General features: G+C 47.9%; 1 protein-coding gene across 1 annotated transcript; it reads right to left on the bottom strand.

Moving 5' to 3' along the window:
• Nucleotides 1-15,096: 15,096 nt before the first annotated feature.
• Nucleotides 15,097-85,228, bottom strand: ANKRD33B (ankyrin repeat domain 33B). The gene is made up of 4 exons (XM_069492495.1): nucleotides 84,875-85,228; nucleotides 40,975-41,104; nucleotides 24,439-24,579; nucleotides 15,097-15,943 (listed from the first exon to the last, which is right to left on the bottom strand). Exons 1-4 carry the CDS (start codon nucleotides 85,226-85,228, stop codon nucleotides 15,108-15,110), a joined length of 1,461 nt encoding a protein of 486 aa, XP_069348596.1. The 3' UTR covers nucleotides 15,097-15,107.
• Between the last annotated feature and the right edge of the window lie 22,746 nt (nucleotides 85,229-107,974).

The following is a 107,974-nucleotide window of genomic DNA, read 5'->3' as shown; positions in this document are numbered from 1 at the left end:
GGAAATACATTTGTTTCGGAGATGACGGCACATTTAGAGGAAGCAGCTAAAGTGGTTCAAACTTATGCATGTTTTCCAGTCCCCAGAGCAGAAAATGGTGAATTGCTGCGACACAGATTTGCTCCTGGACGCAATGGACAATTTTAGATAAAGCAAATCTTCTCCTTCGGGGAGAGCGTGCAGTGGCTCTACAGCATTATGGTTGTTTTCTCAGTCACTGATACAAAGAAGAAGAGCCAAGATAATGTCCTTGGTGACTTCCCCGCACACTCACCTAGGGCGGGAAGGACAGTCACACTGGCTTTTGGCTCAGCTGTTTAAATATTCTCAAAGAGAGGTCTAGAAACCTCTTGCCAAACAATTGCAGCCTGTTTTCCAGAATGGACCGTGTATGCCTCGAGCTGATTAGCCTCGGATTTATCAGCACACACGGCAAAGGGGTGCAGAGCTACGGAGGAAAATGAGCGCCCTCTGAGCAAGCGGCTTGCACAGAACCTTGGGTAGGTAAAGGTCTCCTTCACGGCTGTGACTTTGTCTTGGTCCTGTCTCCCTGCCTCCTAGCACGGTTCTCACCTGTCGAAGCCCCTCAGCAGATCCTTGTTCTGTCACAGAAGGAGTGAAGACTGGGTGTGAGCTCTTGGGGAAAGTGGTCATTTCTTACCCCTGGCACTTCCCCGTACCTCCAAACCTCTGGGCGGTGACTCAGAATACTGGCATCGACATATCCCTCAGACTCTGAACATGTTCAGTTAGTTGGTTCCACTTTTAGCTGCAACATGTGCAACTAGATTACTTCACACAGTATGTAAATGACAAATTTCAGAGCATTAGACAAAACAAAACTTTGCAAAAGTCATTGTTTTATCACAATTCTCTACCTTCTGTACCAACGCAGCCTCCATCCTCACCTAATAGGACCAGTGGCCAATGCAAGAAATCTACAACCTGAGACGTGCCTCCGAATGGACAAGTGTAAACCGTGCCTAAGAAGACAGGCTTGAGGGGCAGAGAGGATCTCTAAACACAAACAACCATGGAAGCCGGGCGCGGTGGCTCATGCCTGTAATCCTAGCACTCTGGGAGGCCGAGGGGGGAGTATTGCTTGAGCTCAGGAGTTCAAGACCAGCCTGAGCAAAACCGAGACCCCGTCTCTACTAAAAATAGACAAATTAGCAGGGCATTGTGGTGCGTGCCTGTAGTCCCAGCTACTCAGGAGGCTGAGGCAGGAGGATCATTTGAGTCTAGGAGTTTGAGGTTGCAATGAGCTATGATGATGCCATGGCACTCTATCTGGGACAACAGGGCGAAACTCTGTCTCAAAAAACAAACAAAAACCATAGCCATAAATTAATAAATAAAAACAAAACCTAAAAAAAATTGAGGGGTAACCAAAAATTACATTTCCATAATGCATACTAAAACAATCACCTGAAATACTTTGTTACGTCACATCGTACATGTCCAACAGCCCCAGGATGGTGCTAAGCCAATCCAGCCGGTTAAAACAACTGATAGCATCCCTTATGTATTTGTCTGGTTTCACAGCTAAAGTATTTTTCCTGCCTCAATACTAATTTTTTTAACTTAATACGTTATTTGACTATCCTCATATATGTTCTTAGCAAATCAAAAGAATCCCCAAAAAAGTTATCCTAGGAAACAACAACAAAACCAAAAGATTATTACTTTGCAGGCACAATGGCTAAGAAAGAGAACTGGCATTAGTTCAATAAACAAGTATTTTCTTCAAGAACAATTAGATAACCTGAACATAATAAGACAATGATAAATGGGCATGTATTAATTAAAACCTTGTTCAAACCACATAAAGTTAGCCAGAGTTACACTATCTTTCATTAATCACAAAGGTATCAAAGCAGACAGATGTCCCACTGGAGGGACATCTGTTCTGGTTCTAAATCACCATCACCATCACCATCATCACCATCATCATCATCACCATCACCATCACCACCACCACCACCATCACCGTCACCACCAACACCATCACTATCATCACCATCTCCATCACCATCACCATTTACTGAACACGTACTATGTTCCAGGCACTCCCAGCAATCTTACCTGGTAGGTGTCATCATTATTGCTATTTTGCAGATGAGGAAACTGAGGCTTAGTGTGGTAAAATAACTTAATTCACATAGGCAGTAGGTGGCTAAGATTGATCTGTCGATATGTTCTTTGCTTTCCACTGCCAATCTTTAAAGAGCAGGACATTACACAGTCATTTTCGCACGTGATACCCCACTGGTCTCATTTCTATCTGCAGCCTCTGACCACCCAGGCCATCTCTGGTGTCCTCTCTTGCCCCACAGAAGAGCTTAGATGTTCCTCTGCCCCCCAGGCTCACATCAACCAGCAGAAATCATTCCAGGTGGAAGTAGGTAGGGCCTCAAAATTAGAACAGCTAGATCCTCCAGCTGTCAAACATCTAGATCAGCAACTGGGGCCTTAGGTCTTGTTCCCAGGATGGGCAACCCTAGGAGAAGTCTGAAACTGTTCCTCTTGAAGGTCCTCAGTGGGCCAGAGCACAAGGAGGAGGAAATCTCTGAAGACTAACGTTCTGCATTCGCTGTGTGGAAATCCAGCTCTGAGCTGTAGACCCTGTCTGTGCCAGCACCAAAGAGGACCCCCCATGCACACGTTGCAGGTGCTCACCTTCAGTGGGGCTGGAGCAGGGAGCTGCCAGGCAAGGCCCTGTGGGCAGAGCAGGTCTCGATGGCGAAGCTCTCCAAAAGTCTGATGCAGAAGAGGGTGGTCTCGCTCTTGCCCTTCAGGAGATGTTAGAGGGCAGAAAACACAATTAAGAAACTGACTTTCTTCACTTGGCTGCAGGGATGCCAGTTGCTTCCCAGCATCCATTCTCCCCTTCTTTGGAATGGAGCCCCATCATATACAGGCAGGCAATCGGCTCAGTTCTACAACTTCCTTTTCCAATCTGACAGTTAAGGTGGGCGCATGGCTGAGTTCCGGTGAGTGGGCTATACCAGCGGACGGTGTCTTAAAGAGAGCGGACTCACTCAGAAGACCTGCATGTTTATTCCCCTCACTCCTTCCTCCTGCCTGGAAAACAGGTGTGATGGCTTGCCCTCTAGCAGCCAGTTTGGATCATCAGGCAACTAAGGGAATGGCAGCCCCTTCCCAGGCTGACAGAGCAGAAGGATAGGAGGAGCCTGGGTCCCTGGTGACAGTGTTACCACCATGATGGCCACAGTCTGCCTCTCTGGACTTTGCTAAGAGAGATACAAACCCTTAAGTATTTAAGTAGTAGAAAAGGTTGGAGCACAGACTTTGGAGCTGAGCACCCTGGGTCATATCTCAGCCCCTTCGCTCACTGGCACCAAGACCTTGGATAGTTACTTGGCCTCTCTGTACCTCAGTTTCCCCATCTGTAAAATGAGAATAAAAACGGTCCCCGTGTTACAGTGTTGTTACGTGCCTGGCACGTAGTATGCGTAGCAGGTGCTTTCATAAGTGTAGGCTGTGATGACGATGATGACGGTGACAATGCTCATTATCGAGTTTTCTGTTATGAGTGGTTAAACTTATCCTGGTACATATGCTCACAATGGCCGAGCAGAAGTGGGTTTTCTCTCTTGAACGAAGGAGGAGACATACTCCTCAGTAATCCCTTTCACCAGCTTTTCTGTGAAACCGTGAGGTCAGAAGATCAGAGGCCACTTTCAAAAGGCGCACACTCAAGCACCCGGGACCCTGAAGGCGCTGCAGCAGACGCACCGCGCCAGTCATGGAGCCTCTAGACCTCGAGTACCGCAGCGTGGCCCAGGGCAAGGCGCCAAGGACGACCGGGCACGGTCCAAGGCGGCTCACCAGAACCGCGGATCACACGGGACCTGGGCCCGAACTGCTGTGGCCCGATTCTCCCTCGGGGAGACCTTCTAACGTCAGAACTCAGAGTGCCCCTAAAACACGGCTCTCCTCACCTCACCGCAGGCCGTGTTATGCTGCCCTACCCCCCGTCAGGAATCACCTGGGGGTCTTGAGAGCTGTCCTGATCACCTGGAGGGTGTGGGGGCGGGGAAGAGAGAGAGAAGCCCGGAGGACTGTCGTCGAAGTAATGGGCACAGAATCGAGCTCCGTGCGGCCCCCAGCAGCTCTGCCCAGGACCGCACTGGCAGGGTGTGCAGTGTTCGTCCAGAATTTGCTCTTCTCTGAGAATACGATGAACCCTGCCAGGCTCACAAAGAAAGGGTGCAGCCGGGATGGCCCTGTCCTCTGCCCCCAGAGACCTTTCCTCACTCCGCTTAGTGTGCGCATTGTCGTTCGGTTCCATGAAGCAAACCCAGGCCTTCTCCCCGTATGCTTTTCTGGGAGAAGAGCCAGGCTGAGCCTAACAAAGCGGGTGCTTTCCACACTGCTGTCGTCTTCTGCGCTCATTTCGCTGGTTCCTGTTGTCGTTTAATATCCTCCCAGTCAAACAACGCCCACGTCGGTGTGGCCTGATCTCGTTGTCCTGAGAGGCACTGGCAGGACAGCCACCCCACCCAGGCCAGTCGGTGGCAGCTGGGAGCAGGTCATTTTCCTGACCCCTGGCAGATGAGACGAGGAGGTTGACAGCTGCCCTGAGCCTGGCTTCCAGCTCCCTCGCTCAAGCCTCTGCCCATGTCTCCAGCCCTAAGAATGACGCAGCCAGAGCCTCGCAGCGCCACCAGCTCAGAAGCTGTGCCGTCCAGACGGGAGGCGGCCATACACCCCTGGCCTGGCCCTCCAGGTGGCCCTGGGGCCCTAGAGCACAGAGTGACCTGAGGCCCTCTCTCCTTGCTCCTGCCTCTCTGCGGGGCTCAGGGGGCTTTTGTGGGGCGACGCTGAGTGGGTTTGGTGCAGACACCAGCTGTGGCCCCTCCTTTAGTCTCAGGAACAAAATGCCCCAGGTGGCCACACGTGCGGCCGCTGTCCAGCTGAGGAGCTTCCAGAGCTGGTGGAGGTGAGCGGGCGAGGGGGTGTGGGAGACGGCGGGTGCACCCTCGCCTGGAACCCCACTGGCCTACACTCAGGAGGCAGCTCTGGGCTTTGCAGTGGCCCATTATTGAGTCTGCAGCATGGCAGAGGAGGGGAGGGAACAACTTTCCAGTGGCTGCCAACTCTGTGTCAACCTTGTTAAAGATCTTAGCACAATTTCTATGTCACTTAATTAAATCTTTATGAAAATGCTACCAACTGGGAACAGCCCCATTTTAAAAATGAGCATGTGGGCTGAGTGCAGTGGCCCAGGCCTGTAACCCTAGCACTCGGGGAGGCCGAGGCGGTAGGGTCACTTGAGCACAGTAGTTTGAGACCAGCCTGACCAGCCTCTGTCCCTACTGAAAAAATAGAAAAATTATCTAGGTGTGGTGGTGCACACCCATAGTCCCAGCTTCCCAGGAGGCTGGGGCAGGAGGATTGGTTGAGCCCAGGAGTTGGAGGCTGCAGAGAGCTATTATGACACCACTGCACTCTACCCGGGGCGACAAGGCGAGACTCTGTCTCTAAATAAATAGATAGATAGATAGATGCAGAGCATGGCAGGCTAAACAACGTGCCTGGGCCCACAGCCAGTGGGGGCAGAGCTGACCCACAGCCCATGCCCCCCTCACTCCGTGGTCCGTGGTCCGGCAGCCACCTGGGGCCGGGATCCAGGTGCTTCTCGGCCTCCCTCAGCAGGAAGGCCCACGGCAGAAAGCCCACGGGTACTCGGGGAGCAACACCTGTGGGCCGAGCCGTGTTCCCAATGCTGGGGAGACAAAGGTCAGGCCTCTGTGCTTGGGGAGCTCACGCTCAGTGGGGATGGGCGCCAGGCACCCCCACAACATGGGAAATGCCTCAAAGGAGACAAGAGAGGGGAACGTGGTGCAGAAAGACCCGAGTGGAGCTTTAGCTGGGGTGCCAGGCAGGACCCGAGGGGGCCACTCTGGGCTGAGTGCTGAGAGGAGAGGAGGCTTTGGGGTGGTCTGAGCGCGGCAGGCAAAGGAAAAGCAAGGCGAGAACGAGCTCATCTTACCCATGGGCATCACGGACATGAGGAGAGTAGGCTGCGGCCAGACCCCACGGGCCCCCAAGGCCATGGGAAGAGGTATTTTTTCCTAGGTGCAGCAGAAGACTGCTGGAAGGTTTTGAGCAGGAGAATGGCAGGACTCATCACACTTCAACAGATCCTTCCGCACATGGGGGAGAATGGATCAGAGAGGAGCAAGAGTGGAAGGAGGCCGAGGCCAGATGAGAGTGATGGTAGTTCAGACCAGGCTGCTAGCAGAGAATCGATGAAAGATTCAATGAATACTTTATAAATAAACACGGTGCAAGGCCTGAAGTTAAAATTCAGTATTTTGTGCTGCCCTGACACTCGGTAATACCAGGGAGAGCTGAATGGTCTAACCACAGGCTCCGCCCCCCACTCTGCTCGCTGGGGTAAGGCCGGCTGGCCAAACCGCCCTCTCTATCGTAGGACCAGACACAGCTCCTGCTACCCCTGAGTGACAGCAAGTTTCCCGCCAGCCCTGCGGTCTTTCCAACAAGCCAGCCACAGCCTCTTGTGCAAACCAGGGGTCACCTACCTTCTCGACACCACGAAGCCTGCCTCTCACAGGCTCTGCTTGCTCACTCTGTGCCCAGGTGGCTCAGCGTGGCAAGCACTGCCCCCTCCCCAGGCTGTATGTGGCATTAATGGCCTGCCATGGAGCTCGTCTGCCCAGTGTCGGGTGCTGGGTGGAGAAGAGGCAGTCAGACCTGCAGCTGGTGGGCGTGGGGGCCCAGACCCCTCCCAGGCCCCTGGCGCCCCTGATCAGCAGTCTGGGGTGATGGTGTGGATTGAATTGTGTTCCCAAAAAGATACATCCAAGTGCTAACCCCACGTAGCTGTGAATGTGACTTTACTTGGAATAGGATCTTTGCACATGTAATCAAGTTAAGATGAGGCCATACTGGATCAGGGTGGCCCCATACAGAGAGGAACATTTGGACACAGTCACACACAGAGAGAAGATGGTCGTGTGGTGACAGAGACAGACATTGGAGTGAGGCTGCCACAAGCCAAGGAATGCCGAGGACTGCCAGCAGGCACCAGGGGCTGGGAGAAGCAAGGGAGACTTCTCCCCTAGAGCCTTCAGAGGGTGCCTGACCCCGCCAACACCGTGAGTTTGAACTTCTGACCTCCAGAGCTGTGAGCTTAAGCCATGCAAGCTTGCGTGATTTGCTAAGGCTCCCCGAAGAAACTAATACAGGTAGGGCCAGAAACATACATTTCTGACCATTTTCCAGGTGGTGCTGATGTTACTGGGCTGGAGGCCCCCCACTGACAACCGCTGGTTTAGGTACCTGGAGTTACCTAATCAGGGAGAACAGAAGAGTTGCCCAATGTCTCAAGGGTCACCTGGCCCTGAGTCCGGGACCAGGACAAGTGTGAGGAGTTAGAGAAACAGCCGGGGCTAGGGCTCAGCACCTGAAGTCAGGGGAGGGGAGGCTGTGTGCCTGGGAGGCCTGTCCAGATGGGCCTCAGGGAGGCAGGACTGCTCCCCACACCTCTGCGTGGTCTCACAGGACCGGGCATAGCGTGGGGCATAGCTTGGGGCCCAGGGCGGGGGTGAAGGGGCAGCAGGGTACCCGGGCTGCCTCCAGGGCAGGCCCCCTTTGCAGGACACAGATCGGCCGTCCTGAGCCCAGGCTGCAGGGCAGCTTCCACAGGGCCCTCCTTTGCCCAGGGAGTGAGGACGTGTTGCACCGACTCCCCCTGCAGCCCTGTCCCTGAACCCTCCCACCTCCCCTCTGCCCAGAGAGGGGCGTCCCTGGTCAGCTTCTGACCGGGGCTGCAGACAAAAGCTGCTTTTGTAAACAAGAGCTAATGAAAAGGTGACATCAGCTCCTCGTATCTGACCAGTTTCTGGATTTCCTTGTTTTTTAAATAAGGCTTTTGGAATACCAAGGTCGATTTGAGTTGGATTTATATATTTTAATTATTTTTTGCCAGGAGGACATATTAACAGTTTGCTCCATTTTTGTTGTTTTTTTTAAGGGAAGAGGTAAAGCTGGGAAGCGTGAGGTGGGATGGGTGGCAGTGGTGGCTGCCCCTCCCCCCTCTCCACGCCTGCCCAGGGACTGAGCTGGCCGACCCTGAGTGACCCCCCCCCCCAGGACTGGGAAGCTGCTGCCGCTGCCGGCCAGCAACCTGCACTTCAAAGCTGTCAGCACACTGGAGGCTCCAGGCCACCTTTCACGTCCCTGGCTGGAAACCAGCCGGGTCATCGTCAAGGAAAATGGCGGGTGGGACCTGCTGGGAGCCACTGACCATGTGAAGGACTTGGTGACCAAGGGGCACCAGTGTCTATGTGCAAAACCTTCTTGACCACCACTTCAGCCCGGTGTGGACAGACACTGCCCCCGAGACCACGGGGCTGGGCGACTCCCGGGAGGGCTCCTGCCTCCTGCGGGAGGCCATGTTGGTGCTCGCTGTGCTCCAGGTATTTCCAGGAGGGAAGATGAAGGAGACAAGACCACCTCCCCCACCCCCACCTCCCAACTTCACTTTTCGTGTCCCAGTGCTCAGGCTGTTTAATGGGGACCAACCTTGTGGGCTCACTTGCTATTTCATAATATTTCTACCCAAAGCATACACACACCATTTGCTCTTTCACAAATGAGTACAAATAACCTCCAGTAACAATCTCGTCCTAGAACAAAGTTTTATTTAAAATTTTATTCCCTATTAAGGTCCTTCCTTAATAGTCATGTACAACTATGATTGTTAATGAATTAGACTTCAGATTTCTAAAGTTCAAAACAGAACTTCCAAATAGGAGGTAGTTGTTTCAGTCCCACAGTAATCTAAATGGTGAATTGTGTACCAGTGTAAATGTTTCTGAGCTAAAAAGAAAAAACAAAGTACCTACAAATCATTAGAAGAAAACAGAAGAAAAAGAATTGTCCATTTGGGGTAGGAAAGGCCTTCTTAAAGAAACACAAAATTCAAATACTAAAAAACCAAAGTCTGACAAGTTTGACTAAATCATAATTTAAATATTTTATATGAGATACCTTAGAAATAATCAATAAAACAAGAGAAAATGCACACAATGTGCGAAAGAAGTATGATCCCAAATACGTTATCAAACTCCTACAAATCAGTAAAAATGACACCAAAAAGTGAAATTTAAAAAAACAAGAAATTTATAAAAACGGGAAATTAAAATAGTTGGAAAACACATGAAAAAATGCACAGTCTCACCATTAGTTGGGAAAATGAAAATTTAAACAAGGGGATGCGATTTTTTAACCATTAGACAAATTGGCAAGTCTGAGAAACAGCACGTGGTCCTGCGGGTGGGAAAGGGCTCTCTCGCCCCCTGCTGGTGGCTCAGAGCAGAGCCTTTGAACCCGGCAAGACGCCTGCCTGCCAGTGGGGACTTCTGAGAAGAGGCGGATTGTAGGGAAATCGTTTCAACACACGAAACTGTTCCTGGGTAACTCACAAAGTTAAAAATTTTACCTTTGAAAAATAAAGTCCAAGTGTGTGGAAATAAGAAAGTACACATCTATTTCAATTAAAACAAGGCAGTGACATGAAAAATACTGATATATTTCATTGTATCATTCTCTAATTTATACAAATTAAGTTTATTCAAATGTCACGCTTTTGTGCCAAGTTTATTTTGCAAGTGATTGTTAATTCTTTAGCTACAATTTCCCCACATTTTTACACTACCATATCTTTTTTCTATACTTTTTAAACATTAGGTACAGATTTTGTAAAAAGTTAAAAGGGAAAAGCACATTCTTTCCGCTGAATATCATATTATATTTAACTTAAAGATTATTAATCTTTTGAATATCAAAAATTGAAGCTGCTGGGGGTCCCAAAATAGCCCTGAGGTCTGAATAGGAAAATATCTTTTATAAACTGTAACAAAACTCTCATCTCCAAAGAAAACACTACGAAATATACACAATTATATCTATATTCAACATTTTTACAATACGCAGAGCCCTACTGGACTCTTAGAAATGACAGTGAAACTAGGTCACATTCGGAAAACAGAGCTTATGCCAAGATGACGTCACTGGAAACCTGTGCAGGGGTCTGCTCAAGTCCGCACCATCATGAAGTTGCTGTTAAAACACAGGTCCTGGGACACCCAGTAAATGCCAGGCAGAACAGCCGTTTGCACAAAGGAATCTCAGTGAGATTAGCTTTTCCTGTTCATTTGAATGAGGTGTAATATTCAAATTCCTCAGAATGCCCCCAGGGCCCACTCCCAGGGTTACTGGTTTCATGTCTGGGTCTGTAAGTCCAGTGTATCCATAGCTCTCCAGTTACTCTAAACCAGCTTCCAGAACTTTTGCTCAAAACCTGGTGTTAAGGTACCTCAGTGACAACGTCCCAAAACTTCACAAAGCCTCAGGTCCACACAGAACACTGCCCTACCTGGGATGGCCAGCTTCGTGTTTGTTTTCCTCTTACATTTTCTTTAAATACAACAGAAGGATGTAGTATTATGATGAAACTATTTTTCTCAAGAACCAAATTGCGTTAGCAGCACTTAGAACATCTAATACTTAGGCAGACTTGGGGAAATCCCAGAGCGTCCTCATGGTAAGATGTTGCTTCTACGGTTAACCGGGTGCCAAATGTCAAGGGCCAACTCAGCCCCCACCCTGCGGCCGCAGGCCGATGCCTGGTGTGGCTCTCCCAGGAGAGAATCCTCTGGAGTCTGGGCCCCTCTGTGCAGCCCGTGCATGTCAGCGGCAGAGATGACCCAGACCCACACCTTGTCACACACGGTGCGCGTTGGCAGAGCCTGCTGCTGAGGGCTGTCGAGCAAGGGCTGGGCCTTTTATCAAGTCGTATTTCAGGCTGGGTCACAGAGGAAACTGTGTATGCGGCACCGACCAGCATTCAACTGAGTCACTCGAAAATTAGTCACATCAATCCAGGTAGTGTTTTTCTTTTTTCTGTTTCTTTCAAAAACAACCTCCAGAGAAGTTTTTTTAGCCACTTACTTAAAATGTTAATGAAGAAACATGTGAATTCAGGGGCACAGAAATGAGTAGCTGACTCAAGAGTTATACAGACGATAAAACGAGTCCTAAATGCATGGAGAGGTGTGAAACCGAGGACAGCAATCGGCATTCGGGGAAGAGCTGTTTTTGCTGCAGTTCTCGGTGGTGAACAGCACGCCCATTGCGATGATTCTACACCCAATTGCAGTGGCTGTCATAAATGTGACTTTGTTTTGTAGGGACCTACTGTGATCAGGGTTCCACCTGTCCCTCCCCAGAAACCCATGGCCCTCCAGACAGTTGCCGGCTGGGACGGAAACCAAGGCCAGGCACTCGGGAATAGGGCTCCGGGCAGCTCTGAGGGGGCGCACCCACCCCTGGTGCAGATCCAAACAGTTACCCACAGCGGGAGGACCTGGGTCCTGAGCAAACACTCAGGGAATGCATTGGAATTTCCCTAAATATTGGAAAAAAAAAAAAAAAGTGCTTGTACTTTATCACCTAAAAGACCAATTGAGGCTAGGAATTTCCACCGGCACATGTTAACTGTGCCCGCCTGGGGAGCAGCCGATAGTGTTGGAGCAGCACACGGGCAGGCGAGAAGCTCCGGGCGCAGCTGGGGCAGAACAGCGCGCGCCCACAGCAGGGCTGTAGTCACCCCACAGAGCAAACTCGGGTGCCGAGGCAGATTATGAAAACAGGGTCTTGTCACTGTATGTAGTGTGGACAGACGGGATTACAGTGCTCTTGCCAGCAGGTCACCAGGGACATTCCTAGTTTGGGCTTATTTATTTGCTCTCTGAGAATTGTTCCTTCGTAATAGCTTGGTGCCCACGGTTCTTCCTGGCAGCCTGGAGACAGTGGGCTTTGCTCTCCCCATGGGCTTGTTTCACCCACAACCGCCTCATCTCTACTCCAGGGACCCGGCCACCCTGACTGCAGGGAGGGCAGAGGGCAGAGGCCGCCAGGCCGCCTGACTCGGCCCTTCCGCGTCCACAGTCGCATCATGAACCCCTCTGTCCTCCTGCCCAGAAGGGCCCACGGCTGAGATGAGGAAGGCGCTGCAGTTCTGATCTTCGCATTCCTGAGGTAGCCTCAGTGTGGCCACGAGCCTGTCGGGAGAAGCTTGAGAAGAAATAAAAGGTCCATTTCCCCAGTGCAGGGACGGCCTCCGCACACCCAGGTAATTCCAGACAAACTGTTCCACGCCGTTCCCGCCTCCTTCCTGGTGAGTATAGTGCAGGGCCGACCATGGGACACTTAATTCACAGAAGTAGAAAACAGTGTCATTCTTACTCCACGTGCTCCGTGTCAGACGGGGCGGGGGCGGAGACAGCTCTGGAGGGACAAGTGACGAACAGCCCATCTGTCTTCTCCAGCAGCCATCTCCACTCACTTGGAGGTGGATTTCGTTGTTAATACAGGGTCACAACCACAGGGGGCAGCTCAGAGGCACTGTGAGTGACTTCCCATCCACCCCAAAGCCATTCCAGCTGCCAGAGTCCCTGATCTCCAAAAACCAAGGAAATGTCACCGGAAGGGGGGTCCTGGGCATCTCACTCATAATCAGCAGCATCAACATTGTCTCAGAAACATTTCTTCTGTCCAGTTTAAGTATAATTTACTCAAACACTAAAAAGTATTAAAACATACTTCACCTTTTCCTCTAACTATATTTATATATAAATCCCTGAGAAGGTACCTGTCAACTTGAAATTCACTATTTACAGTTAATAAACTCCAGGGGCACGCAGAGACCCAGACCTCCTTCCTCTGGACAGCGTGGACTGTGCTGTCGCATGTCAGGGAGCAAACCAGGTCTCCCTTCCCAACAAAAAGCAGGGTGGACGGCTGTGCAAAATTCCAGACCACCAGCACAGAAGCCAGCGAGAGCTGCCGCGCATTCACTCTGGGAGATTTGGAGGCTACTAGACGCCTGGCAGGGACGCCGTATTGCCTCATATGAGCCCCTCCCCGTTCTGCCCTTGGGAGACCTCAGCGTAGGTGGCACCAGGATGACTGAGAAAATTAGCCAAACTGGGAGAAGAAAACAGGCAAAGGAAGAAAAGGTAAATGAGGAAGAAGCGAGGAGGCAAAAGGGGTGGCAGGGAATGAATGTGGTGACAAAGCCAGAGGGGACACTATGGTGGCCCAATAGGAAAGGGGAAAGGTCAGTGCCCACCAGTCCCCTTCCTGCCTGGATGACATGGGGGTGCAGGAAGGTGACTCCTCAGTGAGTAAATGCATGGGCAGGAGGGTCCAGCTTGCACAAACCTCTGTCCTTGCGGAGACCTCTGTCCACCTGTCCACCTGCTCCTGCAGAACCCTCAGCCCCAGGGAGGAAGAACTCCCAATGCTGCCCCATGGAGAAGCATCTGCACTTCCCTCCCTGCCCCCCTGCTGCCCACTCCAAAGAGAACAAGAGCAAAAGCCTCCCAGCAGAGCAAGGAAGAGACTTGGCCACACTCTCCTGGACTTGGAAATTTCCTCTAGTAGCAAACCTACTTCCATATGGCAAAAATGAGACATGCTGGGCCAGCTGGTGGTGAGCAGCGCTGCAGAAGCTGCCGGGACCCCACTTCATGAGAGCAAGGGCAGGGCTGCCTGCAGGCAGGCCACGGATGCGACTCCAGTCTGGAGAGAGGGACCGGTCCGTAATATTCTAAATCTATGGCTCCCAGGTATTTAAATTAAATATTTAAATAAAGTGCACACACCACAGCCACTGTACAACCCATGTGGCCAGAGACTCATGAGAATCAGAATTTCAAAGTGCTTTGGAGATTATGGACAGAAAACCCTCACTGAGAGCTTGGGGCGCAGGGCAGGCAAATCACATCTTGGAAACACTGTGAAGTCGGCATGAGGATGAACTAAACATCGGGGCAGTCATCACAGGAAAATAAAGTAACGTCCACACAAGGAACTCTTTGCACCTGAGTCTGGAGGAGAGGGCTGCCCTGTCGGCTCCAGGAGAATCTGGCTGAAACAAGTTTGCTTGAAATTCCAGCCTAGTCACCTGTTCTGAAAACCACCCTCAGCCCCACGTTGCGAGTGGGCATCATTCTGGGCTCCTTATTCTTTTTGCATCTTTTTTACATTTTAAGGATATCTGAATTTGATTTGTTTAAGGGCACACATGACTTAATTTTGTAATTCTGATAATTATGTATTAAATTTGCCCCCATTTTATTAAGTGATAGTTTTTTCTCATATCTATTTTTTAGTATGTTTAAGATGTTGTATCCAGTTTATCTAAAACCCTTTGCTTAAAATGAGTTTAGTTCCAGCAATAAATACATGTTTATCTCTGCGCTGTGTGTAATTTGACAATATAAGTTTTTCTTAATTATATTTTACTGTATGGAAAAGAGAGTTTAAAAAACAAGAGACAATGAAATGAGATCTCTCTGTCTCGTGTGATCATTTTGCTGTGCAGGTCAACGCCTCCATCAAATACGAGAATCTGTCATCACTTCATCTAATTAATAAGAACATTTGGGGCACACATGTACCCACAGTAAGAAAAGGAAAGACCAAAACATCAAAAAAGGGGGGAATCTCCCTATTTCTGTGTGAACTAAAACAGATATCACAAATATTTATTGCTAGAAACAGTATTCTAAACAAAGGGTCTTCACAAATGAATTAAAACTGCCTTAAATACAGAGTCTCATCACTAGTAAAATGCTGCAAATTTGATAAATAATGATTAGAAATACAAAATTATGCAGAAAACGCCCTTTGATAAATTGGTTTTTTAAAAATTCTTAATTGATTCTCTGAAGGGAGACTTTTAGGCCAGTGGCCCACTGGGTGTACTGATCCTAGAACTGGTCTTAGGCCAACGGATTTGCGCCATCCCCAGTCCCCGCGTGGGGGCAGGCTGAACAGACAACACGGAGACATGGGCCGCTGTGTGGGTCCCGGCAGGGGACTGTCACAGCGCCGCCCGAGCAGCTCAGCGGGGCGCAGGATAGGCGGTGGCGCCCCCCTTCCCCACGATCCCCGGAGCGCGGGTCGCGTCCTCGCCATCCCCGCGCCGCCCGCAGCCGCCGGGCTCTGCGCCCCCAGCCGCTCGTCCCCGCCCGGCCGGACCCTCACGTCCTCTTCCTCCAGGGCGGAGCGCGCCTTTCCTTCTGCGCCTCGGCCAGGCGCTTCTTCTCCGCCTCCTCCGCCTTCCTCTTCTCCTCCTTGGCCTCCTTGTACCGCCACTTGGGGATCTGCAGGTGGGCGCTGTCCTTGGTGCTGCCCTTCCGGGCCGGCCGCTCGGGCTGGAAGGTGGGCGCCGGCGCCTTGGTGATGCGGACCCTGGGGACCACGACGCCCGGCCGCACGCTGCTCCGCCTCAGCAGCTGCAGGGGCAGGAGGCTGGCCTTCCGCGAGGCGGGGGCGGCCCCCCGGGCCCCGGGCAGGCTGGCTCTCGGGACCCCCACGCCGGGGGCCGCCGCTCCCTGCGCGGTCCGGAACTCCTGCTCGGTGCCCTCCGCCTTGTCCCTCTCCCGGCCTTGGGTGTCCTGCTCCCCGCGAGCCGCCAGGATTTCCTGCACCGCCAGTCGCCTTTTCCCCACGTAGGGGGGGCTCTCGGGGCACACGGTCTGGCAGACGATGGCCACGGCGGGGCTGTAGAGGCTCGTGGTCATGCGGACCATGTGGTCAAGGACGCCGCCATCCTCCAGGCCCTGGCTGGAGCGGGAGGTCAGCGCGGACCGCAGGAACTCCGTGAGCCTCTGCAAGCAGTTTTTGGAGCCCGCGGGCTTCACAGCCGTCTCGGGGGGCAGCGGCAGCTCCGGCTTGTACTTTTCCCCAAACTGCTCCGGGCAGGGGCGCTCCAGCAGCCTCTGCATGAGGCGGACGGCCTCCACCCGGCCCGTGTACGTGGCCCACTCCTGGGACGACATCCCGCGGCGGGGATCCCTCGCGTGGACGTCTGCCCCTGGAAAAAAAAAACACGAACAGGAGTTGGGGCTGCAACAAGAACTTCTCCCTCCCAAGGCAGAGAACGGAGCAAAGGCAAAATGCCCAAACCTAGTAACAGACTCCACCCTAGAACTGTGCCGCTGAGATGAAGCTAAGTCGGCATCTGGCCAACACCTGTGTTTACTATTACATTAATACCACAACCCACCTCAGAAGTGCTCCATTTGACGGTTTATCTTTCCTTAAAAACAAAACAAAATCCTGGATTTAGCACCTAAATCACAGAATTTTTTAAAGAAATGAGATTCCGTGGCTTTCCGTCAATGGAGAGATGTGACTAGACAACAACGGTGCCTTGCAAACACTTGAATGATGCACTAGAATGTTCTAAAAATACTAACAGTAACAGTCACTTGAAAAGCACTTGGAGCTGCATCTGTGATCTGGCTTTTGTTTTTGGTTTTTGTTTTGAGACAGGGTCTCGCTCTGTCACCCAGGCTGGAGTACAGTGGCGATCAAGCGATCCTCCTGCCTCAGCCTCCGGAGTAGCTAGCTGGGACTACAGGCACGTGCCACCACGCCCGGCTAATGTCATCTCACTTTGAGGACTGCTGCGGGTCTGTGGGAGATGGGTGGTCCTTCACTTCTCCCACTGGGTGCTTAGCTGGCCATGGGTCTGTCACCTTTACCAGATGGTGGGCTTCTTCAGGACAAAGGCCGAGTCTTACTTAATTTTGTTTCCTCAACACACCTAGGCCTGGTGGGTAGGAGGCACGCATTTAACAAAGGCTCGTTACACAATGAATGGCGGTCACAGAGGCTGAGGGACCTGCCTGAGGCACAAAGCTGCTCACAGAGAGAGGGTCTCAGACTGGGGTCTCCTGACCTGAGCCCAGTGCGCTTCCCACCGTCCAGCAGGGCAGGTGTGATGGTGAATTTTAGTTTTAGTTTTCTGTGTCAGCTTGGCTAGGCTAAAGTACCCAGTGATTTAATCAAACATTAATCTGGGTGTTGCCTTGAAGGTATTTTGTAGCAGTGGTTAACATCTGTAATCAGCTGAGTTTTGTGTGTGTGTGTGTGTGTATGTGAGAGAGAGAGAGAGAGAGAGAAATTGAGAGAAAGAGAGAGAAATAGGGCCTCTCTCTGTCACCTAGTGATCATAGCTCACTGCACTTCCAACTCCCAGGCTCCAGCCATCCTCCTGGCTCAGCCCCTGAGCAGCTAAGACTACAGGCATCTGTAGTCCCAGCTAATTTTTTTTTTTTTTATATATATAGAGATGGGGTCTTGTTGTGTTGCCCAGGCTGGTTTCAAACTCCTGCCTCAAGCAATCTTCCCACCTTGGCCTCCCAAAGTGCTGGGATTACAGGTGTGCATCATTGTGCTCAGCCTTAATCAGTTGACCCTAATCAGCCTTAATCAAGGAGATTACCCTTCCTCATGTGGGTGGGCCTCATCCAGTTAGTTGAAGGCCTTCAGAGCAAAGCCTGAGTTCCTGGAGCAGAAACTCTGCCTTAAGACTGCAGCATCAACACCTGCCTGAGTTTCCAGCCTTTGTTTAGACTTAGCAACTCCCGTAATCACGTGAGCCGATTCTTTAAAATAAATCTCTTACTTTTTACATCCTATTGGTTCTGTTTCTTGGGAGAACTTTAACTGAAACATCCCGCAGTCTCCCTTACTCCAGTCGTTTCCTTAATGAATATCCCCAGACCGCCCATTGGCCCCAAATATCACAAAGTCGAACTTCAACTCAACGTGACGAAATCTGCACAGATTTTAACTGGGTGGTACAGACATTACTATGGAATTGCTGTTCTATTCATCTCGGTCCACTCTCAGCCCCATATACAGTTAAAAATCATTCAGGATTTCAAGTCCCATTAGTCATGACTCTGCCGGCAAGGCAACGTGGAGAAGTAGGGCAATTATCTAGTCTGTGAGCTCCTCGGGGACCCAGCCGGCAGAAGCTTCTTCATTTATATCCCACGCAGACCCAGGTGTCTGACAGGTGGCGGCTGAACAATATGTGCTGAACCGAGGGAGGCGGGGCCCAGCGCTTCCCTGCCCGGCCAGCCCACGGTGGCCTCACGGCCCAGGCAGACCCCGCTCACCTGAGTTCGCCCGGTAATGGTCCTAATTCTGTGACACATTAAAGAATAGCCGTATTAGACGAGTGGCAATTATTTGGAACTGGAAATTGGGATGGAACTCATTAGCTAGAGCACGATTTATAAACTGACTGAAATGAAAAGGGGGCAGTAAAAATGTCATTGCAAAAAATAGATGACACATTAAACCTTAATTAATTGCATGTCACTTAAAAAAGGAACAAACTGCAAAATTAAAATCTTAATGAACACTGCTTGAAAGAGACATTTTTCAAATGCTAGTGGAAAACCAGAGACAGAGCTGTCCCAACTCTTCTTCCTGTTGTTCTCCTCCCTTTTCAAAATGATCTCAGGAAATACAAACACTCTAAGGAACAAAGGCCGAATCAGCCCTGGAATCCACGTCATGCTATAAATTAGGGATCCACTTCCTTAGGAAATTACTATTAAAGGTAATATTAATGGACTGAACACAGTAAGTAAATTACGAAAGACAAGTACTGATGATTAACATTTTATATGAATACTTTTCAGAGAATACAGAGGACTTGCGAAACGCCTGTTTCCATCTTCTCCCCTGTAGACCACCGGCGTCCTCACCTCCCACCCAGTGTTGTTTCACCCAGGGCTGCAAACATGCAGACAAGAGCTGGGCTCCTGCCAAGGGGCCCATCTGCTGCCTTGCTGCATGCTGCGAGTTGTCTATGCAAAATCCTGTATTTTATTCAGGCAGCAACATGCTCATTTCTAGACAATGCATCATGATCAGTCTCACCCAGGGTTTCTGAACCTTGGCACTGTTGACATTTTGGGGCCAGGTAACTATTTGTTGTGGGGCCTGGTTTCTGCAGTGTAGGGCTTTTAGCAGCATCCCTGGTCTCTACCCTCTCGATGCCAGTAGCATCCATCAGTTGTGACAACCGAAAATATCTCCAGACGTGGGCAAATGTCCCGGGGGCAACGTCATCCCCAGTTGAGAGTCACATCTAACTTAATGACCGCAATCCTGTTCCCCATTTCTCCAGCCTCCCTGACAACTAAAAGTGGCCAAGCAACCCAGGGCTGGTCACTGAGCCCTAGAGAGGGGTTCGCCTCCCGCCAGAGGGGTCAGTGTGGCTGAGGCTGCCGCTTCCTGTCTAAACACAGCTCTGAGCCCTAGGTGGCTGGGGACTCTCAGGAAATTGGGAGGTGACAAGTCAGAAGCTAAGGGGAGCCAGATGGCCAGGAGAAAAGAACCTGGGTCCGTGGTGTCTTCAGGGAGTCCCAGACCAGCTCTGGACAGTGACTGCCAACCTCAAGATGTCCAGAGAGGTGAGAAAAATAGACGCCTGTCTTCTTTAAGCCACTGTGCAGTCAGGATTTCTGTTACTTGCAGCAAAAAGCTTTCCAAACAGGTGCTAAAGGGAAGAAAATCTACTTTCCACCACTCATTCTCAGGAACGCTTTTACCGGGAGTCACGGCCAGGCCCATGGGACCAGTAGGAGGTAGATGCCGCGTGAAGCCCAAATGTGCCACTTTCTTTCCTGTTTCTCTGCTAGTCCCCAACCCTGCGTATCCACCCTACAAAGCCCAGCTCAGGGGCCTTTCCTGGTCACAGGGAACCACTGTGGAGCAGCCTTGCCAGCCTCCTCCTGGGACACATCTGGCCTGTATCTTGGGCACTGTACATCCAATCTGGATGCAGGGTCACAGGAAAGAGCCCGTGCTCCAGCCCAGCAGTGATGACAGGCTACCTCTGTGGCATGGCAAGTGGCAACGAGGCACCAGAGTTGGGGGCCAAGTCCCCAGCCGCCCTTGGTGGGGCATCTCTGTGACGTAATTTACTCGTGTTAGAGAGTCCAGGAGGCCTGAGTCCCGGCTGTGCACAAGGGTGACCCGCTCATTGGTGCACAGTTATTATCTTCCATCTTGTTCCCATCTCACTCCCTCCCCCTCATTCCACCTCCTGGAGTCACCTTCCAGAAAACTACCTGCCCCCAAGTCCCTGTCTCGGGGTTTGCTTTGAGGGACGATATGGATGCCTGACTTTTAGTCCTTCCTCTGGTTAATAACGTGAAACAATTCCACATGACAAGTTTGCAGGAAATTCATATTTTCCTTATAAACATAAAGAAACCTGTGTCTTGATATAAATCACCTGACCTTCCAGAAGCACGGGGCTTGCTTAAGCCAAGAATGACCACAGGGCTGACAACAGGGGTAGCCCTGCTGTTCCTCACCTTCCTCGATATCTAGAATCACAGGAAGATTCCACGTTTTTGTTCCCTGGAATCACAGGAATAGTCACGCATTTTGTTTGCTTGTTTTTGCTTCCCGAAGGCCGCGGCGATCAAACCACAGTTGGGTAGAAGCCTGAGCTCTCTTAAGCAAGTCTGGAACCCACCAACCTCCACTGGTTCTGCCCCTCTTTAGAAGAAAAATCACATCCTCGATCTACTTCTCAGAGCTGGTTATTTAAACAGACCTGTCACTCTGGGGCATTAATATTTCACGGCATTAACAAGATTCTGCTTATGAGCAGAGCAAACACTATTCCTTAGGAAGCCAAAAGCCAAAGATCCAATCAGTCAGCTTTTCAGAACCTGGTTATATTTTTTATTAAAATCCAAAGTTTCCATAATTCTAACATTATTTTCTTCTACCTGACAAGGCAGATAAGAGCTGATCTGTGCTTATATGTTATGAACTACAGGCAAATCTAAACAGTTTAGGGGTGTGTTGAATTCAACAATTCATCATTTCTGAAAGGAAATGGTTCCTACTGAATATAATGAAATTGCAACTCAGGTGTAGAAAAACACTCAGGTTCAGAAATATGCTGCACCTGAAAAAATTACAATGAGATATGTATTTTTTTTACCATTAATATGTAGTTATGCTTATGTTTTTTGCTTTGAAAATTACCACAGGATGACCATTCCGCAAATAGCTATGGAGCTACCTTCCTCAGCTATACATAAACACACTTCATGTTAAAGTGTCAATCTAATAAAAATGCTCAAGCAATTAGTGTCTTTACATGCTTTGAGTTTTCTTAATCTCCATATATTTACATAAATGGAAATAAGACAAAAATATTTGCACAAATTTTTAAAATCTATCAACAAGCATCCTTATTTCTGTCTACCAAACCCAGCGAAGCCATTCAACACAGACTTGCTTCTTTTAAAACATATTCACACATCTACTCTAAAAGGAAAATGGAACCCACTATTCTGGGGAGAAGAACCATAAGCTAACTTAGTAGTAACAGTAGAAAGTAAAACTATTCTATTAATAGAAGTTAAACACTACAACCAAAGCCTAAGAGGGCAGCTCAAAATCTCCCTGCAAAGGATGTCGTGTTTTGACTGTAGGCAGGAATACAGAACGAGCTGGAAAGGGAGAAGACAGGCAAGAGGGGAAAGAGTCTCTTCTCACTTTGTCCATCTTTTCCCATTTAAATTAGTTACATCAGTGGTTCTCTACGGAAAGCAATTTTGCCCTCTGGGAATGTTTGGCAATGTCTGGGGACATTTTTGGTTGTCACAGCTGGGGAGGTGGTATAGTCGGCTAGGGGGTGGAGGCCAGGGATGCTGCTAAAGTCCTACAATTTGAAGGAGAGGCCTCCCCCCAACAAAGAATTCTCTGGCCCCCGATGTCAATAGTGCCGAGAATAAGAAACCTCTGAGTTACGTGCTTACTGCTCTCAATAAGAAAGTTTAAGCATCTCATCACAACGATATTTTTCAAAGGAGAAAAATATACCATATTTTTTCATTCATTTCACGAATAACTATTGAGCACATGAACTCACCAACTGTGAAAACAATAACAGTAATCATAACCAACACTTAATGCAGGCTTTGTCCATGCCAGGCACACGTCTGAGGCTGTCCCTGTGTGAACTCTCTCAACCCCATCATGCCTCCCTGCCTATCATTAGCCTCTGTTTACAGGAGAGGAGACTGAGGCCCAGAGAGGTTAGTGACTGGCGCGAGTATAGACATGGTAAGTGGAGAAGCTGGAGGTGAGACCAGGATCCAGCTGTTCTGGCCTCGGGATTGCTGGCGTTGACCTCTCTGCACCAGACCACACACGGTGCAGGGAGGGACGCACTAGAGGATACAGCACACAATAATCCGCCATCACTTGTGCGGATTATTCTAGGCTTCGATGGGGGAGGGGCTCACAAAGCGGGGAACAGGGAAGGGAAACTATAGAAAAGCGAGCATCAAATTCAGCTGGGCGGGGGTTGGGGGTTGCACACAATGTGAACACCAAACCCACTGCCCTCCAGCAGGCCCATCACTCCGAGTGATGTGGAAGGTGTTGCTAGAGTCCTGCAAATGCTGGGCAAGGGTCTGGAACCTCTAAGAGACCCAGGGAAGAAAGCACAACAGCAAAACACAGCCCCGCACATTTTCCACAGTGACTAGAGGGCAACTGACCTAAAAAAAAAAAAAAAAAAAATAGTTTGTAGCTCTAATTTACCAGGAAAAATGCACTGATGTGACTGACACTATAACTTTTCAGTTGAAAAGTAAATTACTGAAGATCTACACTCAATTATGACTAGATCCAGAAGTAGTAAAATCAGAAGAACCTTCCGCCAAACACATAAGCATCACGTAGTCATCATTTAATTAGCAGGAAGTGCTTCTCGTTGATACAGGACAGACAGGGCCTAACTGTTGAAACTGATCTCTCATTTTTAAAGAAATGAAACTGTCACCAAATCAAAAGCACAATCAATGGATTCATTTGAATTATGATTGTTTTTTATTTCCAAGAAGGTTTCTATCTTCGAAGACTCTATCTTCATTCACTGAATTATTTTTTTAATAGCATCCCCTAAGACACTCAGGTTCAAGCAGTAGGGGGAAAAAAATCCAAGGCCAGTTGTGAATCCTCTGACCCCAGACTAATTACAAGAAAAACAACAGACAGGCTCAGGTTGTACACTGGCCAGTATCACGACTGTCACAGCAGGGACAGCAGGTTAAGACTGAGACACTTCTCAGACCGGAGGGCACTGGGGACAGGTGACAGCTAAGTGGGGGAGCCTGGCTGCAGCCCTGGAACAGAAAGGGACAGTGATGGAAGAACTGATGCCTGGGAGAGCTCTGATGCTGTCCTTGGGATAACCGAGATGGGGGGACACTATGTTTGTGTCACCCCCAAAATTCATAGTTGGAACTTCATACCCACTGGGATGGTGTTGAGAGGTGATTAGGGCATGAGGGCTCTGTCCTCACGAGTGGGATTGGTGCCCTAACAAGAGGCCCACAGGACCGTCCTTGCCCGTTTTGCCGTGAGAGGACACAGCAAGAGTGAACGAGCCCTCACCAGACATGCAATCTGCCAGCTCCTCGAGCTGGGACTTCCCAGCCTCCCCAACCGTGAGCAACAACTTTCTATAGTTTATAAACTTCCCAGTCTTAGGTATTTTGTTATAGCAGCGGGAACAATAAAGACACAGGGGAAATGCCACCCCCTTCAGGAACTCACAGTGCCAAGTGGGATTAGCTGAACCAAGTGCCAAGAACAAAAATACAGATAAATTAAAATGACAAAATTAAATAATGACAGCAGCATCAGACACTGACTGAGATGTCAGCTCTCCCTGTTTCCAACACCACATATGCTCGACACACGCTTCCTCCCTGGATTCTCAAAATAACCCCAGGAGGTTGGGCTAAAGATGATGGTGGATTCCATTTTAGAGTGAGGAAAAGGATTAGAGAGATGGATTGTGTGGAATTTAGCTCAGTAGTTCATTAAATTTGTATAGCCCCTGAGAGTTTACAAATTATCATAATTTATCCTCAGGGAGGTGGGAGAGAAAGAGGTCATTACTCTCATTTCACAGATGGGGACAGGGAAGTGCTTTCCCCAGGAAGTCACAAAAGCCAAAGGGGTCTGCCCAATTTATCTGAAGATACAGGCTGAGAACTTTCCAGTCTATGACACACCATGGGAAAAGTAAACTGCCACACACCACGTCACCATGCAACGACAACCACCAGCAGGCAGGGAGCTGGGATGGCCTAGGCTGTCCCTCCTGTGCCCACCTTCAATAGGACAGTCTCGCTGTTCAGAGCCAACATGGGACACCCATTTCTGAAGGGGGACAGACACGGACAGGGCTGGGGAAGCAGGACGGTGGGCAGGAGGAAGCTAAGGAGTGAGGGAAGACCCCGGCCCCTCCCCAGCTCAGCAGGGGGCAAGGGGAGTGGTGTGTCTTCCCTCCGAGACCCTGAAGGCATTTGCTTTTGGCTTTTTTTTTAAACTGAGATGACAGCCATACACCTCCACAAAGAAACTATTCCTTGTTGCAGCTACTTGGCTTTGTTTCTACAGGAGCGATTCCTCCCAAAACATACGGTTTAAGGGGCTGCACAGGACGGTGGGACCTACCTGCTAGCATCAGGGCTCGGATGCAGTCGGTGCGGCCCTGCATGGCGGCCTTCATCAGAGCTGTGAACCCGAATACGTTCCTCCTTTCAAGGTCAAGGCCAGGGAAATAGTTCAACAAGTAGTTGGTGATGGTGGCGTGCCCTGTGGAGAGAATTGTACACGTGTGTAGGTTGGTGGTCCCGCAAGAAGTGCTTAGTCCAGCGAGGCCTTCCTGGAGAGAGACAGAAGCGCCGAGTCATGCCTGGGCCAGCGTCTGCCATGTGTTCTCCTCTCACCCCAGGACGGAAGCTCCTGTAGCCCAGGAAGCCGAGGGAGGCAGGGGACGCTGTCCCAGCCACTGCAGTGCTGTTTCGGGTCTGTCCCGTCCCTTCGGCAGGCCCTGGGGGCTGAGCTGTCCCTCACAGGTGAGGAGGCAAGTGGGCCTGGGCAGATGCCGGCAGGATGCGCAGCTCCCAGCAGGAGCCGCCAGAGCAAACTGACAGGAAGCTACAAATGAGCTTCGGAACCATTTCCAAGTGCTCTGAGCTTCGGGGAGGAAAAAGTCATCCTCACAGCAATCGGATGCTGCCAATTCACGCTGGCACCCTCTGTCACCACACGGAAGCACGAGTCTCTCTCACACACAGGCTCCACAGGGAGTGCTGCAGCCCAGACCCCAGCCACAAACCCAAGCAGGTACAAATATTCACTGGAGAATACGAATCTCCCTCCTTTCTCACCTGGCATCTCCAGAAAGGATCTGACTTTCTGCTCATTCCCACAGGGCTTCCCAAAAAGCCCGAGGAGCTCTCAGTTAGAGATAAGGAGAACATGGTATAAAAAGCAGTATTTCCAGGATTCACCCACAGAAAACCAAAACCGAGCGGGAGACTGTCCTCAAATAGAACTACCTTGGCCACAGAAAGTGGCTCTTGGGTCAGTTGTCCATGCCACCCAAGGCCAGCTAGCCCATCCTACACCCCACCCTCCTCCACTTCAGCCCCTAGAGCCGGGTCCCACCCTCAGCACTGCTGGCATTTGGGGCCGCAGAGCTCTGTCGTGGGGCTGCCTGTGCACTGCGGGATGGGTAGCAGCGTCTCTGGTCCCCACCCACCAGGAGCCAGCAGCAACCACCCCCCACTCCTGCCCAGGTTGTGACAACCAAAAATGTGTACAGACGCTGCCAAATCACCACTGGGGGTGCAAAATCACCCCAACTGAAAACCACTGTCCTAGAGGCTCGGACTTCACTCTTTCCTGACCAACCTCCCCATCCCCGGCTCCTGGCCAGGCCCCTCCCCTGGCTGCCACTCCCATCCTGGCCCCTGCAGCTGATGGCTAAGGTGCCCTCGGGGATGTGAGACAGCTGCAGAGGTCCCTCTTCTGACCCCGGTGGAGGTGCCAGGTGCCCAGTCCCCATCCTTACCTGCTACGACTCAGCTCCTGGAAATGCCCCACTCATCCCAGCCCATGCATGGTCCTTGACCCCCACGTCGGGGCCCTGGGACATTTCCATGCACTCTCCTTAACTCGGCATCACCCTCCCCCCAGGAGCCTCTGCCCCGTGGAGAAGCCAGGACTGCAGTGCAGAATGCCCATGGCCGGCTGATTTCAGGGTGGAGATTTCCAACAGGTGGCATGGAGTGAGGTGTGGGACACAGGAGAGGCCGAGAGGCCATAATCCTCTTGAGGCCATCAGGCAGCCATGAGACCTGAGGGGGTGCTTCCCTAGACTCGCCCGCTTTGCCCTCAGACCCTGCAGCAGCCTCAGTGTCCTGCAAACCCAACCTGAAACCCTCCCGATGCATGGAGCGGCGTCTGTCTCCCGCCACACTCGGAGGGACACAGCTGTCTGGGGTGGAACACAGGGTCCTCCTTTGAGGGACACATGGCCACTCCAGGCTGCTGCCACCAATATTAAACCACCAACTTCTAAGGCAAGAACAACAAGCAACAAAAATGAGAGCATGAAGCACGGCTGCGGCTCAGCCCATCTCCTCGCTCACCACAAATACTAGAAGGTGACCCACGCATCCTTCTGAGGGAGAAGCCCTGACGAATGCGATAGTGTTAGGATGGTAACAAGCAGGACAAAGAAACGGGTGCGGCCCCCACGTGCGCACAGGCTGCAGCCGGCACCTGATGCTGACTCGACTCATTACACGGCGTTGCCCTCCGCCGCCATTTACTGGGTGTGGGGAGGGGACAAGGCTACTGTCAGGTACCCAAGGCTGCTGAATGGCTCTCAACTGGTGAGGGAAGGGGGACCCTTCGATCTCAGTTTGGTTTATACTCCAGTTAAACACTTGGCAGCACCTGTCATTAGATTTAGCCAGAGTCATAGTGAAACAAATTGCGATTGGTTTAGAGCCATTTCTTTAAAACTGTGAAATCACATGTCCCGGTCACAATCCTCAGCAAGATGTCCCTTGCACTGATATATCCTAAACACTTTAAACAGGTGGGGAGGGGAACTGGAAATCCACAGAGTGAACTGCCCAATATACAGATCTGTTCCGCATATGATGTTGCGTTTAGAAAACCAACATGCAGCCAACTTCGACATCTGCAGAAGTCACACCCTGCTTCCCAGTGGTTTTCCAGGATGGCAGAATAATACCTCTGATCATGAAGAGGACCTCATCTGATAAAAATCAAGGTGGACCCAATGCGTCTAAATATATATAAATACTAACCATTCTTCTTAAACACCATGACAAATAACCGCAGGGAACTTCCCTTTTCTTTGGCATGCGTGTGCATATATGTGCATATTTTTCTATATATTATATACAGACACATATGAGAGACACAAGCCTTTCTCACATGAGGGAACACAAGCCCACAGCATCCCGAAACCCAGCTGGAGCCCAGTCCAACCTAGACATACTGTGCAATAGACTTGGCTCCTGAAGTCCCCAGGGAAGCCCTTTTAGAGGGTGGGCTCACCACAGAGACCCCAGAACATCCCACATCCCCCAGAGAGCCGTACGCTGCCTAAGAGCAGGGCACACATGGCCCAGGGGGTAAGTGGATTTGGATGAAGTCACTCCAGTGGGACAGTGTGGCACGGAAGAGAGCTGGCTCGCAGGACACTCAGGTTCAAGTCCCAGGCCTGCCACTCCAAATCTGGGTGACCTTGGGAAGGTGAGTCAACGTTTCCACATCTGTAAAGTGGGAGATAATACCGGCCTCACAACTGTGAAAGTTATAGGAGATAATGTGTGTAAAAGGTGCCCAGCAGACTAGACAAACCTGCAAGAAAAATTCCAAATAATCCACGCAGGCACTCCGTTCTCCGGGAGGTAGAACATAACTCCCCACTCCTTAGCCTGTGGCTGCACATAGTGACTTCTCCCCAGAGAGTCAGCGGGGAAAGACAAGGGAAGGAGGAACTTCTCAGTGGAAACCTGACTAACACAACCTCGGCCGGGCCACCAAGGCCACCACCAGCATCGACGAGTCACCTTGGCTCTTCCCTCTGTGGTCCCCTCCAAAGAGCTCCTGACTGCAGTCCGACCATGGGAAAGCATCAAGCACACCCGAATTGAGGGACATTCTACAATACACCAAAGCCATCCTCCTCAAAACTGTCAAGGTCGCCAAAAACAAGAAAAGTCTGAGGAACTGTTAAACCAACAGGAGACTAAATAGACACGATGACTAAATGCAACGTGGGATCCTGGGACAGAAAAAGGACATTAGGGAAACACTGAGGTAATCTGAATGCAGAACGGACTTTAGTTAGTAACAATAATGCACCAATACTGTGTCAAACGCATCACACTAACGTAAGATCCTAACAACAGGGCGAGAGCTATATGGGAATTCTTTGTATTAATACAAGCTTTGTGGTTTTGCTTTAAGCCTAACCTATTCTAAAATCTAAAGTTTATTTTTTAAAAAAGGGAATCTAGCATAGAGCCATTCAGAGAGTGCAAGGCAGGGACGATGCCTGGTGTGGGTCCTCTGCACACTGTGCCCCAGCCGTGCCGGTGGCGGGAGCTCACCAGGGGACCCCCGGTGGCAGCCAATGGATAGAAGGTGGTGCCCGCGCGACCCCCAGCAGGGCAGAGTGGCCAGCTGAGAGCGCTCCTACAGAGGTGAACGGATGGGCCGGGGTGCACAGAAGGAGAAAAGCCCACGCTGACTGGCGGCACCACCCGCCCCAGGCTTCTGTCTCTGGCGGATGGCAACAGCGCGTCCTCCAGCAGCACACGGGGGCAGAAATCCGCGGTGTCCCGGAGTCACCAGATTCTCAGCCCCGCCCAGCCCAGCCACGCTGTTTCCCGCTTGCCACTCCCCCAAGCCCCATGTGGAAAATTTTTAACTTTTTACACTTTCAAGTCACCAACCTCAAAGCAAAGCCCTCTCCGAGATGAGTCACCTCCTACTTCACGGAAACCACAAGAAGGGAACCCCCTCAACGTTCCCCCAACCCCACACACTTCCCCGCACTCACAGGCAGCTCCCCTCCCTCTCCTGCCCAAGGCGCAGGGAGGGCCCCCCCCCCCCACCTGTGGGGTCCCTCCTCCCTGTCCCGTCCTTCCTTCTTGAGGAACTCTGGCCCAGCCAATGTCTGCAGGCCTGAATGCTCTCACTCAGAGCCTCTTGCTCCTGCGTGGATCTCGGCCGTCTCCAGCAGCCTAGCTCACCTGATCCCGGCCCATCCACGGATGCTCACATCTTAGAAAACTATTTGACCCACGATAATCCCTGTCTTCATATTCCAGCCATCATAGACTCCTCAGTCTAACTTCTAGAGACATCTGCTCTCACTCTTGCTATCGACACTCTCTGATTCCGCTGCAACCGCCTCCCAACAGCCCCCAGTGACCGTCCTGTAGCAAAATCCAACAGTTTCTTGTCAGTTCTCACGTCATGTGACACCGCCACAGCATCCACCATTTCTCTTCCATCCTTTTTGAAACACTCTCTGTCCATGGACGCTCACCTTCCGATTCTGCCCTGTCTCACCTGTCTTCATAGGCTCCTTGCTCTCCCCTTCCTGCAACGCCCTGTCCCTCGGACGCCTGCTGAGCCCCCTCCTCGTCCCACACGCTCCCCTGGAGCCCGTCATCAGCTCTAAAACTCCAAATCAACTCCCTCTAGGTGTCTCTTGTCTCAAGTTTTTTGCCTAAACATATTATCTGTCTACTGGGTATTCCACCGTGGATGCCCCACAAACTAACCAGACTCAGTTCATCAAACCCAAAACATCTTGCCTCCAAACCTGCTCCTGTCTCCCACACTCCATGGCGGACACCGCCAGTCTCCCAGGAGCCCCAGCCAGACAGCTGGGCTTGGTCTCAGACCCTCCTACTTCCTCCCCCACCCAGTCTATCACCGAGTCTGCCAACCCCACCTCTTAAATACCTCCCGAGCTCGTCCAAGTTTCTCCATCCCTGATCCGGCCACCACATCCCACTGGGCTACAGCTCTGCTCCCAACTGGCCTCCTCGGTCCCACCCCGTCCCCATCCAGTCCCCGCACCAGCAACAGGATAACGCCCAGGAGGAACTCTCTGACCATCGCCACCACCTGCTTAAAACCCTTCATGGTTGCCGCTGTTTAGACGAAGTCTCCGCTGTTTAACAAGCTTCTTACCTTTTCACCCTCAGCTCTCGCCACCAACGCCCTCCTCCTGCACCGTGTGATCACACTGCTCTCCACGTAAGTCACCCACGAGCCACTATTTCTCTAATCTGGTGGCTCTGCACATGGACTCCCCCTACCTGGAATATTCTGCCTCCCCTGGTCGCCACCTGACGGGCTGACCCTTCCAGCGCAAGCTTGTCCCTGGTCCCCCCGACCGGTGGCGTCTCCACGTGGATTTCCACAGCGGCCACAGCCCTCCCTCATTAGCCGGCTCACAAGCCCAAAACTTCTTGTTCGGAGGTTTGGAGGTTTCTTGAGCGCCAGTTATGGGCTAAATATGTTTCTGTCACTGAAACACAGAAACAAGTGAAATGCATATTCCGTTATCCAAGTGAAGGAAACAGGTGCTAAATGGAAGCTGCTCTGAAGATGGGAAAATGTCGCAGAACTGGGTTGCCTAAAAATTTAACTGGTTTGACTCCAGGTATCAAAATGTGGTTCCCAAGTCAGGCCAGCAGAGGGAGCTGTCGACTTTGGAAATATTAAATATGCCATCACACCAGCCACCCAACAGAGAACACGCTCCCAGGAATTCTTACCCAGAAAGGGGGAAAATGCAGACAGAGCACAGGGTTGGGGGGGGTGGGGGGCAGTGTCACGGTCCTTGCTCTGCGTGGCAGGCAGGTGTCTGATGGAGGACCCAGCCGGGCAAGCCCTGGAGCTGGCCCAGGTGCCCTGCCGCCTGCTGGGGCCGGTCAGAACAGCTCAGCACAGCTCAGAACACTGGGGCTCGCAGGAAAAGGCACGGCACTGCGAGGAAACCAGAGACTTGCCAAGTTCTAACCTCTTATTGGAAACAGTAGACACTGAGAAAAAAGAAAGCACTTCAAAGAAGCATAAAAAAATCACAATGCAGTCAGATTAAGATTATGGGTTTGTGCAGTGATAATAAAATAAGATAAATAAAATGAAGAGGCATTTATTTCTGGGTCCCGACCAAGTCTTAAATTCTCCTCTGCACTGGGATCTCCCCAGTCCCAGCTCGGGAGCCAGGCCTCCCCCCAGAGCCTGGGCCCACGGCCACCCCTCGGAGTCTCACTGCCACTCTGTTCCTGGGCAGCATGAATAATGCCAGGCTGGCTCTCAGCACATCTTCTTCAGAATTTTAAAAATCAATTCAGGGAATAACAAGTTGCAAGGACACATCAGAGGTTACTTATACCCAGAACAGGCTCCACTGACTCTAATGTTATCTACCACCAGTTCAAAGAGACCCCTGGCACTTTGTCACCTCACCACACTCATGATGTTCTGTTAAAAGGGAACAAAGAAACAGAGAAAAAAAACCCAAAACTCCATCCATGGAACTTCTTACTCATTTCTTTGGTTATCTTATTTTATTTTTGTTAGGGGAGAGGTGGTGGGAGTTGAAATTACTCACTAAATGAAATTTAGGGATTACATGAGGATTTATTTTCATACATTGACTCCATTGTAAAGGCCTAATACATTTGGTTGTATTTTTTATTATGCATTAAATATCCAAGGAGATTAGACTTTTTAGAGAACACCCAAAAGGCAGATCAAGGCATTTGCATCCTAATTTATACTCACACATGCCGAGTCCTGGAGGAAGCCAGAACTCCCCGGGCTCAGACGGCCAACCCAGTTGCCACAGCAAATACTATAAACATACGGTTGCTCAAAAATTTTGCTTCACAACACTGATTCTGCTCAGGGTGCTTGTTGATTAGACCAAGTCAATTTTGGTCATTGTTTTGGTACCGGCTTGAGACACAACCCTGGCTGGTGAGATGTCAACAAAACACGGCTGGAGGCTTCTGGAAATGTTTTCCTGTCTTTTAAAAAGGGACACAGACAGGGATTTGCACCTATTCTCTGAAGCCCCTGAGTGGAACAACATAAAGCCGGGGTGCTTAGAGCTGCCGGGGCCACCTTGGGACCAGGAGGGGAAAGGCAAGAGAATTTATGAGAAGCAGCCCCAGGTCCTGACTTCACTAGGTGAAGCAACCCGCCAACTGTCGCCTTCAGACGGTGTTGTGTTGCAAGAGAAGGCAGCGTCCTCACTGCCGAGCCAAATGCATTGTCGCAGGTACTGGGCTCCAATGAGAACTAGGGAAATACAACTGAAAACAAGAAACGTCCATTCTGTGCTGGCAAACACTGAAAGGACCGATCCTAGCCAGAGTTGGCAAGAAGGCTCTTGGACACTTGGCACGGCTCTTTCTAAAGGCCACTTGGCAGCTATGTATTTAACATGTGCACACCCTCTGATGAAGCAATTCTGTTCACCAACTCCATCTGCGCATTTCTTCTCTTTCCTTTGCCCTGCTTTTGGCCCCGGAGGCTGAGCTGTGCCAGCTGCACCTGCCTGGTTTCCTACCCCTGAAGTTTCCGGTTTGGCTCAGCAAGGGGCCAGGTGGAAGCAGAGAGAGGGAGGATTCAGCCCTGCCTCCCACCCCACCTCCCACCGGCTCCTGGCTGCGGTTCAGGCTCCTCCCCTTAACTTTTTTCTTTCCTTTTTTCTTTTTTAAGAGAGACGGGGCCTCGCTCTGTTGCCCAGGCTGGAGTGCAGTGGCGCCATCACAGCTCACTGAAGTCTCGAATTCCTGGGCTCAAGTGATCTTCCCGCCTCAGTTTCCCAAGTAGCTGGGGCTACAGGTATGAGCCACCCCACCCAGCCCTCCTTTTAACTCTTTAAATGTGGGTTCCCTTAACTCTGCCCCCCACCCCTTTAATTGATGGTCCCTCATCAATTCCTCCCTTTAGCCCTCCGAGCACACCTGCTGCTCAACCTGTTTCCTGCCAGGGCCCTCACTAATACTGTCCTCAGAAATGCAGCCCAGACACAGAGGACTTCACCACAGCCTTGTGCAAAACAGGTTAATTCAAAAATCCACCTGCCCAACAACTGGAACAGTCAAGCAAACTGTGGTTCATCTATTCTATACAATATCCTCTTTTCAGCCGGGCCCTGTGGCTCACGCCTGCAATCCCAGCACTTTGGGAGGCCGAGGTAGGAGGATCGCTTGAAGCCAGGAGTTTGAGGCTACAGTGAGCTATGACTGTTCCACTGCACTCCGGCCTAGGTGACAGAGGGAGACCCCCACCTCTACAAGAAATAGAAAAATTAGCCAGACGTGGTGGTGCATGCCTGTAGTCCCAGCTACTCGGGAGACTGAGGTGGGAGGATTGCTTAAGCCCAGGAGTTCAAGGCTAGAGTGAGCTGATTGTGCCACTGCACTCCAGCCTGGGTGACAGAGGGAGACCCTGTCTCTCTAAAAAAAAAAAAATCCTCTTTCCAACAAAGATTTATTAAGCAAGTACTTCATGTCCAAGGGCTGGGCTAGGAGCAGGGTCAACCACAATGAGCAAAGTGCACCTGATCCCACCCCCCACTCAGAGTCCAGGCAACAGGCAGGAGTTACATGTCACACACAGGACTCGGGGTTGAGAGAACCAGGCAGGGCTCGTGGATGTCCACACAGAAAGAGCTCCTGGACATGTTAAATGAAAAAAAAATTAAAATCGCAATCTCTACAGAATTCTCCTAGTCGTGTAACTAAAACGTGCATGTTGGGAATCGCTGAGAGAGGCCTGTTAGGGCTGTGGTCACCGCTGGGGACCGCTGAGTGTTGATGTCGGGGTGATTACAAGAGTGAGACGGGACCCCTCTCTCTCTTTCTAGTAATACTTCTGTAGTGGTTTGTCAGTGTAAGCATATATTACCAGACCACTTTTGGAATTAAAAACCCTAATCAATACAACTGGTTATGGGTTCAAATGGGACATCACCGACTGAGCCCGAAGAGCTTGCCTTTGGTGAAACAGCACAGGAAAGTCACGGACAGATCTCAGTTGCTGTCCCTTATTTTCCCTTTAATTCCACACTGACTTTGTGTCCCGCTGACAACATCTCCCTTGGGGTCCGTGCCTCTGCAGGCCCTTACTGTCCACTGCGGGGGTCCCCGGCTGTCATCAGGTGTGAGAGCCCCAAGGGCCTCGGTCTTCCAAACGGGCTTCCCGGGCCAGCGGCAGCGCCACCCGGATCCTGTGACCTGCACGCTGGGGGCCCTGCCCCAGGCGTGTTCAAAGAAAAACTCTGGGGACAGGGCCCGGCAGTCTGTGTTTCAGCCAGGTGTGTGTTGAAGCCCAGGTTAACCAGCAGGTGATGCTGATCGGCTCGAGGTAGAGAGCCAGGCTCTCAGGTAACCGAGCCCGTGGGGAAAGGGCAGCCCCTGGAGGTTCAGAAACAAATTAGGGGAAAATCTCTTCCTCACATTGTGGCAATTAAGACAAACAAGGAAACGCTTTTGAATCTGCGTTTGTTTTTATTTCTGGGTAATTTAAAATCCCTCCTCTCCACTCTTCCTACAGCACCGTCAACAATCCAGTCCCAAAGCGCCCGTAGGCCAGGCGGGCAGGGCCGGGACAGGTGTCTGGAGCTCAGGGCCAGGAGCAGCCCGGAGGGGGCAGGGACAGGGACAGCTGCACACGGAGCTCGAGCAAATCAGTAAACAGGGGAGGGATGATGGAAGCCAGTGAAAGGGAAAAAACTTACAATCAAAAGAGAAGAAAACATAAATTATAATAATGTCTTTTTTTAAAAAAGAAGAAAACCCACGAAGGCATCACATCGTTAGCAATGGTCGCCCCTAGAGAGCAGAACTGGAGAGCGCTGGGACTGAGGGGGAAGAGATCTTCACCTTCAACTTTAATTGCTTATTTGGGTGTTTTTTTCCCCTAAACATTGTGCATTATATTTTAAAATTGTCCTACAAGACATCAGCAGGGCAAAAAGGAAGCAGAATAACAGACGTGGCGATTGCCGGCCTCCTCCTGCTGGACCCAGGCAGAGGCACAGCCCTGACACCTCCCTCAGGACAGCCCAGATCCTTAAACACATCCGTCATCCATCCCACTGCCCGACACAGAACCGCACTCCATCTGGAAGGGCGGCTCTCCCCGGCGGCCAGAACACAGGGCTGCGGTCTCCTGTCCCAACTTCCCACCCGCTACAGTCTCAATGTTTGTGCCCCCCAAAATTCATGTGTTGAAATCCTACCGCCAAGGCAATGGTATGGGAGGTGGGGCCTTTGGGAGGTGATTAGGTCACGAGGATGGAGCCCTCGTGAACAGGACTAGTGCCCTCATGAAGGAGGCCCCGGAGAGCTCCACCCCCCTGCTGCCCCTGAGGATGCAGTGAGAAGCCATCCGTCCATGGACTTCCCAGCCTCCAGAGCTGTGAGAAATAAAAGTCTGTTGTTTATAAGCCACCCAGTGTATGGTATTTTGTTTCAGCAGCCTGAACAAACTAAGACACTTTCTGTGACCAAAGGAATAGGGAGAAGCCAGTAGTGTGGCTAGAAACCAGGAAGGGACGCCATCCACTTGCCAGACACGTAAGGAATTTCATCTGTTCCTTAGGTAAGACAGCAGAGACAGGCCCACGCCGGGGAGAAGGCAGGGTGTTGCACCTGTGTAAGTGGACCTTGGCAAAAGCCCAGCAACGCCCCGCACATGAGAAGGGCGAGGCTGAGGAGAGGTGGTCTAACGGGATGCACTGAGGCCCCCTGATGCCAATTTTCAACACCCCAGGCCATGAGGCCAAGCAGGGCAGTAAGCCCACGATGCCACTTTTTTCCAGAGGTGACACAGGCAAGGGTCGGGGCTCAACCTTGGCAATCACAGGCTGCCCTACTGCACTCAACTTGGAAGTGAAACTATGCAGCCCGGGGTGCTGGGCCTGCACCCAGCCCCGGATTCTTCCCGCCACACCCCAGGCTGCTGGGCCCTGAGCCCGGGAAGTGGCTGGAGCGTCCCTTCCTCCCTCTGCCAGTCCCCCTCCAATCTCCAAGAGGACCTACGTCATCTCTGACTTAGACCAGTGCAGGGAAAGCATAGTCCCTATGTAAAGATGAGCAAGCCAAAAAAAAACGCCCAGATCCACGTAAAGACAGTGAGGTTCAAAAAGAAGGGGTCCAGGCTACAGGATCAGGGCAATGTTTCCATCTGAAATAGATTGTTTTTTCCACTGTGTCCTCACAGGACGGAGAGAGAGGGGGCTCTCTTCTTTTCCTGTTTTTACAAGGACATCAACCCCATCAAGGAGGCAGTACCTTCAGGACCTCATCTAAACAGGATTAGCTCCCCAAAGCCCCACCTCCTAGTGCCACCACCGTGGGGGCTAGGGATCTGTAACATCATGTTATAGAAAGGATAACCTCCAACACTTTATTTTACTGCCGTACAGGATACAGGTTTCGCATCTATTAGCAAACGTATTTCAGCGTTCATGATTGCCTCTAAGTGTCTGTTCTTCAAATGTCCTCTGACCTGGACTTAACATCTTACTGGTCCTTCATTAATCAACCAGTGTTCACTTTATATTTGCATAAGAATCACTTTTTAAGCTTTTGAAAATTATCCATTAGTATCGCTGCTTTGTGCGTATTTCTTGTAGGACAGAGAAGAATGAGTATATTGAGATGATTGGGAACTAGGTTTCCCACAGAGGAAGAATGAGGATAAGCACAGGGAAAGGAGAGGAGGGCCACGGTGCTGCATCTGAACTGGAGGGACCCCCCCTTTGGTCAATATATTTTTTCTAACTCTACTCACTGCAAGGCCTGAAAGCAGTAACATCGAGTACCAATGAGCACATCTAGAGCCCAGAATTTGGTTTCTAAATACCACTCCCCACTAAAAAGAACCAGTGTTCCTTGAAGAAATGGCTGGTTGCAGACGTATCACCACCACCCCCTGTGCTTCCTGCCAAATGGCTCCTGGCTCTTCTCTGTGCTCTGAACCCTCCTCTGGGTCCCCAGATCCTTTCGCCCCTGTCACCACACATGCAGCTTCATGCCTCTGAAATGCGTTTCTCTGGGAAAGTCCAGGGAGAGTCTGGACTACTTTGATATGCCGCAAATCAAGAACGTTCTCAAACACTGAGGGAATGTGTCGAAAGGACACTGGGGCCGTCTTAGGGGTTTCCCACTGGCCAGGTTTGGGATAAGTTAAGTACTGAAAGAATAATGGCATTACTGAAGTAGAACACACTGAATTTTTTAAAATAAGTATGTAAAGATATTCAAAAAAGGGACAGGGTTAAAGACAAGCTCTTATTTATAGAAAAATACCAGATAATAAACGTAGAGGAAATAAAGATTTAGAAAAATACTATTTTGCAGCCACTCATACAATAAATGACACGGGCAAGGTTACCAATGGAAACCATTAGGGAAAAGGTGGTGAAGTTGGCGGGGAAGCAGGATGTTCACACAGTCTCCAAGCATCACCTTGCAGATTACTTATTAATCACAAGGGGGAAATACCTAGCTTTACTATGGAGAGCTATGATGGATATCACTGTGACCAATTAATCAAATTTATCACCGACACTGGGACAGACTGGCGGTGTGCACTCCCCAAGGGAAACACTGTGGACACATCATGGCCAAGGCCATCTTCTTACTGACAGTGTGAAACCCGAGTCTTGCTCTGAAGAAACAATCAGACAAATCCAGACTGTGGGACGTTCTACAAAAGAACTCGCCTCAACTCTTCAAAAATGTCCATTTCCTGACCGGACCCAAGGGCAAGATGAAAACACAAGGCTCCTTCTTCAGAAATTATTAAGATTTCAAGACAGCGATGGAGGCACCACACCACGCCCAGGGCCACAAAAGCGCAGGGTCTGTGTGTGCACAGATTACGGCCCATGAAATCTGCCCTGTTCACGTGGACAAAAAGGGCCTGGCTCCGTTCAGGTCCGAGGGTGAAAGTGTTAGGACAACAAAATGAAATACCTAATACTTGACTTTATCCCCAATTTAAGCAACAGCAAACACTATAAAGGAAATGGGGGGCGGATAATTAGGGGAAATATGAATATAGGCTCTAGAGTAAATTTTATTGCAACAGTGTTAAATTTCTTGGGTATGGTAATGATACTGTGCTTCATAAGAGAATACCCTTGTTTTTAGGAGATACATGCTGATATATTTAGGGGTGGGCATCCGCAACTTACTTTCAAGTTGGTTAGTAGAGAGAGCGCAAGAGAGCGCAAACTGGCAAAACTAACTACCGTTGAATCTCATAAAGGGTTCCTTACACTTTTCTGGCAGCTTTTCTGAATTTCTCAAAATAATGTTTTAGGGGACAATTCCCTTGCCAACTTAGAATCTCTAAGCAAAGTCGTGAGCAATGGCACAGAAACAAATTAATAAGGTTACATATGAGGGTTTCCCCAGGTCTTAGAGTAAAAGGACAGAGGAAAAAAGTGACAGGACGATGAGGTGACCTCGTCTGCAGGGAGAATAAATACCAGAAGGAGAGAGAGCAAGGCAGACACGGCACTCAGAGTGATAACAGAAAAATTATGCCTAAAGTAAAGATATATACCTAATATAAGTCAAAACAAACACAAACAAAAGGAATGGAGATACATGATAGTGAGGTTTTTTTGTTTTCTTCCAATGTTAAGGGCAAGGGCGGGAGATAATCTCAAGGATCAACAAAGATGCAGAAAAGCAGGCTGGACTCAGACTATTCCAGAAAAGGGGAGGGGAGGGGAGAGCAAAATACGGTGCCCAGTATCATTATTCCCAGACGGGTTGTTATTCATGTGTGAACACAGAATAAAAACACTTTCAAATAGGTAAGAATTCACAAAGTACATCACGGGTATTGAACCGCAGCTAATATCTCGGACACACAAAGAGCTCTCGCAAATCAATAAGAAAAGAAATCTCTTTTAATTGTTCATTCTCATACTGTTCACGATCTAAACCACGGCCTGGCTCTCGCCATCCAACAGCTCCTGATAACCCCCGTCTGTACTTCCAGCAGGGACCGGGTTCTGGAGTTTCCGTTCTCTCCACCTGCCATGGAGACCTCTTTGCTTAGGTGTCTCTCAGCATTTCAAAGTCATGCTGACCAAAAACCAACCCCACGTTTTTCCTGCTCCCGATTCTTTTACTTACACGCCCTTCGAGGTTGGTTTTATTCCCTGTCCTGAAGCCCAAAAGCCATCCTAGATCCCACCTCTCCTCCATGGCCTACGTCACCACCACCACCACTGTGCTTCCTGCCCAGCAGCGAGCTCCTGGCCCTTCTCTGCGCTCTGAACCCTCCTCCGCCCCTGTTGCCACACAGGCAGCTTCATGCCTCTGACATGCATTCCCCTGCACTCTGTCTACACCCCTAGTGATCTGGCCCCTGCCCTCTTCTCATTTCTCCTAGATACGTGCTCCTACAGCCATGCCGGCCTGTGCCGTCCCTAAGATACACCATTCCTTAGACCTGCCCGTCTCCCTCTTGGCCCTAGGGCTTTGCAATGCATTGGCTAAAATAGCCTGCCTTGGACTTCTCTCTTCCGAGCCCCCTGTCCTGAAGTGCCAGGCTAGATGGAGTGTTCTCGTCCCATGGCCCTGGGCACACCCCTCCATCGGAGCAGACAGCGTGGGGCTTCATGTCTATTTCTCTGTCCCAGAAGCTGCAGAATCACTCACAGACAGAATTGCCCTTCACTTCTGCAGCCCTGGTCCCTGACACGGCCCAGGCCCATGGGGGAAACAAAGGACAAGTCCATGATCACCGAATGCCATCCTTTCACACTCTTGCTGCTCAGGAGGTGTGGCCTGGGCTTTCAAAGCCTGGACCCTCAACTGCGCAAAGCTTCAGGGTCTGAACCCTGATGAGGGGAACGCATGTTAGCACAGCCCCTGGCCCCTTCTAAGTTTGGGGGGCTCTCTGCTGTGTGCATCTTGATTGAAAAGCAGCGTGCACAGACCACCTCCTGCTACAGGGGTGAAATCGCCAGAACCTGGCTTCTCCAGCCTCCCTGCCCCCGCCCCCATCAGATCCACCCAGGCCAGCTTTGACACAGGAGCTGGTGAAGCTCGAAGGGACCCGGAGGCCTCTCTGTGGCAGCAGCAGCTGACATTTCCCTCCCAGAACCAACCCTCGGTGTGGTTTGGAGATTTCCTCCAGCACCAGCCCTGCGTGGGATTCTCAGCAACTCCTGACAGCCTCGGGCTGCCTCGCCTCCCTTCACTGGCAAACCTGCCCTTCCTGGCTCAGCCAGAGGCAATTTCCTTGCTTGCAACTGAGAACCTGACTGATGAAACAGATATAATCCTTAGAGGCCAAGAATTTTGAAAAGGGTCCGTTTGTAAACCCCGTCAAAACCACAGTTGCAAATAAAGTGTGATTATGAAGAGACAAGCGAAGCTTTCGTGTTTGCCTCAAGAACTGTCTGAACGCAGCTGTGACAGAGGAGAGCCCCGGTGCACTTGGCGGTGTGCACACCAGTGCCAGCCTCCCGAGATGGCCAGGGTGGGCTGAGGCCACGCGCTTGGACACACAGTTACAGACGCTGTCGTTGATTCAGTCTCACCTATTACACTGACACCCAAACAGCTCTCAGGAAGCAGTTCCTGGCGTTGCTTTAAACCTACAGGTACATATCGCATTAGGGATTAAAAAGAAAAGACAAGTCTATGGCTGAAGTGCAAGGTCACCTTCTAAACGTGTCTGCTTTCATAGTTGACGAAGACACAATCCTGTCTCTTTGACCAGTGGGTCCACCAGCTTCGAGCCCCCGCCCCGTCTTTGGTGGGGGTGCAATGCTCCGGGTGCAGCAGTGATGAAGGTGGGTTTCTGGGGCAGCTTCATACTCAAGGGCTTTGGCCAGTATCAGAGCTCGAGCTGCCCCACACCGAGTTCTGCACAAATGGGCAGACTCCATCCCGAGTGCACAAGGAGAATGTGCGCTCACACGATGGCCCTTCCCTGGCCCCCTCAGGAGCAGGATGTGGTTTTGGGTCACTTCCACCCTTGCGGCATCACACGTGAGCCGCCCACAGCGGTGGCCGCGGCTCCACGAGTACAATGGAGCAATCGCAGCACCGGGAGGTGGGGGAGGCCAGCTCTTACCTGCCTGTGCAGCTGTGATGAGGGCCGTGTTCCCCTCGCTGTCCTGCCAGTTGACGTCAACGTGGGGGCACTCTGCTAAGGCCACTACAGTATCCACAAAGCCGTGGTAGCAGGCGACAATGAGGCCAGTCTAGAAACAAAGAGCGGAAGTGGGTCAGAGGGGCGAACCTGGGGCACCACCAGTCGATGCAGAGGACCCCGAGGGGCACTCACTGCCCCCCAGGCGGCCGGACAAGCGGCAGCAGGGACCCCGAGTCCTGGTTCTCGCCACAGTTTAGAGCAAGCCACTTGTGCACTCTCAGATGTCCACTGAGCACTGACCGAGGCCCAAGACACAGGGAGCTGAACAGCCAGGGCCCCCGTGGGGCGAGCCTTCCTAAGGGAGGGAGACATAAACCACAGAGCTCACGTATAGAGATTTCCTTTTACAGACGGGACCTCGCTCCGCCACCCAGGCTAGAGTGCAATGGTGCCATCACAGCCCTCTGCAGCCTCGCACTCCTGGGCTCAAGCGATCCTCCTGCCTCAGCCTCCCGAGCAGCTGGGACCACAGGCACAGGCCACCATGCCCGGCTAATTATTTTTGTTTTCATTTTTGTAGAGATGAAGTCTTGCTATGTTGCCCAGGATGGTCTCAAACTTCTGGGCTCAAGTGCTCCTCCCACCTCAGCCTCCCAAAGTGCTGGGATTACAGCTGTGAGCCACCTCGCCCGGCTGGAGCTCACACATTAAATAAATGTCAGAGTATGTAGACAGCAGAGGAGGCAAGGGAGGCCGTGAGGGCAGGGCAGGCCCTGGTGGTCCAGGTGGGCTCAGGAGGTGAGTGGGGGCCCAGGTGTGCAATAGGTGAAGTGATGGCGAGGGGCCGTGGAGAGGAGGAAATGCCCCCAGCAGAGCAAACAGCTCGAGCAAAGGCCCCAAGTCGTGACGGGTCGGGGACCATCCAGGGAGCAGCCGATGCCAGCAGGCTCAGAGCAGAGTGAGCGGGGGCGGGGAGGACAGGGAGTCCAAGAGGCCACAGAGAGCTGGGAGGCCACGGCCAGGACCCCGGGGTTCACTCTGAGTGCGAGGACCGTCCTGAGCAGTTGCTGTCAATCACCTGCAGCCACTCCACTGCTAGGTGGAAAAGAGGCTCCAGGAGACCACAGTGGGAGCAGGGCCGCCGGTCAGGCCACTGCAGAGCCAGGCAGGAGAGGACATCAGGGTAGGAGCAGTTGGTGGGAGATGAGTTTGGGCTCTGGAATCTTGGGAAGGTAGATTTGCTGTTGGAATGGAGGTGAGTGCTGAGAGAAAGAGAAGAGTCCAGGGAGCCCCCAGAGGTTTAGCTGCAGCAACAGGGTGAACACGGTGGCCCTCAAATGAGGTGGAGAAGACACAGGCAGAGCATGGTGGGAAAGAGCATGGGGACTTCAGCGCTGCATCCGAGACTGTCATCGGACAGCCAGGGCGAGACGTTGGGTAGACAGGTGGACCACAGCATGGAGTTGCAGAGAGAGGGGTCCAAGCTGAACAGATAAACAAGTTGATCATAATTTTGAAGATCTATTAATTAAATATTTACCAAATGCTGAAATCCTAACCCCCAAGGTGATAGTACTAGGAGGTGGGGCCTTTGTAGGGTGATGAGGTCATGAAGGTGGAGCCCTCATGTACCCTTATGAAAGGGACCTCAGAGAGCACTCTTGCCCCCCTGTCCCCATGTGACAACACAAGTTGACAGTCTGCGATCCAGAAGAGGGCCCAGCCGGACCCGACCATGCAGGCACCCTGGACATCCAGCCTCCAGAAGTGTGAGAAATAGACCTCTGTTGCTTATTAGCCACCAGTCTCTGGTGTTTTGTCACAGCAGCCCAAGCTAAGATACCTTGTAACAAAGCAAACAGCCTAAGACTCAGGTTCTCTCCCATACACGTGGACACATTGAGATGTTAAAATTCAAGCCAGTTAGCCAGGCATGGTGGCGCATGCCTGTAGTCCCAGCTACTCAGGAGGCTGAGGCAGGAGGATGGCTTGAGCCCAGGAGTCTGAGGTTGCAGTGAGCTATGACGACTCCACTGCACTCCAGCCTGGGCAACACAGCAAGACCCAGTCTCAAAAAAAAAAAAAAAATTCAAGCCAGGATTAGAGCTCCCAATCAAGTGACTCTATGTGCTGCCAGTCACACCCACACTGCATGGGGACACAGAGTGCAGGTGTAGAGCACCCCACAGTGGTCCAGCCCTATTTTTACGAGATTTTTGATAAGAACGTAACTTTTCATGGAACAAGGAGAAGGCAAGGGCAGCTGCCCTGCTTATCTCAATATGAGTCCCAGCTGCCCTTCCGAAAGAATATTCACTCACAAATATTAACATTTTTAAAGTTCCAGGGAATACCATTGATTTTTTTTTAACCCTGACATCCATACCACAGCATAGTCAAGTCAATCATTTTGTGACTACAGTAAAGGCCATTTGATATACTCAAGCTAGCTCAAGCATTCTTTGAAATAGTCATTCCATCTGGAGAATGAAATGTTTCACAATAATTTAATTTTAAAGAGAAAAGAGCATGGAATGAGCTGCAAACAGACTCCACTTCAAAGCTGCTGAGGTTTTCAGTTTTTCTGACAACTCAAGAGTTCACTGACACCAACGCCTTCATTCTCCCGCCTCACTTGTCAGCTCCCCGTTGCAGGAATGAGACGGAAAACTCACCATTCCACCCGGCGAGCACCCGAAAATCATGCCAAAATTCTTTGGATTAAAGTAGTTCTCTAGTATTCCACACTTTCTTGACTTATAAATAAGGCATACTGAACACAATGTAACCTCTTTCTTTTGATATAATTATACAAGTAGCTCATATTTATTGCAGAAAAAAATCCAAAAATCATAAAGAAAAAAAATTATAGACTAGACATACAATCTCAAACACACACACTTTTTCTTTAAACTAAAATCGTGTTATTTTAGTTTCAGTCAGGAATATATCAGCAACATCTTTTCACATCAATAAAAATACCTGTGTCAAAATTTCTAATAGATATAAAGAATTATATTCTACGTGTGGGAGAATCATAGTCATTTAACAAATGCCTACTTTTGGACACTTAGATTGTCTGTTTCTCATTTTTCTCTCTTATAAGTAAACCCTGCAATAAAAATCTCTAGAGCTAAGGCTTTGTGCATATCATTCCTTGTTTTCTCGGGAGACATTCTTAGCAGTATTTCTGGATTAAAGGAAATAGATATTTTGATACCTTTTAACATATATTGCAAACCTGCCCTGTAAGAAGGTCTCAAATGGCTTCTGCCACTGCCAACCTCAACACCCAACCTTCACTTGAGGACTCGGGGTGAGAAGGAGGACTCCTGGTTGGGGCGTAAGAGAGGGGAGCTCTCCAGGGCTCCGGAAGTACCTGGTTCTTAAATTAGGTCTTTCAGGACCAACCTCACCTCCACGTCCTCTTCCCCCGACCAGTGAGGGCGTCTGTTCTGGAAACACAGCCCCTTCCTCTCCTCTCTCTCCTGCTCCTCCAGCCCCCCAAGCTAAGGCTGCCCAAAATGTGCAGCAGCCTCTGCTGAGAGCAGCCTCAGACATTTTCAGCATATTCTTTGGACAGAAATGATGATTACCAAGGAAAAGAAATAGACAACTAAACTTGAGGGTTCTGGATAAAAAGGCACCAGACACATGAGCAGTGACTCTAGTCCTCACATTGACTCACATTACTATTGAAAATCTTCACCTTTGTCCTCTACCTCCTGGGCTCTGTTCCAAAAGACTGACATTTCTAAGTTTAAAATTGGTATTTAACAGTAGTTTACATTCTCTTTTTAGCTGAAGACTTTTTGGTGTCCCCAAAGAGAGTGGAAGGGGAGGGGCAATCTTTGGCGACACCTGATCACCCTCTGCTGAGATGACTGTCACTAAAGCGTGAAGCACAGGTAAAAACTGTCCACTTGCTCTCTCAACAGAAACCCACTTGCAGGTGGCTCCCTGAAGCCACCAATAAGTTATTTTTTATATTAAAAGCAGAACATTCATGAAACTAAAATAATAACATCATTAAGAAAAAAGTAAGCTACCTATGAGTGGAAGCCCCCATTTGGAGGTCAGCTAGAACTTCCAGGCCCTCAAAACACAATCCTAATTTTATGAGTGCGATGCGCACTGCCGGGGGAATGGACACGCTTGAAGTTCTGACTGAGGGGGGATGGGGGTGGCGGGAGGGGATGGGTGCATACCTACATGATGAGTGCGATGTGCACTGTCTGGGGAATGGACACGCTTGAAGCTCAGACTCGGGGGCATGGGGGGGCATGGGCAATATATATAACCTGAACTTTTGTACCCCCATAATGAGCTGAAATAAAAAAATAAATAAAATTAAAAAAAAAACCATAAATGTCTCAAAGTTGAAAAAAAAAAAAAGAAAAGTTGGAACAATGGAAAAAATAAGTTGAGATGTTTCTACTTAAAAATTGTAAGGGTTCTGCATCAAAAAACAAAAACAAACCAACCAGAACCCCATTCCCTGCAGGAAGAAAGGATGATTTAACACTCTGGAATCTAATAACATCATTATTATGTTAACAAATTAAAGGCAGGAGAGAGAGAGAGAGAGATAATCATTTAAGTGGGTTAAAGCTCTCAACACACACACACACACACACACACACACGTGCACACACACACATGCAATTGGAAATTGTATAGAAAACATCTAGAAGGATCACAGTAAAATGCTAAGAATAGAAGGAAGGCGACTAGGAGGTGCGTTATGATTAATTTCATGTGTCAACTTGCCTAGGCCACAATACCCAGATACCACTATTCTAGAAGTTTCTGCGAAGGTATGAATTTAGAAGAGGCTGACATTCAAATCAGTGGACTTTGAGTGAAGCAGATTACTCTCCACCGTGTGGGTGGGCCTCATCTATTCCACTGAAGATCTTCAGAGGAAAACAGGCTGACATTCCCTCCATCCCAGCAAGAAGGAATTTGACCAGAAGACGGCCTCGAAACTCAAACTGCAATTCTCTCCTGGGTCTCCAGATTGTGGACTCACCAGCCCCCACAATCATGTGAGCTAATTCCTCAAGGCAAATCTCTCTAAGTAGGTACACACACACCCACACCCTATTTCTCTGGAGATCTCTTGACTAACACAGAGTGGGTGGAGAAGAAACAGTTTGGAAGAAGTTCTGTCACTTTTTTCTTTAATTTTTTTTTTTTTTTTTTTTTTTTTTAGAGACAGGGTCTCGCTCTGTCACCCAGGCTGCAGTGCAGTGGCTCGATTGTAGCTCACGGCAGCCTTGAACTCGTGGGCTCAAGCGATCCTCCCGCCGCAGCCTCCCTTGGAGCTGGGACCACGCACCACAAAGCCCGGCTTACTTTCACTTTTTACCCTAGATGTTTCTTACAGTCAGACCTCTTTAAAACAAAGCTGTATGAGTGAGGAACTCATATCATTTTAATTAACAGTGGAAAAAAGTAAACAAGCACAATGTTTACATTAATAACGTTCTCATTAGGAAACAGTTTTACAATAACCATTGCAAACAGCTGACAGAAAGAACTGTGAAGAGAGGAGGAGGGGCAGATGCCGCGTTGGGCCCGGCCGTGGGCAGGAGGGGAAAGAGCTGACACAGCCAGGGAAGAGACAGAGCCACAAAGACGCACAGACGAGCCCCACAGCCACATGGCACCTGTGGCACAAGGACAGATAGAGCCATTCTCCTGATCATCCAGAAGGAAAAGGACCTTATCCATGTTCCAATGAGAGAAAAAATTCCATTACCTCTAATATAATTTTTTTTTAATTTAGAACCAAGAGAGTAAATTTCAGGTCCTTGAAAATCCATTTCTATTAAACACTATAATAATACCATCAACAGGTCGGGGGAAATGTTTATGTGGCTTTATGAAAGAATTTAAGAATTCTGATCCTCTAAAGATATAAAATACTATATTTCTAAAAGGCAGCCAGGAGTTATGGCTAGAGTGCTTGTAATTTGTTGGGTAAAGTGTTTTTGGAGTAGTTTTGAAAATCTCAGGATGTTTTAATGTGAATTAAAATCATCGGAGGCCGGGCCTGGTGGCTCACGCCTGTAATCGTAGCACTCCTAGCACTCTGGGAGGCCCATTGCTTGGGGCCCGGAGTTCGAGACCAGCCTGAGGAAGAGAGAGACCCCGTCTCTACAAAAGATAGAAAAATTAGCTGGGCATGGTGATGGCATGAGCCTGTAGTCCCAGCTACTCTGGAGGCTGAGGCAGGAGGATCACTTGAGCCCAGGAGTGCGAAGTTGCAGTGAGCTATGATGACGCCACTTCACTCCAGCCCTGGCAACAGAGCAAGACCCTGTCCCCAAAAAAAAAATCATCAGGGGTTCTAAGAAAATATTGCCCTGGAGATGGGGGTGGGCATCTGGGATAAAAATAAGTTATACCATTCAATCACAGCAAATGCAGTGGCAAAAGAGAGATGAACTCCCCGAGCAACCGACTTCCCAGTTCAGCTCACACGGAGGATGCAGGTACACACAGACAACGTGTAGAAAGATCCACTCAAATTCTCCATTCCAAATATCTTCCGGAGACACATCCTTATCATCTGCAGTGGACCGAATGCTTCTCTGACCCCTCGAAATTCATATGCTGAAATCCTAACCCCCAAGGTGATGGTATTAGGAGCTAGGGCCTTGGGGGTGATTAGGTCACCAGGGTGGAGCCCTCATGAGGGATTAGTGCCCTTATAAAGGAGGCCGGAAGAGCTGCCTTGCCTCTTCCACCATGTGAGGACACAGTGAGAAGGTGCTATCCATGAACCAGAAAGCAGGCCCTAGATCTTGGACTTCCCAGTCTCCAGAACTGTTAGAGATAAATTTCTGTTGTTTATAAGGCACCCAGTTTATTGTATTTTGCTATGGCAACTGGAATGGACTAAGACACTATCTAATTAACCTATTCTTAAAATGAGATTCCAAAGAAAAGGATATTTTATGAAAGTCTTAAAAATTCTAAGAGCTCATAACACTAGCTCATTACTGAAACATATTATAGAAAAATGGTGAGAACTGCAGCTATAAGCCCAGCTCCACAGACAGGAATCCTTTCCATGGGCCTAACCTGGAATGAAAGAGCATGAGAATGTCCCATGTAAGGCAGGGAATCTTCAACATGTGCAGCTTCCAGCGAAGACAAGACATGCGTATCAACCGCCACTGCTTGTCTTAAATTCTGCATTAAGCTGTGCATTGGGTCACACAAGGCAAACCCTTCCCAATCAAGTCTCAGGGGTGTTGAATGAACTCAACCTCCAAGCTCAGGTAGCAAACTTCCTCTCTGCAGGGTCTCCCCAGAAACTCAAATCTGCATGCAATTTATATGATATGACATCTATTAATAGTTTCCTTTAAATACACTCCCTCAGTTTGATTTGTAGTATCTCGAGCCAGATTACTTTCTGGGATGTGTTGTTAGAACTTTGGTGGTAAGGCCGGGCGCGGTGGCTCACACCTGTAATCCTAGCACTCTGGGAGGCCGAGGCGGGTGGATCGCTCGAGGCCAGGAGTTCGAGACCAGCCTGAGCAAGAGTGAGACCCCGTCTCTACTAAAAATAGAAAGAAATTATATGGACAACTAAAATATACATATACAAAAAATTAGCCGGGCATGGTGGCACATGCCTGTAGTCCCAGCTACTCGGGAGGCTGAGGCAGTAGGATCGCTTAAGCCCAGGAGTTTGAGGTTGCTGTGAGCTAGGCTGACGCCACGGCACTCACTCTAGCCCGGGCAACAGAGTGAGACTCTGTCTCAAAATAAATAAATAAATAAATAAAAATAAAAAAGAACTTTGGTGGTAAAGGTCACATCCAGGTCTGATGCAGAGTGGTGTCAGGGGGCAGAGGGAGGGGCCCACCTGGCCAGAAGGCAGGTCCCAACTGCCACCCACTGCAGGGTGTGGCCCCAGCACCGCTGCAGGTCAGACACTGCCCCCTAGGCACCCTGCCTCTCCAAAGCCAGCTCACAGTAACCAAGCCCCCGGAACATTCCATGCAAAAAACACCTACCAAAGGTCAGTGCTGGGGAAGGGCAGGTGAACCACATAGAAACAGGGACAACCCTATTGATGAACTGCTCTCACTCAGGCAGCCGCTGTTCCCAAGTGCTCTTTGGTATGTGTGTGTGAGTGTTTATTATGGAATAAAATTCCAAATATAGAGAAAAGTAAAATAGAAAGCAAGTGATATAACAAACACTCATGTCTGCATTGATTACAGTAACAAATGCAAATATTTTGTCATAGTTGCTTCAAGCTTTCTGAAGAAATCAACATTGCAAAAGGAGTTGAAATCTCCTTTTGTACCTTCGTCTTCCTGATTTTGCGTCTGAATTTTTATTACATATGCATATTACATATGTATCCATAAACAATACTTTCAACATAGAACATTATTTTGTATTGCAAATATTTACACAAAATGCTATTTCCGTGTACATGTGGGCCTGAAACTTGGTGTATGTACTCACTCAGCTGGACCTGGGATCTATCCAAATAACTGGCCACTGCTTGTGACTACTAAGTGACTCTGCATGTTCATCCCTTTCCCCAAACTGACAGGCACTAAGTGCTTCCAAAGCCCCACAATTGCAAATACAGAGCACTGAAATGAAAGCCCTGATCTGGACCCCCTGAGGCACCCGAGCTGGAAATTGCTAAGAAACCTCATCTGTGTCAGTTCCTCGGCCAGGGCACTATTGACTTTGGGGCGGATAATGCTTTATTCCAGAAGGCTGTCCCCTGTATTGTGCGATGTTTAGATGCATCCCTGGCCTCTCCCCTCTAGATGCCATCTCATCCTCTACCCCGTTTATGACAACCAAGAATGTCTCCAGACCTTGCCAAATGTCCCCTGGGGAGTAAAACTGCCCCAGGAGAGAACCACTGCTGTGAATGAGCCAAAATGCTCTCCAAAGTGCTTGCAGCGACTTAAACTCCCCCATCGGAGGATGAAAGTTATAAATTCTCTTCATTCTCACCAATACCCAATACCCTTTAATGTTCACCAATCTGATCTGTATAAATTGTTACCATGTTTTAACGTTCATTCCCCTGACGGCCAGTAAGATGGAACATCTTTCAGCACACCTACTGGCTGCCTCGATTTCCTCTTGGGTGAATGGCTTATTTATGGCCTTTGCCCATTTCTTATGGGCTTCTTGGGCTTCTCCTTATTGATTAGTCTGAGCTCTTTACATCCTCGAGGTCAGCACTGCCCAACAGAAACATAATGACAGCCACAAATGTAATTTTAAGTTTTCTAGTGTCCACGTTAATAAAAGCAAAAAGAAATGAATCTTAACAATGTGTTTCATTTAACCCAACACATCCAAAATACTACCATTTCAGCATGTAAGCAATAAAAAAAATTAATGAGATAGTTTAATTTTTTTTTTCTTACTACTCTAGTGTGTACTTTATACATACAGCATATCTCAATTACACTGGGCTCAACAGCCACTTGAGGCTAATGGCTACACCACTGGGCAGCTCAACCCCAACTAAACCTCCCCACGGCTGGCACTAGAATGTGGCGAAGGAACACCTGGGGCACAAAGTGTGAAGAGGCTGTCCCTCTCAGGACCCATGGAGAGCTGGTGCCTCTGTGAACGTTGCCCCCAGACCCTAGAGCTCTGTCAAGGGTGTCGAGATTGCTTTCTCTACATCTACCATTTGCTTTTTAACTCACCACCCAATTTTACATTTTAATGTAATTGAATTATTAATTGTTTTCTTTATGGTAATGCTTTTTGTAATTTGTTTAAGAAATACTTCCTATTCAAAGCCCATACAGATTTTCCTCTATATTTAATTCCAAAAGTTTCAAAGTATATTTTTTCATAGTTAGATCTTTAATCCACCATGGTCTTTACTTTCATAGATGATATAGTGTAGAAATCTAATTTTATTTTTTTCTGAACAGCAAGTCAACTTCCCTAGCACAATGTATGGATAAATTCCATCTTTTTCCATTGATTGTTTAAGTAGCAACATCATGCTCAGGCATATTCCAGTTTAGGTATGACGCATTTTGGAGTCTGGTTCCATTAGTTTAGCAATCCACCTTGGCCCTGGGACAATACTGATTTAATGCTGTGGTCTTGTGTTTTGCTCTTCCCCTCCAAAATTGTCTTGGCTATGCTTGATTACCAAGCGTCATTTTAAAAAATCAAATTCAGTTATCAACCCTACTGAAAGGGGCAGAAAAAGAAAACCGTGCAAAACACCAGACAGCAGGCCATGAGAGGACGCCCTGAGAAGACAGGCTCAAGCTACCAGAAACAGGCATTTCCTGCACCTCCTAGAGAGGGACAAAGGAAACTGCTGTTGAGAGTGGTTGACTCAGTAACGTGGAGCTATAAATAATAAGATGAACTCACAGAGAGTCTAGCAGGAAAACAAGTAGTTGGAAGCTCATCCTCCAGTGTGTTTCACTGTGCCAACTCGCCCTCAGTATTCCTCAAAAATGTCCCTATCAACCTTGTCCCTTCTCTTCACTTATCCCATATGTTAGCACCTGTAGGATACATGCTCACCCAACCATGGGCCATGGCCATGAGGAGCTGGCCAAGGTAGACAACCAAAGTATAAAATGAAAACAAAAACAAAAACAAGATAATTCAATTGTAGTAGTCACCAGGGCCATTCCCACATTATCTACTTCTTCCTGCCTCTCTGTAAAATTGCATTTCCCTACCCTTTTTGAATTCTGACTTGACTGTCTGATGTGCTTTAGGCGCTGAAATGTAAGTGAAATGGCATGTGTCCCTTCCAGGTGGACGGTTTAAGAGGCAGTGTAGGAGGTACACTTTCCCTTTTCTCTGCCTTGACTGTCCTTGAGGCTCAGAGATGGAGTGGCTCTCAGACCCCGGCCCTGGGTGGGGGCAGGGGGAGCAGAGCCCCACCCCCACCTCCAGCCAGTGCACATGAATGAGCAAGAAGCAAAAATCTTGTTATTTTAAGCCACTGAGATGTGGGGTTATTTGTTATCACAGTAGACATAGCCCATGCGGAATACATACACGTACATATTACAGTAGTATACATTCATAAATGCGTCAGTGTGTCAATGGCTACCTACTATTTTTTCCCTTGGGAAGATCTGTCCTTATTGTAAGGTTGTATCTTTGCTACTGGATTGGGCATAAAATGTACTTACAATTATAAAATGATGGGGTTAGGAGTTTATGACTTTTTAATTTCTTTCTTAGCTTGCAAAATGAAACTCTGGCAAGTATGTCATGCCACACATCCCCAAAACATTTTACACATGTTGAATCCAGCAGCCTGGGATCTACATTCTATGCAGTACCACTTAGTGCCCGAGCGTGCTGCACCCACGGCTTCTGAACTCTCCCATGGCCACGCCAGGTCCCCATGGTTTGGGTTCTCCCTAGTACCAGGCTTCACTTTTTCAGGCCTCCACATGCACGGTGGCCTCTGCCCGCAGTGCCCTTCCTCCCTCTGTGGCCCCACCTGCTAGTCGGCCGCGCGTGTCCAAGCCTCCTGCGAGTCCCGGCCCTTTTCGCTCATTTCCTGATGCTCTCATGGGCTGCCTCGCACACGTCGGTCCTCGCTGGACCGTGAGCTCCCAGTGCGGAAGGATCCTATCTTTTTAACTTTGTTTCCCGAGGCCTGAGACCTACAAGAGCCTCGAGAAGCACGTGAATGAACGCGCACGCCCCGGAACGTGTCCGCACCTCCTGCCTCGCACAGCGCTCAACTTACTCTCAACCGAGGGCTGACGCACGGTGACGCGGGCTTTTTATCTGTCTTCCACAGCCAAGAAAGGAAATGGCTTGAGGTTCCAAGAAACCTCAGAAAAGCCTTTCAGCGTGGTAAGTGTCACCCCGGCTGGTGCCCCCAGATCTAGAGACGAATAATAAAGATGTGAAAGCAGCAGCCAAACTCGAAAACGAAAGTGGCCCAGGAACGGCGCGCTGAGGATTCACTTTAGGGACATCAAAAGTGTGTCACGACATCTGCATAAAGACCTGTAACTGCAAAAGCCTAAAACAACCCAAATATACATCAAGAGTTGACTGGTGGCTAATTAAGCCTATGCTACGGGGCAACGTGTCACCCGAGGCAGGAATGAGGTCCCAACGCAGGTGCTGATGTGGAAAGATCTTTATGGCATGTATTAAGTGAAAAAATGGTAACAACCACAGGTTAGAAGAGTGGATGTGGTGTGATCTCTTCTTGTGTGCATTTCTAAAATGTGTGTGTGGTTCTTGCATGTTCATAAAAGATCTTTTATTTTTCTGAAAGGAGATGGAAGAAATTTAACTGGCCACCTTCAAGGCATATCCTGTGAGACAGGAGCCTTTTGCGATTTTAGTATATGTTTTGAATCTGTTTCAATGTGCTCTTTAGGTGTACACATTTTTTTAGTTATGTAAAGTTATACTGGCAGCAGTGCTATAGGTGACATTTGTATTTTTATTCATGCTTTTCTGTTTCAAATAAAGAGTTGCCTGATAAACCATGTTAAATAAAGAAATCAGGTAAACATGACTAAAAATAAATAAATACGTAAACTATATCAAGAGAATTCTTTCTGAGGGAGTACTCACCTGGTAGCCCTGGAATTAGGATTTGATAAATTCAGCGTTGTCAGCCATTCAAACAACTTCCCTTTAGAATAAATTTTTCATAAAACGTAAATTTTATTATCACCGCAAAATTCTTGTTTGGGTTTACAATTTTAGATTACTAGTAATTTACGAATCTACTGTTTTGTTGCACTGTATTCTCTTCACAAGACCAGCCACACACACACACACACACACACACAGGAAATCGATTTCTATCTCAGAGGCTTGTCTGATTTCCCCAGCACTGGGAGAGGTGTTCACAGATATCTTACAAGCATTCAGCGATGACAGAAAGCCACACCCGTTAACTAACAGTTGACTTGAAGGCAGTGACTACCAATAACAATTACATGTTCTTCTGACCATTTATTCACTCCCTCATTTTGAAATTAAGCATGGAATTTTTACAATGGATGTACAAAGTTCAACAGAGAACTTCAAGGAAATAGAATGGCTAGAAGAGCCAACTGTAGAGAACTGGATGGAATGGAAACCAGCCTACTCAATGAGAAAGAGCTCATGCAGGGGATGAATTACAACCACAAGGAGTTTGGATTCTGTCCTCTTACCATGTACGTCTGACATGAATATCCTTTCTTATCTATTCCACACCACATACTTCTAATATTCACAATGACAGTCGTGGTGGCCGAGATGGCCCCAGTGACCTTTGCCTCCTGGAATTCATACCCTTGGTAACCACCTCCCATGCTGAACCAGGGCTGGCACCACATGACCAACAGACTATGGCAGGAGTAATGGCATATGCACCTTGGTCTCTTGGATTGCCAGCTCTGGTGGCAGTCCCCAAGCCCTGTGGACACTCAAGCAGCCCTGCAGAGAGATCCCAGGGAGAGGAAGTGAGGTCCCAGCCAACTCTCAACTCCAGCCTGCCAGCCGTGGGAGGGAGCCAGGCTTCAGACAATCAGAGCCACAGCCAACATCCTCCTGTAACTCACAGCAAACCCTCAAACACTGCCTGGCCACGCTACTCCTGAATTCCTGAGCCACAGACACTGTGAGAGACAATAATGATCATTGTTCTTTTAAGCCACTATGTTTTGAGGTGATGTTATGCAGCATTAGATAATACAAACATCCACAAATCATAAGAGACTAATGACAAAATCCATTTGCAATATTCTAAACCATATACGTATTAACAGAACATTTTATGTTTCTGTCTTGAGAACTGGATCATTGCATTAAGGTTGAATACAAGTTTATGTAAGAAAATATCTAATTAAATAAAATGTATTAGTATTTTATTAATAAACACTGATATCTACTAGATGTTATGCTTGGTCTAACTCGATATAATTAATGCCACACATCAGCTAAGAAAATTTCCCCTGTGGGCTTCAACCAGGACTCACTATCTTCCTAGAAGAGATGAAGACAATGCTATTTTTTCCTCTTTTTCTTTTTTCAAAAATATTCTTTGAAGTTACCAAAAAAAATTTAAAAAACATTTTTTCTATGGTATAATCTTATATGTTATCAAACATTAGTAAAAAGGAGATATATGAAGAATTTTAGTCATGAAAAAAGGCTTATATTACCATATAAAATGAAAATAAATATATATTTATAACAATTCTATAAAATTATCTACCAACAATACATTAAAAAAACAAGAAAGAAAACCACCAAGATTTTTGTAGTAATTGATTCTGAGTGATAAGGTTATATACATTGACTTCTTGTTCTTTATACTTTTCTGTAGTAAAAAGTCTCAAAATAAATGACACTTATTTTTATTTAATAATCAGAAAATACAAAATTTATAAAGAAGAAAAAATTCTGATAAAGCTTCCCAGAGTTCATAGGCAGTGAGAAAACAGTTCAGAAAAGAGAAAGCCGCTTCTCGTCCTTGTCTGGAGAGCGCTGGGAGGCTATCAATAGATTTACAAGCAACCAATCAATATGTGCAAAATGAGGTGGACCTGTCAGGGTCTACAGGTTATGACTGGCTTTATGAATTTCTTGCAAAAATGCTCCACAAAAATTTCAAGAAAGGATTCTGAATCGTCCACTAACATCAACTCAAAGAATGGAACCCCTTTTTGGATATTTAGCCTCCTCAGAGCGCTTCGCACTCCGGGAGCTCCTGCCCAGCTGGTCCGCTGCCGGCACTCAGACGACAGCATGTTCTGCTCGTGATAAAGAAAACTCTGGAACTTTTTCCAAGTCAATGTTTTCACAAATATTGGGCCTGTAATGCACAAATACTGGTTTATATCACATAAAGTGTGGCATAATTTAATAAAACCCAACCCAGTGATTGGAGATGAATAACCTAGCTAATTATTCTCCGAAACAATCTATTTACTGTTTTCTGTTGGGTTCAAGTTTGACTCCGGCCACTCCAAGTGGGGTCCCTGGAGCAGGAGCACCAGCCTCACCTGGGAGCACGTTAGAAATGCAGACTCTCCGGCCCGGCCCAGCCCAGACCTCCTGAACCAGAGCCTGCGTTTACTTGAACAAGCCCCCAGGTGGTCGGCAGCACCTAACGTTTGAGGATGCAGGGCTGGTGCACTGGCGAGGCTCTCAGAGCGACAGTGAGGATGTCCAGCTCTGCACCTGGGCGCCTTGCCAGGATGCCAGACACACAGCTCCACTCGCTGGTCTTGCGGATTTTTATTTTGATTGGCTTTCTTTTAATGGGGAAGTTTACCCACTTTCTGGTCATGCCCAGTCTCTGTCCTACGTATATCCAAATAAATCCTTACCTAACCTGGATAAGGTGCCTACAGTACCCCCTCGAATGCCACCTAACTGGTCTTGCCACCAGCTCCTTGGTCCTCCACCTGAGAGTCACCCGGTCCCATGGGGCCAAAGGGCAGCATGACTTAAAATGTGTGTGCCTAAGTGACCAAATCTACAGAAAGCATGCCCCGCAAGGAGGAGGGTCACACTGCCTGCAGCACGCTCTCTTCACCAACCCGTGAGCATCTGTTCACCATCCGACAGATGCTGGCTGCCTACTGGTACCTGGCTGGGTATTGCAAACACAAAGAAGGCTGAGATGAGAGAGGCCTTTCCCTCAGGAAATCCAGTCTGGGGGAGGAGACACAGAAGTAAACCAGGATGACACTGGGGTCGGCCCAGGGGACTGTGGGAGCACAGATGACTGGAAACTGGTCCAGGCTGGGGAAGGGACGGCATCGACCCAGGCTAAGCCCTGTTAGCCAAGCAACGACATGAGGCCCAGCGGTGCCAGGAAGGATGGGGACCATGTTCCAAGCAACAGACAAGCCTGTACAAGGGTTAGAGCTGAAAACGCACGGGGAATTCCGGGTCAGGACAGGTCTACTTGAACGGCTAAGGAGCCTGAATCGTATCCGAAGCTAGTGTAGAACCACCGCAGGGTCTTAACAGGATGTGTTGTGATCAGATTTTCCTTCTAAAATCACGGCTTTCGGCTGGGAACTGGGGTGGGAGGGGAACTTTGCCGTTTTCATCTATTTTCAAAATATTCTTTAAATACATGTCCCCTCATCCTGCTTTTCTTTTTCACTGAGTTGGCAACTCATTTGTGATTTAAGATGAAACTGAAACTGACATCTGTCTGTCTGACTCATAGCTGCCAGGGCGGGTGGCTTCAACACGACATTCTGGGCTTTGGGGTGTCTGTCCTGCAGGTGCTCATTAATGTCTTCTAAATTGATTTTTTTTTTTTTTTTAGTGTTCAAAATTTAAATTATAACCTTTTCCAAATGTGAAGGGGCTCGGTATCATTAGTCATCAGGGAAATGCAAATTAAACCCAAAATGAGATACCACCATACACCCACCAGAATGGCTAAAATTAAAAAGACTGACAATACCAAATGTTGGTGAGGGTGTGGAACTCTCATGTTCCCAGCAGGTGGGAGTGTAAAATGGAAGAACCACATTGAAAAATTAGCAGTTTCTATTAAAGTTTAACGCATGCCTACCTCATAATCCAACAATTCCATTCACAGATACGCTCTCAAGAGAAATGAAAGTCTGTATCCACAAAAATGTTTAGGGCAGCTTTATTCATAACAGCCCAAAATTGCAAACAACCCAAATATTCAACACGAAAAGACTGGATAAGCAAACTCTCGGTACTCAAACTTAGGAATACTGCTCAGCAACAAAAGAACAAAATCCTGACGCATGCAACAATATTGATGCATCTCAAGCACATTACACAGAACAAAATAGGCCAGACACCAAAAAGTGTGCACTGTTTGATTCTATTTAATGAAATCCAACCACAAGCAAGACTAATATCGAACACGGTGATAAAAATACTGAACGGGATTATTGGTAAATGTTATGAGAGAACTTTCTGGAGTAATGCAATCATCATATCTTGAGCTGGGTGATATTTACATGTGCATACTCATTTGTGAAAATTCCTCTAGCCATTTGCATTTTGTGCATTTTACTGTATTTAAGTGACATCTCAATGAATTAATGATAGCATAAAAAGCAGCCCATGAAGATATACAAATGGCCAAAAGGCACTTGAAAAGATGTTCAACATCATTAGTCATTAGGGAAATGCAAATCTAAACCACAATGAGAGCCGGGCGCGGTGGCTCATGCCTATAATCTTAGCACTCTGGGAGGCTGAAGCAGGTGGATCGTTTGAGCTCAGGAGTTGGAAACCAGCCTGAGCAAGAGTGAGACCCCGTCTCTACTAAAAAATAGAAAGAAATTAGCTGGACAACTAAAAATATATATAGAAAAAAATTAGCCGGGCATGGTGGTGCATGCCTGTAGTCCCAGCTACTTGGGAGGCTGAGGCAGAAGGATTGCTTGAGCCCAGGAGTTTGAGGTTGCTGTGAGCTAGGCTGACGCCACGGCACTCTAGCCAGGGTGACAGAGCGGGACTCTGCCTCAAAACAAAACAAAACAAACTAAACCACAGTGAGATACCACTTCACACCTATTAGGATGGCTATAATTTAAAACACACACACATAGAAACTATCAAGTATTGGCAAGGATGTGGAGAAATTGAAACCCTTGTGTATTGCTGGTAAGAATCTAATATGGTGCTGCCACTGTGGAAAGAAGTTTGGTGGTTTCTCAAAAAGCTAAACATAGAATTGCCATACGATTCAACAATCCCACTTCTAGGTATATGCCCAAAAGAGTTTAAAGTGGGAATTCAAACAGATATTTGTACTCCCATGTTCATAGCAGCATTGCATCCATCAACACGTGAATGGGTAAGCAAAATGTGGTATATAATATGATGAAATATTATTCAGCCTTAAAAAGAAAGGAAATTCTCACATGCTACAACATAGATGAACCTTGAAAACATTATGCTAAGTGATACAAGCCAGACACAAAAATATAAATGTGGTATGATTCTATTTTATGTGAAATATCTAGACTGGGTAAATTCATAAAGACAGAAAGTAGATTAAAGGTTATCAGGCACTGGGGAGGAGGGAAGGAGGAGTTACTTATTGTTTAATGGTTATGGGTTTCTGTTTGGGGTGATGAAGTTTTGGAAATAGATAGTGGTGATGATTGTACAATGTAATTAATGCAAATGTAATTAATACCACTGAATTGTACACTGGTTACAATGGTTTAAATGGCCAATTTTATGTTATATATATTTTACCATAATTTTTTTTTAATTAATAATGGGGCCAGGTGCTATGGCTCATAGCTGTAATCCCAGCACTTTGGGAGGCCAAGGTGGGAGGATCCCTTGAGGTCAGGAGTTCAAGACCAGCCTGAGCAAGAGCAAGACTCCATCTCTACAAAACACAGAAAAAAATTAGTTGGGAACAGTGACACACACCTGTAGTCCTAGCTACTTGTGAGGCTGAGGCAGGAGGATTGCTTTAGCCCAGGAGTTTGAGGTTACAGTGAGCTATGATGATGCCACTGCACTCTATCCCGGGAGACAAAACAAAGCCCTGTCTCAAAAAAAAAAAAGGAATATGCCAAAGCCCATTAAATTGTATACTTTAAATGGGTGAATTGTATGATATGCAAATTATACCTCAATAAATCTGCTGTAAATGGAGGGAATAAAGCAACTTAGTGGTACACACAACATGGCTAAATCTCAAACCGTCATGCTGAATGAAAGAAGCCAGGCACCAGAGCATATGCTGTGTGATTCCACTGAAGGTCCAGCACTGCTAAACTAATCCATGCTAATAGAAATCTGAGTGGTGAAGCTGGGCGTGGTGCCTCACGCCTGGAATCCCAGCTACTCAGAGGCTGAGGTGGAAGTATTGCTTATGGCCAAGAGTTCAAGACTGGCCTGGGCAATATAGCAAGACCCCATCTCTAAAAAATAAAAACAAAACATGATTGTCTCTGATGGGCAGGGACTGAACAGAGAGGGGTAAGAGGGAGCCACTGTGGTGACCGCGATGCTCTATATCTTGAGTGGGGGATGACTGTGCAGGCGCATATATTTGTCAAAAATCCTCCAGCTGTTCATTTATAATTTGTGCACTTTACCATGTATAAACTACACCTCGATGAAGTACTATTAACATAAAATATGGTTTAAAAGCAACAAAACATTGATAGTGCTGGGAAGGGCAGAGCTAGAAGTGGGAAACCAACGGAAAGGTTCCTAGGAGTCACCAGGTAGAGCTACCGCCACTGAACGGGGTGACGGCATTTGGCAGCTGACAGAAGCATGAAGGCACAGAACACACACCTGGATGGGGACAGGGGGACACGGGAGGAGAAAGTAGAGGCGATTTGGGCCCCTACGAAGACATCAAAGTCATGTGCCAAGAAAAGGGGCACCGCAAGAAAATCCAGGGCTCTTGGTGAACATATCGAGGTCCAGAAATCCAAAACCAACTAAAAGAAAAATCATACGTACATACAAGATACATTCAACTTGAACTAGAGGTTCCTATTAGAAAGTATAATTAATTTTAAAAGGGTGCCAGTACATGATTAAGTCATTTTGTTGTTTTGGTTTGGTTTGTTTTTTTCTGGCCTGGAACAGTCTGTCCGGCTTACGTCACAAACAAAAGGTCCGCCAGGCGCATGTGAGACATGATCTTTGCAAACTCGTCCACGAGTCAGCAAAGGCAGTTTCACTTTTGTCCTGAATAACATAATTCGGGGAAGTGCTTCTCCTGCCCTGGCGCACTCGACCCCCTCGCCCTGCGGTTTCAGACCATCACACCTGCTCCCTCGAGAAGGGGGCAAATGATGGACGACGGGCTGGGATTTCCAGAGGCAGAACCACCCAGGGGGCGCCAGCCAGAAAGGACAGGAGAACGTGCCCGAGGTCGGGTACTGCAATGAGTACCGCATCCATAAGGACGGCATCGCAAGCAGTGACTGACCTCTGGAGACTGGGTTGGGTTCCTTTCCTAAGGGGAGCCTTTCCTGCCCCCTTGCTGCCTGGGAGACCCCGGCCCTCCTTCACAGCCAGGCTCTGCAGGGACACAGTGTAACTGCAGCAGCACCCCCAGAGCCCCGATGCTGGTACTACGGCTGCTCTCCCTGCCAGCCCGAGACTTCTGCTGCTGCTCCCATGTACCCAGTGGGCACAGATCTGCTTGGTAACAGTGGGGAGACTGTCCCCTCCCCAGGCAAGCACAGCCCAGACACCTCCCTCTCTACAGATTCTTCATATGCTCAACTCAGGAAGAGTTACAGATTCTTCAGGCTCAGGAGGGCTGTCACTAAGGTCTGCATAAAGGGAGGCAGGTGGCCCAGAGCGTGCTCCTGCCCGGGACCCTCCCATGCTGTACCCTCCTGCCCCGATTCCCCCACGGAGTGAAGTCCTGTCTCCCCAGCTCACCTCCTCCAACCCCAGCTGTGGTTCTTCCTGTCCTCCACTGACCAGCTCTGCTGCCTGTACCTGGAGGGCACCTTCCCACCCCCCATCTGCAGTCACATCCTATTTGCCCCAAACCCCCCAACAAGGCACCCTGATGCCCAATCCCACCCACATCGTGGCAGGTAATATGATTTCAGCAAAAATTATTTTGTGGCAACATAAGTGAGAAAAATATGAATTATAGAATATGTATTTTATTTATGATACAAATAATTTAATTTTATAAAACATACACAGATAGGTAGAATTTCATGAACAAAATACAATATGAAAAATTGACTGGAGAAATAAATGTGTATACAAAACCTCACCATCTACTTATATAACATAATTGACAATATATCCCTATATATTAATATATATGGGTGTGTATATACATTCCCCAAAGTAGCATATAGAAATTGTATCTGCAAACATAATTCTGTCAATAATGTTAATTATTTTGTACAGTCTGGATACATTTTTTTTTTTCTTTTTTAAGAGACAAGGCTCTCACTATGTTCCCTCATCTGGACTCGAACTCCTGGCCTTGAGAGATCCTCCCAGCTCAGCCTGCAGAGTATCTGGGACTACAGGTGCACACCACCACGACCAGCTGTACATATGCTTTTTAAAAGTGATTTAGCTGTCTGTCTGACTATATTGACTATCATCCTGTTAAAATTATCAGGGAGTCATTAATTTAGACTTTCCCCCTCTCTGTACAAGACAACGGATAGGTATCGTTCATTTCATATTATTGCAATGAAGTGGCTGCAACTTAAAGTACATTACTTTTATTTTTCTTTTTTCCAAATATGTAAAATCCTTGAATGTTTTGCCATAATAACTACTCATAGTCCATACTTTAAGAGAACGTATGTGAGAAAGTACTTTGGACCACTGGCAACTTTTACATAGGTTTCTATAAGATTAGTAATGAAACTACTCTACCTTATTGCTTATTTAAAACCATTATTTAGATAGGTAATAAATATATTAAGCTCAAATGCACATAAATTGATCTGCTCAAAAATATGAAAACACACCAATTATATTTAAAGAAAAATAAACCAAAAAGAAGCAAAAGGAGAAACAAAAGCAGCGATTTACTCAAGTGTACGGAAAAGAAGACGCTTTCCCAGGTCACCGCCCCACCTGACTGGAGTCTTGTCGGTTTATCTCACATGGTGCTCTGAAATACCCGTTTTGTGATTAATTCTGTCCGTGGCCTCAGCGGGCACCTTGTCAATGGCACCCATTGTGAGAGCAGGTACTTGTTTTGTGCATTTGCAAAAATAAGATCCAACTGTGCCGTGCACTCAAATACTCAAAATACCTAGTAATTTGCTTAGGTTTTATTCCTCTAGCCACTGGTAGCCTCAACTTTTAATAAGCAGGAAAACATGGCTGATTAGGGAAATGAACAGAAAAAGACTTTGCAAATAAAGCCCTGCAATATAAATATTGCTCCTTTGAAATGACTAAATGCAAAGGTAAAAGAAAGAAACTGAGCACCTAATCGTCAAAGAGATCCCACATCTATATCAGGGAGAACCCATCACTCAACTAAGCTTACAATAATCTGAAATATGAGATCTGAGCAGGCCACTCATCTGTTCCAAGTTCCTAACTCCCTATTAAAGAGAATTCCACATTCACAAGAATCATTTACTCACAAGAACACAGCACCATGGCACTTCCTAGCCTGCAACTCTCTGACAGTCAGCCATCACTAATCTATTGCTGCCTCCGACGCCTTCTGGCTTCTGTTTTATTAGTCAGAGTAACAAGTGCCTCTTGGTCATTGTACAATCAGAAGCACGTAAGTTGATCAAATATGCCAAACAAACATCCACATGCAAAGTTTTAATATTTGAAAAAAAGTGTCCTGAGCAAAGTCAGGTCAATGCTATATTCCAATTTCAACAGTGGAGCTTTTACCTATAAAAGGTAAACGCAGTTTTGTTTTATTTTGTTTTTTCTCAAAAGAGTATGAGCTAAAGCTTTACAAAAAAAAAAAAAATAAAAGTAAACACAAAGTAAAATAGATTATATGCTATCATAGTTTAAAATGTGTTATTGCATAAAAAAGGAAGTAGTCCTAGCACACTGGTGTTACAGTGTTATAAAAATGTAAATGTTATTTGTTTCCACCTTTTGGAATCAAACTATAGATAAAGTTGAGATAATTAGCATAATTACAGATTGAAGAAAATGTTATTAATCTCAGTGGAAACAAAGTGAGACCAACAGGAGGGAGAGGAAGTGTGAAAAGGATAGGAATGTCTTTACCCAACAGCGGATCAGTTGAGAAATACTGACTAGATTGATGGAAAAGAAATTGAAGTTGAAATAAAACATGTTACATAAAGAACTAGAAGAATACATATGAAAAATTATGGACGGGTGGGTCTGATCAGAGGGAATGGAAAAAGTGGGGTAGGTAAGCAAAAACCCATCTGCCCCTGCAGAGTCAGTAGTATCGTCCCAAATGGATGCATCACGGGCAGTCGTGCTGGGCAGGCTGCAGTCAGCAGGGAGGCGGCCGCGGGCAGAATGAAAGCAGGGGTGGAAGGAAGCGGCCGCTCTAAGCAGCAGAGGGGCGGCAAGACCTGTTGAGTAACTGCCGCTTCCACAGCAGGCCTGTTGGCAGGACTCTGTTTCTATCACACATGTGTGGCATTTAACAAAAACGAGGGAAAGAAAGAGTAGAATATTAACAAAGATTAGAACCAAATTAACGGAAAAATAAAGCAATCAATAAGAACCTGTCTCTAAAGGTGAATATGTGCTAAGGGAAGAATCTGGACAGTGGATATTATTTAACCAACATTGTTGGAAAAGTTGATGATTGATCAGTAAAAACACAAGCATACACACACTATAAATCAAAATACAATACAAAAGGACTAAAAAAAAAGGGCAAAAATAAATTTAGGAAGACATACATTACACTTATTTCCTAAAATAGTTCAATAATCATGAGATAAGGAAAGGCTTCGAAACCGTAAAAAAGAATAAAATAATAATAAACATATAAATGTACTTAACTACATTAAAAAATTCCTTTATGTCAAAAATCATAAGTAAAATTAAAAAGAAAATGAAAAACACCAACCAAAATTAATGACACACACAGGATTATTTAAATATTGACAGAAATATTACATTGAATATCAGCATAAGTACACCAACAGTTACAATTTTTCAGATGGGTAGAGAACACAAAAACCAAAGAGCCAACAAATGCATGTGAAATATATATAACCTCACTAGTAAGCAAAACAATATAAATTAAAATATTAACGAGACACCATGCACTTAACAATAAAGATTATATTTCAAATCTTCACAGAAGATGGATTACTCAATTAATGGTGCTGGACAAATGCCCTAGTCACATGGGGAAAGAATAAGGTTAGATCTTTACCTCATGATTTATGCCAAAATGAACCATGAAATATACAGCCATAAAAACACTGAAAGTAAATTTAGATGACTATTTCTATAAACTTGGCTTAGAAAAAGCATTTTAAAGCATGACGGCAAAGCCAGAAACCATAAAGAAAAAGATAGATAAATCTCACTATACAAAAATTTAAACCTTCTCAGCAAAACAACAGTGTAAACGAAGTAAAAAGACAAATGACAGGGACTTTCACCTTCAGCTATGAGAAACTAGCTTCAATCAGACCCATTCTTCCACTGAGAACAACCAGTAAAACTGAATAAATTTTATTTTTTAAATATCTATTTGGAGGCATCAGACTTGTAAGACAACCAGGACTTGCAGGTCTGACTATATTCTAGAAAGAAGGTAAAAGTAATGAGCCGAGTTTCCATTCTCCTAACTTTTTCCCTCATGGCATTTGCTGATTCCTAAGGCTGGGGTGCTGAGACACCAAGCAGAAAGCAGTAGCATCAGAGGGGTTAAGCAGAGTCTATCACAGTCTCCAGGGTTAAGGAGACAAAATCAGAGTTCGTGGCCTGCCAAGGATGGCAGGCCTGTTAAACATGCCCTATTTCTGGTAAGCACCGAGGGCCGTCCCCTACAGGTAAGGCAGAAAGAGACCAGATCTTACAAAGACTGCAACCTAGTCTGCAACCTCCTGCCCCATTCTGTCTGTCAGAAGCAAATTAAATACTCTCTGGAGAAACATAACACCACCCAGAGCTACTTTAATTTTCATATACAATGTCTAGTATTAAAAAAAAAAAAATGCCAGATGTATCAGGAGACAGGACCAAGAGAAAAACATCTACAGAAGATCCATATATTATAATTATCAGACTTTAAAATAATGTCTTTTAATATGTAAAAGAATGACAAACTGAGAATTTTATTGAGAACTAGAATTTTAAAAAATCATATAAAAATTTTAGAAATAAAATACAACTAAATTATGAATGTAAAAAGCAATTAAATAGTAGATTAGGCTAAAGAGAGAACTAGTGAACTGAAAGATAGGTTAACTAAAAATGCCTAGACAGATAAAAAGGATTAAAAAAAGAGAGATGGGGGAAAAAGCATGAAATACACATGGAGCCTGATGGTAAAGGTTTAAAATATGTGAATTTGGTGTCACAGAATGGGAAGAAAAAGAAAATGAGACAAAACAATAATTGACAAAATAATGGCAGAGAATTTTTCAAAACTATCAAAAAGCCACAAAGTCAGGAAATTCTACAAACCCCAAAAAGGATTAAAAAATAAATGACAAATTTTTAAAAAATGTGGAACATATGCTAGACAAAGAATTAATATCTTTAGCATATGTAAAAAAAATCCTTAGGCCTCATGAAGAAAAGACAGACTCATCAAAAAATTGGCAAAAGATATGAAGAAGTAATGCAAAGAAAGAAGAAATATAAACGGCTAGTAGATTGTTAAAAAAACAAATTTTTAAGAGCTAAGAAACATGTTATATGAAACATGCCTCAACCTCACCTATCATCAAAAACACACAAATTAAAGTGAGGTATCATTTTTTGACCATGAGTTGGAAAAGATGAAAAAGAGTCAAAATAACCGGTGTTGGCAAAAGTGTGGAAGGAAATGTACTCTCTTATCTTGCTAGTGAGCGTAAGAGTTGTGATTTGCTAAATGAGGTATTGGAGTTAAGTTTGGTGCTGTCAGGGGCAGCATAGCGAGGGACACGCAGACTGGAATCATGAAATGATTAAGTTGATTACTCAGACTCTCACAGGACCAAAGAGGAAGGAGAAGCCACCGGGACATGTACCTTAACCAGCAGGCAAGGAGCAAGAGACAACAGAGGGACCTGTGGGCTGGGGCCTTTATTGGGGTCAAGGGTGTTGCCCAGGGGGGGCTTCCTCGGACAGGGCTGCATTAATTAACTTGAAGGGACCTTGAGGCTAAGCACAAGAACTAAGGGGTTATGTTATCTTGTTCAAGCAGGAGTAATGTGGTCAAGCAGCTCAGAGTAAGGGGCCTTATCTATCTAGAACATGAAAACGAAAACTGAGTGGACACTTCCTCAAAATATGTTGGTGAAGGGTGACCAGCTGGGGAAAGAACAACAAGATGGATGCTGACGCAGTATTAACACAAATGACAGTTATGACAGTAAGTAAGTTCACTCTTTCTAGCGGGCAGTTTGTTAATATGCATTATGTTGGTCAGGATAAGCTAGGTTATGCAGCAGTAACAAACAATCCCCAAGTCCCCATGGCTTATGACAAATGTCTACTTCTTGCTCACACTACCTGTCCACTGCAGGTTGGCTACCTCTCTTTTCTACATTGTTTTCCCTCGCAGGACTCAGGCTGATGGAGATTGTACCTAGAAAGTTGTGGGTCTCCTAAAAGAGGACATGGCAAATCACCCACATGCTGGGTTTTAAAACTTCTAGCTAAAATTTATACAGGCCACTTCTCACTTGCCAGAGCAAGTGCCATGGCCAAGTATGATGTAATAGGGAGGGAAGTCTCATCCTGACTCAGGGAGGAGCAGAATTACTTGTAAAAATCAGAGAACCTATCACACAGTTCCAAACTCAGTATCTAACAATTTCCTAAGAAAATAAGTAGCTTCATGTGCAAAGATACATGCAAATTGCTGTTACTAAATTATGCAGTAGAAATAACCTCCATGTCCACCAGGAAGTCACAGGCTAAACAAATGAAAATATCCAGAAAACAATACACTGCAGTCATTAAAAATAATGATGTGTATTTGCTGACAAAGAAAGTTGTCCTCAATAAGTTACTAAGGAAAAAAGAAGGTTAAATGTATTATGTTATATTAAATGTCTCTGAAGTTACACCCAAAATGTGTAATTATCTCTACATCATGAATTAGCATTGATTTTTTTTCATCTTTGGCATTTTATCTTTCTATGTTATCTTAATTTTTTACAATAAGCATGCATGACTTTTAATGTTTCAAAGACCAACAAAGCGGCCAGGCGCAGTGGCTCACGCCTGTAATCCTAGCACTCTGGGAGGCCGAGGCGGGTGGATCGCTCGAGGTCAGGAGTTCGAGACCAGCCTGAGCAAGAGTGAGACCCCGTCTCTACTAAAAATAGAAAGAAATTATATGGACAACTAAAATATATATATACAAAAAATTAGCCGGGCATGGTGGCGCATGTCTGTAGTCCCAGCTACTCGGGAGGCTGAGGCAGTAGGATCGCTTAAGCCCAGGAGTTTGAGGTTGCTGTGAGCTAGACTGACGCCACGGCACTCACTCTAGCCCGGGCAACAGAGTGAGACTCTGTCTCAAAAAAAAAAAAAAAACAAAAAAAACAAAGACCAACAAAGCCATTTCAATATCTTTAATAATTAATGTTTGGTGTAATGAGGATACAGCAAAATAGGCAATTTCATACCCTGCTGGTAGAAGGAGAAATTGGAATAATAATAATATACTTTCTAGTAACTGATCTAAAAAGAGATGCTCAGGCCAGGCATGGTGGCCCATGCCTGTAATTCTAGCATTTCGAGAGGCTGAGGTGGGAGGATCGCTTGAGCCTAGTAGTTAGAGCCCAGCCTGGGCAACATAGTGAGACCCTATCTCAAAAAAAAAAAAAAAAAGTGCTCAGAGAGCCAATAAAAGATATTCTAAGACATTCATACATCAGAGCATTATTTATATAGCAAAACTTCAGAAATAACCAAAATGTCCAAAAATTAGTAAATAAACTAAGATATATGCAGAACATGGATTTTTAAAATCAAGATTCTAATGTATTTCTATATACATAGAAATAACCTCAGAGTTTGCTTATAAGTGACAAGAGCAGGATCCAAAACTATATTTATAGATAACTGTATAGACAGTTCATACGTATTTCACAATGTTAAGAGCATCATCTCCAGGTACCAGTAATACAGGTAACTTGTTCTTGTTTTCTTTGCACTTCTCTTTCTCTCTCTCTTTCCCATTTTTCCACAATAAATATTTCTATTGGGTGCAGAATAAAATATCTAATAAATATTACTGTTTAATGTTGTCATAGTAAAAGAGTAGGGATCACAGTGTGGGTGTGATCATTCACAGGAAAAATAAAGTAACCCCACTCAGAAAGAACTTTAAAATCACTAAAATCAGAAATATTCTCCCATGATGCAAACTTCATTGCTTTTTGAAATTCAGCAAGCAAAACATTCTCCCAACTTCTTAGCCAAGCACACACTGCTGTTGAATTTAAAGCCAGGAAACACATGAATAATGTCCTGGTACATGTAAATGTATTGGAAAAGGCCCATCTTTGCACTGCTGTTAAGTTAAAAGCCAGGAAACAAATGAGTAATGTCCTGGGACACGGAAATGTATTGGAAAAGGACCATATTTTTACTGGAAAGATCTTTTACCAATTGTATCTGTCTCTGACTACAGGAGACCAATGGCAACTTCCTAAATTATGCATTAAGATGCCGCACAGAAAAACTAGTTCAGCACTAAAAGACTGAAGATGAGAACTGTTTGTTGGTCCAAATGTCATCTTATAAAATGTATGGACAATAAGGAGAAGAAAGCAGCACACAGACACACACACACACACAGTTACAGAAACGCAACGCATATCGTATTCTCACAGCACCTCAGACCCAAAGGACGGTTTCCAACCAGGTAAAGGGCTGCTGGCTGTGGCACTAACACTGGCCCTTCCTTTTGTATTCGTGTAGGCCTGCATTACAATTAACCCTTGAACCACACTGGTTTGAACTGCAAGGGTCCACTTATATGCAGATTTTTTTCAATCGCATCACAGGCTATGAAACTTATGTATATGGAGACCTGACTTTCCCTAATCGCAGGTTCTGCAGGGCTGACTGCAGGACTTCAGTATGCACGGGTTTTAGGGGTCCTGGAACCAATCCCCCTCCCAGATACCGAAGGATGACTATTTCTCAGGTTGCATGATGGAAGAAATACTACGTAACTGGCAATGAGCATAGAAGTAGAGAAACTTTCAAGACCACGTTAACATAGAATCCAAGGTCTTCACCACGGCCTGCGTGGCCATCTGTTGGGTCCTAGAGGACAGAGCCCCATGGCTTGTTCATCTCTCCATCTCCAGTCTCCTGCAGAGAGCCTGGCATGGAGAACATCAGCAAAGATCTGGGATGGGCGGAGGCTTGATGGAGGAATCTGCTTCAGGTGAGGCTGGACAGGAGGGGCCGTACAGTGAGTCTGTCTGTCCGACTCTAGGGCTCTGCTTTCTGCATGGCCCGCTGGCATGGTGCCCTCACCCGGCACGGTGACCCATCAAACACCACAGCCCCGGGCCTCTTCCATGGGGCCGCCCAGCAAGGCAGCAACCTAGAGACCCTCAGCACACCCAGCAGCCAGGCCGGCCTTTGGGTGGCACCTCAGTGGCTGATGAAAGAAGCCACAAGCACCCAGAAAATGCTTTCTGATTCTAGGGCTTTCTCAGTGGGTTTCCTTTCATCAAAGCGAGGGAAGCCTCATGCTCCACAGACACAGACTCGCATAATCACGTTCTCCAACTTCCTGAGTTAAATGGAAACGACCACTCAGACTTGCATCAGACCTAAAAAGCCAAAACTTAAAGGCTACCGCCCAAATGCACTTTCATACACGAAGGGCAATGTTTGGGGGACTTAGTTTCTAGCTCTATATGCACCCATGAAATACTCGCTGATTCAGTTAAACGAAGGCTGAAAAGGCATTAATCTAATCAAGCATAATGTAAGAGACAAGCTCACCACAGCAAGTCCCTGTGAACGTCCGGCCTGGAGCACTCTGTCCGTCCACCTGAAAGAGCATCAAATTTCAACAAGACATCACAAAAGCTTTCTCTTACGAGTGGTGTTGGGTCTTTTGTCTTCCCCTCTAACTATCCTCACCCAAGTCCATCCTTCTGTCTGTCAGTGAATCCCTCGTCTCTTCTGACCTCATCTCCTGCCCATTCCCTGCTGTGTTCTGCGCTAACCCCTTGGCATCCTGGCTGTTCTAGAACATTCCAGGCTCTCCCACCTGCTCCGTCAGCCTGGAAGACTCTTTCCGAGGCTTCTGAACAATAAGACTTTCACTTCCTTCCAGGTCTTTACTCAAAGGTTCCTTTCTCAGCGCCAAGGGGAAATTTCAGCGTCAGCCCAACACTGCAAAAGGGCCGCCTGATCTCGTCTCCTGAGCACTGACCACTCCCCCTCATGCCACGGGTTACACACACTTTGCTTAGTCACCTCATATTGTTTCTCTCCCCCAGTAGCACGTCAGTTCCAGTGGAGCAGCAATCTCCATTTCTGTTCAGTACTATGTCCCCTGGAATGGCATCTAGCACATTCAGTAAATATTTGCTAAACCAATGAATACATTAAACTGAAAGGAAGGCATCTTCATGCAGAATCAAGAAGTGTATCTAATGCAAACTATGTTTTGTGTATTTCTTTTTAAAGGGAGGAATGCAACATAGAAAGTGTTTGTTTAAAGGATATTAGTTAACAAAAACCCCCACGCTTGCCGATGAAGCCGATGAAGCCGAGGCACACCTCAGAGAAGCGGCCAGAGAGGGTGGAAGCCAGGGCCAGCACGGCTGGAGGCGGGACCTTGGTAACGCAGCCCAACCCACTGGCAAGCGAGGCGGGGTTTTGTTTTGTTTTGTTTTTTAATGATAGGAGGGACCCAAATGTGTTTGTGAAAAGGGGAAAGCCCCGGCAGAGAGGGTCAGCTGGGAGCGCAGGGAGCCCAGGTCATCGACAACACCCGGTCCAGGGCGAGTCACAGGGCCAGTCACCGGCTCCCCAAACAACTCCCGGGCCAGATAGATACCCCCTCAGCAGGACATCCCGTTGGCTCAAGCACTTCCCAAGCCCACTGTCCCTGGACACACGACCAGGGGCAAAACCAGCTGGCTCTGCTCTCAGCAGAGCTGTCCCTGGAGGTGGGGGCAAGAAAAGAGAGGGAGGGACTGGGCAAGATGGAGGGAAACCGACCTCAATCTCCTCTTTAGAAAAGAAAGCCAGGACCGCCCAGGCAGGGAGAGAAAACCTGTCCAGGTGAGCAGAAAGAACATTAAAACAGACATCCTAAGAGCAAGCCATCCGTGGCTCTCAAAAGCGGGCGGGCATCACAATCTCTGGAGGGTTTGTGGATGGCAGAATGCTGACGCGCCCAGAGTCTGGGATTTAGGTGGCCTGGGGTGAGGTCCCAGGTGACGCTGCACGGGGACCACACCCTAAGGACCTCAGCGGCCACAGGTCAGCAAACCCACCAGAGGGCAATGAGCAGACAGCGCAGCCCAGCTTCCATGTGGAGTAGGTCAAACTTCAGGCTTTGCACACTCTTAGCTCCTGACCGTACACGGCAATGTACAGGCAATTTACAGTGGGTACCTGCAAGTAGAACCAACATGGCTTTTATGTGGCAGGCGCTGCTGGTGGTGGGCTGAATGCTGTGCTCTCCTGTTCAAGATACGCTGACATAAAGTTACAGGGATATAGTTTTTCTTTCATAAAAATCCTCCCATATCCTAGAATGGAAGGGGCTTAATGAAAACAAAAATCCTCCCATAAATAATGTAAGTAGGTACAGAAAGCAGACAAGTGGCTGCTCAGCGCTGGCGGCGGAGGCCAGAGGAGTGAATCTAAAGACGTTCTTTGTGAAGTGATGAAACGGGCTGAGACTGTGGCGACGAGTGCACACATCTGTGAATGTACCGAAAACCACTGATCTGCAGACATTAAACAGGTGAACTGTGTGGTATGTAAATTCTGTATCAACGCAGCTGTTTTTAAAATAGATTCCTTTTTCTTCACTTTCCCTTTCAAATTACTTCTATCTATTCTGCTTTTGGGGATTTCCCATTACTTGGAACTTTAATTAGCTTTCTTTAAAAAAAAATTTTTTTCTGTTCCTAGGCCTTCTATGACCATTTGATTTTAATCATATAATTTTACTTATTCAAATTTTTTTAAATCACAGAGTAGAATTCCATATATATATATATATCACACACTTTTTTTTTTTTTTTTAGAGACAGGGTCTCACTATGTTGCCCAGATTGGTCTTGAACTCCTGACCTCAAATGATCCTCCTGCCTTGGCCTCCCCAGTAGCTGGGATTACAGGTGTAAGCCACAGAGAATTCCATATTTTTAGACCTGGAAATCTTTTGTGTGTGAACCCATCAATTTTCCAGGTAGAGACCATGGGATTTTTTTTGAGTGAAAGTGACTTTTCCAAAGTCAAGCACATGTAGTTCTACTCAAATTATTTTAAAAACAACATCCCTCTTCTGCGAGCAGAAAGATATATCAAAATACATATTTTTTTTAATTAGCCCTCCAGTATCTGATATTGTGTTTTAATAAAGTTCAGGAATATCTATTCCTTTGGAAAACAGCCATTACTTAACAGACTTTTTCCATGCTATTTATAGGAAACACAAGCCTTCATATATGTTAGCACTCACCTGCCAAAACCAATCCATGTGCAAACTGGAAGGTAGAAACTACCAGATGCAAATGAAGGTTGATATGAGTTTTTAATTCTTTTCAAAGATCCCTCCACTGAATTAAAATTAGGAAATAAAAAATAAGAGTATTTTAAGTATTTTTTGGACCCAATAAAATTATTAATATTAGTGGAGTCTCTGTAAGTCACTGCCTCTACAAATGACAGAGATTTTGTTTTCTTTTAATTAACTCTACACACATGTGCCTCGTGGTAAACAGACCCAATGGATTCAGATTTGTTTACACTTGAGAAAATTTAAAAGTGATTATTTCTATTAAAAAGAAATTCACCATAGCTTCCCTAGTAGGTGTTAAGTAACTGAATGTTTTAGAGAAATGTATTCAATCTACTTTTGTATTCAATCCACAAACAGTGGAGGCTTAATGCCCAGCTCTATCCTTTCCTCTCCCCCAGCCACCCAACGGGCCCTCGCTGATCAAGGGCTCTCCTGCCTCCTAAAAGGCCCCCAAAAAGATATACCTGTCCCTGTGTCCTTCCTCGGGCCCTGCCCCTACCTGAGTGACAGCTTTCTCGTGTGATATAAGAAACTAGTCCAAGGGACTAAGTTTAGGCCAAGGCTTCCTTCGCAGGGGCCAGAAAATATAACTTAACATGACAGCTTTCCTCCAAAGTGGGGTTCCAGAAATTCTGTGGTTAATGGATCCTTCAGCTTCTCTTAAGTAACACTTCTTGTGCAGCCACATCTCAGGAGTGACCTTCGTCATAGGCAGGGAGACAGAGGGGTTTCCTAGGATGTAGGACTTTCAGTGCTAAAAAAAATAAAAGCAAAGTCCCAGGCAAATCAGGGTGAGTTGATCCCCCTGTAGAGCCAGTACTTGTGGCTGAAAGTGGTCTCCCCCCATCACAGCGAGTGGAGGGGGACCTCGGCGACAGCTGATACAGCCCACCCTTGAGCAGAGAACATAACAGGTGACGAGATGTCGCTCCTTCTCCTGCTCCTTGGCACCCATCACAGGCCGTGCCAGCTTTCCGAAACGTGCCTCTTATGTCCCTAGGGCCTTTGAACAGGTCCCCCAAAGACCTACTCCCTCCACAGGGAGAAAGTCAGTAGGGAGATGCAGCTCTGGTCACAAAGGGACCCCACAGGGCAGCAAGCTGGGTTCAAGGTCTCCACTGCGGCCGACTTAGCCTGGCTCTGCTGGACATGGAATTCATTTCCTAGAAATCTGCCCATTATCTAACAGCAGAGAAAAAATCCTAACTCCAGTGCCAGCAGAAGGGACTGAGGAGCTATGTCACTGCTATTTTTAGCAGATGACTATTGTCCCTGGAGTTTTACAACACAAAAGGTCTAGAAGGAAAAGATATAGACAGGCCCTCCCACAGATAGGCCAGTGCAGAGGGCCAGGCCCTTTGGACGCCTGCCTGACATGTCAAAGAGAAGCAGAAGGGGCCGGAACCCGGGAATCCACCGCAGCCGCTTGTTCACAGTGCAGAACCCCGGGAACAGAATCAGTCTCTGCAAGACCCAGGCTGGGCCAGGGCCCCGGCTCCAGGGCTCTCTGCACTAACCTGTACTCAAGGAAAATGCTGAAGAAAGAGAAAGGCTTGTGACCACCCCTGGCACAAGGACCATCTTTCCCCTCCTTGAAACACTCTGCTTACTCAGCTTCCTTGAGTCTGGGCCCTTCCAAGCGACAGTCTGCTTCTCTTCTGTTTCCTGGGGCAGCGTCCTCCTGTCCACCCTTCTGTAATCAAAGGTTTCCCCAAGATGCACCAGCTCCCTTCTCTTCTCCTCCAAAGCACCTGCCGCCACTTTAACAGTTACAAGAATCCTTGCCATGTAGATGTGCCATTTTCTTAATTACCCCTTGTTGGCTAAAAGTTTGCTTTGCTTCCTTCCACCTTTTCCCTTGGCTAAAATTGAACTAGTAGTTACTGGAAAACTACCTTGAGGCTAACTTGCCCATAGAAACAATAGCTCCATTTACTGACTGTCTCTCATGGGGCAGGCACTTCTATACGTTACTAATTTATTCTGCCCAGAACTTGTAGGAGGTGTTATTATCTTCATTTTCCAGATGGGGACCTAAAAGAAACTGAGGATCAAAGGATCATGTGACTTGTTCAGCAGCATGTAACCAAACTAAGCCCACATCCTTGACCACCAAACTGGATTTCCACTCTAGGAAGAGTTCTAGAGCTCCTCAAATTTAAGTGTACCAGCAAATCAGCTCAAGACCGCCTTAAATTGCAGGCTCTAACTCAGTAGGTCTGGGGAGGGGCCTGAGATCCTGCATTTGGGAAAAGCTCCAGGTGATGCCAGTGTTGCTGGTCCATGAACCACACTTCAGGCAGCAAGGGTTCTGATGCCCAATATTCCCAGCTGGTCTCCCTCCCACCTATTAACTAGGTCTGGCCCTGCTTGCGTTTCCAAAATTAGATCTATTCGTGACAGTAAGGCTACAGATAAAAGGTCATGCATGCCATCCTTCACTTTGATTAAACTTTTTATTTTGAAATAGTTACAGACCCACAGGCAGTTGTACCATTCACCCCCCAAAGTTAGCACTTGGCACAATCCTAGTACTATAATAAAGCCTTGAACTTGGCGTTGCTGCAATCCCTGGAGCTTACTCAGACTGCTCCCTGCTATGCATACAGCATGCGTGTGCGCGTGCACCTGTCTGTGCAATTTTAACTCACGTGTAGCTTCCTGGAACCACCACAATCAAGGTGCAGAACTGTTCCAGCCCTGAGAGGCCCCCTCCAGCTACCCCCTTATAGTAACACTCCTTCCCCTCCTACTCGAACCCCAGCAACCTCTATCACTTCTCCATCTCTACAACTGCATTATTTCAAGACTGTTACATAAATGGAATCATACAGCATATAAGCTTTGGAGATTGGCTTTTTTCGCTCAGCATAATTCCCTGGCCTGCCTTCATTTTTGAACCAGCTTCATTTGCCTTTCCTTGTCTCAGAGAAAGCGCTACTCTAAATGTACTTAACACCCTTGTCTGGGCACCTGTCACGAGCACAGGGGACATAGTCCCTCCTGCCTCTTTGCGGGGCTTCCCCTCCACACCATGGTGCCTCTCCCAGCTGGAATGTCCCTTGCCGGAGGTGCAGACTCTAATTCAAGAGCCACTGAAGCATCCCAGAAACAGAGGCCAGACAGAAATGCGTGACTCCCCACCCCATCGGACGTGCACTTTTCATCTGTGCTTGTTCAGACCTGACATAAAGATGCCTTTGGAAACATACATAGTTTCTCTGTCCTTTTGAAACTGCTCTCAAATCCCACCGTTCCAATCCAATTTTGCCAATTTTGCCACCGAGTCACATGGGATTTCACTTCTGCCTTAATTTCCATATCTCTGACTCAGTAGAAATAAGTAAAATCTACCTTCAACGAACTGTCCTTTAAATTCGGGAACACTATTTAAAAATAGTCTCTTCCCGACTCTTTTATGTACACACACACACACGTCATGACATCAAGGATTCTTGACAATCTACTTCATCTCAAAATACGACCTCATAAGATCCACAAATAGGTGCCACCATCGTCCTCCCACACTCTCCATCACAGCTAAAAGTGGCATCCTGTCCTTCCCACCGTTCAGGTCTGTGTGGCTTCTGTCAACCCCTCCTTGCTGGGATGCTCTTCACACACATATGCACACGCGCACACACGTCCTCATTCCACCTTGCTATTTTTAAAAGTTCCTTTCCAGTCTTCATGAATGAAACATATTTTCTTTGTTCACATATTATAACAAACTCTCTACATCCTTCTTATATCTTTTAATTAAAAGGAATTACATACTGTTTTACATATGGGGTTGTCTGGACTTAATTTGGAGAAATCTTAGAATGTTCCGTGGCCATGATTTAGAATTACTGGCCCAGAAGGCTATCAAGCCAGCCTCAAGCAATTTCAAAAAAGTGGTATCTTACAGATCATGCTCTCTGAATTAGGTTAAAAATATTTTTTTTCTAAATAAACCTTAAAAATATATTTTAAAAATGGTAAGCACAATTCTAAATAACTCCTGAGTTTGCCAAGTGCAACAGCTGAGGCAGGAGGATCACTTGAGCCCAGGAGCTCAAGACCAGCCTGGGCAACATAGTGAGACCCCCGCAGCTCTAAAAACAAATTTAAGAAAACAAACAAAAAAAAAATGACAGACCTAGAGGCATAATAGAAGAGTGTGAACTTTAGTAACAGACAAGTAGTTAAATAATACTTAGAGCTTTTCTTACATTGTAGCCATATCTACCAGAAGTTGTCATTCAAAATAGTTCTGAAAACTAGCTTACATATCACATTGACAGGAGAGTTAGACCAGTAAATGATAATCCAAAGCAGATCATATGCCCTATTATTGTTTCAGATTTTTATAAGCTTCCCCCTTTGCCTTCCCTCACCAGTACAGGATGTTCACAGTCACCACACATCTAGCGGATCCTGCTTCTCAGTCTGGCCAGGAGGTATCGGCGGGAGGCCCCGAGGCCCCGTGGGGGTCAGGAGGAGCATCATGCCTGCCTGGGAGTCAAGCCCAAAGCCCGGCTCTCCTGCCGCACCCACGTCCTCTCTTCTCCGAGCCCCACTTTCTTCAACCACAAAACCACGGGGCTCCCCCACTTCCCCAATCCCTTCCACCTCTAATCCTGGGACGACAGTCCGTCCACATTTCTGAAACCTCCCGCACAAACACACGCGGGGCCGTCACACATAACCCTTCCCTCAGAGCCACGTCAGGCCCTGGGAGCTGGTGCTTGTTGACACTGGACCACGAGGATGTGCAGGTTTTCCGCACTATCCCCTCTGCTTCGGTGCCTGTCAGAAACGTCCCGCAGTAAAAATAAAAATAAATACATCAATGCTCTGGGTTAGTGTGTCGCATCCTTTACCAACAAAAGCCGATTCTCCCTTAAGAGTTCCAGCGGATTTCTTGCTTGTTCACCTTAGGTCTAATTCTATGTCGCCACTGAAGGGTCAGGCCTGACCTTTACGAATAAGTAAGTAAGTAGGGCCTGGAAAGTGGAACCGACTTCTTGTCCTTCGGCGCCACGTGAAACGTGGCAGAGCAGTAATCGCATATTTAAGTTAGAGATCTTCCCGCGGGTTCCCAGACACGGTAACACCACCTCCAGAGTCACCTCCACTGAATGTCAGGGGACTTGCAGGCCACTCTTGTTCCCTTCACAGGGACACCGACTCACCCGGCTTTGTCATACTCCAGTGTCCACTGTGGAGAACAGGCGGCGTGGACGGTGGTGACCATGGTGGTGGGGGATAGTGAGTTTCAGACTCAGGCCACCTGGGATCTGCTTCCTGGCTCGGCCGGAGGGCAACTCTGCCCCACCTCCCTGAGCCTGATACCTCATCCCCTAACAGAGACAACCGCACCCACATCACGGGCTCCTGGGGGCGGATGAGATGCTCTGCGCTAAGGCTCCAGAAGCCCAGAAGCCCCTGGGGCTCTCACTGAAGAGCAGACCATTTGGCGGGTCTGGGTGGGGGTCTGCGTTCCTATCAAGCTCCCCGGTGGGGAACCCCCTACTCCCAGTCTGAGGACCCCACTTTGAGGTTCAAGTTTCTGCACCAGTGGTTTTCAATGTCGGCTGCACAGGGAATTACTCTCTGAGGCCTTATCCTACCCCAGATTCTCATTTAATTGGTCTGGGATGTGGCCTGGACACCAGGAATTTTATGGAACATTCCAGATGATTCTCATGTGCAGCCAAAGTTGGGAACCAATTCTGGGAGACTACCTGGTTGGTGCAAAATGCCTCAGAAACCCGGACTTATCTTTCCTAAAAGTTTGTTGCTATTTAAATTTATCCAAACTTTGTTTTTTAAATCATTTCAAGAAGCTAGTAACTCCTTGGGACAATGGATATTTCCTCAATCTTTAAAAAATCAGGGATGGAGATCTGGATGGGGAAACACAAGCACACTCCGGGGTCCATGCGGAAGTCCGGGTGTGGCCACCAGTTGGGTTGAATGAATGAATGCACAGGGAAGCCAAACCCAGCAGAGCCCTTCATCAGACCGAAGATCGGAGGCAAACCCACTGTGGCGGAACCAACACTGCAAGTCCAGGTTCGAATCAGGTTATTTCACCTGTTCTCTTTGTTATCATGTTTAGCAGCTGACCCTTAATAATAATAATATAAACACAAACACATTTTATGCCAAAGGATTTTTTTAAAACTCAATGCTTATTTTCTCTCCTTTAATAACAATCCTTGGTGACAAAAGGGGAGTGTGACTTCATGTTTTAGAAGCATCTCATTAAAAAGAATAAGGGAGTAACGTCTGATGCAGCAGCCACACTGAATCCGCCATAAAGCTCCTGCAAACCTACCCGACTTCTTCAGATGTCCAGCTCCTCTCCAGGGGCTCCAATAAACACCCCTCCCTGAGCTCAATGGCTAAAAGCGCCCTGCAGGCCACATGTTCAGTCTGAGATACCCCATGGAGAGTGCTCTTCTGGGTTAGCCCTAGCAAAGCCTCCTCCGTATTCTGGCAGATTGATTCCAAAAGTGGCCCCAAGTCCCCTTCTATCCATGCCTCTTGTTAGGTGACTTTGCAGCTCCTCCACTGAGGGGAGGGGGTCTATTTTCCTACCCCTTGAATCTAGGCTTGGCCTTGTGACTTGCTTTAGCAAAAGTGACATTGAACCTCCACCAAGGTGAAGCCTCGAGAGACCTTGCTCTCCTGGAACCCTGCTCCTGCCGTGGAGAACAAGCCCAGGTCAGCCTGCGGGAGGATGAGAGACCACATGAAGCAGAGATGAGTCATCCCAGCTAAGACCGTCCTGGTCTGGCCACTCGCAGCTGACCACCAGCTGAGTGCTGACGAGGCAGCAAATCTAGCCTCGTTCAGCTGAGCTGGGCCACCATCAGCAAAATGCTTTCAGTTGTATACACCTGTGAGGTGTGAGGCTTTACAGTTGTTTGTCATGCAGCATTATCCTGGCCACTGATAACCGATACACTTTTATCAAAAACACACAGGCCTCTCTAAGGCTGCGGGGCCCAGAGCAGCCCCAGCCATGGTCAGTAGAAGAGGAAGAGGCAGACATCTGTCACCTGCCTGCTGCCAACCCAGGCTTTCCAAGCCCACTTCAGTGGACTCCTTCTGTCCCAGCCCCTTGGGGTCCTAGTCCCTTCTGCTCAATTTATCCTTCTCACTTCCTTTCCCAAAGTTCAGAAGTTGGAGATGCAATTAAAAACACTAACATACATTCCCAATCAGCAGAGCAAACTTCTTGCTTGTGCTAGCTGGCCCTCAGCAAGGGTGGGGAGGCATGAGGCCAGGATTTACTTCCTAGAGTAACTTGCAAGGTCCAGGGAATTCACTCTCCATACACATGGATGCCAGGGCCCGGTAAGGCAGAGGGATGGGTACTAGTTCCAATAACTCGATTCTCATTTTAGGGAAAGGTGATTCTAGAATTTATAAAGCTTTATGTAGCATTCAGAAAACAAACAAAAACAAAAAATTTTTCTCTAGTCGAGATACAGTCCTAATCACAGCTATGAATACATCCATAAAATTTAAATGCAAGCACTTCAGGAATGAAGGGAGACACTCCACACTGGGTGTGGTGCGGGCTTTGTTGAACTAACAAAACAAATGGGTGGAGAGGCCTTTGGAAAATTTCACCAAGAGGCCTGGAATTTAACTATGCAGGAGTACAATTCCATCACGAAAGCAGTGCAGTTTTTAAAATTTAGCATATTTGGGCCTTATTCTGTTCTGACATTCAACCCACCTTTCCTCAACAATTAAAACGGCACAAACACTTCCTTTGTTTTCACGGCTGTCTCAAGAGCCGCCAAGGCTGTAAAGGTGAATCTCAGGTGATAAGTGGAAGAGAAGAATTAGGAAAAAGAATTATGGCAGCTTTCACTATCCCTGAGTCAGAGGGAACAAAACTACCATAAATTCAGAAGACATCGAGAGCACGCTTTGAATGGTACTGGAGAATTATTTGACAAATATTTACATGTTGCACATTAAATCACAAGGTTCTTTTAGAGCAATAAATATTTGAGAAGGAAAATGGTGTGCTGAGCCACATCCAATATTCTACCGATCTCAGGAGGCAGGAAAAAATAGGTTTTCTTAAACAAAACACATCCGATCCTAAGTTACCCAAAGCAACTGGAACGCCTACCAGCTCCGGGGGAGCTCCCTTCTCAACCAACCAGAGATGAATAGCTCCACAAACACACCCTGGAAAAGTTGGAAAGCCTTTAGAGACATTTTCCTCTTAGAAAGCTGGCTGTGGGTGGCACCTGTGAGCTGTCATTCTGTCATGAATTACCCCTGACTTCACCAAAGCTCTTGGACCTTCTTGAGGTTTTTCACTGTCACTAATCACGATAAGCTTGTAGACCAGGCTCCAGCAAAGTTCCTGCCCCAGGGCCCTTGCACTTGCTGTTCCCTCTACCTAAATTCTCTTTCCCCCGGACACCTTTTCTACCACACTGCTCAACCTGCTCTCTCAAATGCCCGTCGTATTTGCAATTTCAGCCCTCAGTGCCTGAACACCCGCATTGCCCTTGCCCAGTTCCCGGAGCTGCTGGCTGAGACAGGGGTAGGCAGAAAGGCCTCCCAGAGAAGGTGCCCTTAAAACAGGCACCTGCAAGCAGTGAGGGAGCGAGCCGTGTAACCACCTGGGAGGCACACATTGGACACTAGCATGTTCACAACCCCAGTGTGTTCCCTAATTTCCTATTTCTTAACCAGCTACTTTTCCTCTCTAAGTTCTTCTCCTCACTAAAAGGCTGAGACTCTCAAAGGCAGGGACTGCTGGACTCATCTTCAAGTGTCCTAAAGTACCTAGCCAGAGCACGGTAGGCCTGCAATAAACACTATGCAATGACTCACACTCCATCGGCCACGGAGAGGTGCACTGGGGCTTTGCCACACTTTATTCTTTCAGCCATTTTTCAGGACTACAGAGCTGTTTGATCACCAGTTTCGAGAACCTAATGGGAAGAATGGAAGCTCCCGCCTCCCCCCACCCACACCCCAAAGCACAGAACACAGGCCCTGCTCCTTCCGATCCACGGATAGAAGAGCTCGGGGGTCTTGTGGTTTGCAGGCCAGCTGCCAGGCCCCGTCACTGTTTGGCTCAAAGCAGAGATGCAAAGGACGACGAGTCTCCTTCTCTACTATAGTTGGGACAGAGGAAAAGCCTGGCGTGGCAGAAGGAAACAAAGGAACCTGGAAGGAGCCACAGGACAAGACGGTAAGCCAGGCCCCGGGGCGGCCCCTCAGAGCATGTGTACACTGCCGCACCTCACACTCACAACCCCAGCAGATATGAGCTGTCGTTATTCTATTTGACAAACAAGGAAACCGAGGCAGAGAGATTCTGGGAGGCTTCAGCTAGCATCCCATGCCTACCCGAGGGAAGGGCTTTCAAGAGCTGCCGGGCACTCGGTCTGTCAGGCTCAAACCCCCTGGGGATGGCTTACCTGTTGCCAGTTTTCTCCTATGCAGCTGTTTTCAAATATACATATATATATATATATATATATATTACTGATTGATTCATTGACAGAATCTTAATCTGTCACCCGGGCTAGAGCACAGTGGTATCATCATAGCTCACTGCAATCTCAAATTCCTGGGCTCAAGCCATCCTCCTGCCTCAGCCTTATGGGTGCACGCCAAAATGCTCAGCTAATTTTTCTATTTTTTGTAGAGACAGGGTCTCACTATGTTGCTCAGACTGGTCTTGAAATCCTGGCCTCAAGCAATCCTCCCACCTCCTCCTCCCAGAGTGCTAGGATTACAGGTGTGAGCCACCGCAACTGGCCAAACATTTATTTTTTGCCGCTAAAGGAAAAGCTAAGCCTAGCGTCACCTCAGAGTGGGCACCAAGCAAGCCAGGTCCTGCTCCAGCCCACGGGAGATCCCCAGCTTCCCAGGCCCCAGGGAGAGACCTACCCCGCCTGTGCCCTTCCAAGCTTTCAGGGGGTTCCTTTAAAGCAGGCCCAATACCTGCTTCAGGAAGGAAAGGTTTCTAATCCAAACGTCTGGGTGTGAAGTCTTGCACTTAAACTGAAAGTAGAGCTCCACCAACAGCCCCTTGGGCCTCAGGAGGGACTCCCAGCCCTCCTCACTTGCCAGCTGGAGCATCTGCCACCTGGGCTGGGGACATGGGCACTGCCATGGGGAGCAGCTACAGGAACTGCAGGGATCCAGGTCATGCTGTCCACGGAGATCCCACCTTAGTTCTCACTGCCTGCCACAGTTCAAACACACCCCCTTCCACCAAGTTCAAATGCTGTGTCAAGTTAGTACAAGCAGAAAGTGACACTTGCCGGCTTCCTAAATGCCTAAGCCCAGCCCAGATCACAGTCAGGGTCAAATCACTTTGTCCCCCACCCCCAAGATAAACCAAGGCACAGGGTCACTAGGGTCCCCAAGTGAAAACACATATTTTCTGTCATCTGCAGGCTCCGGAGCAAAAAGGCACTTGCGTTCCTGATTTGTGCTGGGACCTTGGGGAATACAAAACTCAGGTAAGAACTCGGCCATTTGTCCACAGAGCACAGATTAATGTGGACTTCGCCACCGTAGTCAATCTGCAGTTTTTTCCTCAAAGTGCTTGATGGGCTGTGTTCCACGAGCCAGTCCTTCTCGAGTCTTCTCAAGCCAACTTTTTCTTTCCTTTTCTAAACGTTTGTTGCTTTCTCTGAATCTTGACATCACTAAAGCACAGCCACTGCCGCCTCCCTCCACCGGCCTGCGCTGCCCGGGTGGTTGCTTGCCGCTCGGCTGCCCTCCCAGGCCCTGCCTCTGGGGGGCCCCGGCTGGCGCCGGCTCGCGGCGGTGACCGTGCAGACTCACAGGTCGGAGGTCGTGCTGGCTAGTGGCCCCGCGGGCCACAAGGCTCAGCAGGGGGTGTGGGGTGTGGGGACCAAGCAGTTCGGGCGGGGGAGAGAACAGTCGCTTCCAAATACTGGCAGCCTGGAGGAGCCGATTCACGCCCAGGCAAGTTAGGGCAAGGGCAGTGCGAGGGACCGAGGGGACAAACAGGACGCTGGACAGGAGGGGTTGTCCCTGCAGAAGAGGAGGAATGGTCGCCTGCCAGGGGCCTGGGGAAAGGTAATGGTCGGGGTAGGGGAGTAGGTTGAAGAGACTCCGCAAAAGTCTTCAACCCTGAATTCCAGCACGTGCCCCCGGGGCGAATTCAGATACAGGAGGACCCGGGACCGTAAACTAGAAGGGGATGGGGTAGGGACGCGGAACTGGAGGCGTCTCCAGCTCGCGCTGCCACCTCGGGCAGAGCAAACTGCGCCCCCACCCCTAGCCCACTCCCCCAGCCTGCGACGGGCAGGCCACCCAGGGCTCCCCACGCGCCACGCGCCCAAACAGCGAGGAAAAGGCGTTCTGGGCGGCAGAGTGACTGAGGGACCGGTCCAGAGCCGGGATCTGGCTGGCAAGGGTATGGGGGTTGGGATGTACCGAGGGGACCCAAACCCTGTGGGGACGCCTGCTTACCCGGCCGTTGCGGTCGGTCTCCTGCACCTCCTCAACGCGCGGCCCCCGCTGCACCAGCGCCCGCAGCAGCCCCACGTCGTTGGCGCAGGCGGCGCGCAGGAGGGTCGCCGCCTCCGGGACGCCCTCCGGGGCGCTCTCCGCGCTCTGGGCGCCGTGCTCCTCTTCATCTCCGAAAGGGTAGAAAGAGTCGTCCGAAGCGATGCTGCGGGTGTCTGGCAGACTCGAGAAGTCCTCGTACTCCTCGTACTCATCGGGGTCTTCCTCGACCTGCGCGCCCTGGGGTGGGGACGGCGGCTGCGGGCTCACACAGCCTGCCCCGCCGCCCTCCGGCCCGGGCCCGGCCAGCAGCACCATGCCGGCGGCCGGGGCGCGGGCCGGGGGCCCGGGCGCGGGCCGGGATACCGGGACCCGGGCGCTCACCGAGGTCACCGCTCCTCGCCCCCTAAGTCCCCAGAAAAGCAGTGGCCCACGCGCCCCAGCCCGGCGGAAACGAGCGCCAGGCGGCTGCGCTCAATGAGAAAAGTCACTGGAGACTGGAGCAAAGCCCCTAGGGGGTGGGAGGAGCCGCGGGGGCTTTCCGAGTGCGCCGCGGGCGGGGACAGAGCTCGGCGGGGGGCGGGGCGGCCGCGCCTGGGGACTCGCCCGCTCCCGGGTGCCCCGCTGGACCGCTGGTTCTTGGCTAGAGTTCAGAACGAGGCAGGGCCTCTCTGGACCGCGGGGATCGTGCACCTTGCGGCTTTGCCCAGTGCTGGGAGAAGCACGCGCGGGAGAGGCCAAAGCACTCACTGAAGCGCCAAAATCCGCGTCGCAGGCGGCCCCGCCCCTCCCTCTCCGGCCCGTGGGGACCGAGGCGGAGGTGGGGTCGGGGGACGCGGCGGGCTGAGCCTGCTTCCAGCTTCGGGAACGTGGAAGCCCGCGATACCACCCCAGCGGAGGGCGTCAGGCCCCGGGGCCGGGGTGGGGGCAGTTCCTCCCGCCGCTCTGGAGGCATCGAGCTCATTTTCTCACCTCCCGGGGATCCTGGGCTGCGGGGGCGACTCCACCCGGCCACCGCCGGTCTAAGACCGAGGGATCCCTGGCGCGCAGGGCTGCGGAGACCAGGGGATGCGGCAGAGGAGCTGTCCACCTTAGGGGCCTCGGGCCAGGGGAGCGCTGCAGGCCGTACCCTCTGAACTGGGGACTCCCGTGGGGGAGTCCCAAACCCGGAGGGAAAGGGGAACCCTCAGAGTCCCCAGGTCACGCGGACCCCGGGCCAGCTGTGGCTTGCAGGTTGGTCCTACCCTGGGTTGTGTAGAGGTGTTAGAATACTTCAGGGAGGTGGGTACGTCTGGGTGGGAAGGGAGGACACCGGGCCCGAGCGGTCAGGAGCTCCCGCCCCCACCCCTAGCCAATGTCACGTGCTGGGATCTGCAAAGTCGTGGAGGATTAACCTGGGAAGGTCGCGACAGGGCGCTGACCCCGCGGCTGGCTGCCAAAAAGAGAGGAGAGCAGGGCTGCAGGCGACCGCCGCCGCGGTCCAAGCCCAGCGCCGCCTGGCCCAGCCGTGGCCTCTCCCCGTCTGCCCTAGTGAGGGGCGGGGAGAGGATGCGAAAATTTGCCTTGGGGAGCCTCTGATTTCCCGGAGGAGGATGCGTCGTGAACCAAATACTGGTGGGAAAGACTGTGCCTGGAGGTGCGCTGGTGAGCGCGCCCGAGCCTCTGTCTGCTGTGCTGCGTCTTCGGCAGGACGCGTCATGGGTCAAAGGATGCAAAGACCACCACCTCTCTCTGGCCCTCCAGCCTCCTTCCCTTCCTTTCTTTCCATTGATCTTGACAGCGTGTCCACCAGATTCCAGCCGGTGGGAGGCCCTCGTGGCCCAAAGGTGAACAAAACTGGGCGGATGCAGCCAGTGGGGACAAGCATTGAGGACCTCGGGCGGGGCCGGGCAAGCCGAGGGGCACAGTGGGGAACTGTATCAGAAATACTGTTGTGGGAGGTGTGGGCTGGAGCAAGGTTTGAACTTCGAGGCCTCTTGAGCCCCTGATGTTACACTGCCTGGGCCGGACCCGCTGTCATGGTCACCTGGTCTTCCAGTGTCGCCAGGAGGAGCCCGAATGGCATCCGCAGGGCCTGGAGGGTGGTGGGCCCGAGAGTCCTGATTTCTGGTGAAGACGCTTCTGAGCACGCCCTAAGCTAGCAGTGAACTTAGGCTCCCTGGCTTCCTTCTGTACTCGGGGCTTTCTTTGGTTTCTTCTGAAACCAAAAGTACCCCAGATCATGGTTTACTTTCTACCTTTTTTTTGGTAACTGGCCACAGTTGCATAAATTCCCACTTGGAATTTCCCCTTTCAAGGTTGACAGTTGTTTCCAAAAGGCCTGTTAATGAACTCAGGGGATTTACAAGTTCAAGTGCTCCCTGAGTGTGGGTTGGGTTTGCTAACCCCACTGTCCAGCCAGCCAGGCAGAGCACTGTGTCACTTTAAAGTAAGAACTCCATCCGCAGGTGACCAGGTCCCAGGTACACAGGGCCAGGTCCTCTGCAGGAGAACACGAACCCTTTTCTGGTGTCTTGCAGCCAGTTTGTACTCATCGCCCACATCACTAAGCAAGGGAATTAAGGCTGTATCTTCAGAGTTTACCACTTCCTCCTTTCCTTTCTTAGAAATTTGAGTCCAAATAGTACTTGAATGGTTCTCCCTTTAAAGATAAACTAGAATAAAATAGAGTCTATTCCAAAGAACTGGCCTTTAGGAGCGGTTAGACCCCAGTTGCAAGCTAATCGTTGTTTTGTTTTTTGTTTTTTTTTTTAGAGAGACAGGGTCTTTCTAAGTTGCTCAGGCTGGTCTAGAACTCCTGGCCCCAAATGATCTTCCTGCCTTGACTTCCCAAAGTGCTGGGATTACAGATGTGAGCCACTGAACCTGGCCCCATTTTCCTATTTTTTAAAAATATTCCTCTAAGAAGAAAAAATAAATAAATAAAATTAAAATACACCCCTTTAACTGCAAAAACAACAGATTCTCAATGTTTCTGGAAGGCAGGCTAAAAGAAACACAAAATGAGGGCACACGTGTTTTTAGTAAAGCCACCATTTATATTATGTTTACAAAATCTACATAGGAAGGACAAAGTAGCTCATCAAATCTGCCAACTCACTCAGTATAACTTTTGAATTAACATTTTGAGAAATTATATTTTATCTGACTGTTAAGTTTCAGTGAATTATTTTAATTTATGGTTTTAAAAGATATATATACAGCACAATTACACAATTGGTTCATTTAATTGAATAATTTGTTTTAGGACCACTAAAAAAACTCAGCACTAGCTCAGTTATATTTCTGTATCAGGCCTTTCAAAATTACAAGCAGTGTATTTATTTTTAAAGATGTAGAAAACCTGCAGTGCCCTCCCCACCTTTGATTGGAAGGAGTGTGGGGGAGGGGAGAAGCTAATGGCAGAGCAAACCCAAGTCCACCCTGGGGTTCGTAAAATAACCAGCGACCACCTCCCAGGGCTAGATGGAGGACTGAATGCGAGAGTGGTTTTAAACCTTTGCATAGCGTCTGGAGTTTAGCATACAGTAAGCGTCAACTTTCATTAGTATTAAAATTAAAGTATCCATTTGCCTTGATATAAATTGCTCTGTAGGAGCTGCTTCTCCAAATTTGTTACCTTATTTGCCAAGAGAACTAGCCCACATGAAGTGAATGTGAAGTGGTTTTTATTCTTTTACTGTGGGTATGCCAGTATTTATTTGACCAATCTCCTACTCTAGATGTTTAGGGCATTTCCAGCATTTTCCGTAGTATACACAAATGCACCCTTGTCCGGGTATTCCCTTAGAGAACATGTCACTTCAAGAGGCTTGAACTTCTTAAATTCTAATATTTTGTTCATTGTTATATTCAAAATGGTAACTCAAAGCCTAGAATATCAAGAAAGAAACTTAAATGTGTAAAAACTGTTCTCAGGGAAAGTTCGATCTATTCTTTGATCTGTGTTTTGATCTCAGCTGGGAAGACTCAGGGCTGTGAAGATCCTACGTGTCTCATACTGTTCCATAGTAGAAATGACGTAACCAAATTCCAGTGGAAATTCTTGGGAAGAACATGACAAAACTAATCTGAAGCAGATCTCCTGGGGTAATATCCATCTAATGAATTCCTTTGCTGTTGTTTTTGTTGTCATTGATTACAACTTTCCGGAGCTGGGCTTGGTGGCTCACACCTGTAATCCCAGCTCTTTGGAAGGCTGAAACAGCAGGATGACTTCAGCCCAGGAGTTCAAGGCTGCAGTGGACTATGAGCTTGCCACTGCACTCTGGCCTGGGTGACAGCAAGATCCTGTCTCAAAAAAAAAACAACAAAAAAGCTTTCCATTACTACTAGGAACTAAAGGAAAAAACAAAAAAGCAAATTAAGAAAAAAAGCCAAATGAGAAAAAACATTAATTGTAGGAAAAAAAAAAAAAACTGTGCTGCTGTTACAAGTGGCTGGTTCATAGCCAAAACATAGAGATTGCTTGCAAATCAAGAAGAGAAACCTAAGCATATATATTAATTTTGTTAACCCCTATTGTCCTATGGTGAGTGGAAATACAGCTCATTAAAATGAAAAAGGCTCATTTGCTTGCTTTGGGTGGCTGAGGGGAAGCGGGCCAGGGAGGCGCGGACCCCACTTTCTTAGGGGAGTGGACTGAAGGATAGTTGTAGTTAGAAGAAATGAAAGTGGGCCAGGCCTTGGAGTTAGATGCCAGGGAAGAAACTGAGGGTTTGGGGCCAGCCCTGGCTGAGGAAGTGACCCTGGGGCTTTTCTTTATGAAGGCTGAGACTCTCTGTTTTCTCCATCTCACCTTCCTCTCAGAAATCGTCTTCTCCAAGGATGGAGCTTGGAGGTGCTCATTACCTTCTGAGTCTGCAACGGGCTCCTCCAGCTCTCCCAACACCTGCCAAAGAAGCAGGAGTGACTGGCAACGGGACATCTCTTAGCCATTCATTTCTGAAAAACATTTCCAGTAAACCAAAATGATTTGTTTTAGAGTTTTTGCAAATGTCCCCGAGTTGATTGCACTCAGTGGGAGCAAACTAAGAGTGTCCTGAAGTCAATCTACAGAACTGCTAGGCCAGATTACCTTTCTGATCTGCTTAGGAGTATAAACAAAGGCCTCTGTGTATTTCTGGATCTTCCCGTTAAAGAGATTAGTTGCTATTTGGGCCTCACTCAATTCAGTTGAGAGCATCTCCTCCTATTATAATCTGAATTCATGTAACCATTTAAGAACTTTACTTTCTTTTAAGGAAGTTTCCTGCTTTTGTGGTTAAATATTTAATAGGAAATGCATGTGTGCACTTAACTACCAGTTCTGCCGCTTTTTCCCTGCTGTGCATGGGAATTATCAATAGTGCATATAACTAGAAAAGCCATGATCACTCTAAGGACAAAAGGCCTCGGGTCCTCATCTAAATAAAGGTGGTTGGATTTTCAAGGCCAGTTTAGGGAGTCCTATGCGAGGTGAGAGGCTATTACAAGGCCTACTCGCAGGGAGGCTGCTCCATGCCCTACCCAACTGTCCTCCCCCAAGCACAGGCGAAACTCTTCTTTTCTCCCTGTCTGTACGTGCCCTTATAATAATGCTTGTTGTCCTGTTTTCCAATAACTTTTTGCAAAACTATCTTCCTTTGTAAACTGAGAGTTCACCGAGTGCAACGACCAGGTCTTGGTAATTTCTGTTTAATCCCCAGCATGTAAGAGGCTGCCTCACCATCTTGGTTGATGGTCAATGTCTGTAGACAGAAGGGAAGACAATCCCTACCAGACCAGGCCCTGCGGTACCTCGGGGCCCCCTGAACTTACACAAGATCAACACAGAGCAGCTGATCACCAGAAACCTGACCTTTCTTTAGCCACTTAAACGTCAAGGTCTCTGGATCTTCGGGAATTTTTTAGGCAGGTAGACGTAGGGCCCTGAGGGACGTCCAGATGCTGTGTCGGCTTCCTGTAAAGCCGGATTAATGTCTTGTCGTGGGTAACCGCCCTACTCAGACTGCTGGGGGGCCAAGCAGATTTGGGAGCCCCTAGGGGCGCCACTATGTAAACCAGGAGGGCTGGGGGCATTGTGCAGGCTTGGAGCTGGGACCCAGTGTGCTTTTGCAAGGCCTCCAAGCTGCCACCCCAACACGCTCCCTAACTAAATTCAGCAATCAAAGCTAAGCCTAAATTAGAATGTTTAAATTACCATTGTGAATCATGCAGTTTGGCTTACGCTTGTCACTCAGCTTATTCTCTCTTGGGTCAGTTTCAGGTCAGAATGTGCCCATGGGGACAAAGCTAAAGGCAGGGAGACTCTGGGCTGAACACATAATGCATGTTGAGGGGATCGTCCTTCTGCATCCCTGACCCTTGTCACTCCAGTCTCCAGGAACACAGAGGAGGACTCTACCCTGCAGCCAATCCCTGAGCCCTTCTCCCATGGGACTTCCAGATGCCCCATCCCCAGCCCTGCTGGGTCCTCCCTTCCTAGAGTGGCAGAGGCCTGGTGCACACGCCACCCACCCAGGTCCCCACCTTAACACAGACCCCACTGCCCTCCACCCTCCGCCACCCCCCCGCCTTTCCTCACAGCCCAACCTTCTACAAGACAGATCTTCATAAGCTGCACTTTTTCTAATCTTTCGTTTACTCATTTTTTAAAAAATTAAAATATATATATATGTGTGTGTGTGTGTGTGTGTGTATATATATATATATATTGAAAATTATAAAAGTAGCCCATGCTTCTTGGAAAAACCCCAGCCACTGTGCCCCATACAATCAGAAGGGAATGTCTTCCCTTTGGTTTTCTCCTGTGACTCTTTGAATCGCTGTCAGCGTTCCTGCCCTACCCACCTCCCCGACAGCTTCACCACGGGTCCCACGAGGGCGTCTCTCCTGTGAAATTCAGTGGACATTTCTAGCCCTGAGCCATACTTGACGTTGACACAAGTCCTGTCCTCTGTCTGAATGGTGACCATCTCCAGGAAACAGACACAGAACCCTGGGCTCACTCTGGCTGCCACACTAGATAGTCACCCCAGAGTCGGAGGCGTTCAGAAGCATTTCTGGTGAGTAAGTGGAGGAGGGAGGGCGGAGCAATCCCAGCTTCCCCATGTCCCTAACCTAAGGCTCCTACTCCTCCCACCCAACCCGGCAGCGATCAAGCCCCCCTCAACCCTGGCACAAAGGGGGTGGGAACTACATCAACACCCCTAAGACACGGAACTGCAGTCACAACGGTGGTTTCTAATTTTCACTGGCACATTTTTTTGCATTTGAACCCAACTGCCTCTGGTTCCATGGCTGTAAGAGTATAGATTCTGTCAAACAATTCACCCGAACATTTTGGTATTTTATTTTTAGAACCAAAAATATCTCAAGTTTATAATGATAAAAATCTCCAAATTCTATTCTCTCTCCTAATCTGGAGTTATTCAGTCAACCGGCTTACTGAGCGCAGCAGATGCACACTCAAGTCTCCGTCTGCACGTGTGATCACAGGTTTCCTCCGCAAGCCCTCCCTGCCAGTGACTCAGCCCCACACCCCTGCGTCAGCAGCTGGCTCCAGGTCCCCTCCGCGGAGTGCAAGGACGCTTCGGGGACCGGCCCCCGTTGAGACCTGGCTTCTGATCGCTGTTTTGTTGGCACAGACCTCTTCCCCTCCATCCCTGACAAACACTTTCCCCAGTGGTACTTATTAAGAAGTGATGTATCACTCCCACATTTACTCCAGACATCCATGCAGGCATCGGGAGGGTTAGAAAAGCGTTTAATCCTACCCTATGAACGGATCACGATCACCAGCAGAAAATCTGACTGTGTCTGTGCGATATAAAATCACAGCCACCCGGCATGCATGCACACACACATACACAAGCTCTCCAATGAAGTGCGATTTCTCTCTGTAAGGACTTCCTGTAATATATACAGTACCTGCCACTCATTCGTCCCTATGGTCATCCGTAAATGTTAGCCGATAAACAGTAGCAGGTGTTGAAAAGAAAGTAGAAATTTTGGTGTAAACGACACTGAAAATTGAGATGGTAGAATTCTCCACAGCCGGCATTCATGTGTGAGTGAGCTGGGAAAAAAAGACTGCCTTTGCAGAATGCCGGCCACAGACATTTCCGGAGCTTCAGGGGCTCGTGCCTTCCACCCGGCCCCTGTCCTGACTCTCTGTGCATGGGCATCTCCCTTGCCCTTGCCCGAGACCTTGCCAAATCCTGCAATCTCTCAACCTCTTTCATCACCCAGTACTGAACCCTTATTCTTGCTCTTTTTCCCTCTCCTACCTCGGTTAATTCTAAGGGGTCTGACCTACATTCCTCTCTTATCAAACTCTGTCTCCTCGCCTGCCCTGGGGTCACCCCACCTTGAGTACCACCCAGCAAAAGTCCAGCCAGTTAAAGACCGATATTAAAAATGTGCTGTGATCTGCACACAGGCAGGTTCCAGCCTCTCAGCAGTTCTGCACCTCCCCCTCGCCTTGCTTTGTAAACAGTCACCACCTCCCCTCTTCCCACCCCACTGGGTCCAGCTGGCAGCCTCACCCTGCAACGTTGGTGGGCCACAAGGCTCTCCCTGTGCCCACCCTCCTGGGGCAATCTCATCTCCACCTCTGGCTCCCCCATGTCCTGGATAGTGCCACCTGGAGGTCACGCAGGCACCCTGGCGACTCCTCTGAGCCAACGGATCTCACACTCTCCTCCGGGGAACTGGTTCCTCCTCCAGCCCTCCTTATCTTGTTTAATGACACCGCCACCTGCCCCGAGCCAGAGCGTGGCCCTCAGACCTCCCTCCACAGCTCCTGTTTCTCAACTCTCCCTCTCGGCCCCCACTGCCACTGCATGTGTCCCTCCTGCGGAACTCCACCCCCCAGCTCGGCCATGGCCACGGCACACGGGGACCTGTGGCACGGCTCTTGAGTTTAGAGTGGGCACATGTAGGTTCAAAACCCCACTTAGCTCCAACACCGTGACTTAGTGATTCCACTCCCAGGCACATGCCCGGCAGAAATGTGTACAGTACATATGTTCAAGAAAAGACGTGAACTGGAATAGTCACAGAAGCTTCATTCACCATGGCAAGAAAAAAAAAGAGAAAACAAATGTTCACCAAAACAGATTGGATAAAGTCGTCCTATAGTCACGCTATGGAGCACCACGCGGCAGTGAAAATAGAGAGCTCCATGCAACGTATATGGATGTCACCAACATAAGGGTGACCAAAACCAAACGCAGAAGAGCTCATGCTATATGATTCTGTTTGTAGAAAGTTTAGAAATCAGACAAAACTAATCTCTAGTGTTGACATCAGGATGGCGTTTACCTTTGGGGAGGAAGAGGGGACGGTGACTGGGAAGGGGACAAGGGAGTTTTGGGGACACTGGGCATGTACAGTACTTATTTGTTATCCTGAGAGATGGTTACACAGTCAGGTCCACTTTAACATAATGCATCAATCTACAGACTTACGATTTTTCTGAATCTATGCAATCATTTCATAAATTTTTTAAGGCCTGGTGCAGTGGCTCACGCCTGTAATCCCAGCATTTTGGGAGACCAAGGAAGGAGGATCACTTGAAACCAGGAGTTTGAGACCAGCCTGGGCAACACAGTGGGACCTCGTCTTTACAAAAAATTTAAAAAAGAACCAGGCACGGTGGCTCGCACCTGTAGTCCCAGCTACTCGGGAGGCTGAGGCAGGTGGATCACTTGAGCCTAGCAGTTGGAGGCTACAGTGAGCTATGCACTACCACTGCACTCCAGCCTGGGTGATAAAAGGAGACCCTGTCTCTTAAAAAATAAATAAATATGATTTAAAAAAAAACAAACAAACTTCAGTGCTTGTTAGCTCGGATAAGTTATTTACTCCTTTCTAAGGATAGCAACACCTGCCTCATGAGGTTGTGGTAGAAGAGTGGGAAAAACAATGCATGAAACAGGTTTAACACGGACCTGTAACGGGTAAGCACTCAGTATTAGCTATGACTGTTAATTAGCACTCAGTAAACACTTGCAGAAAGAAAGCTAAACCCATGGCCCCAGCTCTCTCCCTACCCCAGAAATTCCTTTAATCCCTGCAGCTGGAGGCCCGTCCCCTGCAAGAGGCCTCCAGGAACCACCCAGTGTGGAGCTTGTCCCCTCCAGCTCCCGCTGAGAATGGAATTCCTGCCTGCTCCACCCGAGGGTGGGAGGAGGGCCCCCTCCCACTTTCAGATCCCCTGGGGAGGGGATTCTGGACAGCCAATTGGGTTTCAGGGTTGTTTCTGGTACTACTCGTGGTTTAGGCATTTCTTGTTGCTACTATTCATATCATTGTTTATCCCAAATTCCCCAAAGCCAGATCACCAATTGGGAATGCCCACCCTGTGTGTCCCACAGACCTTGCTGCACATTTTAACCCAAGAATGACATTGTTGATGAATGTGCCATTGCTCCCAATCCACAGCAAGCCCACTCGAATAAGCACTGTTCTTCCCACCAGCTTTCTCTGGGGGACATTACTAGCACCCCAGGCTCAGGAAAGAGCATGAGCTGCTTTTGACAAGTAGAACAGTCTTTCAGCTACTATTTAACCTCTTTGTGCTTCAGCTTTCCTGTCTGCAAAGATGGGAATAAGAATAGTCCCTTCTTCATAGTTTTTTGTGAGGATTAAATAAGCTAATTTATGTAAAATGCTTAAAACAGCACCTGGCACACAATGAGCATTGCATAAGTGTTGGGATTGGCGTCCCTGCTGTTGCTCAGAACACGGCACGTTGCTTCTCCAGCTGAACTGTCCTGAGGGCTGTGCTGTGGTCCTCCTGTGCTCCAGACACCCTCCAATCGTACCAGAGTCCGGAAGAAAAAAATTGGAGAAACAAAGTGGAGCTCAGCAAAGGTACCAGCCACATGAGACCTGGATCGGATTCTGGAAGATTAAAAATCCAAGCAGAGAAAGATGGTAAAGGGCCTAGCAGGGATGTGATCATTGCTGTGTCCACACCCCCAAAGCATCAGGTACTCCAGAGCGAGGCATGGGTGGACCCACCTTGGGGTGATCTCCTGGAGTCTGGGGGTTGGGGGGAGCCATCCAGCTTCCCAGCATGACCCTCCTCACCATGCCCACACCTGGCCCCTTCTCCAGCTTTGCAGTGGTGTTAGGTAGATACGGAGGGATTCCAGGGCTCCTAGAGACGAAAGTGGGTGCCTTGCCTTGGTGCTGCCTCGAGCAATTGCCCCACCTGGAAAGAACAAGGGCAGGCCCCAGGCACCGCCTCCCCATCTTGGTGCTGCCCGACCTTAATCCTGTCCCTAGCAACTGCCATACCTGGGGAGGAAGGAACACCCTACCAATCTACTAATCAGAACTTAGCACGCCAACTGCGAAAGAATGCACAGGACTCTCTAGCCCATGGGCCAAGCAGCATAGGTACCATAGAGTCTGGAAGGCGACTTAGGACAATCTAAGGCTGATGATCATGTCATTAGCTTAAATCTACCTTGCAGTTCATCCCCGCAAATGGGCTTTCAAAGAGGCTCATGGGAGATCCGCATGCGCCGTAAGACATAGGTCATATAACTCCCAATTGTCCGTCAAGGTGGCTCCATGATGACATCTGAACCACGGGAAGGTCCCTATGAGGACACTATAAAACAAGACCCAGACCATAACCAAGGCCTCTTGCTACGGCAAGGGGTCTGGTGGTCATCTGTGGTGTATGTATCTTGCTCTGTAAATCTATGTCTTGCTCTTGCTCTATAATTCTATCTTGCTCCCCCTCAAAGATTTCACCTCGTGCTTGCCTTACTTTGGTGTGTCTGGTCATTCTACCGCCAAGAGCACACCAAGAACGGAGAACACAGAGTGAGACTGCCAAGCCCGACAGTAGGACACCGTCATCTCCAATCTGACCACCTTCTTTCCTCCTCGTCCAAGACAGAAGCACAGGTCTAACAAACATGGAAAAGTTTCCAGAACCTTACAGATGTCTCCAACCACAGGCCTGATCTGGAGTTGTAGCTCGGTCCTGCCAGGATACCTAGAAGACGCATCCAATTCCTACCCTGCTGGAATATCCCCTCACTCCCTGCCAGTCTCTCCTTGGAGCAGGCCTCATCTTTCCTGCCAGTGTGTCTACTTCCCAACCCTGAAGATAGAAGAACCAACCCCTGTAAGCACAACCATGGATATTCCCTGGTCTCAGATGAGAGGCATTTCCATCTTTGATACTTTCTGGATCCCAAATCCATTTACCTGACTTGAAAACGTAGCTTTGAAAATCTAACTTAAAAAGGCTCACAGGTTCCTTCTCAGCCAGAAGCATTTCCTAATGAGGACAGCTTGGCTCTGGCTGTCCTCAAAAGTTAATCCGTAATTCCCCTCCAACCTGTGGGATTCCACCAGACCTCCTCCCATAGTTAGACAGGGTAGTACTACACAATCTGTCTCTTACCAGTTCTCTCTTCTCAAGAATATGGTGTGGGTGTCTTTATATGCTGTGATGGGTTGAATTGTGTCTCCCCAAAAGATATATTGAAGTCATAACCCCCAATACCTAAGAATGCAAACTTACTTGGAAATAAGGTTGTTGCAGATGTAACTAGTTCAGATGAGGTCATACTGGTGTAGACTGAGCCCTTAATCCAATATGACCAATGTCCTTTTTTGTTAGATGTCTTGCTCTATTGCCCTGGCTAGAATGATGCAGTGGCATCATTGTAGCTCACTGCAACCTCAAACTCCTGGGCTCAAGCGATTCTCCTGCCTCAGCTCCTTGAGAATCTGGGACTATATGCACATGCCACCACACCCAACTTAAACATTTTTAACAAGTAAATGGCCCGTTTCCAAAAAATAAACAATTTAAAAACACAAATCATGCTTTATCTGAAAACTTTCCCAGTTTATAAGAGCTGACTTTCTAGCTATCTATATGTTGCTGTGCCAAAGGAAGTCAAAAAAAAAAAAAAAAGGTTTAGATACTATGTGCGCTCAGAGGCAAAACAGGAAGAAACTGGGAGAAGCAGGAGCAGAATCCAATTACGTTACTAGAAATCATAGTGAATAGTGGTCAAATTGAGTCAGCAGCGGTGTCTTTTTTTTTTAGTTTTTCATAGAGACAGGGTTTCGCTGTGTGCCCAGGCTGGTCTTGAACTCCTGGCCTCAAGCAATCCTCCTATCTCAGTCTCTTTAAAAGACAGGAGATGGTGAGGGGTTTGGTGGGAAAGCTGCTCAGCGATCTCCCAACTACAGCACACATGGGAGACACTGGGGACAGTGGGCGTTCGGATGGAGAAAGGTAGGTTGATTCAGGAGAAAGCCCCTGGCTCAGGTGCTCAGGCTCCAGGTGAGGGCTCCAGCCAGTTGAGGCGCAGGACAGAGAGCCCGAGAAGGTGAGCCAGGAGGTCGGAGCAGGTACACAGTGGAAGGCAGAGTTTGCTCAAGACAGCCTTAGCCCACTCAGAAATTTGCTTAGGGCTGGCCCAGGGCCCATGGAAGGGGAAGGGAACTCCCTTGTGCTATCTTTTCCCTCACCTTTTCACTGTTAAAAGATAATTACAAAAAAAAAAAAAAAAAGGAAAATTATGAGTTGCATACAGATATAAAAATGAACACCTGTTCAAGGTTGTATGTAACAAATGGAGGAACCAGGTAGATGTTCCAACCAGTTTAAAGAGACTCTGCAGAGCAGATGTGTTTATGGATCAGGAATGTTAAAATGAATGTGCAAATGAAGGCAAAACTGGTTTTCCAAGGTGGCCAGGCAAGAAGTCGATTGAAACTCTTCTGAACAGGACAGGATTTGCATGTCTGCAAACAAGAATTATGTCGCACTGCTCTCAGTTATTGCACTAGGCTGAATAGCAACCACCAAAAATTCATGTCCACCCAGAACCTGTGACTGTGACCTCATTTGGAAGTAGAGACTTTGCGAATGTAATAGAGTTAAGAAGAGGTCACACTGGATAAGGCTGGGCCCTAAATCTGACTGGTACCTTTGTAAGAAGAGGAAAATTTGGACACAGACACAGAGACACAGGGGAGATGTGGAGATGAAGGCAGAAATTAGAAGGATGAAGCCACGAGTGAGAGAACACCAAGCATTGGCAGCAACTGCCTGGAACTGGGAGGAGGTGGCGAAGGACCCTCTCTCAGAACCTTCAGAAGGAGCATGTAAGTGCACCCCAAAGCCATTCAGACTGTGTCCCCCCAGGCTATGTAAAGGGAGCCATTTTGCTTCCACTATGCTTCTGGCTTGTTCTGTCTTAAAAGTTTAGAATTAATCCGCTACTTGCTTACACAAGATTAGAAAATGACCTTGAAGAAAAACAGCTCAAGAGTCCAGAAGAGGCCAACAGCAGACAGCTGATGACGAAATCCACCAGACTACCTATTGTTTGCTGATAACCATCGCTCACATCATGATGAGTTGCACAAAGCTTGCTTCTGCCAAGTACCCTTTCACCCCTTCCTTTCATTGCTCAGTAAGCAGAGGAGATGAGATGATCTTTGAGACGAAAGTCTGCTGGCACTTGAATAAACCACCTTTCCTTCACCAACACTCGCCTCTTGTGTTTGTCCTCGGGTGGCAGCAGCCCAACCTGTGTTCAGCAGCAAGCATGGCCTTGCTGACACTTTGATCTCAGACTTCTGGCCTCTGGAACTGTGAGGCAATCACTTTCTGTTGTCCTAAGACACTTGGTTTGTGGCACTGTGTTTGGTAGCCCTGGGAAACTAACACATTTACCTACACCTTACTGAGCTATAAAATGGCTCCAAGACAATGAAAGGCTAGAATCAGATAACCTAGAGGGTGGGCTATCTAGAAAATGCATAATTTCCCACTGAAGCACAGACTTTTCTTGTGTGATATTACAGTTTCCTGTTCCCAGCATCCAAACTTGAGGATGGGCTGGTTTTTCTCTATACCAGCCCATAAGTCATGCAATTACTGTAATCGTTGGTGAGCCAACACTTACAACATTTTGTTTAATGGAGACATGGTTCTATATTCCAAATAAACGACTAACAGATAGCATTTTAATACACATCTTCGTTCATAACCTGAAGTATTTTAATATTTTAGTTTTATGTCCATTTGAGAAGAGCAGTGTAGTTGAGATTCAGAAAAATAACTCTTGCTTCTCTGAGATTCATCGCCAGGTATTTCGTGTTAAGCACTCTTTCTTATGGAAGTAGTTTTTTGGAGGCGGACATGTTAGAATACGGGTGGCAGGCATCCAAAATTTGGGGAAACTTAAGAATTCTAATCTAATGTTATGTTTGGAAAATTTTGAAAACATATTTATTTTATAATACATACTACAGAGAATAAATATTAAGTCTGCTGAATGGAGAAGACAGACAGAAAATACAGCAAGAAAACCTTTAGAGGAAATTCATGTGTTACTGTGATGTGTTCTGTTTACCTGGCCTATACACATCTAATTTGTTCTGCTGTTTCCTACTGCCCAGTATACGAGCTTTTTGTTTAAATATAAATATGTATATACTTTAAAAATAACATTGAATTTTACATAGTGCAATAAAGTATAAAAATACACACAGAGACTGTCTTCTGTCTGTAAAGATTAGTGCTTGACCTAATATAAGGGTGACATTCAATGACTGCCAAAAATAAAACGACTTGTCTTGCCATAATGTCATTAAATGTGGTGGGGTTAGGCCAAGGACACAGTGCTTGGAAACTAAAGGTAACCTCAGCATTCCATGTTTCAGATATGACAGGGTGCCTGGACCAGCCACCCACACCCTTCATCATCCCACAAGTGTGGGACCGATTGTTTATGCCAAAACCTTTTATTTTTACATACTTTGGAGACGGAGAGTTTGAAGAGGGCATCACAGTTTTTGATTTTGTCATATATGGATTCATGCAAAAGGATGTAGTATTTTTTTCAGTATGTTGGATTTCCAAAAATGTTGTAAAATTATGCCAGAAATTCTTGATTTAAATAATATTTTAGTCAAAATATTTTAAGAGGAATTTTTGTATGTTTATACATTTGTTTTTCCTGCAAAAGAGCATTTTTTGCAGCACATAAGATTGGACAGAACTAGAACATAATATCAGAAGTCTACGAAGTGCTGTAGGTTTCGTATGATTCAGCTTTTTCATTCACCAAGATTAAAACAACAACAAAAGCCAACCTTTCACGGTGCGGGAAACTCATGTGACAATTTGCATTCTGCCAGCTGCCAAAGTTTTCTTTGCAGAGGAATCTGAACACATTTTTCAGATTATTGTTTAAGCCAGTCCAATATTTCAATCAAATAACGATTAGCTGAATTAGCTTAGGAGATGAAACTTCAAGTTTTACGAAAGATTAACTTAACACTCATGTCCCTACGACTTATGGTGAACAAACGAGTAAAGGAAATTGAGCACACTTTAAGCACAATGGCTCAAGACTCTGTTGGAAAAGAACTGTGGTTTTCTCAGGCCTTGGAGATCATTACGAAACCTGAGCGTGTTTTTGAAGCTGTGTGAAAATTCTTCAGAGTCAGTTGGCCACATAGGAAAAGAGTATTAATGCGGTTTTGCCGTGCTGGGGCTGCAGACACGCTGGGCTTTGCTGATACTGAGTGAAAACCAAAGGAAAACACTCATTTCTGGTGCATGCTGTGTCATGCTCCGTCAGCGGTTCCTTTCAAAACTCTGCCCAGGAATTGATAAGAAAACTCCATCTTGGCCGGGCGCGGTGGCTCACGCCTGTAATCCTAGCACTCTGGGAGGCCGAGGCGGGTGGATTGCTCAAGGTCAGGAGTTCGAGACCAGCCTGAGCGAGACCCCGTCTCTACTAAAAATGGAAAGACATTATATGGACAACTAAAAATCTATATAGAAAAAATTAGCCGGGCATAGTGGCGCATGCCTGTAGTCCCAGCTACTCGGGAGGCTGAGGCAGTAGGATCGCTTAAGCCGAGGAGTCTGAGGTTGCTGTGAGCTAAGCTGACGCCACGGCACTCACTCTAGCCTGGGCAACAAAGTGAGACTCTGTCTCAACAAAAAAAAAAAAAAAAAAAAAAAAAAAAAAGAAAACTCCATCTTAAGGTAATCAATTCTACAAGAAGCCACGCATCAGCCCCCAGATGATTCGTGTTGCTCTGTATGGAGAATTGAATGCCAATCAGAAAGTGCTGCTCCACCGGGCTTCGAACGGGAAATTAACATTTTCACCTGCTGGACGGGGCGGGTCCTATTTTAGGAATACTAGAGAAATGCTATACAGCGTGAAACTCCTTAAAATGATATCTTTCAGCAAATCTTACCCTATTAGACAACTATATTTGGAAGTTTGAATATAAATGTCCCCTTTTTATAACATTTAGAATCTAAATCAAATCATGGCAATCATTACTAAAACTGTCTTTTTATTTATTTTTTTCCAACTTAAAACTTTCAAAGATAATGTTCTTAAAAGAATTTCATGGAAAAATAAACTTTTATCTAGTGCATAAATAGGTAAATAGTCATAAATAGACTTTGGGGATTATCTTCTAGATGTCATGGCTGAAACAAATTCCATTTCAGGCTTATTAAGAAATCCCCTTTCTTCCAATGTTCCATCTGAGCCAGACAACATCACCAAGAAGAAATTTTGAAGTCCAGGCTCTTGCCAAAGATAACGCCCGGGAAATCACCCTTGTAGGCGGCCTGCTGAGAGCTTCCATTGCCCTTTTCCCCATGCTAAGGGTAAAGAGATTTTCCTTTGTGCACACTCTCTCTGCCCTGGGAAGTCCAGTTTTCTGGGGGAAGGTGATCCACCTCTCGTTCCAGGGCCTGATACCAGTTGACTCTGGCCAATCAGCACTGCACAGAGTCCTGGTGACATCACTGGTCCAGGGGTGATCACATGATGGAAATTGTCAAGTGACCCTCAGAATACTTACTTGGATTTGTGGACAAACCCAATCTATGTTTCCTGCGGCATGTGAAGGAGGAAGCAGATGGCTTTGATTGTTTGTTTGTTTATTTGTTTTGAGACAGTGTCTTGCTCTATCACCTGGGCCACAGTGCAGTGGAATCATCATAACTCACTGCAAACTCAAATGCCTGGGCTCAAGCGATCCTCCTGCCTCAGCCTCCCAAAGTACTAGGATTACAGGCTTGCCACCATGCCTGGCTAATTTTTGTAGAGCTGGGGTCTTGCTATGCTGCTCAGGCTGGTCTCGAACTCCAGAGCTCAAGCCACCCTCCTGCCTTGGCCTCCCAAAGTACTAGGATTACAGGCATGAGCCACCCTGCCCAGCCAGCTTTGACTTTTACAAGTTCACAAAGAGAAACAGGTCTCAAGATAAAACTGTCTCTACAAAAGGAATTTCAGAAAGACAGATGGAGCTCCTAGATCACATCTCTGAGTCATTGCATTAACATGTCCGGAAATCTGCCCACCTCTGGACTTCTGTTATGGGAGCCAATGAATCCCTTTTGTCATTTAAGCCAGTTTAAGTTGAGTTTCTAATTACTTGCCACTTGAGGAATCTTTGATAAATCTGAATTTGGAGCCAGGACGTGGGTGTTGCAAATCATCCCTAACCTACTAACCTGTTCAAAGAATGTTGAGGTCACCTCTAGTCCAGTCTTGAAACTGGCAGTTCTTGTTACATGCTTAAAAAATGGTTAAACTGTCTTAAATTATATCTTAGGAAATGGGCCATTTATCTTCCATGATAGTTTCAGGGGACTTGGTTGGAAATGTTCTGGAATGTGTCGGCTAATTCTTGTGATTCTTGTGTTAATCCCTGTTAATTACAATAGAGAGTCTCAACTGATACAGCCATTTTGGAGAATTGCTAGGTAAAATTTCTCTCCTCAAAACGAGGGAGAAAGCATTCTTATCGTTACTCCCTTTTTACCCGCACATATTTGATTTTCCTTTCCTATGGACTTTGAAAACAAAACGGTGCAACAGGCTAGTTGTTGAAAGGGTCATAATGAACTCCAACCACCCTCCTCCTTAGAAGGGGCACATGCAGGACTCCAAGCTCACTCAGTATTTGCACAGAGCTGGCAATTTTTTAAAAACACATATCTGAAGATAAAAATATTATCTTCTATTATTACCATTGTATTGGTTTATTTTTGGTCACAGTGTTATTTCTTTCAAATTTCAAATAACATTAAAGGAAAGAATATAGCTTGTATATTTTCTCTAAATGGGGATAGATTTTGAAGTTTGACAGTATTCTGCCAGAGAATCTGGAAGCAGAGAAACTAAAGCTGCTTGGGTACTTTGTCAAAGGAAGCCCAACCAAAAATAATTGAAAGATCATAGAACAGTAATGTTTGACAAAGGAAGCATAGAGGAATTTGATTTACAAAAAAAAAAAAAAAAAAAATCACTTTATCTTTAACTTTTATAGAACTTGTCTATTTTGAAAGGCATGAGTAATTGAACCGATTTCCACTTATATCCGCCTTCCTGCCAAAGTTTTCAAAGCATGTTTTTTCTAATGATGATAATGCATGTGCCTTGCCTCTCAGCAGCTCCGGGGAGCTCAAAGCATTTTGCAGATATTATCTCATTAGTCCTGACTCTATCCCCAGGTACTTTACAGACATTACCCTGCCTTTTAAAAATGATTGCTGCTCAAGATGGAAAATGACACGAAATCTCCTGCAGTTCTCTCTTTTTAAACACTGTATGTAAATAGGTGTGTGCATGGATTGGTCTAGGTTCTCGGTTGCAGACAACAGAACTCCCACTGTAGTTAGTTCAAGCGGAAAAAGGTATTTATTAAAAAGATAGTGAATAGCTCACTGAACTGCCAGGAGAGACAGAGATTCTGGTTCACAGACTGGCCATCCAAATGCATTGCCACAGGGTTTGGTTTTTTTTAATAGACATTTTAAAACGAGTTTTAGACTTACAGATATATCGTGCAAACAGCACAAAGAATTCCTATACGTCCTGCTCTGTCTCCCCATTAATACCTTACACTAGTACAGTACATTTTTGTTATGATTAGTGAATCAGTAACATTAATACATTATTATTAACTAAAGCCCAGATTTAGATTTCCTTAGTTTTCACCTAATTTCCATTTTCTGTTTCAGGATTCTACATGCAGCTAGTCATCATGTCTCCTTAGATGCCTCTTGGCTGTGACAGTTTCTCAGACTCGCCTCATTTCTTATGTTTTTGACAGTTTGGGGGAGAGCTGGTTGGGGATCCCGTAGGAGGCTCCTCCGTCAGAATCTGCCCGATAGTTGCCCAGGATTAGATGTGGGCTGTGGGTTTCAGGGAGGAAGACCACAGACGCGAGGTCCCCACCGACCACATCATAGCAAGGGTACACACTGTCGACATGACTTGTCACTGTCACGGTTGTGAGGTCTTCCCATTGCAATGCTGCTCTTTCATCCACCCCCTCCCACACTGTCCTCTTTGGAAGGAAGTCACTGTGCACGGCGGGGTGAGGGGCGGCTACTTAGTCTATTTCCAGAGTCTCAGGTCGGAGGACTGTAAGAGATATTTGCTGCAATCGCTAACAAGGCCCCGGGACCTCCTGGACGCCTCCCTCCCCTGCTGGCGTCTTTGCTAATTCTGTCTGTGCTTCTCCTGACACAACATTGGCATTTGGTCCCCGTCATCCTAGCGCCCTCCGAAGGATCCCACATGGTGCCCTGCACACAGTAGGCCCTTGATAAGTGTTCAGAGACTTTGAGTAGAATCGGGTTTCACCTGACAGCTCATCAAAATCATTCACAGGCTGCCGGTAGGCGACTGAGGTGGGCGCAGGAGAGAGTGACTCTGCCGGCTGAACACGCCTATCACAGCAGTGGCCAGGCCCGGGGTCTCTCATCGTTCTGCATTTAAAAAACCTGCTCAATAGAAAGCTGATTTAGTAAAGTGGGGGTTTTCTCCCCTCCCCCCCTCGCCCCCCCCTGCTCACCCAGGGGCAGAAACTCTCCTGGGACCCTCAAGGGGGTGAAGTTTGCTGTTACAGGGGTAATAAAGGTGACAGAACCTCCTGGAATCCAAAACCCCAACATGTGATTGGGCCAGGCCTTGGCAGCTCAGGAACTAGGTGTCCCATGGGTCCAAAGCATTGTGAAAATGGACTAGAAGAGGTACCTGCCATAGGTCCGGCCACCTCTGGCTGGTGTTATGGACTGAATGTTTGTGACTCCAAAATCCATACACGGAAGCCCTAACCCCCAATGTGATGGTATTGGGAGGTGGGACCTTTGGGAGGCGATTAGGTTTAGATGAAGTCATGAGGGTGGGGCCCCCATGACATTATTAGTGCCCAGATAAGAAGAGACACCAGAGCTCGCTTTCGCTCGGCCGTGTGAGGACACAGTGAGAAGGCGGCTGTCTGCAAGCCAGGAGAGAGCCCTCACCAGGAACGGAATCAGCCAGAACCTTGATCTCGGACTTCCCATTCTCCGGAATTGTGAGAAATAAATGTCTGTCGTTTAAGCCACCCAGTCTGTGATATTTTGTTACAGCAGCCCACGCTGACGAAGACAGCAGGTTTCTCTGTGGTCGTCCACCCTGCCAGCTTCCTCGCCCTCTACCCAACCTGCTTTCTCTACCTCATTGAGTCTTCCCCTCACAGAACCATGATGAGCCCGTGATCCCTCTTGGCCCCTGTTCCACCTGCTGATGATGTCTCAGCTTTCATTTTTGCTCCTACCTGGTGAATTTGCAAAACCAGGAAGCCCCTGGGCCCAGTCCCTTCCTCGTTGGCCAAGACCGTCCAAGTCAGCTGATTTGTCAGGCCACCGCCTGGGTTTCTGCCCGGTCGGGAGCCCACCACACTCGACCAACTCAGGTGAGGCCAAGAAGGGGCCGGCGGGGCCTGGGAGGGGGCAACCTCCCTGAGGAGGGGCCGTGGGCACTCCCGGCAGCAGGGTTCTCAGGGTCACCCCAAGGCACGGAAACAGGCCTGGCTGATTTGCTGCTGAAACAGCAGGCAGGTTTCAGAATCACCTGGGGATGAGGGGCTGGTGGCCTCCAGCCCCCACAGGAGATGGTGACAAAGGCTCACCTGCAAACTCCTCCTACCCAGTCACGTCCCCGCTAAATTTTCCCCGTGGAAAAGTTAAACACGGTTCTACCTGCTTCGCAAGAAGACACTTTTATAAAACCAGCCTAAGCTAATTGTCAAATGTGTCCTACTCCAGACCGGATTTTATCAGTCTATTTTTAAAGTAGTTTCACACGTTCATGCTTCTTGGTAGGGGGCGGGGAAACAGAGTAACCCCACAGCTCGTGTTTACAGTGACTCCCCGGGAGTGGCACAGCACCGAAGGAGCAAGGGGCCGAATGAGTCAGACTGCGGCGCAGTGGGGCGCTGCTCAGGGTCGCCCCCACACCTGTGCTGCTGCGCAGCCGTCACTCACCCCTCTCCCTGGCAGAGCCCCGCGCACGTGGGCAGCGTGGGGAGGCTCTGTTTGTTCCCTTTCCACCTTGCACAGCATGTTCTTCCAGCAAGGAATTTATTCCTGTCTCAGAGCTGGCGCTTCACAGCGGGTGAGGCCTGGAGTCAGGGCGCCCACCCGCCATCCCCGGGTGCACGGCTCGCCCTGGGGCTGCCTGCAGGGAGACCCAGCCCAGGCTCAGAGCCCAGGGGAGCCTCCGGTGAGGAGCTGGTTCTCCCAGGTGGAGGTGGGGACAGTGACCTCCTGACCCTGACCAGAACCCAGGGGTCTCCGGACACTCACAATCCATGCAGAATGCCGAGTGCTCACGCGCCCACACAGGCAGGCACACTCACACTAACATACCCACACTCGGCACTCACACATTCTCTCACACACTCCCTCTCAGTCTCTCTCTCTCTCTCTCTCTCTCTCACATACACACACACACACACACACACATGGCACCATGTGGATCCCTGAGAACCTCCCTCCAGAGGTCTCCTATGCAAGACCGCAAGTGGTCACAGGTCGGGTCAACCCACCCTTTCCGGTACATTCCCACGGCCACCACCCTGGACTTTGAGAGTCTGGGCTCTACCCCTGCAACCTTCCACCTCCCAAATCACAACTCAGGTCCTCAGACAATGAAGAGTAGCGGGAAGGGCCAGGGACAGGAGTGGACATGGTCAACACCCCACTCCAGC

This window comes from Eulemur rufifrons, chromosome 17 (assembly GCF_041146395.1).
Source record: "Eulemur rufifrons isolate Redbay chromosome 17, OSU_ERuf_1, whole genome shotgun sequence".
NCBI lineage: Eukaryota > Metazoa > Chordata > Mammalia > Primates > Lemuridae > Eulemur > Eulemur rufifrons.
Note: the sequence above shows the minus strand (reverse complement) of the source record. Positions and strands in the feature narration are given on the sequence as shown.

Excerpts from the sequence above, each read along its gene's own strand:
- ANKRD33B (XM_069492495.1), bottom strand. The coding sequence starts at position 85,228 with ATGGTGCTGCTGGCCGGGCCCGGGCCGGAGGGCGGCGGGGCAGGCTGT. Across the intron at positions 41,105-84,874 it reads AGACCGACCGCAACGGCCGG|ACTGGCCTCATTGTCGCCTG; the intron begins GTAAGCAGGCGT and ends CTTTGTTTCTAG. Across the intron at positions 24,580-40,974 it reads CATCACAGCTGCACAGGCAG|GGCACGCCACCATCACCAAC; the intron begins GTAAGAGCTGGC and ends TTCTCTCCACAG.